Raw genomic sequence first — 144,179 nt, 5'->3', positions numbered from 1 at the left:
TATACCTAAATTTTTCCTACTGAAGCAGACCAGGGTGCATGCCCCCTGGGTTTTAGTCACAATCACCGAATCACTCACGCTCATCAGGTGGACGGACTGGAGATTGATGAGACATTCCTTATGCAAAAAGACTAATTAGGGATGGAATTTGACTATTAGCTATGTGTGAACTGGGGAATGAAAGTTGGTCTAGAAGCTGGACCACTCTGCCTTCATAAACACATCACTCGAAAGAGTGAGGAAACAATAGCTCCCATGCTATAAATGTAGTCACACCCAAGGAGTAGATGTTAATCTAAAGGTCTTTGGACGACCATTACATTCAGATAAATGGTTTTCCTTCTCAAAGTTATAGGTAAATTTGGAAGGATTCCTATTGGTCGACTGGTTCCTTCATCAAAGCCTATCAGATTTTGCATCTCAGGCAAAAGCGATGGAGAACCAAGCACTTTCCAAGAAGTTGAGGAAAGGATACTCACAGAATCCCCTTCATCTATGATGGTACCAACCATGACAATTCTGTAAGTTTGCAGTATGATTCAGAATGGTACATTAGATGGTAGACAGGGTTTGCCTAGTAGATTCCAATTGAAGGAGATGACTAGGTTGCTTGGAGGTGGGACCGAATAAATGGTTGGATACATCTCTAATGAACTTCCTTCCTGGAGTAAAGGAATGAGTAGATTGCCCTTATGTTCATCGGAGTCTGTGTTTATGAAAAGAATTTGAATGGTTTCGTTCTCATTCTCTTTGGTGACTGTATCATCTGAAGGTAAATCCTCTGAAGACAAGATCAGGTTGACTACCATCTCGACCTGTTGACTTTGGTCTGATGTGGACTTACAGGGTTTATCTTCAATGATAGGTGTTTCTACCGACAACAAAGGTGTGTCAGTCGGATTTTCAACTAGCAATGGACTCGGCAAGAGTTTCTTGTATCCAGGATGAAGTCATTGTGGTGATGCAGGATGGTTATCCAAGACTCTTTTAGCTTCATCTAGGAAGGGACAATGGTGGAGGGCATGATCGCCTTCACACAGTCTGCAAGGAAATTTAGATCTTCCTTTTTGTTCATTGACTTCATTTTCACTAGTCGATGGTGTACTCTCAACATGATCATCAGAGGTTGACGACACTAGATTGTGCAAGTGGGGAGACCAGTCCCTTAAGATCCGTGGGATGCAAGGATAATCTCGATGATAGTGATCTACTTTGCAGATGACACATGGAGATTTAGGTTTGGATGGTGTAGTGTGTGGATTTTCGCTAGACGATGTATGGTTGCCTCTTTTTACCGTTGGCTCCTTCTTCTTCTTCTCCTTCCCTTTCTTCTTCTTCTCAGTTACTTGGATTTTAGTTTTGCTAACTTCACCAAGCGAAGAGGAAGAAGGAGAGGGAGAAACAAGTGAAGTAGAAGGTTGGGGGGTAACTCTAGTATCATCTAGTTGCTGATTTGATTGCTTAGGAATCATGGTGCTTTGAACGATAGAAGTCGAGAAAAGCCATACCAGAAGGCCAATTTTCAATCCTGGAAGGGACAATGTGGCCATATGAGGTGCACCAACATCTCCCCAAGAGGAGAAAGGACTAGGATTTCCCCCAAGGGGCAATCCTTGATTGGTGGACTCCATTTTCTCAACCTAAGATCAATGAGAAAAAAGTGATGTTATTCCGATTAAAATAAATTTTAGATGCTTTGACACAACTTGCTTTTTCAATTTTTAAGAGTCAAGAAAAAGCTAAGGATAACTCTAGTCGCCTTCGATTTTTAATGAGCCTGAAGTGACATGTGCTAAGATGGACATTTTACTTTAAGGAGTTTGAAAAGGAATGAAAGAGACTACTCTAGAAATCTAGACAAAGGGATTACCAAACCAATCGAAAAACTGCAAAATACTTTTTACGGTATGGTAGTCAATCTTCCCGAATGTCGTGTTTAGTGCATTGTGATCGATAGGGCGGTAGACACAGCTTCCTAAGGATAACGGATATAGCCTATTTTGGTCTCCCAATATATAGTTGATGGTACATGGGAGCACAAGTTCGTACTGGCACTTGTCGTCTCAAAGAGGAGGAATCACCCAACCTACGATGAAAGTGACAGTTACCAGGCTTTATGATGCCAGAATACATCTGTAGCCTAGATTTCTAGATTTTGTGTGTTAGGTTCCAAAGAATTTTTATGTTCATTGAATTTATTTTACAGTTGATCTTTCTTAAGAAGTTTGCCTTTAAGGTTCACCGCGTGATGTAGATATACAACTCCTAAATATGCAATCTAAGATGATAAACAGTCGTTTACTCGTCTTTTTGCAATGAAAATCCTAACTACTAAGGAAAGAGAAGCGAAATCCTTTCAAAGAGCAGAGAGCACACACTAGATGCACTGTCCTAAATCAAAATCGACAAGCAGTCTAAATGCAAATGCACATGCATGTATTTGTTTTCTACTTTCTTAATGTGTGAATGGCAAAAAGAATGCTAAATACAAATTCGAATTATCTCTTCTTTCAAAGCGATAGTACTAACGATTTTCTTTTCAAAAAATGAAAGGAAGACAAGACGACACCTTGCGATTTTGAATTGAAAACTGCTTTCGGCACTTGAAATACTATTAATTCAAATCAAATACAAGAGTAATAGTGTAATTGAATATCAAAAAGAGGAGGATTCTTTTCTTTGACTAAAAAAGACACTTGCGACACTTTCAAATCAAAAGATGACAGTTTGATTAAGATAGTATTTTGTAAAGGAGAACTGTAAATGGCGAAAAATACATAAAAACATTCACAATCATTTGTACAATGGAGGCTGAATAATGCAAAGGAAGGGGGTTTCAGTAGTGGTCTACTGATCACAGACATCAAAGCTCCTGAATAAAGCTGAAGACCGTGAAGAAAAAACCAAAATCTGGTGGTAGAAACAATCTTTCCTGATCATCGCACTTGTAACAAAGGGAAATAGGGATGCATCCCACCTACTACACATGGGAGGTGCGATGCATCCAGTCTGCTAAAAGGAGACAGTACGATGGTCCAGGGATGAGGCTTTAACTTGGTTTTTGGTCACAATTTGCAGCTTAGTTCAGGGATTTAGGCCGAGCTAATGATAGTCAGTAAATAAAAAGTATAGGGGCTGATCTAATGAGGTTACTTGAGCTGCCTCTAGGGCACTTAGGATGTTTGCAAGTCAGTTGTTCAGTTCATAAACAAATCGAGAGATTGACTAAAGCAGCGTTGATCTACTTTGCACTTGCATAGAAAATGTAGTTCAAAGGCTAGTTGGCTTAACTTCAGGCTCCATCTATAGTTTATGAAGCAAATAAATAGAAATAAGCAATCAAACTATTCATTCCCCAACGGAGTCGCCATTTTGTTATCAGGAAAACTAGTGTCTATTCAGAGCTACTAGTCCCACTAAGACATGTAGCTATCTTAGAAACAAACAAAATAATGTCACTTGTGTTTTCCTTTACGGGAGATAGATGAGAAAGAAGCAGAGAGTACCAACCTCAGTCTTTCGCTTGGCTCCTTGCTTGTTTCCTTTCCCCTTTGATAGAATCTCGCCACTCCTTCCTTACTTGTCCTGCTTCAAAGAGCACTTGTAGATTCAAAGCAGCATAATACCATCAAAGCATAGAGATCTATCACCATAAGCAATATAGGATCAGATATATATTGACCATACAAATGCATATATCAACACAAAATTTAGAGATATACAAGAATATGGAGGAAAACTCAAATAACTTTATTGATAGAAGTAGTAGAAGGGAGGATTAGAACCACTTGGTCTGACCCAGCGCCATCCTCCCAGCATGAAAGCCCTCTTCACCTCATACAAAGCAAGATCACCCAACAATATCCTCAAAGAGAAACCAACAACACTTCCTTGCAAATTACAACATTCCAGCCTTTGGATCTCTAGGATGAGGGATCCATATATAGATGTTTGCAGGGGGGTGAGTCAGCTTCTAGGATTTTGATTAGTGTCATCTCTTTGATAGTTCTTGGTTCCACTTAGAGATTTCATGATCTCTTACTCATCGTTGGGCGAATTCAGAGAGGCAAGTGTTAAATGAGTAGCTTCTAGAAGATTCTTAGGGTCTCCACCTAGCAAACTGCTTGTGCCATTTGTCTGTTCTCGCTCATTGCACCCTACAGAAGGGCTTTCCAGTATGCATCGCACTTTTTGCATGTGGAAGGTGAGATGCATCACACCGTTAGTACTGGGCAGTCTATATGGTCATGCTTTGACCAGTTCTAAGTAGTTTTTCATGGAGAACTTCTGGGAGATGATGTAATCAGCTGACCTTGCTCCTTTAGGATATGAAGCAACACTTTTAGGGACTTAGAAACCCTTGGTTTATGGACATATATGATTGGGGTTGCAGTGCCCAAATATGTCTATAATAGCTGGAGGAATAAAAAATAAGAAAATATATATGACGAGGATAGGATCTCTGGAGAGGTGATTAAGGAAGTGTCATATGAATTATGCCATGAATGAAATTAGGAGGAAATGGACCTCCCTGTTACTAAAACCAATAGTATTATCACCTTTGTTAAAAAAATGATCAACATGATCATGGATGATATCACACTAAACACTTATGAATTTTTACCATGAAAGATTTACTTGCTTAGTCAAATAAGTAAAGATGATATTTTTTACGTTAGTAACATTTATAAATAGTTTGACATGCAAGCATTTAAAAACTGAAGCAAAAATAATTCCATAAGCAAATGGAAGAATAGAATCAAACATTACGAAGAACAATTGACTAGGTATCAAAATCAACTCTAGGAGACCTAAGACTTTAAACTCCAACGATTTATTTGTAAACATATTTATATAATATACAAGGTTTTCTTAAAAAAATATGGATTAAATATAGAGTTCAATACATAGTATTAGGTAAGGCTTATAAGATGATTACTCGAGATCAATTTTGGAGCCATTTTCTACTACCTCTTAGCATTACTTGTACCTTTTGTGTGAATTATAATAATTCAATTTTATTCTTAGAAATAATTCCAAATGAAACCCTGACATTTCAGTTAGAGACATCTAGTTGAGGAAATTTCCTTATTTTGTTTACAATAAGGTTTTATGGAAAGAGGCTTCTAGATTTTATACAAATATATAAGTTACCTTCAACATCATTGTCTAATATGAATACTCTATAGCTTCGATGATTCAATAATACCCTTTCAAATTGATTTCCAATCCTTTGAATGCAACCATTATTAAGCAAAAGAAAATGTCAATAGAATTTGCATATTATGAGGTTATCTATGATACTATGTCATTTAGGCATTGGTCGACTCTCATGACAAGTGGACTGAAAAACTTATCTACTTGACATAGAAGGGCCCAATGGCCTATTCCTTATTTAACATGGTAATGGAAAGGGAAGATTTTTATTCCATCTCCCTTCCAAATATTGGCATATGATGGATAGAATTGTTTTTTCATTTCCTATCGATATGGTGGTCCATAAAAAGTTAGAGAGTCATTACAAAATCATAATATGTTTTAGAGAATGACCATTGGACATAGGAACATAGGTATTTGGTATTTTACACATTATAGGAATCTGGTTATCCACGCTATAATTGGGTTGACTTACATGGTCAATTTCCTTATTAAGATTGATATGTTGCATTGGGCATGCCTACATTTTGGAAAGGAACGATATATCAACCTCCATAAATGGTACTTAATAAACCTATAAAATACCTTTTCAATTTTATACTAGCCTTCATTCCCTCCCTATTTCTTTCTTATTTTGGCCCATGAACTTCAAAAAGATAATGCTTAGTAATTCTATTTATAGTTAATGAAAAAGTGGTTATTTTGGTATGTAGCCCTTTTTATAAATTAATGTTGGATTATAATTGAGTACATGGTTATTTTAGAATGGTCTTGTTTAAAGGCATTGATAGGATTTGCATTGTACCTTTAAACCAATTTTTCAATGGACAAGAAGAATATCGCTACCCTATTTTGGAAAATTTCCACTAGCATCATGGAGAATAGTTGGGTTCCAACCTTGCCTCTCAATTACTATGGAATCATGTGCATCCAATATTTCTTGGCATTGATGCTCAAGGAACCCAAGAGTATCTAGAACCCTTTAGATTTGTTCTTGTAAAATATTTTGAGGTTGAGAAGACATATTGCTAGACACATGTTGCGGTGAATAGTGGATTCTATTTTGTTCTAAATAGAGTGAAAATATTGACAACAAATTTTTTATTTCTATTTTATTTGTTTCTATAATTTATCTTAGCTCAAATATACATATTTTAAGACCTATTACTAAACATAGAATGAGTAGGTTTCTTGGCATATATAATGGAAAAAATCACTTTGATACAAAAATATCTCTCTTTTCAATCTAAATCTTCAACTGTAGCATGGATGAGTAACATAGTGGCAATGCAATCCCAGAGGAGGGCCAACTCTAAGTATCCATGCTCCCATACTTGTGTATATGTGTATATATTTTTTTGTGTTATCTTTCCTTATGATTAACATATGCATATGTCTTATTTTTTTGTTGTTCATAATAACTAATAGTAATATTCTCATATGATTGTATTATTTCTTTTGTTTTCTTAAGTAATACCAGTAGTCGAGTGTGGTGTTAGTTCGCCAAGAATGAAGTATTTTAGGACGACAAGAAAAGTTACTATCAATTACATATTTACATTGTTGTTCTCCTAGCTATAAAACTAAGTCTATAATCATAAAAAACACAACTCTCTACTGTATTTTTTTTAAATAAAATTGCAAATTGTAGTAAGGTTGAAATAGTAGTCTTTTTCACTTTGTTTATATAAAAAAAACTTGAAACAACTTAGGAATGTTCTCGTACAACCCTTTACTTTGTGATAGGACTAAAAGGAGGACCCATTTGTTCATGTTTGGATTCAAAACCCAATCATTTATTGGGGTTCCAACTTCCATTATTAGATTTTTATTTAGAAAAAATTGATGTTTTATAGTTTATACTATTGTATTTTTAACATTTATGGTAGAAATTGTGAAATTAGAGCTAGTATCTCCTTATTAATTAATACAAGATCTTAATCTCTTGCACAAATAGTGTGAGTGTCAATGTCATAAAGAAAATATTGATCAAGGCATGATATAAGCGTGAAAATAAGGGGAAAAATAATTTGATATTCAAAAATGGTGTTGAATGTGATTGTTGGGATGTGTAATTGTCATTACTTTGCACCTATTTTCCCTACCTTTTCCTACCATTTTGACTTTAAAATCCACGCCCTATCATTTCATTAAAGTCACTATTGAATAAATTATGTTTCCTTTTGTATGTCATGCTTATTATTTGGTTTTTGTTGTATTTTGACATAAAAGCTAATTGCTTTAGCGTATTTTATTAATAAATTGATGAAGTGTTGTTTTAGGTTATGTGACTTGTTGATATGTTTTTAAAGGACTATATCTTCCTAGTTTTGCCTTGCTAAAGATGGAACAAATAATATAGTGACATTACTATCACAAAAATAAGTTTTTTTTTATACTTTGTTCTCCTATGCTTAGTATCGAATATCGATTGGGATAAACATTGGGTCAGAGCTAGTTTGACTGATTGGAAAGAGACATTCATGGATAACACAACTGACTTAGATGAAATATTTAGGATCTCCCAATTGATAATTCATCGTAATTAGAAGAGTTGTTACAAATTTGTTTCAACTAAGATAGTTTGTTATAAGATAATTAGTGTGTCCTCTCGATTTGGATCACATGAGAATGAGGAGATTCTCATGATGATCCTTCCTTTTGAAAATAGGAATGTAATGTAATATGAAATTATAAAAGGATGTACTCTTTTCCCATAAGGCATGCATAGATAGATATCAGAGGAAGGAGTATCAACATTGTAATCTAGTACTACAACTCTCATTAATGCAAATTTTTACCATTCATGGCTCAATATCTCTTTCCTTATTATTTTGTGTGTTGTGCAATTCACCAACCCCTACTAAGGGGGAAGGGTCCTCCTTCTTGGTAGGGATCACTTTTCAAACAGGTATTTGAGCGGTATGTTTATCCTCTAAGTTATGATTTATGTGTGATTTATTATTATTGCTACAAATCTTATTCATGCCTCAAATACTTGGAGGATTATGGAGTCTATTATTGTGTAACAACATATGTCCTAGACCGGTCCCTTAATTAGTGTGATGGTTATTTGATTTATCTTATAGTTTTTTTGTTTGTTTATTGAATTGAATGGGTGTTTAAACAATTTTTGAATGTTTATTGGTTTCTAGGAGTGTTGTTTATTTTTTCATAAGAGTGATGATGTGATAGAATGATTGGTTTTGCAGCATGTGTTCCTTTCCTTTCTAAAAGTTCGAGAAAGCTTTGTAGTGTAATGACAATTGTGATGAAGTGCTGAGAGTGATACTTATGGTTTTTATATTTCCTTACCACAAGTTTCCAATTTTTCTTGCATATATTTTTCACACTAGATTTGAAACGAAAAGCCTACATAGATTGAAAATTTATGTGAAAATAAGATTAAGAGTGATAGCTATGGTTTTGATATTTCCTTACACAAGTTGCCAATATTTCTTGCATTTGTTTTTCACACTAGCTTTGAAACAAAAATTCTACCCAAGTTGACAATTTATGTTTGAGTCAGATTGGTTGTTCTAAATTAAAATGACAATTGATCTGCCCAATATTTTCATTCCATTACTAAGGGAGATATTATAGATGCATGTGTGTGATTATATTGTTTTCATGTATTGATTAAAAGTGTGGTAGATATGTTCCTAACTCTGACATTCCCAAGTGGTAAGATGACAACTAAGGACCTACGCATTGCTTCAACATACTGAAGTTGGCTCATCCTCATGAGGATTTAGGGCACATAAGATTGCATTACATGCATAGTGAAGAATAAAACATAGTGCCCACAAACAAACTAATTGTCGAGGTTGAAGAAGAAGTGTGAGAAAGAAGAAGAATCAGGATTTTTATAGAGTAACATATATATAAGATATCATCTCAAAATTTGAATTTGAATCATCCACTAGTGGAGTAATACCTAACAACAAAGGATTAGGTAAGACTAATTTACATATTGCATCATCCATTCAGTTATTTATGCTGGGTGCACATATTTGGGAAGTGGAATTTTATGAACCTTAGATCTCAGAGATAAGCCCTATATTTTCTAGTCCATTTATATTAGTAAGGGAAGGATATCAAGGCTTAATAGAGGGACAAGGTGATATGGATGAACATGATTTAGAATCAAGTCTAAAAGAATGAACATTTAATTAATGCATCCCAAATTTAGGCAGTGTTATGAAAAAACCTTCTCAACATTTTGTTATAGAGGGTGTTGAGAAAACATTAGGACCACCTAGACAATATGAATAGTTTGAGGAACCTAAGTAGCTTGAACAAACAAATCAACCCTCACCATTAAAAAGAGATGAATATCCTCCATTAGAGGAGCCACTTGTAACAGTTGTACAAAATCCTCTAGCTTTTAGATAGAACCAAATGTCAAGGAGATTAGTTACCACCTTTGAGTTCCCAATGGGAATCTCCAATGATAGGCCCCATTAAAGAACATCCCTTTTTCTGCACTTCCTACTTTTCATGGTACAATTACTAAATATCTTGATCCATTTCTCTTTGAGTTTGGTGTACTCTATAGGAATTATGATTATACCAATGACGAACAAAAGTTAAAATTGTTCCCTACCACACAAAAAGGAGGGACACTAAGATGGTTTATGGGACTTAGTGGGGCTTCTATTGCCTCCTAGTACTAGATGAAGAAGACATTTTTATAAAAGTATTAGGATTATTGTCATTCCAAATATTAGAAGGGATATTTATTATGAATACCTCAAACACCGGATGAAATTTTGGAATATTATGTTGAACACCTTTAGTATAATTCACAAAGATCTCTTCATAGAGATCTAAACAAGAAAATAGTTAAAATATTTTTGATAAGAGGAATGTAAAATGAATTATTTGACATGTTAAATATTTTTGTGGAAGGATATATATATAAGGAACCTTATGATGAAAATTTTCAACTTTGTTGAATAAGTTCCAAAGGATCAACAAGAAACGAGGCTATGCCACATGATGCTTCTACCAACATTTTAAAGCCAGCTAATACTAGAGCAACATGACTAGAAATTGGAAATCTGCTAGAGAATTTGAAAACTTACATTATGATATTATTGTCATCTCATCTTGTTGTGTCATGAGAGAAGCATAAATAGATTGAAGTAGAACATTATCTGGCTATATTCTACTCTCAGTGGAGGAAGAAACATCCTCTAAGGAAATTCCCCACTTAATAGGTACAATATATGTGAGCAGGATAATTCTACAAAGTAATTCCCTCATTTCCTAGATTAAAAGAAATCTATAAGGAGAGAGGGGAAAATATTGAAGAATCATATTTTATTTGAACCAAGAAGCCCTGTAAGCCTCATCCATATGGTATGGTGCAAGATCCCTTCTCTTCTTGGTATGGTATGTATGTTCCTTACCAAATTCCAGAAAAAATGCAATATCCAATAGCTGCATGACAATGCCCTAATCCCTCTTTGGTCCAATACCCTATGCCCTAGCCTCAATGGCCTTCTCCTTTAGGACTTCATCCATAGTGAGGGATTTTTATCCCTAACCAAAGGCATATTTAGATCCCAACACAACAATAATAGTTACAACTTCTCTATAATATGCTTATGGGTGGTCCCCCATTATGTCCCCAGATACCAATAAAACCTAACCTTAGTCCCAATAATAAGGAAATGTAACAAGTTCAAATGTTAATTCTCCCTACCTATTGTATCTCATATGTGGAATGCAATGAAATATAATTACAACTAGGAAAAGGAAACTTAATTCAAGGATCTCTGGAAAAACAACATGCTATAACAATTGATGTTATGACTAGTGTTGAAACAATTGATGATACCCATGAATTTGTAACAATTAGTGCTACTACTAACATCACGGTAACAACCAGTGATATCTCTAATGTCACTATAACATTAGATATTACTTTGACTATGATACTTGTAATAACTGCTAGTAATGATACTTCTTTACATCCATGTTCTCCTAAAAGATTAACTGAAGTGAAAAACACTCCTAAGTATAAATCTAATTTTTTGAAGGAGTTGAAGAACTTGCATGTTTTGATTCCCTTACTTCAAGCAATATGACATGTTCCAATTTATGCTAAAGTAATTAGAGAATTATCTATCATAAATCTAAGTAGGAAACCTTTGGATCCATTTATTGTACATGTAATTGGAAAATTATCAAAATTGGTTTTATGCGATAATACACCTAATAAATATGAATACCCTACAAACCCACTAATGGTCGTTTATACTAGACTTACAACTCTTCCAAATATCCTGGTTGACATAGTAGTGACAATGAATATAATAACTAGGGAAATTGTTGAACTAATTGAGCTTGTGAACTTGAGTCCAACTCCCACTATTTTAGAATTCGTAGATAGGTCTAAGATCCAACCTGAAGGAATATTTGATGATGTTATTATTTAGTAGATTATTGGTAGCATCTAGTATATTGTAGTGTTACAGCATATAACATGCCTAGGGGGGCATCTTCTGATTTTAGGCAGGCCATGTTTGGGCATAACTGATGATTTTATTAGATGTAAATCTAGGTGTTTTTCCATCACTGATGGTAACACTACCAAAGATATTCTTCTTTATCCTCTAGCTAAACCAATTTTGAAATGTGAGAATCCTTTATGTACTAAGTTTGAACCAAAGGAAGCTAATACACCTCCATTGTTCACTATACGAAAAACGTTGCATTTTAAAAATGAGACTAAGGATGATACTATTAATTGCTTTTTTAATGACCCCTTTGTTTTTATAGCATCAACATATCAGCTATTAAGTTTTGTGATAGACACATCTAGTGAGGAAGAGACTCTTGAAGGTCCTATTATAGAATAAATATTCATGACACCCAGTCTTAAGGTATTTCAAGTGGAGATAGAGCCTGGGAATACCTTAAATATTAACCCTAATTTATCTCCTGCATAAAAAGAGAGATTAATGCAATTATTGAGAAATAATAAAAAAACTATGTGTGGAATTATAAGGACATGAAGGGTATTCATACTACTTTTTTCATTCATCATATTTATCTAAAGAAAGGATCTCATCTTGTCTAGAATCCTCAACACAGAATGAATCCGACATTGAAAAATGCTGTTAAGGAAAAATTTCAAAAGTTCTTAAAGAATATTTTTATCTTTCCAATTTCTGACAATCAATGGATATGTCCACCTCTTATTTTCCCTAAGAAAAATGGAAAGTGGAGAGTCTATTTTAGGGAGCTAAACAAAGCCACTCAAAGGGACCATTTTCCATTACCCTTTATTAATCATGTCCTATATATTCTCTCTGCTAAAAAATATTTCTTTTTCCTCAATGGATTTAATGGCTATAATCAAATTCGTATTACTCTTAAGGACCAGGAAATTGGTATCAGAGCTTTGGATTCTAGGGTTTCACGGCTCCAAACAGGTCAGCGTGGAAGTTTCTATATAACTTCTTTTTTGCGATGTTTTAGAAGCGACAAAACAAACCCATTTGAGCTGAAATCATTCTCAACTTTGGGTCTGAATTTCAGAGCTTGTCTCGCTATATTTACAGAGATATGATCTGAGGAAGTTAGGGTTTTTGCAGACTCCCAAATTACATTCCAAACAAGTGACCTGGGGAAAATTTTCATAACTTTTCTTTGAGAATCATATTGAAATTTCATAAGAAGTTTCAAAAAGAGGACAACTTGTATTTTTCTGTGTATCAGTTTCAGGTACTAAGGTTGAAATAGTGACATGTGGTATGTTGTACAAGTTCACTCTACTGAACTAGTCTATAATTAGGTCACTGTGGGAGATTTTGGCATAACGCTCCCTTGGAGAATCCAATATTGGTCAAACTTGTGGGGCTAGAAAGAGGACTCAAAAGGCTACTTCAACATGAGATTTTAGATATTCGAGATCCACAGTTACAGAGATACAACAGATTCAATATCGAGCTCTTATAAAGTGAAAAAAAAGGTGTGTGGTTTTTTTAAAATTTTACATAAGATTGGTTTGAAAAATTAATTTGAAGGAATTAAAAGGGAATAGTTAAGAATTATTAGCATTAATTGATGCCCCGAAGAAATAAAATGGAAACATCTAGTAAGCAACCTGAAAGCTCTAGCATGACTCATGAAGAAGAGGAAGAAATGCAACATGATATATCAAAATTACAAGACCAAATATAACAAATTTGGCTCTCACTAAAGTTAAATGAAGCCAAGATTAATGGCATGGAAGCTAAGATGAATGGCATGGATGCTAAGATGAATGGCATGGATGATAAGATGGAAGAATTGAAGATAAATTTGAATAAGTTGCTACAAGAAATGGTCACTAATGGTGAAAGGGTAGTAAAGGAAACTGACGATGAGAACAAAAGAAATGTTAATCATGATTTAATAGACTCTAGTTTTCGTTTTAAGACCCACCATGTTCCAAAAATTGATATGAGAAAGTTTGATGGCAAGGATCTCAGAACATGGATACTATAGATGGAGCAATTTTTCAATCTCCATACTGTACAAAACACACAAAAGGTACGTATTGTAACTTTATATTTGGAACCAAATCAGTTTGTATGGTATCTATGGCTTTGCTCTCATAAAAAAATTGTCACTTGGGCAATTTTACAGACGAAATGATAGCACATTATGAGGATACAAAAAGCAACACCTTTTTTAGCTAATTGATAAATCTCAAACAAAAGGGTTCAATGATGGAGCACATTGAGGACTTCCAAAAATTGAACATAAGGGTAAAAGATATTCCAAAGGAGCATAGGATTGATGTGTTCATAGGGAATTTAAAGGATAATATCCAACATGAGGTTCACCTTTGGGAACCTGATTCATTGGAGAAGGCATTCAAGTTAGCGAGAAAAATGGAAAGAAAAATTATGGCAACCAGGAAGCCTACCACTCACAACTATAAATATGGAAGTGTTGTTGCCCCTAGCCTTCGACAACCTACAAGGTTGAAACCACAACAATTAGAAGAAAAAAGAGCAAAATGGCTTTGCTACAGTTGTGATAGCAAATACACTAAAGGTCATAAGTGTGCTGAGAAAAAATTATTCTACATAGATTGTGAAGAGGAGGAAGAAAAGGAACAAGAAATGTCAAAAGAAGAGGATATAATCCAAGAACAAACACTAGATAAAGAAGAAATGAATCCGACCATATCTTGTAATGAATTGGCTGGAATTACCACTCCTCAAACTATCAAGATAGAAGGACATATCAAGAAGAAAAAGGGAATAGTGTTTATTACTTCGGGAAGTACCCATAATTTTATTCATTGTAAGATAGCAAGGAATTGAATTGCTTCCTATATCGAACACCAGAGTGTCAAGTGATGATTGCATGTGGAGGAACCATAAATTGCTCTGGAAAGTGCCATAATATCAAGCTATCCATGGGAGAATATGTATTGAATAGAACAATGCTTTCCATTCCAATGGGTGGTGCTAATGTTGTACTAGGAGTCCAATGGCTACAATCCTTGGGTACAATAGCTTTTAATTTTCAAGAAATTTTCATGAAATTTTGTGTGGAAGGAAAGGAAGTTGAATTAAGGGGTATTGCAGGGAAACCGGGAAAGATAATCAACTCTAATAGTATGAAAAAGCTTATAAAGAAGGAACAATGAGGTGTAATTACACAATTATGTTTTCTAGAGGTTCCCACATCAAAATCATCTATTTCTCCACATCTCCAAAAAGTCTTGGACAATCATTCTAAGGTATTTGAGACTCCCAAAGGTCTCCCACCTATTCACAATCATGATCATGCTATTCATTTGATTCCAAGAAGTTTTCTTCCAAACATCAGGCCATACAAATATCCCTATTCCCAAAAATGTGAAATTGAACGTATGGTTGCAGAAATGCTAGAGGCTGGTATAATTCAACCTAGTCAAAGTTCTTTCTCTACTCCAGTAGTATTGGTGTACAAGAAGGATGGATCATGGTGCATGTGCTCAGATTATAGGGAGCTCAACAAGCTCATTATTAAAGATAAATTTCCCATTCCTGTCGTTGATGAATTATTGGATGAATTGCATGGATCAATTTACTTCACCAAGTTGGATCTTCGTTGACGATATAATCAAATAAGAATCAAGACTGAAGACACTCCAAAAACAACATTTAGAACTCATGAGGGTCATTATGAATTTTTGGTCATGCCTTTTGGCCTTACCAATGCACCTTCTACATTTCAAGGTTTGATGAATTCCAATTTCAAACCCTTCCTTAGAAAATTTGTGTTAGTATTTTTTGATGATACACTAATCTACAACAAGTCTTGTAAGGATCATGTTGAACATGTTGACAGGGTGCTCAAACTATTGGAGGAGAAACAATTATATGCAAAAAGCTCCAAATGTTTCTTTGGAGTACAAGAGGTGGAAAATCTGGGTCATATTGTATCTCATGAAGGTGTTAAGGTAGACGCTATAAAAATTAAAGTGATTAAGGAATGGAAAATACCCACATCCATAAAGCATCTACGAGGATTTCTTGAGTTGATAGGGTATTATCGCAAGTTTGTTAAGAATTGTGCGAGAATAGCACCTCTAACAACATTATTAAAGAAATATGCATTTTCATGGACTCCAGAAGCAACAAAGGCCTTTGAACATCTTAAAGAGGAAATGTGCCAAGCATTGGTCTTAGCTACGCTGAACTTCACAAAAACCTTTATTGTGGAATGTGATGCTTAAGGAAATGGAATTGGTGCTATATTAAAGCAATATGAAAGACCCATTGCTTTCGAAAGTTGTCCAATCAAGGGAAAGTATTTACACAAAGCTATTTATGAGAAGGAAATGTTGGAAATACTACATGCACTTAAGAAATGGCGACCCTATCTAATGGGAAGACACTTCACAGTAAAAACAGATCATGATAGTCTTAAATAATTTTTAGACCAAAGATTATCCTCTTAAGAGCAACAAAAATGGGTCACAAAGATGTTGAGTTATGACTTTGAAATCATATACAAAAAATGGAAGCAAAATGTTGTGGCAGATGCACTCTTAGGAAAGGATGAGGATGTGGAAGCATTGTTGTACTCCATTTCTATTATCCAACCAAATTGGATAAATGAAGCAAGGGAGGAATGGAAGAATGACGAAGAAGTGTGGGCACTCATTCAAAAGATACAACAATATCGAAGTACATCTGATACATTTAGCTAGAAAAATGATTCGTTGTGGTACAAAGATCACTTATACCTATGTAATAATTCCCAACTCAAACAAAAGATTATTTTGGAATTGCACATCTCTCCCTTAGGAGGGCACACAGGATTTTTAAAAACTTACCACAGGATTAAGAAGGATTTTTTTTGGGATGGCCTTAAATCGGATATTCAAAAGTTTGTGGTAGAATGTTTGGTTTGCCAACAAAATAAAGTTGAAACAATTAAGACCCCAGGTCTATTACAACCTTTATCCATTCCAAGCCAACGTTGGGAGGAGGTTTCAATGGATTTTATCACAGGTTTACCCAAGTCCAACGGAAAGAGTGTCATCGTGGTGGTAGTTGACAGACTTACCAAGTTTGCACACTTTTGTGCATTATCACATCCATTTAAAGCCAATATAGTTTCTACTGCATTTATGGAAACAATTCAAAAGCTACATGGAAACCCAAAGATTATTGTAAGTGACAGAGATCCCATTTTCACTGCAAATTTTTGGATAGAATTATTTTCTTGTCTCGGTACTCAGTTAGCTCATAGCTCATCTTATCATCCTCAATCTGATGGGAAAACTGAGATACTAAACAAATGTTTGGAAGGATATCTTCGTTTTTTTATATCTGATAAAAGGACACAATGGCTAAAATGGCTGCCTCTAGCTGAATGGTGGTATAACACTTCCTTCCATACTACAGCAAAAATCACCCCATTTATCGCACTTTATGGATATCGTCCACCATCCATCACATCATATTTAAGAGAAAATTCTAAGGTTCAAGCGATGGAACATCACATCAAGCATCAACATCAAGTTCTCCAACTCTTAAAGGATAACCTCACATTAGCGCAGAATAGATTGAAACAACAGGTAGATCAATATCGCAGCCAAGGAAGTTTTGATGTAGGTGACTGGGTATTCCTACAGCTACAACCATATAAATAAATGTTCCTCAAGCAAGCTAAGAAGGATAATAAATTATCACCAAAGTATTATGGTCCGTAGAAGGTGCTGCAAAAGATTGGTACAATGGCATACAAATTGGAGCTTTCTGTATCTTCCCAAGTGCACCCAGTTTTTCATGTTTCATGTTTAAAGAAGGTTATAGGTGACAATTTCCCAGTTCAAACAATATTTCGAGAACTTGACAAGGAAGGAAAAATCATATTGGAACCGAAAGCAGTCACAGAAACAAGAACTTGACAACTACGAAATCGATCAATTTTGGAGTAACTCATCAAGTGGAAGAACTTATCCACTGAAGATTCCACATTGAAGGATGAGAATTTTACACGAAGGCATCCAGAACTACTCAAGCATTGAGGACAACAATTTTCAGAAGGAGAAGGGCATGTTAGGCCCCTATAATACTAGTGATTCCCCCATTACTATTGTCATTTTATCCCTTATTGTTATTGTTGTGCCCCTATTGTCCCCATATTGTTATTAGTATGCCCCATAGAAACCCAATATTGTTATTTTTGTGCCCTTATGTTATTACTGTTATGTCGGCTTGATTATATTGTGACCCCTTAGACTCCTATATATAGAACGGAGGTTTAGTTATTTGTACCATGCATGAATTGTTCATTTGTGTAATGTAAAGGAGGTTTCCCCCTCGAAGAGGCTGAATTCTAAGGCGTTTATCTATCTTTTCTATCTTTTTGTGAGATGGTTTCCTCACAACACTACTAACTTGAACTATGCCACTTTGTTCATTAATTGGTTATGCACCTTTTCCATTTGACACAAATTGATATACCAAAATAAATAATAAATAATAAAACTGATTGTAGTTTTTTGCTACTACATATTTATTCTCATTATTGAAAATGGGAAACCCATAACAATAAAAAAAATCATAGCATGGCTTCACATATTTTAAGGAATGATTAATATATTTTTTAGAGGAATATTTGATAAAGAGAGAACAAGAATCCTTTTATTACAGCTGAGGAAGCGAAAGTAATCATCATAACTCAAAATGTTATGGGAAATGTGCACATGCCAAGAGGGAATTATGTATTCCAATTATCAAGTTAGTCAAACAAATCTTACATAGTGATATCGTGGGATCGTTTCCAACCTTAGGGCCAATCATTCAGACTGGGGACATAATAAAATCAATCTTTACTTTCACTTAATCCTAATTTGACTTCTCTGCAATTACCTACAAGGGTACACACCATTTGTGGTATCGAATGTATACACAATTAAGTAAAGTGGTAATCTTTGATGCAAATATGTTTGGTCCAATTATCATCCATGGAACCCAACCAAAAGAAGTTGATGCTTCCAAAGAAGAAGAGGTTTAGATTCAAGATCCAAAACAATAAGATTCAAAGATTCAATTCCATTACAGAAAAATAGTGGCTAAATCAAGCATATTTTCCTTCTAAATTTTTTATTAATGTGGTGATGATGACACATTCATTCATTTTTGCTTATGCCTCCCTCTCCATATTCATCTTTGGAAATCTCTTTTGGACACAACTAACAACAACTACATGACCATGTTTGTCAAGGTCAACATGTGGTACAATGTCATTGACTTCACTAATTTCTTTCCCACTGGTAGGTTTTGTAATGGTAGAATTCAAAGACACCATGAACTAAGTCAGCAATGGAATTGACATGATTGGATGTTCCCTTTCCAAAATCCAAGAAAGCATTCCATAGTGATGAAAGCACCAAGAAATGTGTTTGTGTCTCCTTATCTTAACCTCCATTTCACAGGCTAAGTACAACATTGTTAGCCGATTGAGGTAGACAATTAGGCCATCAAAATTGCGTCGAAATGATTAGGCAGAATAAATTTGTAATTAGGATATTTCACACAAAAATCAACGGGGAGCCTTGGGACCTAACCTAGTGCATTGACAAATTAATATCAAAAAAGATATGATCCACAAAATCGATAAAAGAAGGTGAATGTAGAGATTAATCAAGAACATTCGGTATAAAATTTTGTTTGACAACAGTTGCAAATTTTTTGCATAGAGCTTAAAACACTATCCTTACAATATTCTCCACAACACCTCCTTCACACCAACACAAGAAACAAATACCAATTTGGAAAAAAAATAATTACATAACAAAAATATTCTCACACTTGTATATATTCCTTGACCCTTCGTTACGAGAGTTATTCCCAAAACGACTTTGATATCAAGAAAGAAATCATAATTTCTCACACAAACATAAAATTGCTTTTTCTATTACATTTCACACCGATATACATAACACTAAAATAGTGCATATGGGATCTAATAGATTCTAAGATAGGATATTTTTGTTGAGAAAATATCTCAACAACCCAATCCAATCAACAAATCAAATCTACTTGTATACTATTGTAAGCATTAGTTCTAAGTTAAATTCCCACAAGTGACATCACACACACACACACACATACACACATATATATATTCCTCATATGGAATATATAAGATTGTACTTGGCAAATATATATACATAGATATATGAGAATTATATATATTCCTCATATGAAATATATAACATTGTACTTGTGTTTGTGTGCGTGTGTGATCCAAATACAAAATAAACAGTTGCAACAAAGTTATATATATTTGAATTCCTTGGACATTGTCCTAGTTACATATTTTTCAATTGTTTATGTATTGTCTTAATTATATTTTAAATTGGTCCAAAGAAAAACAATATAGAAACCAAATATTTTGCACATACTTTCAATAAAACATAGCCAAATTTTGACAAACTATAAACCATTTTTAATTTAAATTGGAGGATTATCAACACTATTCCTTAAGTTATCTAAATCAAATACTATCAAATTCAATTTTGGAATACTTCTAAAAACAAATAATTAAATAATCTAATATATAAAACCTTCCAATATTACAATAAATTTAAAATTTGACGCATATAAATTTTATGGAGAAGAATAAATTAAATTACTTAATACTATATTTAGGATATTTAGACATATTTAAGATATTTAAAATTGTTAAAAAACCTTCTAGTCAATAATTTATACAACTTTCATATCTAGGTTTACTGACAAACATAGATGAAGAAAAAATCATTTTCATTGTCTAGCACCGGCCATCTAGGAAGACATATCCATATATTTTCCCCTAAACTATAAACAATAACCTCGATGCCACAACTACTCCCATATTTGATGTAAACCAAATTGTTGATTCCTTCACAGTCAAATGTTAAGACTCCATACTCAAAGAAAAAAATATTTTTCCCTAAAATATTGCACAATATATTGTGGCATTCTTGCAATCTCTCTCATCACTCTAACCAGTTAGCATCCTAAATCTAGTTTGGACTTCTCAAACTTGGATATAATAATATCACCTTAATTGAATATATATGAAGCTAAAAACACTCATGAACCACGAGTAAATAGAACATTGTCCCTTTTCTCATACTCTAATGGGAATGACATGTAACAATGCATCTTGTTTTGAAATTTGAATGCCACAATGTCCCCCTAAAATAAATTTACTCTCCAGCCTTCAATATAGGAAATCCTCTAAAACGGTAATCAATTTCTCACACATGATTGAAAATGGTCTAAATCTCTGTGGGAGGTGTCTCACTGTACTCCATGACTTTAGACTTGAATCCTAAACTTCTGATCTACGTTTGCCCCCCTCCATCCATCCCATGAATTGAACCATACCAATCAACGAAAGGAGGGCATTCTTTTCTTTAAATATGTCACAATATGTACATGTGTTTTCCTGTGGAAACCATGCACAATTATCCTATAGATTGTTAGGAAATTAAGACCACCATATTGAGCAGTGTCATAAATCTCTCCTTTCCATTTTGTGAGAAAACAAAATTTCCACTTTTAATGGTTTCAAAATTCTCATATTGAATCAATGAAACTTGCAACTAGGATTTACACATTGCACAAGAAATCTACAAACATAGAGATATTTTTATAGGAATATGTTTATGCTCTATGATCCTCATAGTCAACCCTTCTCGTTAAGTGGGGAGGTGGAATCGTCCCATCAAGCTATGTAATTTTTCCTCAAACATCATGCTATTACACAAGTTAATTTTGATGTTTTCCTACCTAGCACTCATGAAGATATCCTTGGTAAGTATGGCTATCTCGACGTAGAAGAGGGAGAAGTGTTATGAATATGTAATTGGTAACTTAACACTTTTATCTTGGAAGTTTGGGAGATTGTAGAAGTGTCCATGTGCTCTTCAATCACACATCTCTCCTCTAGTTTTGGAAAGTTATTACTTCTCTAGTTATCTTTTCAAAAGCCAGCCTTCTTAGTTCTCTTAGACTGTAATGTTGGTTGTTGTAATCAAGTGGTGGACTCTATACTGGTCAGTGTGTGGCTTAGTGATATCAGAAGCTAATTAGGTTGGTTTATTCTTACAAACGATCAATTGGCATCCCCTTTCTACTCGATGTGGGTGGTTTTCTCTCTAGTTCTAAAGCTCCAATTGAGGTGTCCATCTCATGAGCTGTTACGACGTTATCTATCTATTTGCTTCTTGTTGGCAGCAAGATAACCATAACATTACATATTTCTATCTAGGCCTTTATATCCCTTCATGAAATCAGGTTTAGTCCTAGTTGTCATGTATGTAGTGAGCTCAATAGGGTTCTAGCAATTTATCAATTTATTACTATGTCTTAGTACTAAAAAGCTTTTCTTTTACCACTAAAGTAGTTTCTAGTCACAAATCACAACTACAAAAACTATAAAAGTAATTCATATTTTTTATTAATCAAAAACTCAATAACCTTAAGAAATATATACATATTTCAGGAATTTTTGTTTTTAATAAAATTTAATTAAATAAAAAATATGTATAAAATATAATCATAAATAGTTTTCATAATTTTAAAAATTTTAAATCAATTTTTCATAATCTTATTTACATTTTCATCCAAATATATCATTCATACAAATAATTAAATTACAAAAATCTATATTTAATATTTGATAGTTGATATCCTTCATACAAATACTTAGCTTACAAAAATCTATATTTAAGATTGATAGTTTAGAAAATCTAATTGATGTAGAAATTTCATTAATGAAACTATTAACCTTGGATATAATTTTTTATAAGTATATATTTAAAATTTCAATTTTTATAATAAAAAAAAAATTATCATTTTATTATTTATTATTTTTATACTCTAACATCTCAATTTTTATTTTTTCTTACAATATTCCAATTTCTATCACATTTTTCTATCTCCATATTTTTAAAATCCTTGATTTTAAATAAATTTTCTATTTGTATCTTTTTACTATTGTGATTTGACTGGTTACAGGCAACGGTGTGGACCAAAACCAAAAATAAAAAACCCAAATCCAACAAAACAGCTGCACAACTGCTGAACTTATCACGATCACATCCACTGCGGCATGGGAGGCCGCACACAGGATCTGCACAGTCGCCTCGACTCATCTTGCTGTCAAACCATTTTATTCACAACTACCAGATAGGTTGCCCGCCCATTTAATGACGATTTGCAGAAACCCACCGGCTCATCTCGCTGTTATGTCCTCTTACAATGCCTGAAGTTTACGCTAGCTTTAACCTTGGCTTCAACACATACGCGAACTGCAGTGTCGCGTCGACCCATCTTGCTGTTATCTGCTCTGCCTCTCTTATTACAGGAATTTGCCAAACCATTTTATTGACAACTACCAGATAGGTTGCGTGGCCCATTTAATCACGATCTGCAGAACTCCACCGGCTCATCTCGCTGTTATGTCCTCTTACATTGCCTGAAGTTTACGCTAGCTTTAATATTCAGTTGAACGCGTACTTGGAGACATAAATTTAATCAACGCTAAGCAGCCATGGACGCATCCCTCAATATAAGTGGCCCGATATGCGAGTTAACTGCTCTGATATGGGAATCATCAATGAATATGCGATTATCAGCGGATACGCGAGTTTACACTGGATATGTGAGGTCACACAGGCGCATATGCGGATTACCGCTGCTAAGTATGCAAGTTAACTATCCAGGATACGCGAATTATCATTAACAATTATACCATTATCAGCGAATACGCGAGATTCCAAAGGATACGCGAGATGTCAGCGGTGGATATGCCATTTATATTCGATACGCTGGTTATCACCACAGGATAGGTGGGTAATTACGCTGATAAGCGAGGTCGCTACCTTTTATGCGAGTGCTTTCGGACGGATAGGAGAGAAAGCACCGCCGAATATGCGGTAATCTCATCGATAACTGGGCAATTACGTGAGTTACGCGAGCTCTCACAGCCAATACACGAATTATCATGAATTGATACACGACATCTCACCGAATCCGCGAGTTATCAGGTGATACGCGACGTATCGGAGAATACGCGAGTTATCGCAATTTGATATGTGAATTATGATAAAATACGCGAATTATCACGGCCGTACATCGGTATCGTTAGCGTGATAGGAGAGTTATGTAGGGTTTTGCGAACATTAAATTAGATATAATTTGCTTTAATCTTTGGTTGAAAAGGGGCGCACATGCCACAAGATATAAATTTAAATAAGGGTAAGCAGCCATGGATGCATCTCTGTTGCGAACCTGAGCGTGAGCGACGGCCAAGATCCGAGTCTGATCCTCCTGTCAATCGGTTTGATCTGTGCGCTTAAACAGAGCTTCAGAAGAAGGCTCTGCCTTCCGCCTGGTCTGACAGGATGGCCTGTTATGAGCAGCCTTCCACTTCGATTGCAGGTTTCTGGCCAGCAATGTCGACGTTAGGGGGAGAGCGATTTCCGGGTAATGCCATTCGGCGCATGGTTCAGCTCATGGTTGCGACCTTAATTCAAATAATATAATATAATATTTATAAGTGATATCGCTTCAAAATAACATATAATCTATAGATTAATTGATTTAAGTGGGCTTTATGATCGTTGTTTATGCTTTAGATCAATGGGCAATTGAGACCAGCATGTTGAGCACACCTACGAATCTCGACTTTCTCTTTTGTGAGAGAAGGAAATTTTCAGTTTTAATGACTTCAAAATTTTCATTTTAAGTTCGGAGCTCGGATTTACATTTTTCGCACCAACAGGGTTAGGGTTGGAATTTCAAAATAGACTCACTCTTTAATTTGACCATTTTCACATTTTTTTAACTGACTTTCACTATTCAAAAAACGTTTTTACAAAATTTTAGACTGTATTGTATTTGACAAGCAAATCATACCATAACAATCAATTTGCCCATCAAATTCCATCCCTAGCTCTATAGCTATATATTGTTTATAGTTTATACAATATATGCTCTTTGTACACATCATCTTCGCAAAATAGCCGAACTTTTCTACACTTACAATTATTTTTTATTATCATAAATACAATATTTAATTCAATATATTTATTTTCAATAGTGTAGCATAAAAGTCAAGCTCATTTGACATGTTTTTTTTATAATTATAATGGAAGGATTCATTCAAAACGGTTTTTAACTATGCCATTAGATTAAACTAATAATGAAAATTTAAATTTTAATATGGGAGCGGTTAATAAATAATGTTTATTTTTATATTAAGATATGAAAATTATTTTATATAATATATTGGAAATTGTGAAGAATAATAATAAATAAATAAATATATTGGTAGTGATAATGGCAATTGGTCTAATGCTTGAGTGGGTCTAATGGTCAAGAGCATGTGTTTTCTCCTAAGAGGTTACAAGTTCGAAGCCCGAGTGGGGTAGATTATATTTGTCTTCATAAACATTAGTGGTCAAATCTCTCCACAAAGCTTGGTCCATTGTCCTATAAACAAGGAGGTCTCATACATCAATTTGGTGTTTGGCTTGGTCGCGACCCTAAAATTGGATTGTTATTATTATTAATACTAAGGAAATCGTTAGGGGCCACATGAGGGACAAATCGTTAGGGGCCACATGAGGGACAAGAGTGTTATATGACGTCGAAGAATTAATAGCAGCATATTCATGGAGCCCTGGACATATGTCAAACATCCAAATCTAATCTTATGTCCTTCTTAAGGGGATTCAAGTTATCAAAGAATGTCATGTCACCTATCTGAAGTGTTGTGAACTCTCTCCTTCTCATTCAACACTTGGTGAGAGGATCTTCTCCAAAAGATAAGGCATTGGACAATCTCACGAAACGAACTAAAAAAATACTTCAAGATATAAAATTCATATCATATTTCCATGTGCTTGGTGAGAATAATAAGGAGAATGAAGGGTGCAACCTAGAAATCAGTGACTTGATAATAAATGAACAAATCAAGTTCTTGCAAATCCCATAAGACTGAACACTATCTATTTTTAAAAAGAAACATATTTTATGAGTCATAACCATAGGAGGGCATCTATTAAAAAAGAAATTAGAGGACCTAATGGCAACACGGCCTTCACTCAGGAGGATAATCATGCAATTAATAGAGAATATAACACCAAATCATCCCATTCGAGCTCACAAAGCACCTTAGAACCTATGGCATGCGAAGTGTTTAACTAATTGTTGATTACATTATAGATCAAACGCATGTCTTGAGGCTCTATGACAATTGGGTTGATGGTCTCACTATGTAGGGGGATGGGCAGGGTGTAACCCATAGGTGTGGGATTAATGGAAAGATGACACCACCTCTCTTTGGACATGAGTGCAATGAATTATTGGGTAGTATGACGCAAGCCATAGGAATATATAGCAATGAGAAGCAAGTTTCCTTAGAATAGGGAGCTTTTGTAAGGAAACCAAGTTGTTTGCCATTCAATTCAAGCTTGAATTGAAAAGAGCACCCATTGTAATAAATCTTTCTAATGTGATGCATTATCTCGTTCTAAGACATAGAAAATTTCTCTTTGTGGCTTAGATACAAAGACCCAACATGATGTGAATGAATAAACTCTCTCTCAAAAAGACGTCTCCTAAAACGATAAAATTTTCTTGGTACATTTTCCTCGACAAATTTAAATTCATTTAGGAAAAAAGAATAACGATATCATTCCTTTTTTGAGTTATATGTTCTTGGGCATAGGATATGGAATCCATCCTCTCAATCATGGAAGAGACCAAGTGCTTCTTATCCTATGTAAGCTTGCATGTAGATGTGTGGAAGAATTAGTGTCAAGGGAAGGTAAAAATCACTTTGCAGAGATGAATGACAAAGGCATTGTGTTGGGTGGAAAGTGTTACTATTTATGCTTAGCTTCAATTGTTAATTATGTCTCGCTCGACATGCAATTTCTAAAGAATTGCAGGATCATAATTAGGGGAGGTGGTGGTTGATATCGACCACAAGCCTAGGGATAAAGAGAACTTTGCTACTTATGGTTTGTATGTAGAGGGAACTTCGATACTTATGGTTTGTATGCAGAGGCACAACTAAAGGGTAGAGTGGAAATAGGAAGTGGAATCCTTTCAGTAACAAGGGAACAATGAATGATAAGTTAACGAAGATGATAAACTAGTTGATTGACAAATCATTCTCTTCAACTTGATTTTCTTAATTTGAACTTAAAATGCAATGAGAATTTGGCTACTCTAACATATGCCATGGGAAAGCAAAAAATACCAATGCATGTTTAGTTAAACATGATGACATTTTAAATGCATTGTGGAGGAAAAATGAGGACATGAATCAAAGCATATCAAGACATGGGTGAAAAGCTTGGAGGATTTCCCTAGTGCTCTTTATGTTCAGAATCCCCAGTTGAATGAACCTGCTCAAAAGTGAGTAGGATCATCTGCATGAAAACTAAGTATTTAAAGTGATCAATGAATTGTAATTTTTTTCATTTGCATGGCAAGTTTTGTAAGGTATATACTTACAAAGCTCCCTTTTTTGGGGTACAACTTGAACTATTTGTTGAAAATGTTATAATTTTGATAGATGAGATGGATAAGTAACCAATACTAAATGTATAGCCATGTATCTCCTAGTGAAAATGTTTTGAGACCCATGCACAATCTAATACAAATACATATTCTCATTGTGTTCAAAAGAAAATAATATTAAGTAAATTATTCATATAAATATAATAACAAAAATTTGTGTGAGAAGTGAACCTGAAGAATTTCATAGCTTCTAATTTGAATATAATATTATTAATAAAATATTAATTACATAACCTATTTATATTGTAACAAAGCTTCTAAAATTTTAATTTAATTATCGATAATTATTAGGTGGATGGTAGGGATTTAATCTCCATGTAATATTCTAGAATGTTAGTAACAGTACACACAAAGAAATGTTCATATTTATCTTCAAAGTAGTTATTCATTTTTTATGTTTTTAATTAAATTGATTAATTAAAAAAAATCATATGAATTAGTGTAATATGAAGTGACCCATGGTTTTATTGGGCATGTGATATTGATAAGTCATGCTATTGCAAAAAATCTCCATGAAAATAGCGTAAAGCTCCATGTTAAGAATCTTGTTCCATATATATATATATAGATGGAACAAGATTCTTAACACACACATATATAGGTGATATATTAATTATTTTTATCATTAATAATAATTTTAAAATAAATAGATAATTTGATGGGTTTTTATTAATTTTTAAATTTTAATAAACTTGTATCATGAAATAAGTGTTTTGATGTTTACTATAGATTAATACATATTAATATTCACTAGCCATTTAATTTATATGGCTTTTCTAATATTTAATATTTAATATTTAAATTTTGATAATAAAAAGAATGTTATTATTTTTTCCTTGATATTTAATATAAATTATTTAAAATTTACAAATATGTATGTGTAAATTATTTTGTATAATAATAAAGATTTTTTTAAATTTCAATTTACATTTTTAATAATTCCTAATTCATTTTACAATGTTTCGATTCTTTCCAAACTTCTATATAGGGTGCCACCAAATAGTCATGCATAAATAGCAAAAGTGCACACTTATTCTAAAATATGGATACATCAATTTTAATATAAAATATGTTTTACAAGCTTTTCCATAACTCTATATTCATCTATTTATTTTGAAGTTTCATAACTCAATGCAAAATATTTTAATCCCTCCACATGTTTATTTTATAATGCTTTATGTTTTTGCATAAACAATTAATTTTTCCAAAGTAATAGAAAATTAATGTTTAAGTTGAGATTGATACTTCAAACCATCAATTTTCGAACATTAACATTTGACCTCCAATCATATATCAGTTCTTAAGAGGAGGATAGGTTTTGGGGATTTTGACATTACAAGAGGAGGAAAACAAGATAATGAGTCCCAAAAGAAGATTCTATGGCTCATGCGTAATGAGCAAGGTCCTAAATCACCATATAAGCCATATCAACAGGATATTTGGTCTTCAAGTGGAATGGTGTTTCTCTAACGTGATTTGGATAGTAGGGTTAGGCCTTATGACATTATGTTTTGGTGTGGGAGGAGAATAACATCCTTAGATCATAGAGGAAGGTTCTGGATGGTCCATAATTTTTTTTCAATAATGTTGTAGCCCTCAACATATCAACTTCAATATGTCAACCTACGGTTCATACAAGTTGAAGAGGCATCACACATTATATATACAATTTATACCTTTTCCTTTCTTTTAATACACACTAATATATGATAAATATTACTTTCATGATCAAGTTAGAATGTGGTAATGATAATTAATGGTCACTTTAATCAATCTAGCCTAGCGAGACGTTAGGATTCGTGAACCTAAGTGTAGGAATTGAAATTGCGAAATCAAAGTTCCAAGAATCCAAGGAAACAAAGTTACGGAAATGAAAACGATGGAAATAAAAGATGTAAGAATCCAAAATACACCAATGGAACTCAGGGAACTATACTATGTTGCAAGAAAAATAATGTCATGTTATTGCTTCATAAAAGTGAAGAAATGCATTAAGAAAAAACTAAAAAAGATGATCCGTGATACTATGAGTAATGATATTGCTATGAAAAAATCTTCAACTCCTCAATGTTCACTTAACCATGCCACATTGACTAATTGAGGTGCTTGATAAATAACCTACATGGAATCATAAATAATAATTCAAAAATAGAGCTCTCATGTTTGATTGATAGGAAATTATTTACTTCTACAGGAATACCTATAACCCTATAGGAAACTCTAGAAATGTCATAAGTGTGGTATTTAATAAAGGAACAATGAAATAAAGTACATGAAGCTAATTATAACTTATGGAAAATATTCCCATCACTCAAAAAGTAAGAAATGTTATCTTTAAGCATCTACAAGAACATTAAACTATACCAATATCACTGTATAATAATATGAAATTATAATAGCTTAAGGAAATGTGTGGAAATAAGATACAAAATGTATGAGAAGGGTTCCAAGGTACCTATGGGTCGGCCCTCTCCAAGGCTCTCCCAAAGATTAAATGAAATCAACCAAAAAAACCCACAAAATTTTTTGACTTTTAATTAATAGAAAATTGTCATGACTTGAATGAAAATTCCAAAGATTATAACTTTTTTGAGGAACAATATGATTATTTCTCTAAAAAAATACCTCCTTAACTTAATCATGTTTCCCTTCTTATGGAAAATTTGATAGAGAAACATGCTCAATAGAATGACAAATTTTCCCTAAAAAATCCCTAAAATCATGGTAATTATTCCACTAGATATTCTTGTGTAGCCACCATGTCATTAACTAATGATAGCTCTGATTTTTTAGCGATCCTGTAGATGTATATTATCAGCCAAGGGGATTGGTTCCCTATATTCATGGTGGGAGGTTGCGGGGATACTGAATGAGCTTGTTATCCTTCATAAACTTGACCAGATTAGGATGCTAATTTTACCAGAGGTCATAAAGTCATTAGTATTGCTAAATATCTTAAACGCACACCTCATCACAAGGAATGACATGTAAAATAGAAAAAAACATAATAATAAATTTCAGAAATACATGTATTCCTAAGATGTATAGGTTATATATGGCCATTTAGATGCACAATTCATGCACCCATCATACCCCCCCTACTTAAATGTTTTCCATTTCTCAGAAATTCACCTTTCGAATCTTCTTGATCCTTGGGTTGTTGTTCCCATATCTCTTTAGCAACTTGTCTCAAATTCCATGTTATACCTAAGGAGTTCTTCTAAAAAATAAAACATAGTTGCAACCCCTACTTCCTTTCATTCTCTTGGTTCTTTTCCAAGTTGTTGTGTTCTATCATCCTTAGAAGGAAAGGCACGTTGAATCTCAGTATAATCCATTGTATTCCAATTCTTTCAGTTATCATCATGTATAATGGGATCTTATCTAAGGAATTACATATGTTATTGGGTGTGTAGAGTTTCCTCAATTGGAATATATATTTTATAGCCTACCATATTCTCTTACATGCCTATATGGCTTCATCACCTAGTAGTCTAATCATGTCCTTGAAGTGGAGTATCATCGCCTTCCATTTATGTTTCCAAATTTGGAGTCCAACTTGTTATTCATCCATGAGAATGTTGTGGGTTGTAATAAATATTAGGGGGTTACTTAACTCTTATCTTATCCATAGTGGTTTGATAACCTCTTCCCTAAATGTGTTATTCACCTCCTTAGCCCTTATCTCCTATTTCCTTATCTAGGACGAAAAGGCTAGAAGTTGGACACCCCCCACATGGGCATTTGGATCCCATGATGGTGAGTTAGGAAGCACCATATTATGTGAATATAATTCACATACTATGGTTTTCTCTTCCATGCAACATTTTTGCAATATGACAATGAAGCCCTTGGGCTTATATAGCTGAAACCCTCCTTATTTTGCTAAATAATAAATATAGATAATCTTGCTCTTGCATTCATTTTCCTTGTGGAAAAATATTTTAGATTTGAAACACTCAATTTCATTCATCAAAAGGGGAGGGGGCGCAGAAGGAATTTCTACTCCTAGAGAATGAATTTCTAGACCTAGAATTATAATAGTATCTAGATATAAAATTTTCATTTCTTTCAAATTTTACCTTTTTACAATTAATGGCTTTATGTAAAAAATATGACATGAATAACAATGTCCATAGAACGACTTTGGGTACTGGAAAGTTGAAAATTGATAAGCTCGAGAATTGATTATACCTCAGTTGTCTTGTTGGATGATTTAAATATATTTGTGGGGAAGTATTTGAATTTTAGCAGACTTCCTCAATTGTTGAGTGCTTCTCTAACTTGTCTTCCATTTATCTTCATCATATCTTCCTTATAATTCCTCTAAATAGATTTAAACACCTTCGAATCTTGTGGAACTGATAATGGCCTTTCCTTTATAAGTTTTTGTGTCTCGTAGTATTCATGACCTACCTTGTTTGCTGGAGATCTTTGACTACTCAGAATGTGTTATGTCCCTACAATATTAATGTATCCTATAGATTACTTTTGTTGTACCCCATATAATCACACTATTCTTATTGTTGTGCACTTACATTATTATTTTTATGTAGGTCCTAATTATATTTTGACCATTTAGACTCCTATATATACCAAGTAGGTATCGTCATTTGAGTCATCCAATAGTTGTTCATTTATTTGATGTAAAATGAGATTGCAACTTTCCCCCTCAAAGTGGGTTATTATCTATTAATTGATCTATATTTTATAATTTTTATATATTATTTTGATCTTAATACATAACATTCAGTATCATATCTCTTGATTCTAGGGATTTTCTTATTCAAACGAGTCATTGTGGCATTTTCACTATAAATATTTCCTATGAAGCTTCAAACCATGAAATTTTTATTATGTGGAGGAAAAATGATGAGGAACATATGGTTAAAAGTTTAGATGGCTCCCATTCTTTCTACAACTAAAAATGTTTATTCAAATTTTGTTCCTTCTATTTGTTCATAACCCTTGTAGAACAATCTTGCTTTATTTCTTACAACTTGTCCTTCCTCATTTAGCTTATTCTTGAACACTCATCTTGTGCTGATAAAATTGTTATCCTTAGGTATGGGAACAAGTTCCAAAGTGCCATTACTCTCAATTTGGTCTAATTATTCATTCATTTATTTCACCCAAAACTTGTCTTCACTATCCTAACTCAGATTTTTGCACTAAATTTGTGGGAGTGTATAAATCTTGATAAATTTCCTTCTAGTATGGACACTAAGAATTTATCACCAAATATTTGAAATTTTGGGTGTTTTCTTTCTACTTACCTTGATGGGCTCTAGTTCCTTTGAGTTGTACATTCTTCCTCATCCTCTTCTTTATCTTCCTCTTCTTCTTGATCTGCATATCTAAGAGCAGATTCCTCATCATCTGACTTCTCATGTTATTTAGAATTCAATGTATGAGGTATTTTTTCATCAATTACAACATTTATCCAATCATCAACCCTTTTTTTCCTCTCGTTAAACCACTTGTAGCATTTTCTCTTGATTGAATATCAAAGGCATATACCCACATATTCTCAGGAGTCAAACCTTCTAAGGTATTTATCATTTCTATTGATATTGATTTTACTCCAAAATACCTTAAACCATTTTACATATGTTAGTAAACCTTTCTATAGTTCATAAGGGGTTTTATCACTATTAGGCTTGAGCTATGTTCTATTTTATATGTAAACAACTACTTGATCTAGTTCTATCCTAAAGGTGTGTGCAACCTTCCCTTCAATGATAATTTCTCTAGCCATCTCCTAAATGTTTTCTTTCCTTTCGACCACCCCATTTTGTTGTGGTGTTCTTTCTACTAAGTACAAACTCCTTACGCCATGTTTTTTAGAGAAATATTAAAACTCTTTTGATATGATTTCTCCTCCCCCATCAGATCTCAAGCATTTAATCTTAAGTTCATTCTCATTCTCAACCTAAGCCTTGAATATTTTAAACTTGTTCACAATGTCTGAATTTTCCATCAACAAGTAGTCCTAGTAAAATCATCAATAAACAAAATAAAGCATCTTTATCCTCTTTGGATATTTGTTCTTATAGGACCACATATATCAATGTGAACCAAATATAAAGGTTTAGAAGGTGAGAACTCCTCTATTCTGAACCATGTCCTTGTTTGTTTTCCAAATTGACAAGTGTTGCAATTAGACTATCAGGCTTTGATAGTGTTGGTATGCCTTTGACTACCCTTAACTTACTAATATTGACTATATTATTTAAAATTGCATGCCCCCAAATTATGATCCATAGCCATGCTTCATGTGTCTAGCTCAAGCCGCAATTCACTTTGTAATCATCAAATAGATACACATTGTTGTGAGTCCTAATTTCCATTCTTGCATACTTTACATTTTATGTTTTTCATATGTCACAATCCTTAGAGTGAAAAGTCACATCAAAGCCATTGTCGCACATTTTAATTACACTCAGTAGGTTGCGTTGGATACCATCCACGTATAAGACATTTTGTGCCTTGGTATTTTCATCTAGAATGACTTGTTGTTTCCATTAATTTGTGTTGAGGCATTATAAATGAATGTTACATCATCTTTTATTTTCTAATGTTACCTTGTCTTTGATTTTATATTTTAGAAGTAAGAAATTACTCTTGTCTCTAGTCATATTCTATGAGCATTCACTATTTACATACCATTCTCCTTCTTGGTCATGTGTAGATAAAATAAGTCTACACTCCTTAGTTTTCTTAGTCTTCTATTTCCACTTCTTCATGTCTCTTGGAAGTATCAAGTGTTTAGAGATATGTTGTTTAGAAGGAAATACGAACTTGCTTCTACATTCATTTTCCTTGTGGCCAATTTTTTTACATTTAAAACACTCAATTTCATTCGGCGGGGGAGGGATTTCTACTCATAGAGAATGAATTTCTAGACCTAGAATTTAGATAGTATCTAGATCTAAAATGATCATCTCTTTCAACTTTGACCTTTCTACAGCTAATGGATTTATGTTCAAAAATATGAAATGAATAACAATATCCATAGAACAGCTTTAGGTACATGAAATATGAGAATTTATGATCTTTAGCATATTGATTATACCTTAGTTGTATTGTTGGCATATTTACATATATGAGTGGGGAAGTATTTGAAAATTTACAAGAATTACTCAATTATTGAGTTCTTCTCTAACTTGTCTTCCATTTATATTCATTTTCTCTTCCTTATAATTCCTCTACCTATCTTTGAATACATTTGAATTTTGTGGACCTGATACTAGTGTTTCCTTTAAAAGGTTTTTGTGTCTTAGAGTATCCTAGAACTGCCTTGTTTGATGGAGATCTTTGATTGCTCAGAATTTTTTAGGTCCCTATAATACTAGTGTATCCCTTAGATTATTATTTTTATACCTCATATAATGCCACTATTTTCAGTATTTGTTATTAATTAATTGAAGTTCATTTTTCATTCTTCCTTAAATCTAGATCATTTAATCTATAAAAGGTGTCCCTTTTAACTATCTCAAATGATAATGGAGAGATATATTATATTCCATCCATCATTATATAACTAGTGAGTGTCAATATGCCCTAATGTTTTGTATCATATCATACTATTGATGGTTTTTCTTGGTCATGATCTTCATTTACCCTATTCCCTCCATAAGAGTTTAGCCAAGATGGCTGAAAACTATCATTATGACAAAAAGAACACACAAAGGTCACTCTTCCGACATTGGCTTATATGTATTTTAGTTAAATTTCATTTTTCCAATGTCATCCAATAGCAGGAAAATTTTGTCGTACGGAATGGTTTTTCGGAAACCCTACAGTCAAGTCAACATGGTGTTGCATCAAATACTCGACTTAACCCTCCCTCTCCAGTTTTAGATCCACCTAATGCTCATGATGATGAGGTGAATATTTATGAACATTCTGACCTTGAACAATAATTGAATAATTTCAACAATTTTAGGGAAGAAATCCCTAAACCTCAAACAGCTCATGTCACCAAGAGAAGGGTAAAGGACACTTTTTTTCATCATACTGAATTAAATTCAAAATTTAGTAAAAAAGTTGAAAACTGAAGAAGCTAGATATTAACCCTAATACAAAATCTGTATGTCAAGAAACAAATAGCCAATGTAAACAAAATCGCAAGTCTAATGTCAAGGTTAAGCAAAGAGGAAGAAAAATATCTAGGCTAAGGTGAAATAGGCAAGTGATACCTCTAGCTAAAGAGATCTTTCTTGATCTCAAAGTTAATGTAAAGTCTACAACTAAAAAGACCAAGCCTGAGACTTGAGAAAGGCTGAGTTTTTTAATAATAAAAATGGTATACCTGAAACTGACAATCATTCTGGGAAATTTGCTTCTAAATTTGTTTAGATATATATTGGCATTAATAGTTCATATTCATTGTACCATGATTAAATGGTCAAATTAATCAGAATATGCAAGAAAATGAAAGAGCGAGGGCTTCCTCTCGAGCCAAGGAAATATATTGAGAAAAAAAATATTCTAGCTCAATAAACAAATCATTGATTTATAACACGCACATTGTAGTAAATCTATCACAGGTCAAAGTCATATTTTCCCTATATTTTTTATGAATCTAAACGATTTTAAATAAATGTTTTTATTTTTATCTATGTCCGAACTTTTGGAGATTTTAAGTTATGTTGATGTTTTAACTTTATTTTCTAACCGTGTTGGTTGACACATTTCTCTCACCTTTCGCAGAACAGATGCTCGGACGCCTATGAAGAACCTTCAGCTGTTGCAGATACTAGAAAAATAATTTCTATTAGTTTTCCGATTGATTTTTTTTATTCGTTGGGATATGGTCACCATGTCAAACAAAAAATATTTATTATTTGTAAAAGAAAATTTTGATTTGAGTTTATTTTTATATATAGATAGTAAAACTAGCAATTGTCCCAAAAGGTACAAAGAGAGGCTGATAGGATTATTAAATTAGAATTGTTGAATTTCTCCAGAAGAGATGTTGGTTCAAGCCTACAAGGAGCAAAGAGATTTGATGTTTGGAGTTCTATGCTTTTTGGACACCATATTTCTTTAAATACAACTTAATTTTTTAGAAAAGTTTAAGCCCAATGTAGTTCTGCCATGCAGATAGTTCTACCATGCAGACATACACTTAAATCGCTACTAGGTTTATGATATTGACAAATTCAAAGTAAACTGGTATACAAGAGAATGTAGCAAGCTAAACCACAAGTTACACATCTTCAGACCTGAAAAAGTACATGACAATGGTTTGGAAAATCAATAGCGATATCATAATTGCTTTTCCTTCCACACACATACAATTGCTCCAAAGGCAAGGACAAGAAAATTTTCAGCTCTAGTGAGCACCAGTGGGTCACTAAAACGAGTGACCACTAATGGCTTTCACATTTATACAAGGAATTGGCAAGGGATTTTACATGGACTCCATTCAACTTCAAACACAGCTTTAGCCAATATGCAGAGTGATTGAAATTGAACACAGATAAGTAGTGACATTGGCTCACAGTAATACAACAAGTATAAAATATTGAAGCTTTTATAGAAGCAAGGAGTAAGAAAAATTATGAAGCTCAGAGAAGTAGATTTAAATCAATCAAAGCTTGTTGAATGGATATAATGTCCATATAAATAATCTTCCAAGGTTCTTCTCTCATGTACAAGATCTACACTTTGATCTAGACTACTATTTGATACCAAATCGTCATCAACTCTAAGCATTGCAAGTGATAGATGAGTTTGGATGTCACAACTCCCAGAGTTTGCTCCAGATTCATCCTCAATCAATTCATCTAATTCCATGGACATTGTCAATTGCCTCTTGGTCCAATAAGGTAGGACATCTCCTTCTCCTCGTAGTAATTTCAAAATCTGCAATAATAAGTTACAAACAAACAATGAGGAAGAATAAGTTCACGTTCTTACATTAACATTTATCCATTGTTTGAAATTTGACAAAGCCAGTTTAATGCAAAGGTAAGCCACTTTATTTGGGGAAACCAAAGCTTTCAATTCAGATCTTGCAATCCAGATTTCAGCTAGGATAGTGATTCTTAGGAAAGATATATACTCTCTTGATATTGGAGCAAAAGCAGATATGCTGGCTCTTCTTGCCTATTCAGGGAGGGGTAATTTGCATACTGAAGCTTTGGTTTGAGATATGATGTAATATCTTTTGCTAATATTCAAAGAATCTTATATTTCATTAATGGAAAAAGAGATTATTGGCAATTGAGGCTTTGAATATTTTGCCATAATCCACCATCAGCATTCAAGGCTAACCTGTTTAAGGGTGATGATTTTACAAATTGAACTACTGAACAAATGTTTAGATTACAACCCTAAACACTAGATCTAAACACCCTTAACTCTATGTCAGAAGGATATCAACTCGATATTTCATGTGCCATTCTTCGTTATGCGCAAAAGCAATTCTAGCACTAACTCCTCACAGGAAAGGAAACGTCTTCAAGCAACTAAATTTGACATAAGATCAGAAACTGAAACATATATATGAAACTAAAGATAATAAGAGTAATTACTCTGTTCATTCAAGGTCGAAACTGAGCTACCTGTCTTAGATAACATGCTACACCAATGACCATTCTCTTCATCTCACTCATGTCATAAGCATCTTCCAAAAGTGGATCTCCAAGTTCTTTTACAGAGCCAGCTGCCAATAATGGCCTTGCCTAAATTTTGAAATTTACAAGAGAATAAGATTCTGAACCAAGACAAGGAAACCAAAAGAATCCAAAATTATCAAACACAAAATAAGCAAGGACATTAGAGCCCTACCCACATAACCAGGCTTTCTTGGCCTTTAGGATTCTTGTCATTGATTGGTTTTCTTCCAGTTATTAGCTCTAGAAGAACTACTCCAAAGGAATACACATTCGTCTTCTCACTAACCTTGCTATACATGAAATATTCTGGAGCCAGATACCTGAAATATGATAGCAGCTAGTTTTATGAAGTCTTGATTATAAATGACATTTATTTTCCTAAGGAAAGAGCTGGCGTAAAGAATGAAATGGATATTTACCCAAATGTACCTACAACATCACTACATGTGATATATGCAAATGTTGTTGAAGTCCATTTGGCCAGCCCAAAATATGACAACTATTCACAAAATATCTTTAGTTAACAATCCATCGAAAGATGATTTGCTAGTTAATGATCATGCAAATCTTATTATAACATCTCCAACCAAAAAATACAAACAATTCAACAGAAGCTTGAGAACTTGTTTCTCTCACAAAGATCAAGATACCTGAGGTTCAAAGTCTTTAGAAAGCAAAATATTAGATGATTTCACATCTCTTTGGATTATAGAATGAGAACAACCTTCATGCAGATAAGTCAAAGCTTTAGCAATTCCAATGGCCACTTTCAGCCTATCTTTCCAATGAGCTTGTGGCTTGTCCTTTCCTCCTCTAACCCAACTTTTTCTAAGAACTGGGAACAATACTTAACACTAAAAAATAATAAAAATCTCCAAGGACGTAACATGATAAATGCATGAAAATTGGCATACTACATACCATAAAGAGTTTCTTCAAGACTTCCTCTCAGTAACAAGTTGTAGACCAAAAAGTACTCCTTCTCTTCAACACAGTAACTAATTAATGAAACAATTTCTTCATTATGGGAAAAAACAATTCTAGCACTAACTACTCACATGAAAGGAAACATCTTCAAGCAACTAAATTTGACATAAGATCAGAAACTGAAACATATATACACAACTAAAGAGAATAAGAATCATTACTATGTTCATTAGATGTTGAAACTGAGATGCCTGTCTTAGACAACATGCTGCACCAATGACCATTATCTTCATCTCGCTCATTTTAATGTACATACAAACTACTGGGTAGTTAAAAAGAGGAATCTAATTGTAGCGGAACTTAGGGCGAACAACAATCACGCCTGCGCTAGCTTCACTAAATTTGTCCCTTCACGGTCTAATAGATATGCTAAGCAAACTATCAAAACATTTTTAAAGACATTCTTATCCACCCAAAACTTCCAAAGTCATAGACTTCTGAGAAGATATGATAACTGGCTAGATTCAATGTAAGGGAATGTGCATGGTGGATATCTATTTTTCCCTATTCATTCTAGAAGTTTAATCAAAATGAAATCAGGCACAGTTCAATAAGAGTCTAAGATAATATGATCAATGCAAATATCGCTAAACCACATGCAGTTAATTTCAATGAAAGAACTAATACAAGATAATTCATGCTAAAAGTCTAAGATGAATATATACCCCTTATCAATAAGAAAGTACCCCTTATCAATAAGAAAGTTTTTAATTGCAATAGGAAGAACAGCACCACCACGACTGTGGACTCCAACTCCTGCAACAGAAAAAAAATACAAAGAGATGAACAACTCCTGCAACAGCAAAAAATACAAAGAGATGAACTTACATATAAGGATAATAAACATTTAACAAATATAACACAAAACAACAAGCATATATATACTATATGAAACTATATTTTGCTGTGAGAGAAATCTGCTATCCATAATGAGATGATGCCCATCACTAGATTAGATGGAGTCACATCATACTGGACAACAGACAACAAAAAATCACAGTTTCATGGATATAATTGCTTTTCCCTTGCATATTTCCAATATAACGACTTGTCCAATCGCTCTATCTTTTCCCTTGTCGCAATATCTTGCAAAGAGAGCAGAAACCAGTAAAACATATACTGTTTGAAACTATATTTTTGCTGAAATAGGAATCTACTTTCCATAATCAGATGATGCCCATCACTAGATTAGACTCAGTCGCATCATGTTTGACAACCGATAGAACAAGAAATCACATTTTCATGGATATAATTGTTTTTCTGTTACATATTTCCAATATAAGCACTTATCCAATTGTTTTATATTTTCCCTTGTGGCAATAACTAGCTAATAGAGCAGAAAATAGCAAAACATATATCGTTTGAAACCATATTTTTGCTGAGATAGGAATCTTTTATCCATAATCAGATGATGGCCATCACTAGATTGGAATAACATCATATCGGATAACAGACAGAACAAGAAATCACATTTTCATTGATTCAATTGTTCTTCCCTTGCATATTTTAATATAAGGACTTATCTAATTGCTCTATATTTTCCTTGTGACAAAATCTTGCAAATATAGCAGATTGTGACAAAACCTTGCAAATATAGCATAAAACAGCAAAACGGAGTGTTCGAAACTGTATATTTGCTGAGATAGGAATCTGATATCCATAATCAAATGATGCCCATCACTAGATTATAGTTAGTCACGTCATATGATGCTCATCACTAGATTATAGTTAGTCACATCAAAATTTGACAACAGACAAAACAAGAAATCAAAGTTTCATTGATATAATTGTTTTTCCCTTGTATATTTCCAATATACGTACTTGTCCAATTGCTCTATATTTTCCCTTGTGACAGTATCTTGCAAATTTTTAGAACAACCAACAATTGATTTCAGATGAAATAGTGAAGTAACTTCTTACCTGTTATGACTTGAAGTTCAGATGGCCTCCAAGTTCACAAGGATAATAATCCCAAAGATTGTTGCTCTGTATTGAAATTGCTTCGCTGGTTTGTTCCTAGACCAGATGGGGCAGAAGTATTGTATTCAATAATTTCCAATCACAATTCCAAGGCTTGCACCGCTTCTGCTGCATGAAGCCCATACAGGTGTATTTTTGCATGGACAAACCTAGCATTTAGCACAATTGCATTGGGCAGATTGAACTCGGAAACATTTTGGACAATATCGCAGAGGGCGATGGTGCAGAAGGAGATACTGATAGTGATTTTTATTCAAGGTGACTGGAATGAATTCACTTCATCTCACTTATCAAAATGGAAATGGCATGGGATTTTCTCTATATATTCAAAGTGAGTTACGAAATAAAAGCCTTTCTCCTCTCGAGTTTTATTTCAAAAAAAAAAATACATTTTTGTTTCTGATTGAAATGAAAATCTAGAAGAGGAAATGGTTTTCATGTCAAAGATAAATATTCTCTTTGAGGTTTGGCCACTTAAACTACTCTATTAACCTATTTGGTTTTACAGAACAAAAAAAAAAAAAATAAAAAATCCCATGATAGTTATGCATGCCTCCGTTCTGTTGCTTTAATCTTATTTTATCTCTGATCTAAGGGATTTTTTTAATGACTAAGGGATTATGTTTGGCCACCACCATATATTTTCTTCTTTAAATACTGAAAATTATGATGTTTATCCCCCTCCTCCCCACCACTAATCTCTAATACCTCAATTATTCCCACTCATAAAACACACTATAGCAAAATGAAGATTACTCAAAGAAATTGTTCTGCTCTTACAGAAGAAGATTAGATCAGCACACTATTTAGTGATAATGCTCTTGCAACTTTGCCTTTTGCTTTGCCTGCAAAGCAAACCTGCCTACATAATCGTCAGCATAAACATGTGCTGATTAAAATATTATCATGGCTTCAAGAGTAACTACATCATCAAAATAAACATCAAACTGAAGATGATCTTGTATATAATATGACTCACTGAAGCAATTTTTTTAAGGCCTGAACATGTTCTCCTCCTATGTAGCTGAGTCACTTCCTCATGTCCCAAATGCCACTAGCTCTAGGAACAAGTTCACTGTAGTGACCTAAGACGGGGTGATGATCGCACCACAATAGTTTTAGATGCCTGCTTCTGTTTTTCAAAGCTATCATGTGCTTGTGCTTTCAGGCTGTTATTAGCAATAACACTATCTTTCCTTGAATCTTCACCTGCAAAGGGAACATTTTTAACTTCTCTACTTTCATAATGATGGTTCCAAGGGAAGACAGATAACTTATTGGGGTGAAAAACATATCGGTTTCCAAATTACCTTTTTGGGAGTGGATCATTTTCGTGTCAGGGGACTGAGATTTTGTTTTATATCCTTGATTAGATTTTTCCAGATGGATTGGACTTCTACTTCTTTTTGTCAACTTTGCTTTTGATGTGGCCGCTTTCGAAGTCCTTTTACTGCATAAGCTTCCATCAAGTGTTTCTAATGAAGTACGGGCATCATTTGCTATAGATGAGGATTCCACATGGTTAGGACCCATGATCTTTGGCCTTTTTATTCTTTTTCCATCCAATGGTATGTTATCTGAAGCAAGTTTTTCATTGTTAGAGCCATGATCTTTTAGGCCCTCTACAGTTGGTTCAGTAATATTTTCGCAATCATCATTCAATAAATGCTTATTCTTGTTTGGCCCTATCGATGCTACCTTGGAATGATTTTTAGTATCGTTAAGTCCATTGTCTTCTGGCCCTTCCTTGGCTTCTTTGAGATGATACTCATTAGTAGTATCATTTAACAAATTTTTCACCTGCAAAGGATTTGTTAACACAAAAGTACATTCGGGTTCATGTGCTGTAGTTTGAGGTTGCTTTTTGCCCTGTTACACAGCAAAAGTACAATTAAATGAAGTTAGCCATCACAAAACCGATAATAAAGTCACCTGAGTAAGTGGAACCTCACATTAAAACATTTTTTGTATGAATAGCAAAATGGAAACCCTAAAAACTAAACATTACAATTATACTTCATAATGATAAGAAAACCCAAAATCACCACGAATCCCTTCAGTATTCTACTATTTATCCATATTTTCATCATTTACACCAGTCATAGACAACTTTGAGTGGTCAAAGGAAAATTTGATGGACGCTGGATGCGAGGGGAACCTATGAAGCCATTCTAGGACATAGGAATATGTCTTAGAGCACTATATGGTTTGCGGACTATGTTATATACATACTCAGATGGAAATCATTAATTAATGACCGGATTTCTTCCTTTCAGGTAGAAACAGAATTTAACAGCTTCTAGAAGCAGCAAAGATTACTCCATGGAAAGTAAAAGGTACTTAAAATAGTGTTAATAAAATGATTAAAAATGTTTTATAATATGTTGAGGCATGAACTATGACTTTGCAAATTTAAAGGGGCCAATTGAAAAGATAAAGTGAGGATAGCATTACCTTTCTAGAAATCCTTCCTGTGACCGTATTTGCCACACAAGTTCCGTTATTCTCTTCATTCTTCTTCATCTCCACACTCTACAAACTTCTAAGTGGTTGGTGATTATCGCAACTAGAAACGACATGAAACCGGGGAGAGGAGTGAGTTGGACCAAGACCTGAGTGCTTCTCTTTTGATCTCGTGGAACTTACATCCTTGTTGGCCTGTCTCTACCTCCCTTTTACCCTTTGTTTAGTTGTCAAGGCCTTTTCATCTGCTATGATCGCCTCACAAATAAGCACTTTCAGCTTCCCTTGAATGTCGATTTGTAGCCTTGCTTGAAAACAAGCGATGATAATATATTTTCATGCCTTCCCAATTATTAGTAATGATCACCTTAAAAAAATTCAATGGACTTCATGGAAATAGGCTAGAAAAATATACCAGAGAATTTGCAATGCTTCCTTTTGATGTTTCAAATATACATAATCTTCCTCCCATTTTGACTCAGGGGGAGTATTTGGCATGTGTCCTCTTGCAACTGTCACATGTAATTTTCAAAACCCAAGGACTCAAGCAATAGAGGGCCACTTCCTTCAGAACTCTGATCAGGTAGAGAATTCTCAACAGCTTCAGATGCATCAGAGGGATCTGAATTCTCTGGCAACGTCATCACAACCATAGACTCCAGGGAAGCAGAGGCTTGTTCAAGCTCATAATTAACAGCCACTAAAACATCCTCTATCAGGCTCTCATCAGCCCAACCATACAAGATCTTCAATTTCTCTACTACAACCTTTTTTTGATTTGCATCATCTGTCATGCCCTGCAGCATAGCAGTGCTAGCTAGGGTTGTATTAGGATAAGGATCAATCAATTTCTCTGGCCTAACAACAACTTTTTCTATTAATTGAGAAAATCCTTTCCAGGGTTTGCCTCTAGAATTTGGAGACATAAAGGAAATATTTTCATGCCGCACCACAGCCGAGACATCATTCTATCTTTCAGATAATTCTTGTCCATAACAGAACCCTGACTTGGCTTTCTCTAGAGATGATTAGAAGAGGACGAGGTTGGCGGAATAGGTGGGAAAGGGTCCATGTCAGCCTTAAGAACCCCACTCGGTTGTTGGGCATCAAAGGAAGCCCATCTTGGAACCTTAGCCCTTTGCTGCAGTAATCAGATGGACCTCTTAGGAGCACCACTGGTGCCCATCATGGAGCGCTTACCCGTTGAGAAAAGTATTGTTGGGTCTGTATAAGGAGATCACGAGATCGAAACCCTTTGGCTTTTTCGTCCAAAGTAAGATAAAAAAGAGGGGTCTACTGTTTACTCCTTCGTCTAAAGATAAAGGGAAATAGATCATTCATTAATGAGGATCTTATGCACATAATTTCAATGTTGTACCTAGCTAAAGAACTCTCAAAGCCACCCGTATGTACTTCTAGAGCTCCCGAAACCATGTGTAGGATTTTAGAAAAACAAAGTCGTTGGATTGTTGTTGTCAATTTTTCTTTTGTCTAAAGGATTTGATGTACAAAGATGAAGAAGATGCGTTGAATTTGCACTGAGAATTGGACTAAAAATCCATTAACAAATCGTGTGAGCTCTGAGAAATTTTTACCCCCCTCAAGAATTGTAGGCTGAGAACAGACCCAAATAAAATTGCGCTCGACTCTTGCCGTGTTGCTATAGAAAAAGGAGTAGTTTGATTTCTGTGTGAATATATGCACGGCGCTATACTAACCTCTAAACCCTATCAAATGTAGAGGGATGAGTTTGTGCAGATAGGTGCATGCACCTGGACTTGGGATTATGCTGCACCCAAGTGGTGTCCTGGAACTCCGACGTAAAATGCATAACAATTGGCTATAAAATCAGCAGCAGAAACCACCCTTCAAATCAAAGGTCGAAAGTATGTCATCTGATCAAACGGAGCAGGGTAAATAGGTTGATGATTGTTGATGCATAGGAAGGCCTATCGACCTAAATATCATTATATAAGCCTTTGATTTTGTAACTAAAAGTGGTACCTATGTTATTATAGAGGGAAACTCTGAAAAGGAAATCTTTTAAACTATATTTGACTGTGGATATTTTTTACTAACACTGTGTGTATTAAGGCTTCCTTTTATTGAGTAAATTACTTTTTTTTTTTAAATTGTTCCATAGTCTTTATTATTTATCATCTTATGCTTTCTTTGTGATTTGATTCCTTAGTATAAAGTAGATAGTAACTATTATTTGTATGGTTTTATTCTCCAAATAGTTAACAAATCATCACATTACTCAATAAGTATAGCCTCCTTTGACTTGTGTCCTAAGACTAATTACTAATTTAGGCATATATTTACATAAGGTTTATGTGGTTTTATCTTAGTAATATAGAGCTTAGATTATGTTAATTTTATGATATGAATTGAATTTATTTTTTATAGTAATTTATGTGCTTATATGTTCATTCTGATTATTTTCTCAGTTGTTTATTCATAAACAAGTAATTGGATGAATATTTCTTTCATGAAATTGCTATAGTAATGCTTTACATCTCGACTAAGTAATAGAAGTAGACCGAATTAGTTAGTTTCTTTTGCATTTATTAATGATTTTAATCATTAGAATGTCTTTTATTTCACATTAAGTATTGCCCTTGTTAGCTTTAATTTTAATTTATAATTTCATATGTAAATTAAAATTATGACTTTTTTTTCATCTTTCTAGGAAAAAAAAAAATATTATTCTTTTGTACCCAATATGTTTTTATTTTAGTCTTTACTCTAAAGTACCATAACTATTTGTACATATTTTGGTATTGCTAATTATCATTAATTCTTGTAAATTAATTTTTTTTAATTAATATTCTTTCTATACAATTAGTTTCATTTTATTATATGTATTAGTTATTATCTATGTGTTATCTATACACTATATTTAATTTATTAACTCATAGTTTCAAGAATATAATTTAGTTTAGCTATATATAGTTAGTATAGGTAAGGATTAGATTTTCCCTGGAGGAATAATCCAAAGGATGATGGAGCCTTAAAACGTGTTGAGGATAACCACACCAAAGATATAGGGCTATTTAAAGAGGTGTGGTCTCGGTCATTTCTCCCTCGTTGAATAGGGTTCCTAAAAGTAGCATCAACACCACCTTCTCAACATCTTCCTCTATGTGGCCTACTTTTATATTTAGCCCGTACAATTCTTTGGTGTATTGTTTCACTATCATATATTTTTACCTCATTTTTTTTAATCACCTAAACAAATTTAGTTGATAATCATTGGGCATAAATTTTCTTTTCAATTTAGCCACCTTTCTATCCAAACTCTTAATATTTTCTTTTCCTTTCTTCCTCCAATCTACCTACAACATGTCGCAGCATAATCTTGTTTAATAGGGTGCCTAAAAGCAACATCAACACCACCTTCTCAACATCTTTCTCTATGTGGTCTACTTTTATATTCATCCCATAGAATTCTTCGATGCATTGTTTCACTATTATATATTTTTACCTCATGTTTTTTAATCACCTAAACCAATTCAACTGATACTACTTGGGCATAAGTTTTCTTTTAAATTTAGCCACCTTTCTGTCCCAATTCTTAATATTTTCTTTTACTTTCCTCCTCCAATCTACCTACAACATGTCCAAGCATAATGTTGCATGTGCACTCATTTTGTTCACCACATATTTGACCTTCTAATCGTCCCCACATCTTCATAGTTGAAGTATTTATCTAGTGCATTGATCCAATCAACTAACTCTTCCACATTTAAGTTGCCATCATACAATGGCACCTCCATCTCTATTGTGGGTCCTACTTTGGTAACCATCTTTTTTAGTTACTCCTTTGATTTCTCTCTTCCTAGAGATCCCTCCATCTGATATTCTCATCTTGTATCTTTCCTCTCGTTGATGTCTCCCACATCAGGTTCTCTTATTTGGGTTATTTCCATGAATTCTATTATTTTCTTGATACGCCTCAGTTCCAACCATAAATCCTCATACATCCTATTCCTGTCTCAGCCTCCTCTCCTGGGTGGCATATTTCCACTGATTGTTTGGCATGTTTTCCTCAAAATGTTTCTTTATCAAGCCTCAATCTCTATAAAAATTCCTTCTTTGATACCACGCTAATGTAGCAAGAATATGCTAGTAGGCCTTGTTTGATTTATTCCCTTGGCACTTAAGTGTCCCTAAGACTTTCTCCCTCTATTTCTTGGGTTTTTCAGAGGACCAAGGTCCTAGTGTCCAAGCCAATCTTAGTTCTTCATAAAAAAATACTCATTATTGTGACTCAAACCTTTGTCATGACTCCATACATATGCCCATTCTAAATTTAAGATTGGCATTGTTCAATGATGTGGGACCCTCTGCTCTCGACAAATTGTAGTTGACCATGCAAATTAACTACAAAATATTGTGGGGGACCTCCTCCTATGATGTCAATGGAGGTCGGGTGCTTCACACTCCTAATTCCAATTCAAAGCTTTATTCTACTTATCGACAATGAGGGTTTTTTCAAGTTAATCAAAGGTTTGTAGTGGGGGCTAAGGTACCCCCATGACATTGGCTAAGAGGGGTGTCCATGCTTGTGATTCCTTCACTCCTAAACCTTGTGTCGACTTGGCATACAATTACACTAACATTCACATGGAAAACATCAATTCACCCTCTCAGTGCTTCCTTGGGATTCCCACTAGTCATCTGAAATGCCTTGGTTAATCTGTTATGCATGACCCTAGCTTGCGTACTCCCCTCTTTTGATTACAAATCCAGTAAACTAGAACTATGGATTATCAAACTTAGGAAGTTCCTGGAATCATCAGTCCTTGAATTTGTCAGCTATCGATAGACCTTTCAGTATCCAAGGGTTTGAAGTACAAAGCATTTAATGTTGTTAGTGCAGTTGGTTTCAACAAGGGCACCCACATACTATGATAGTAATTCATGTTTAGGTAAGAATCTAATTGCTCAACATTACATAATCTTGAAAACATGCATTCAAAGTAAAACAAAAAGTATGATGTTAACTTCAAAGCTTCAAATAATTAGTAGATATGGTTTTACAATTCGGGAATTAAAAAACAAAATCTCTTTTTTTCTATAAATATTAACTTAAAATTAAATCAATTGTAACTAAAATCTTTTTTATAACAATTAAATTTGTCCCTAATTCTATAAACTAGAAACCACCTCATCCGATTAAATATTTAGGTATGTCCTCTAAAAACACTTCAACAAAACTAACAAATTCCAATGATGAAAATACCTTCTATATAAATATTCTCAATATAAAAAACAAAAAATTATGTGAAATATGGCCTAACTTATAATAATAAATCAAGTATTTCCTCAAGTACTATTTACTATAAGACGTTTATTTATTTTATATCAAAATTATTTTTAATCTTGTTTCAAGAGAAAATTTTAAATATAAACATCTAAATATAATAAAATATGTTTATTTTCCAATCAACGATTTTATTATAAATAAAATGCATTTATCATCCCATGTATTCTAATTTACAAATAGTGTTATTGGGGTCCATTAATTCCTACACTTTATTTGCATTACTAGAGAGATCTATATTACTACGAGAACGACGATAAGGACGATGGAGACTTACAAGGTCCCCTTCTTTTTATATTTATGCAATTTATGAAAATTAGTATATTCACTAAGTACTTTTAAGGTTATGGATTAAAAATCACACGCATTTATAGCATGCACGCTTCATTGTTTTTATTAGTTCAAAATAATAGAAAGTTTGAGTGATATTTTTATTTTTAAATTAAATATAATTTATTTAAAAATTTTATCAAATTAATATGTTATTTATTTATTTGAAGTGTTGGTTATGTTGTTTATGGTTTTGGATAGACGGTAATCAGAGGTTGTGTTAAGATAATTTATTTATTTAAAGTGTTGGTTATGTTGTCTATCGGATTTTGGATAGACAGTAATGGTGTTGTGTTATGATAATCTTTGATGTAAAGTAATTAGGATTATATATTAGATATGATGAAGATATAATCGTACCAAACTTTAAAAAAAAAATATTAATTATATTAAATATTAAATTGGTAAATTGGTAAATTGATATTTGAAATTTTTATAATTAGAAAGTTACTTTTTTCTTATTAAACAAATTTAAATTATATATTTTATTGATGATGATGATGGTTAACGTCCACTGAGACCAAACTTTGGTCTATCGGACCTAAAGAATCAAATTATTTAGTTTGATTTAAGATTTTATTCCTATGCTCAAAAAGCTTAGAGAGAAACCTCCTGAGCTTACTGTAATTTTGACAACATAAAAGGCCAGGAAGGTCAGTATTGCAACAAAGATTTTGAAACTGAGATCTAATGTGGTTGTACACGGGGCACTCTAAGAGGAAGTGATTTTCATCCTCGATGTTCATGTTCTCACAGAGATGGCAGAACCTTTCCATCCATGGTGTTTTAGGAATTGCCCAATGACCTGTTTCACTATGGAGCTCATGAGAGTTCATTCTAATCTTGGCTATATTAATTTTCTCCTTTGAGCTAGTTAAAACAAAGAGATGCTTTTTATTTTTTAGGGTTGATGACCTCCTTATAATATCTTAATTTTCTTTTAACTGCTAAATCTTTCTCACACCACATTTTTTCTTTGAACTTAGAAGTAACAATATTTTTAATGTTATTAATGTTTTGCAACGCAGCATTCTCGTCGATCTCCCAATGGTATGATTTAACCAGACCCTGGTGTCTTTATACCAATCTCGTTTGAGCCTTAGGTGGTTTTGGCTGGAATTTAAAGCTATCTTAGGAAGTCTATGGTCTCCTATGTTATTGAGTTTGTCCTTGTACAACAAAAACCTAGTCATAGCTAGGCTCTCAATATGGGAAAGACCCACTTCTATAAGGAGAATAGGATAGGGTGTGTTGCTTTTCATTTTGAGGTTATACATTATAAAATGCTTCTGGATTTGCTCAATCTTTCTCCATGATTCTCTAGAGATGCTACAACCCCAAACCTCACATTCATAAAAGATAACCAGAGTGACTAAATTTTCAAAGAGGAACTTCTTTATATCCCACATTACGAGGTTTGTCGTTTTACAATTAATTTCAAGACCAAATAAACTTTCCATCCCCCATTAATCCTTTTCTCAATGCTATAGTTCCAGTTGAGCTTGTGATGAATATTAATTCCTACGTACTTGTAGGAAGACACTTCCTCCAAGTTACTATTGTCATACATAAAATTAGCTTAAGTGTCCTTCTTGGATTTGATAATCATAACTTTTGTTTTGTAAGTGTTAACAATCATACCGATGGTAGAGCAGAAATCCTTAAGAAGTATAAGTTGCTTATCAAGATCAGATGGGCACCTTGCGAGAAGAACAATATTGTCAGCGTAGAGAAGAAAGATGTTGACTATCCCAGCTAAGATCGTGCCAGTACATCTTGCTTCTTCTAGACAACCTTCTAACTTGTCCATGTAAATGCCAAATAAGGTAGGAGAGATGGAGCAACCTTGTTTAACTCTGATATTCAAAATATATTTATATTAAAAAAATAATTTAATTCAATTTCAATATTTTTAATTATATTTAATTTTAATTATTAAAACTTTTACGATATTAATGAGATAAAAATAAATAAATAAATTATATATATATAAAAGTAAATGAAACCTAAATACTTTGTGCAAGGTAGCAAAGCTTTCCTAAAAAGCACTTTTGCGAAAAGAGGATATATCTATTTTAGTGCATTATTAATTTTAGAAAAGAGATATGGCAAAAATAGTTTTGTCGTGTTATTGTGTTATATTTATTTATTAATTTTTTTATATATAGAAGTTTAATATCAAATTTTTAATATAAATAAAAATTTAAAATAATTAATATAAATAAAAAAATATAAATCAATGTAATATTAATAAATTTAAATTAAAAAAACATATATTATAAATTTAAACTTTCAAAAAATAATTTTTATGAAAATATTTTTTACGGTCTTATAAAATATTTTGTGTATTCAAAAAGGTGGTTGTTGTTATTTTTAATTACATATATTCAGATTGAAAAAAAAATTTGAAAAAATAAATAAATTAATATTTATTTAATAAAATGGATTTGAACAAAGAATACCATTTATGAATTTTATATCTCACAATTTAAATATGACATATATTAAAAAAATTAAATAAAACAATATGTATGGTTCTTATTTATGACAGTTAAATACCTTCCAACTTCAAATCTTATAAACTTCCATACTTTTGAATGTGATTATATTTCATCAAAATATATATATATAATAAATATTAATATTATATAATATAAAATATTATAAAAATATTTTGAATTTTTTATTATAATAATCATTAATCCTCCGTATAATAAATGAATCTAATTAACATCTTTATTTCTCTTTATCTCATTAATATTTTAATAATATTTCCAATATAAACGGTGTAGAATATTTTCCTCTTAAATATATACACATTATAATTGTAATATCAAAAATTCTTTTATATATTAAAATATAAACTATTAAATCTAATTAAATCTAACCATATATAGTTATTATATTATAAAAAAAATACATATTGTTCGTTCCCAAAACATAAATCATCATCCCTTTAAAGTACTATACAAAATTAAATTTTTTAGAACTGTTTATGTAAAATGAAAGCTACATTGAAGTTCTGGCAGAGGTTAGGTTTGTTTAAGTATTTAATGTTTAAAAAAAATTGGGCAAATGGAAGAGAGTAGATGGCCATAACAGATTAAAAACTTGGATACAGCAAAAGTACAAATGGTTTAGTAAATGGGGTATTTGCTTGAACACGTGTCCCATAAACAACAAAGAGATAAAAACTTTTGTTATGGATAAATTTAGTTCCACAAATGTACATGGGATAAGGAGCTGGGAAGAAAGAAAAAGTGCTATATTGAAGTGTTTATTCCCACTCATAGTCATCAAGCAAAAGCATACATAGAGGCCAATATCTTTTGGAGAGCCAAAATTCTTATTGCTCAGTTAAGGACTAATTCTCATCAACTCCGTTGTTAAACATGGCGCTGGAAAAGGCCAAAAGAAGTGTGGGAGGAAAGAGTATGTGTTTCTTTGTTCTTGTGGGAAAAGTGAAAACAAAAAAACATTTCATTTTAGAATATGAGGCCTTCAAAGACAATAGGGAGACAACATAGCGCTGGAAGAAGCCAAAAGAAGTTTGGGAGGAAAGAGTATGCATTTTTTGTTCTTCAGGAAAAGTGGAAACAAAAAACATTTCATTTTAGAATGTGAGGCCTTCAAAGACAACAGGGAAAGTTATCAGCCCCAAGGGTTAGCCCAACTGGTCAAGTCAGTGCCTAACAGTTCGGGAGGTCACCGGGTCAATTCTCCCCGAAAGTCCTTGGGGTCAGGTCGTGATGGCCAACTAGAGATCAGCTCTAGTCTTTACGTGGACATAGCCGGCATCCACTGACCACGGGTAAAACAGGGAAAGTTATCCGTCTTTATGTGGATGTAGCCGGCATCCACTGGCCATGGGTTGTAATGACCCCAGAAGATGTAAATGTGGAATTTTACTATGGTAAAAGATAGTGTGGTAGTTGTTGTTTTATTTTAAGAAAAAAACAAAACTGTGATATACTACTTTATTGAGAAATTTAAATATTTTTCTTGAAATGCTGACAGCCTCTTAAAGGAGGATTTCAAAGAAAGAAGTCAGTTGTAATAACTGATTGAAACTACCCTCCCAAACAGGAAAAGTCCTGGTAGTGGGGAGGAAGTTCTGTGCTGTTGGGACAGACAGAAAGATCTTTTTCCAGAGAGAAAAGGAAAAAGGAAAATGCAAGAGAAAACTAGTTAAGTCTGGTGAGGACCAGATAACTAGGCACAAGGTGCACATATCTTGTTGAGGGCTGAAGGCCTGCAAGATGGCTCGAGGGGAGAATCCAGTCTTATAGATGGATCTCATGGTTGGGTGGAAGAGCAGATTTGGAATGCAGGTGAATTTACTAAAGTACCTATTCATGACACTGGCGAACCAGGTACGAATTCATACTGCAGAGAATTTAAATGAATAATGAATGTTGAATGCACAGTGGACTTATAGTAGTCAAGGGATAACTGTGTGTTCCATTTCTTTAATTACTATCATGATGTTAATATAGTTAAACAGGTGGTAGTTTAACTTAAATGACAAACTATCATGATGTTAATATAGTTAAACAGGTGGTAGTTTAACTTAAATAATAGACCATTATTCGATAGACCTAGTAAGAAACAAACAGAGAGACAGAGGTGGTCTCAAGTTAAGAAAATGCATATAACGAGAAAAGCAGCCAGAATGCCATAGAACTTAACCAGCTGTTAATGTACCGAAAGTAACATCAGAGACATTTTGAGCCTGTGCAAGGAATGCCGGCCATAAATCTTTTCTTAAACATTGACAGAAAGGAGATGAACCTACTTTAATTTACAATAGACTGTCGAAAATCGGAAATTTAACATATCGTTTCAGGAAAAGAAAACAAACTCTGCAATCGCATGAGATGGTGGAACTATACGGTAACCAGATACAATCAATGCCGTTAAAAGTAATGTTCGAAGCTTACAGTCAACAGAGGAATCAACAAATACAGATTAACAAAAACGAGGCATCAAACAATGTTCATATTAGGGTTAAACAACTCAGAGAATGCGCAACCGCAGCGGTGAGCACAGCTGTGAGGAATTTTCTCCGGAGTAACCCATATCAAAAACAAAGAACCTGTACATGCTTCCAAGTAAACCCTTACATGTGTTATAATCCAACCTCTACAAGAAAGGGAAAGAAATATGGCGCTATTGTATAGACCGAGCCGAGAACATCAAATAACCGAACTATTCAATGACAAAATTATACGGAGGTAATGGTTCTATTTACTTCGAAAACTATTAACAAAATATAAGTAAACTTGAAAGAATCCTTCCGTCACAGAGGCGGACAGCTGAACCATAGCCGGAGGTGGATAACCATTAGCAAACAATGATAACAGCGAACCATGTTAATAATGTTCAAAACGCAAGCAACCCAGAAGGGGGCTCAGACAGAGTAACAATCTTCGAATGCAAATTAGGCAAGAACTCAGATAATATAACCCTGAAAATGTAAACATTTATATATACAACTGAAAACACAAAAATGTATAGACTGGTCCCGCTAACCAACAAGTTTGGCATTATAGCCAGCTCATGTACAGTTGCCATTAAATTAAGTACAGAGGCATCAGTGCCCAAGATCCCGAAATGGGTAGAAATATCCAAAATTAATTCACAGTCAAATGAAATCGAACACATAAGTTCCGCCGTGTATCATATCTCACCAGAGTCGGACATGGCTTTAAGCCTGACAATTAAAATCCATATAAGCCGTGAGGATTCCCTCGGGAAACACCTCATCAGAACGAAAACGAGAGAAAACCAACATCAGGAAGACGGACTGCAATAATCACAAATATGGATATATTAGGGTCGAAGGAGCCTTAGAGCTCTCGCACCCAGGAGGAAAAACAAAACAAGAGGTAACCCCTACCTGTAATTTGCTGAGGGAGCCGAGGCGTTGAGATTATGCTGTCAAAAGGGCTCGAGCGAACCCATCTGCATGCACTACCAGCAAAGGGAAAACAAAATTAGTAAGAACTTCTAAAACGGGCAAACAAACTTAACTCAGTGTGCGAATAACAAAAATGGTAGCAGATGAACATGCAAGCAGTGGTAATACATTACCTGTGCAAGTTTCCGATGAGCATACCATGGCATCGGAAGGCCAACAGGTTCGAGGACGGCACTGGAGGATTCGAACCGGTGTCTGAGAACCAGAGTGGAGTCGGCCGTGTGGAGCAAATGAACGCCAGGCTTGCTCCTGTGGGTTTAAGTATTAACCTAATACCCTTGGGCTTACCCCAGCCCTTCGATCTGAGGTGTAAATCTCGGCCGTTGATGCAGCGCGGGAAACTGGAGCGGGGAGGTCGAGAAGACGGAGCCTGAGGTGTCACATGGCCAAGCGGGTAAGCCATGCCACCTGCCAAAGTGTGGACCAGAACCATAAAGGCAACCGATGACTCGACGCCGGCAGAGACTGCAGTCGGACCAAAAATCTCCGCGCCAATTTAATATAAGCCACGTACTGAGGGGTTGGTGAGTTGAGAGTTAAAAACAATATCATACGACCAACCATAACCCAATCCACCGTGCAGCATATAAAACCAACGCAGCATATAAACTAGCATGCGGTAAGGCATAGGTTAATATAGCACATAAATTGACATGCAGTAATGCGTAAGGGAACGGTATATATGGAATAATAGAGTTACCATTTATGCCATTTTTTTTTTTTTATTATTATTTTATGTATATGTATATGAGGGTGTGACAAATTGGTATCAGAGCCCAGTTTCAACACTGTGGCCTCAGGAACGACATGTTTCACTGTGCAGAAAATTACACCATACATATGTATAGAAAGTTAATAAATCAATTAACTGTTGTTTCTGTCTATTTTAGGGGTGAGATACAGGAACATAACAGCTAATAGTTAGCTAGGAAAAAGAAGTGAAATGCAAGGAGCCGGCAGCGCCCCTCGGGAAAACCCAGAGCTGTGGGTACAGTTGGGCGAGGAAACACGAAGTACCAATCTCGCAATACTGGAAACTGTTCAGGAGTTGAAAAATGAGATGGCACGATTACGAGAAGACAACGCGCGCTTGACGGTGGAACAAGAGAGAATTCTGAAGAGTTTGTCGGACAGGCAGAACCCACCCTTATCTAATCCCAGTGCGGAACAGCAGAAGATGACAGAAGAACAAGACTATCAAATTGGACCTGAAAATTCAGAAGGTAAGGAGGACCATTCTGATAATGTACCAGAACAGCAAACTTCAAAACGTCAGAGGATGGAGCTGCAGGGAGAGTTTCGAAAAATTAAACCCCCACATTTTGATGGGGAACAGGAAGAAGCGGCTGAAGCATGGCTAATAAACATGAACAAATATTTTCAGTTGTATGAGTATGATCATAACTTGAAGGCGCGACTGGCTATTTTCCAGTTACAAGGTAAAGCAACCCTGTGGTGGGAGGAAATCAAGATTGTCAAGGGGGTAAGTGAACGGACCATCACATGGGAGAAGTTTCAGAAATACTTCAAAGAGAGATACCTGACCGAGCGCTTCTACGATGAAAAGGCAAGAGAATTCCATGATTTACGGCTGGGGCAGCAGACTATGGACGAATTCATTAATCGTTTTACTTCTCTGCTACGTTATGTACCCTATATTAAGGAGGAAAAAGCCAAGGTGCAAAGGTTTGTGAGCAGCTTACCTTCATATATAAGAGAAAGGATTGAGTTTGACAATCCTAGGACAATGGATGAGGCTATCCGCAAAGCAAGGATCTGTTACCAGCAGAATAAACAGAAGGGGGATGCTTCAAATAAAAGATGGAATGAAAGAAGGAGTAGTCGGATTGTCGGAAACAGCAAAGGAGGTCGCAGTAATGGTGGTAAGGGAGCTGGTAAAGGATTGAACAGCAGAACTGTAGCAAGAAGTGCGCCCCGAGCTAGGCCAACAAGTGAGACTAGAGTAAGTGAACAGCCTGTTAGGCCAGAAGGTGAAGGAATGACCAGACCTCCAGTTCAATGCTGGGGCTGTGGAGGACCTCACTATGTTAAAAACTGCCCACAGCGAAAGGGTACGGACCAGATATCCCAGATTCACGAAGCATCGACCGTTGGGGATGTGGCACGTAGTGTACCAAGGATTAACGCAGCCTTGGATGATCGCCAAGCGGAATACCAGCCGACTATGGTGGAATTTGAAGGTAAAATCTCAAACTTTTCTATAGCTGTTCTCATTGATCCAGGAGCTACTTTAAGTTATATTAGCCCAAAGATAGTAGAACAGTGTAAGTTACAATCTGAAAAATTCAGAAATCCGTGGTTGGTCCAACTAGCTACGGGAGCCAAGAGACGGGTCTTGGCAAAAATAAATAATTGCTCTTTAACCGTAGCAGGACAGCCAATAGTTGTGGATCTGAACGTACTACCCTTGGGTTCATATGACATCCTGATTGGGATGGATTGGCTGGAGAAACACTGGTCATTAGTAAATTGCAAGACTAAAACCATTTACTATAAGAATGATCTTGGTGAGCAGCAAGAACTGCAAGGGATCAAGCATCCCGTACGGATCCGACCCATCACAGCGTCTCAGTTAGCTAAATGCATCAAAAAGAAATGTCAGATTTATGCTATTCAGGTGGGCTACGCAAATCAGAAGGATAAAACCGCTACGCTGGACAACATTCCAGTGGTGCAAGAATTTGCAGATGTTTTTCCAGAGGAAGTACCGGGATTACCACCTAAAAGAGATGTGGACTTTACCATCGAACTGACCCCGGGGGCAGCACCCGTGTCACGGGCACCATACCGAATGAGCGTACCAGAATTAACAGAATTAAAAATGCAACTGCAGGAGCTGCTAGACAAAAATTACATCCGTCCCAGTGTATCACCATGGGGAGCCCCAGTGTTATTTGTCAAAAAGAAAGATGGAACTCTTCGGATGTGTATTGACTATCGTCAGCTGAATAAGCTCACGATCAAAAATAAATATCCTTTGCCCCGGATTGATGAACTTTTCGATCAAGTGAAGGGGGCAACGGTGTTCTCTAAGATCGATTTGCGGTCTGGTTATCATCAGATTAGAATCAAAGAGGAAGATATCGCTAAGACAGCTTTCAGAACACGGTATGGGCATTACGAGTTTGTGGTGCTACCTTTCGGTCTGACCAATGCACCTGCTACCTTTATGTGTTTGATGAACAGTGTGTTTCACAGGTTCTTGGATAAATTTGTGCTGATATTTATTGACGATATTCTGATCTACTCCCGATCGAGGGAGGAGCATGAGGAACATCTTAGAGTAGTGCTACAAACTCTGTGGGAACATCAGTTATATGCTAAGTTTAGTAAGTGTGATTTCTTCCGGGAAGAGATACAATACTTAGGCCATATAATCACCAAGGAGGGGATTGCAGTAGATCCTGAGAAAATAAGGACCATAATGGAATGGCCCATACCAAAGGACGTGGCAGATATTAGGTCCTTTATGGGGCTAGCTGGCTATTATAGAAGGTTTGTGGAAGGTTTTTCAAGGGTAGCATACCCTATCACCTCCTTACAAAAGAAAGGGAAGGTATTCAAATGGACCCCAGAGTGTCAGCGGAGCTTTGAGCAGCTTAAACACTTACTCACCACCGCACCCATTTTGAGTATAGCTGATCCTAATAAGGATTACGTGGTTTGTACTGACGCAAGTAAAGAGGGTGTGGGAGGAGTGTTGATGCAGGAAGGAAGAGTAATTGCATACGAATCAAGGAAACTAAAGGAACATGAGCAGAAATACTCTGCCTACGACTTGGAGTTGGCAGCCGTTATTCATGCACTGAAGATGTGGCGACATTACCTCTTGGGAAGAAAATTTATGTTGTTAACAGAGCATCATAGTCTAACAAACTATTTCATCCAACCCACCTTAAATACAAGGCAAGCTCGTTGGGCGGACTTCCTAAGTGGGTTTGATTTTGAGATTAAACACTTAAAAGGAAAGGAGAACCGGGTAGCTGACGCATTGAGTTGAAAGGTGCAGTGCTTGTGCAAAATTTCGGTCAGTAGATGGTAGAATACCTTACTTGAAAAGATAAAAATAGCAGCTGATCAAGATGCTGATTATCAGCAAATTAAACAGCAGGTACAACAACTTTCTGGTAGGGAAACACAGTAGGGATATGAATTAGATGATGTCGGAATGCTGTATTTTAATAAAAGGCTGTATGTACCTTATGAAGATAGTCTTAGAAAACTGATTCTGGACGAATTTCACATCAGCCACTACACCGGGCACCCAGGATACCAAAAAATGGTCACCGCACTTCGGAAGGAATACTATTGGCCAGGAATGAAGAAGAATGTAGCTGAATACCTGGCGCGATGCCTGGAATGTCAATAGATTAAGGCGGAGCATTTGCATCCAGCAGGGCTGCTACAACCCTTACCCATTCCGGAATGGAAATGGGAAACTATTTCCATGGATTTTATAACCGGGTTGCCTCGAACAAAGAAAAATAATGATTCCATTATGGTGGTGGTAGATAAGCTGAGTAAGGCAGCACACTTCATACCTGTACAGTCCACGTATAAGGCTGTGCAAATTGCTCATATTTTCATGCAAAATGTGTTCAAATTGCATGGACTTCCGAAGGTAATAATATCTGATCGTGATGTCAAGTTCACATCAACTTTTTGGAGAACATTGTTTGCTGAACTGGGAACACAGCTGAACTTTAGCACAGCCTATCATCCCCAGACCGATGGCCAAACGGAACGAGTGAACCAGGTGGTGGAGGACATGTTGAGAGCATGTGTAATGCTGAAACCGACCCAATGGGAGGAATATCTCCACCTGGTTGAATTCGCGTATAATAATGGGTATCACACGTCAACACAGCTGAGTCCCTTTGAGGTCCTGTATGGGCGGAAGTGCCGCACACCCTCAAGTTGGGGTGGACCTGAGGATAGATTAAGATTTGGCCCAGAAATGCTCAAGGAAATGGAAGACATGGTGAAAAGGGTGCGTACCAACTTAAAGGCTGCCCAGGACAGACAAAAAAGTTTTGCAGACCGGAAGAGAAGGTTCAAGGAATTTCAGGTCGGAGACCATGTTTTTGTAAGAATTCAAGCCAGAAGGAGTACCTTGCAGTGGAGTGGGTGTGCCAAACTTGCCCCTCGCTATTTTGGACCTTTTCAAATCTTGGCAAGAGTGGGGCCAGTAGCTTATCAACTCGCCCTGCCAAGTCATATTAAGATCCACAATGTTTTCCACGTTTCTGTACTAAAAAAATACGTCTACGATCCTAAACATGTGATCCAATGGCAAGATGTTCGGGTAAGAATTAATCTGGTTGTTCTAGCTAAGCTTTGACCTCAAACAAGGAAATAACTAGACCTGTTGTTGGTTGCAGGTCGAGCCGGAAGGCGAGGTTCTGGTCGAACCACTGAACATTCTCGACCGGAGAGAAGTGCGGCTGCGGAAGCGGGTTATTTCCCAAGCTAAAGTGCAGTGGCAGCACTATGGGCCTGATGAGGCCACTTGGGAGGATGAGGAACTCCTTAAAGAAGCTTACCCGAACTTGTTTAGGGGAAACAGACATCGGGACGATGTCCAATCACAGGAGGGGGAGATGTAATGACCCCAGAAGATGTAAATGTGGAATTTTACTATGGTAAAAGATAGTGTGGTAGTTGTTGTTTTATTTTAAGAAAAAAACAAAACTCTGATATACTACTTTATTGAGAAATTTAAATATTTTTCTTGAAATGCTGGCAGCCTCTTAAAGGAGGATTTCAAAGAAAGAAGTCAGTTGTAATAACTGATTGAAACTACCCTCCCAAACAGGAAAAGTCCTGGTAGTGGGGAGGAAGTTCTGTGCTGTTGGGACAGACAGAAGGATCTTTTTCCAGAGAGAAAAGGAAAAAGGAAAATACAAGAGAAAACTGGTTAAGTCTGGTGAGGACCAGATAACCAGGCACAAGGTGCACATATCTTGTTGAGGGCTGAAGGCCTGCAAGATGGCTCGGGGGGAGAATCCAGTCTTATAGATGGATCTCATGGTTGGGTGGAAGAGCAGATTTGGAATGCAGGTGAATTTACTAAAGTACCTATTCACGACACTGGCGAACCAGGTACGAATTCATACTGCAGAGAATTTAAATGAATAATGAATGTTGAATGCACAGTGGACTTATAGTAGTCAAGGGATAACTGTGTGTTCCATTTCTTTAATTACTATCATGATGTTAATATAGTTAAACAGGTGGTAGTTTAACTTAAATGACAGACTATCATGATGTTAATATAGTTAAACAGGTGGTAGTTTAACTTAAATAACAGACCATTATTCGATAGACCTAGTAAGAAACAAACAGAGAGACAGAGGTGGTCTCAAGTTAAGAAAATGCATATAACGAGACAAGCAGCCAGAATGCCATAGAACTTAACCAGCTGTTAATGTACCGAAAGTAACATCAGAGACATTTTGAGCCTGTGCAAGGAATGCCGGCCATAAATCTTTTCTTAAACATCGACAGAAAGGAGATGAACCTACTTTAAGTTACAAGAGACTGTCGAAAATCGGAAATTTAACATATCGTTTCAGGAAAAGAAAACAAACTCTGCAATCGCATGAGATGGTGGAACTATACGGTAACCAGATACAATCAATGCCGTTAAAAGTAATGTTCGAAGCTTACAGTCAACAGAGGAATCAACAAATACAGATTAACAAAAACGAGGCATCAAACAGTGTTCATATTAGGGTTAAACAACTCAGAGAATGCGCAACCGCAACGGTGAGCACGGCTGTGAGGAATTTTCTCCAGAGTAACCCATATCAAAAACAAAGAACCTGTACATGCTTCCAAGTAAACGCTTACATGTGTTATAATCCAACCTCTACAAGAAAGGGAAAGAAATATGGCGCTATTATATAGACCGAGCCGAGAACATCAAATAACCGAACTATTCAATGACAAAATTATACGGAGGTAATGGTTCTATTTACTTCGAAAACTATTAACAAAATATAAGTAAACTTGAAAGAATCCTGCCGTCACAGAGGCGGACAGCTGAACCATAGCCGGAGGCGGATAACCATTAGCAAACAATGATAACAGCGAACCATGTTAATAATGTTCAAAACGCAAGCAACCCAGAAGGGGGCTCAGACAGAGTAACAATCTTCGAATGCAAATTAGGCAAGAACTCAGATAATATAACCTTGAAAATGTAAACATTTATATATACAACTGAAAACACAAAAATGTATAGACTGGTCCCGCTAACCAACAAGTTTGGCATTACAGCCAGCTCATGTACAGTTGCCATTAAATTAAGTACAGAGGCATCAGTGCCCAAGATCCCGAAATGGGTAGAAATATCCAAAATTAATTCACAGTCAAATGAAATCGAACACATAAGTTCCGCCGTGTATCATATCTCACCAGAGCCGGACATGGCTTTAAGCCTAACAATTAAAATCCATATAAGCCGTGAGGATTCCCTCGGGAAACACCTCATCAGAACGAAAACGAGAGAAAACCAGCATCAGGAAGACGGACTGCAATAATCACAAATATGGATATATTAGGGTCGAAGGAGCCTTAGAGCTCTCGCACCCAGGAGGAAAAATAAAAAAAGAGGTAACCCCTACCTGTAATTTGCCGAGGGAGCCGAGGCGTTGAGGTTATGCTGTCAAAAGGGCTCGAGCGGACCCATCTGCATGCACTACCAGCAAAGGGAAAACAAAATTAGTAAGAACTTCTAAAACGGGCAAACAAACTTAACTCTGAGTGCGAATAACAAAAATGGTAGCAGATGAACATGCAAGCAGTGGTAATACATTACCTGTGCAAGTTTCCGATGAGCATACCACGGCATCCGGAAGGCCAACAGGATTCGAGGACGGCACTGGAGGATTCGAACCGGTGTCTGAGAACCAGAGTGGAGTCGGCCTTGTGGAGCAAATGAACCCCAGGCTTGCTCCTGTGGGTTTAAGTATTAACCTAATACCCTTGGGCTTACCCCAGCCCTTCGATCTGAGGTGTAAATCTCGGTCGTTGATGCAGCGCGGGAAACTGGAGCGGGGAGGTCGAGAAGACGGAGCCCGAGGTGTCACATGGCCAAGCGGGTAAGCCATGCCACCTGCCAAAGTGTGGACCAGAACCATAAAGGCAACCGATGACTCGGCGCCGGCAGAGACTGCGGCCGGACCAAAAATCTCCGCGCCAATTTAATATAAGCCACGTACTGAGGGGTTGGTGAGTTTAGAGTTAAAAACAATATCATACGACCAACCATAACCCAATCCACCATGCAGCATATAAAACCAACGCAGCATATAAACTAGCATGCGGTAAGGCATAGGTTAATATAGCACATAAATTGACATGCAGTAATGCGTAAGGGAACGGTCTATATGGAATAATAGAGTTACCATTTATGCCATTTTAATTTTTTTTTTATTATTTTATGTATATGTATATGAGGGTGTGACACGGGTAAAACAGGGAAAGTTATCCGTCTTTATGTGGACGTAGTCGGCATCCACTGACCACGGGTAAAACAGGGAAAGTTATCCGTCTTTATGTGGACGTAGCTGGCATCCACTGACTAGAGATCAGCTCCAGTCTTTACATGGATGTAGCCGACATCCACTGACCACGGGTAAAACAGGGAAAGTTATCCGTCTTTATGTGGACGTAGCCGACATCCACTGACCACGGGTAAAACAGGGAAGGTTATCCGTCTTTATGTGGACGTAGCCGGTATCCACTGACCACAGGTAAAACAGGGAAAGTTATCCGTCTGGCATCCACTGACCACGGGTAAAACAGGGAAAGTTATCTGTCTTTACGTGGACGTAGCTGAAAACAGGGAAAGTTATCCGTCTGGCATCCACTGACCACAGGTAAAACAGGGAAAGTTATCCGTCTTTACGTGGATGTAGCCGACATTCACTGACCACGGGTAAAACAGGGAAGACGTAGCCTACATCCACTGACCATGGGTAAAACAGGGAAAGACCACGGGTAAAACAGGGAAAGTTATTTGTCTTTAAGTGGAGGTAGCCGGCATCCACTGACCATGGGTAAAACAAGGAAAGTTATAGCCGGCATCCACTGACCATGGGTAAAACGAGGAAAGTTATCCAAATATGCTCGCAACTAGCTCTTGGGATAGCTCTAGTCTTTACATGGCTGGCAACTAGCTCTTGGGATAGCTCGTCTTTACGTGGCTCGCAACTAGCTCTTGGGATAGCTCTAGTCTTTACGTGGACATAGCTGGCATCCACTGACCATGGGTAAAACAAGGAAAGTTATCCAAATATGCTCGCAACTAGCTGTTGGGATAATCTATTTAGCTAGGAGTTTATCGAGAATCTAAAAACATTTATTGTGAAGCTTCACAGAAAAAAGCCGAATACATCAAACACATGAAAAAACATTCTTTAAGTCTCATAAACTATATTTAATCTTATAGATATTAAAATAATTTATTTCTTCTTTCTATATTAAATTAAATAAAAAACTATATTGCTTTTACCACACAAAAGCGTATCGTGTGTAAAACGTAAACATTAGCCTGTGAACTATGTTAAATTAAATAAAAAACTATATTGCTTTTACCACACAAAAGCGTGTCGTGTGTAAAACGTAAACATTAGCCTGTGAAAATCGGTCGGATCCAAGGATGGAATTTGACGGGCATTTTGCCCGTCATAAAGCCTTTTGAACGTATTTGACGGTTAGAAATTTTTAAAGAACTTTTTTTAAACGTGTTTGGAAAGGTTCAAAACGTATTTTTGACGGTTAACATTTTGCTCAAAACGTCATTAATACCCATTGAAAAAATCGGAAGCAAAGGTAGTAGACTGAGTTTCCAGGCGTTTGTTCTCCTCGATATGGCCACTTGTCTGGCCTCCAGCAAGCCATCCTGTAACGTTCGTATCTCACCTTTCCATGACTTCCGTTTGGTGTATGTTTTTGTCATGGTCCTATTGTAAGTGATAATTCTTGTGGGAAAGGCGTCCAGGAAAACCTAAAGTAAATCTCACTTGCTTTTATCTTTGTTTTCGCACATTATTTTGTCATTCAAATTGCACAAGAGGATTTTGGTGGATTTTTGGTTTATGTTTTGTTGTTTTTGGCAGATGTAATGCAAATTAGCTCGAGGAGCACTGTTTTTGGGCTTTTAGTGGATGGGTTTTAGTGGAGGTTGGGTTTAAAAGGAATTTGATTTATTTGAACATTGGTATTTTCAAGAAGTAATGAATAATTGATTGTGTGGAGTTGTATTTCAAGTAAGATTTTCATTTTTGTGTTGTTAGGTGAGATTTGGAGCATAAGCCAATTTTGACTATATTTAAATTAAAATATTTACATGAATGATTATGAGAATTAGTGTTTTTTAATTAGAATTTCAAGCTGAATTTTTGTTATTTAAAATAATTTTTGAATACATAAGTGAATTTAAAACTCTAAAAATTAAAAATCCCTCTTAGATTTTGATTAAAATTAACCATAAGAAAAATCATTTAATGGATAAGAAATAATTTAATTAATAATAATAATCATTCTAACATATTTAGATAGACTTCCCTAAATAAAATAATCAATATAAAAAACATACCTCAATTAAATGGGATATCTTTTTAATATTGTATTTTAGTAATGAATTTTTCATTTAATAAATTTGTTTTGATGTAAATTCTATTTTTTTGTTACAATGTATATTTTTAGACGACGAGGATTTCCTTCTTTTCTAAAATATTTGTGAGCAAATTTCTCTCCAACAAGGTAGAGATATTGTAATTCTTTTATAACATTTTCCTTAGTCAAAATAAAATTAGAAAAATAAATAGATAAAATTAAAAAAAAAAACTAATAATAATTATAATTAATAATTGAAGCAACTTAGATCCATCTTGGATCTACCAAGTGGCAAAAAATCAAATACGAATTATTTTTATTAAAATATTTTATAGGAAAATATTTCAATTATAAAAACAATAATTATTTGTTATTTTGATATATTTGTTTTAATGTAAACTTAATTTATAATTTTTTAAGTTTAATAATGTTACTTAATTTAACTTATTGACATTATCCTTAATCCAAATTTGAGTATATTGTAGAGTGCACCTTGTTTTGTTTAGGTGCAAACAAGAGTAGAAAATTCTTTTCAAATATGATCTCCCCATTATTTTAAAAAGTATATATTTATTTTAATCCCAAACCTATTAAACATAGATAAAGATTAAAAATATAAAGAATAGAAAGCATAAACATGTTTGTGACAAAACAAATTTGAAGTCCAACGTGATATATTTTTATCCAGTATAATTAAAGTTAAGGTATTGCATTTGTATCTCAAATTAATCTGAAAAGAATAAAAATCTATAATATTGAAGTCCCCACTACACCACATATTGGAGGATGAGATGTTGATTATATTTTTTGTCCATTTACATTTCATATAGGTAGGTGGCCCACATCTTACCAACCTTTTTAAAAATTTAGTAAAAGAAGTGACACATTTAGATTGTAGCATTTTGCTACTATGGCATATCATCTTTCCCTTTGTGTTTCTCAAGATGCATTTAAATATGAGGAGATTCTTTTGCACATATATCCAATATCCATTTTTATTTAGATTTAATGCATAGCTTCCATGCAACTTGAGGCATTTCTTTGCTTGCAATATCATTGGAGAAATATAATTTGGATACTTGTAAGTTGTGACATTAGATTGAAACAACTAACAATTTGCTGTAAAATGAATTTCTCTTATTAGATGGATTTGAAAACTATATGTTGGTAGTATGTTCCTGTGCCCTTTTAGGGTTTCATATATTTATTTTTTTAATCAAACGTTATATTAGATAATTTGCCATCAAGTAATCTACCTAGGATCAATTATATGCTTTCAATAAGAAAAATAAACATGTTTCAAATGTTCAACATCTTTTTGTCGAAACGTCCACAATTGTAGTTGTCAAACTATTATAATTTAAATATATTTAATTTTAATTCACATGTCAGATTAAAGGGTATAGTCTCTAAATAAGACATCAAGGTGAAAATTATTTTGATTTTTCAATGAAATTGTTTTGTCTAAAAAATAAAATAGTTAGATACTATATAGAGCCCTTTTAGAGTGAGTTTCTTATGGTTTTATTCAATGTTACTTCAATACACAATGGTTTTTTTGTTTATATATATTGATTTTACTACTAGTTTGGTGATAAATACAAGGAAATATTTGATCGGGCATGCTTTTACCACATTTAATACTTATAAGTATTTTCTCTCTAAAAATGTAATAGTGGAGGAAATCATAACAAAATCCTATAACATGATGTTAGGAGATCTACAATGTCCATTTATTATAAGTTTAGTCTTTTTAAAAAAAGGTTCAAGTACTAAGTATTCATTCTTGTTAACATTAGTGTATATCTCATTATCCAAAGCAGTGCTAAAATATATATGGTAAAATGTACTTTATCTTTAAATCCACTAGTATATATTAGATTAAGTAAATAATAACATAAACCATATTAATTAATCTACTTTTGAGTTTTTATTGATAACATTCAATAGTTTTACTATGGTGGTCATCTTATATGTCCCATAAGATATCCTTAGTCATCATGTATGGGGCAAGGATATTTGATTTCAAGTTCCAAAGACTTTATTGTGAGTGTTCCATGCAATTTTAAACCAAAATTCGAGAAATAATAAGTCATTTGTGTGTTATGGTCATTTTGTTTTTTTTTTTTTCTCTTATGATAAATATGTGAAAATTTAACATAATTATGTTATTGAAGGGTAATTTTATAATCAAACATTTATTGGTAAAGGGTTAATTTATTCTTTGAACATTATTCTCGAAGTGCAAAATTTTAAACATAACGTTTCTTGACGGGGAACATAAGAACCCAAAACGTCATAAAAAAGCGTATGATGGGTAAAGAGAAATCCAAATTCCAACCCTGGTCGGATCTCATGTCTTGCCGTACAGAAGTTAATGATCCTGCTTTTGTGGAGGCATAATGGGTAATTCCATGTAAATAATAAATCCAGAACACATCGCATATATGAACGAAACGTACCAATTAAGGATCTTAAACAGATTGTCGCGAGTGGGTCACATGACCTACTGTAAGCTTCGACAGTACAGTGGGTGGATTTAGTTATTAAAATTATACATTTTTTAAATGGTTACAAATTTAAATTAAAAAGTATAAAATATTTTAATAGTTAAAAGAAGTGAAAAAACCTAAAAGACAATAATTTTTTATTATTTAGATAAAAAAGAATTTGTATATTAATTTAATTTAATTTTTTTATTATTTAAAAATTAAATTATTATTATTATATTTTAATTTTTTATAATATTTATGAATTAAAAATATAATATATTTAAATTTTTATCTTTTCCATTTACATGCGGTATCCATCTAAACTTGTGGCAGCTTCAAGTTTTATATGTATGTTGGAATTTTTCTCTTCAACTTATTTTTATTCTCGAAGAAAACCCGTCATCCTCTTAAAATTTTCATGTAATCATTAATTATATTAACTTATATTGTAATATAATAATTTTATTAAATTTAAATAATAATAGAGTAAATTATGAAAAAATATTTTATTTTAACAAAAATATTGTTATTTATTTTCTCTATTTCATATATATATAGATATATTATTCTAACATAATCTTCAAAATCATACAAAATTTATTTGATAAATAAAATTTTAACAAGCTAGACAATCACCCATAAATATCATATATCATAATTTAATATCAAACATAAACTGTAAGCTTGTAAATTTTCATTAATATATATATATATATATATATATATATATTTTTGACATTATGATTTTAACAATTAAAGTTCAAATCTGGTTTTATATTTCAAATAACAATATTATTATGATTTTAACAATTAAAGTTCAAATCTGGTTTTATATTTCAAATAACAGTATTATTATTGTGTCTAAGGAGATTTATAGTCATAAATATTTGTAAAATTTAACATTTAATGAGTTAAATAATTAAAACATCTAACATATTATATAAATATTATATGTGTATCAATATCAATACCATGATTGTTTTCATCATTAAATTTTTTGGGAAAAATCAGAGCTTTGAGAAGCGAAAAAATATCAGAATATCAAAAAAAATGAAATATAACAAAAATTTCAAATTAATTTGTTTTTTTGGATATTTTTTCATAATAGAAAAAAAACAAACATAATTAAATATCATTTGTATTACTCTCATGCCATTCCACATTATTTAATGTCTTCTACATTATTTAATGTCTTCTGCACATTAATAATATATTTCAAATATATTTATTTTTTTAATCTTAAGTTTTTTTCATTTCTATTCAAGTCTCAAACTTCATCTGAAATCATTTTTTCCTACTATCTTTCTTTCTATTTACTATCTTCCATAATAATATATATATATATATATATATATATATATAAAATATATGGAATTCACAGAGCATGTAGGGTCTATATTCTATATAGGTGGCTACTTGCGTTTTTATGATTTTAGAAAAACTTTTGAGTTGTAAATTTACAACATTAAGGACAAAGCCAAAAAGGAAATTTACAGGCTATTTGAATTACGTGAAAAGTTATTGAATTTTAATAATTATCAGAGTTATAAAATTGTTCTAATTTATTTAGTATCATATATAATTTAATATTATTTTAGTATATTTTAATAATATTTATGTATGTATTATTCTTTTAATGTGATATTATATTTATTTTATTATTATGTTTTATGTTTGTTGATAATTTATTGGGTAATTCTATAATTGTATTATGTAATTGTGAAAAAGTAAATATAAATTTAGAGATATAAGTATAAATATTTAAATATTTATCTCTTAATATAAAAAATAAAATATATAATATATATAATTACTCTAGAATTAAGACGTAAGAATAGAGTTAAATGTAAACTTTAATTACGTTGCATTTAACTTTTCTTATAAAGGGCTTGGTTTTAATTATTTATGTAACATTGGTTGTTTTAAGGTGTTTTATAATTCAATATAGAGAGATATTTATGTTAATTTTTTATATTTAAAATTAAATCATATTATATCCATCTTAATGGTGGATCTATCAAGTGTTGAGAGGGATAAAATCTATCTAGGCGTAAACCTTTCCTCAAGTTTTGTACGCAACAAAGAGGTTAATGTTTGGAACAAATCAGATGTCTATATTTGAAAATATTATTTTTGCACCATTGCGCCCATGCATGTTAATAGATTTGGGTGAAGATGGGTCTAGGGTGCTATTAACCTTTCCAAAGTCAAAAGCATGGAGAATTATATTTATCTCTACTAAATTAATTAAACATATCTTGCTAAATATAGTAGGTTATATGTCCTATAATATATAATATTGCAATACCTATTAGAAGTGAGGTGAAGGCTAGTGGGGGAGTTTTTTTATTGTTTTAAATGAAATATATTGCATGGTTGTGCCTCTCTAGTGTCAAAGTAAATATCTTATTTTTGTTAAGTATTATATAATGAAAAATTAATAGAATTAGTTTCTTGGTATAATGGTGTGTTATTCCATCCACTTGGTTTTAAATCTTAAGGGGAGATAGCCTAAGAAATAGGCTTTCGCACTCTCAAGTTTTGAATCTTGCAAATTCATAAATTCTTGACCCATATTACTCGAAGAAGTTATCAATTCAAAACAAAATATAAATAATGCCCATTCTCTTGCCGGATCCTTGACTATGCTGCCTCCTCTTTTTTCTGAGGCTCGGAGTGTGAGATTTAGATCTCCGGCAATGATAATATTTCCCAACTTTTCTAGATCTGCTAGGTTTTTGATGGAATCCCAACAGTTCTTTTTCTCACCCGCATTGTTAGGAACATACACATTGAAAATAACAAATAATATATTTATTATAATTTTTAAAGATAAATTACTATTATTTTTTTAAAGGCTAAAATTTAACATAAAATATAAAATAATTATGTCATTTAATTTGAAATAGAGTGCCTTGTAACACTCTCTCCCACTGGCTTGTATTTTCTTGGGCTATGGTAAGTGTTAACTATACATTTTACTAATCTCCATGATACATTATTAAAATCGGGTCACAAAATATTTTTAAACAAATTTCTTAAAATATTATATATGATATAGCCATTGCATTCTACTTGCTAAGAGACTTCCAACAATATAAATTTATCTCAATTTTTTTTCTTGGATTAAAAGTTATGCCACTACCACATCATCTGAGGCATTGGGAAATTGTACTCCTCCCCCTATGTATTTGCTAGTTTTTCCGCATTATATGAATTTTTTGAATAATTCCTAATCTAGTGGGATCGACATGATGTCTCACATTGGGTTGAACATTAACTTGTCAACATCCCATTTTAATTTATAATAACATAATAGTTTGGCAGCGGGTGATGGACCGAAGACAGGGTTCCACAATGGAACCATGGTCAAGTAACACCACTCCTTGTTATTATTTTTCCTTCACAAGAGTATACACTGCTAAATTCCCTAGCAATGGGTGATAGATGGTGTTAGGGATCTAGATTGGAACCATAACCATGTTATGACATTCAAACGTGTTCTTCTTGGAACATTTGAGCGTTAACCAAGGAAAGAAAAGGTAGTGATTGGCGATTGGTGGAAGGGTTCCACGTTGGAACTAGGTAGATATGGGAACTGCCATATCTACTTATGTGTGGGACCCCCTGTGTCCTTCCCCCTTGGTGTTTTTTGACATTTATCCATTATAATCATTTTTTGTCGAAATGGGTGCACCCTTAATATCATTATTTTCCCAACCACAAATGAACTCCCACATTCATAAGTGCCCCAAACACACCCCATGATCCAAGTGGATGTTGGTGGCCACCCACCTAGCCCACTTGGACCCCCACAACTATCTCCTTCAATTTTTCAATTTCCTTATTTGTAGCACAATTTACTATTTTTAGCAGTTTTTTGGGTCCTGAACTTCCGGAGTCATTTTGAGGCCCTAAATGACGTTTTTTGGGAAAACTAGGAGAACCATTGGTCCATGGACCAATGTTGCTCATCCCAACGTTGTATTCCTCAGATAGATCTTTCTAATGAGGTATTGTTCGCGTGAAACAGAGATCGTATGCCAAAGTTATGACCCTGGGAAATTGATGTACCCATTTACCCAAAACGGGGCCCATTTTTTGGTGCTTCATCTCCTAGGGTTAGGTTTTCGGATATTTATGGTTTTCCATTGCTTCTCAACAAATAGGCCTTTGAGCCTCATTATAATACAGTTCAAAGACATTTAGTCGCCACATCTCTTCTTAGAGATAATTTACCATCGCACTAGCTAGTTTATTTCCATTTCTGTTTGTAAGCATATTTAAGCATTTTACATTAATGAAATGAAGTATTATTTCTATTGCATCTCTATATTTATGGTTATATCTGTAATTTGTTTTGTTCCTGTTTAAATCTAGATCAGTGGTATCAGAGCGGTCTGCTCTTTCTCTATTTTTCTTTGCATGTCCCCAATGAGGTCAGGATATAAGGAATTAGGGCTTGAACTGGTCGAACCTTTGCAAGACCAGCATCGCAAATCCCAATGGCCTCCCATGGCAGATGAAAGGAAAGATGAGGGGGTAGTAGATTTTATCAAAATCTTGCTCGAAAAGGCCCTCGAGTGACAAAGGAACGCGATGATGGACAACTTTATCTAGATCCTTCAGCGGCTACCCAGGGGTGACACATCTGCCTCCAACAGCTACTCTGGAAATGCCACACCCTTTAAGGTACAAGTTAACTTTGAAATCCCCATATTCGAGGGTCAGATAGGTGCATATGCCATAAATAAATGGTTAAATATGCTAGATGGTTATTTTTTTGTTCATGATTTTTCCAACTGGGAAAAGATCACTTTTGTACTTCTCAAAGCAACCCCCCACATCAAAGACTGGTGGGAAACCTACTGCGAGCAGAAGGATTGAAGTACGGGCTCACTATTTTCAGCCACACCCACTTGGAATTCATTCTGGGATGCCATCAAGGAGCAGTACTACCCCATGAAGAGCTATGAGGACAAATACATAAAGTGGACCATGCTGTGATAGGCAAGGGACCAAGATGTGCTGGAGTTCACAAATATTTTTCATACCCTTCGCACAAAGTTGGGTATTAAGGATTATGAGCTACATTTGGTACTCAAATACCGTGGCTTCCTACATAGATACATCCAGGATGAGATGGAGTTCCTAAACATCTCCTCGCTCGGTACGACATACTAATACACTGTCAAGATCGAGCAGAAGTTTAAACAAAAGAAGCAAGACTTTGGATCTGTGAATCCGAAGAACAAAGGAAAAAGCCAAGGCAGGGTGACCCAAGAAAACTCGTCAAATCCAAAAGAAAAGAACAACACAACAAATTCAAAGGACACAAGAAAGTGGTGTGAATTCCATAAGAGCCCCACCTATAATGCAAGTGAGTGTCGAAACAAGCAGTCACTGGTGGCCAAGTTGAAGGCTTCAGAATCATATGTGAGTTAAAACCCAACAAGGGGAATGACAAAGGGAAGTAAATCATTGATACGAAGCCTTGTCACTACCAAGGTCCAGAAGAATGAGCTCAAAGATCCAGAGGAGGGGGAGTTTTTTTCCACTCTGGGTGAAGGGTTCGCCGCTGCAAATCATTGTCGACAGTGGTAGCCAAAAGGACCTCATTTCAGCAGAGGTCGTGAAGTTGTTGGACCTATCGACTATGCCACACCTGCAACCATACAGTATCGGGTGGCTTCACCAAGGACTGCATCTCTGAGTCCGCCAGCAGTGTCGCCTTCACTATAGAATCAAGCCCTTCACAAATGAGGTATTGTATGATGTTGCACCTTTGGATGTTTATGATGTATTATTAGGCCAACCATACTTGTGGAGGTGACATGTTGTGCATGAGTCAAGGCCTTTCACTATTATTGTTTCCTTGTGTAATTCATTATATAGGATACTGGAGGTATCCCCACCTACCACCACCTCTTTGATATCTGCTAAGAAATGCAGCAAGATCATCTCCCAGACTAGGAGATTAATTTTATGTCTGGTTTGCCCTCAAAGTAAGGGGAAGATTGTAGCCACATCCATGGCCCCTGGGAAGGGTTCCTCCATGTAGCAGAAGCAGGTGGATATGGTCATGAAAGAAGACAGGGACATCTTCTCTTCACGCACAGGGGTACTGTTGCATTGTCAGGTCAAGTAGTCATCCAATCTGACTTCTGGAGCACCTCTACCCAATGAGCTGATCTACCGCCACTCCATTGTGGAAAATTCCAAGTACAAGCAGTGACATGATCAACATTGGGTGTCACACAAGTTTCAGGTGGGCAACAAAGTCTGGTTGCACATGTAGAAAGAAAGCCTTGCAAGATCCCATCAAAAGCTCAGACCACTCCGATATGGTCCTTACACCATTACCAATGCTATGGGAAACAATGCTTTGGAGTGCAGTATTCCCCCATTACTTCGCTTGCGCCAAGTGTTCAATGTGGATCACCCTTGACCATGCTTCCCACCATTATTGGACACATCAGAGGTTGCAGAACAACTCACTAGGGACCAATTTTAGCAGAATTTTCCTCATCTCATGGAGGAAATCAATGCAATGGGGACCATTGCTTCCTAAGGGGGGATGAATGATCCAGGTGGATGTTGGTGGCTACCCACCTAGCCCACTTGGACTTGTACAACTATCTCCTTCAGTTTTTCAGTTTCCTTATTTGTAACACAATTTACTATTTTTAGCAGTTTTTTAGATCCTAAACTTCTGGAGCTGTTTTGAGGCCCTAAACGACGGTTTTTGGGAAAACGGGGAGAAACATGCGACCATGGACTGAAGTTTTTGATCCCAAAGTTGTAGTCCCCAGATAGGTCTTCCTAACGAGGTATTGTGCGCATCAAACGAAGATCGTATGCCAAAGTTATGAGCCCGCGAAGTTGATGTACCAATTTACCCAAAACGGGGCCCATTGTTTGGCACTTCATCTCCTAGGGTTAGGTTTTTGGATGTTTATGGTTTTTCATTGTTTCTCAATAATAAATAGGCCTTCGAGCCTCATTGTAATACAGTTTAGAGGCATGTAGCCACCACATATCTTCTAATAGATAAGCTACCATCGCCCTAGATAGTTTATTTCCATTTCTGTTTGCAAGCATATTTCAGTATTTTACATTAATGAAATGAAGTATTATTTCTATTGCATCTCTGTATTTATCGTTATATCTGCAATTTGTTGCGTTCTTGTTTAAATCTAGATCACCCCATATTCCCAAAGTCAGCATGTCATCAATTATAAAAATTTGAAATTATGGCTCACGATGATCCGCCCTCCACATATGATTATTAGTGCTTCATAATTTCATACACATATACCACTTAATTCTAATACTTGAAAGGGAATTTTCTAGAGTGAGGACTCGTCCAATCATTAGGTAGTCACCCTTTGTTGAACTAAAACCCTAGATAATCAAATGAGAAAGAATAATATAAATGGATATCTACCCTCCACATATGGGTGTTGACCCGCACAACCCCAAGATGCTCAGACCAATGGATTTATGTTTTAGATTCTAAAGAATAACCAATAAAAATTGGAAATTTTGGGAAATTTCTTAAGGCAGAGGGCACTTCTTGTACACAAAATTTGTAAGGATGAGGGCCACGGCTTAATCATAGGCCCTAAGTAACAATGAGTCCTGTATAAAATGTTCCAATAAGGCCTAAATTACTTTATATCGAAAAGAAGATGAATTCATGGTCACAATGCCAATTCACCCAACTTCAACATTGTAAAATATGAAATATGTGAGGTTTTTCTGCTATAAGATCTATTATAGGGATTAACTTCTTTAGTGAATCAGGATTCTTCCATTCACTAGCGAGGGGGCTTGCAAGGTTACATGTTTATATAAGAGGTAATATCATGGTTATGGTAGCAGGCTACTAAAATTAATAAACATATAATATAGATAAGAATTTATGAGATAATAGGTTGAGTGAACTCCAAACAGTCAATGGTGGTCATATAAGTGATCCTAAAAATTCATAAAGATGGAAACAATAAACCCATTCAAGAAATCCTTATCACTATGGACAATTAAGATAGCATATCAATGTTGAATATACAATGATTCAAAAATTATTTCTTAAATCATGTGCAAAATGGCATATCAACCAATAACATAACAAACATTTCCATTGCCAATAAATCAAATATGCAAAAATCATTATATTTATCCACATGAGTTAGATAATCTATAGCTAGAGGAGGGACTTAGACACTCCACCCAATTTGTATGCCAACTACACTATAATATTTCTTGTAGTTGATCATGCTCATGTTGGATCTGGAGTGTGAGGGGTTTCTTGGATGAGGAAAATTCACACCAATGCATTGGTCAAACACCTAAGAGATGAAGCCCATTACATAAGTGATTTATAAATTGCTCTCTGGTAGTAACCACCATGGTCAGTCACTTACTCTCAAAGCTTAAAAACATTGGGATCCACCCAAATTCCAAAATTGTATGTTTCTCAGTTTCATCGAATTGATTGCATTATAGGGGTCATTCATAATCTAGTTATAAAATAATTAGCAAACACCAAGTGGTTCATCAACCTAAATTTAAGCACCCAATGGTTTTAATCAATCATTTACTAGAGACTTGGTCATTCATCATCCAATTGAAAAGTACTAAGTGGTTCATGAGCAAAGAATAAGCACAATGTGGTTCATTGGCGAAAGGAAGACACTTAATTTTTATATTAAATCTCTTCCTTCACACTAGAAACATAGGTTTGGAGGATAATTCAACGGTATAAAACACATTCACGCAACTCCAATCGAATCCTCTAACCATGAATTCACTTCTTTATGTCTATATGTAGATCTTATCATTCCTCCCTTGGTAACACTAAGGGAGGTTGCCTTAGTGCCCTATTAAGTTTTCCTAAAGGGCCTTATGATGTTCTATCTTTCATCTACAAAAGTAAAAGGTTAATCAAAACCACCTTCCATCATCCATTCTCTTCTCTCATAAATTAAGTAACAATAAACTCTTCCAACTCTAGTTCAACCCTTATCTCATCATAATAAAAGGTGATAGATAATAACTTTCCAAGTTTGCAAGCAACTTAGAAATTTAAGTAAATGTGTATGGGTCACTTCTTTTCAAACCAGGCAAGAAAGAGAGAAACTTCACCCACTAAATTAGCAAGGTGTGGCTTTAGAAATATAAGTAAGTTTCCTTTATACGAATGTTATGTAAATATGCCCAACCTTCCATTTGTTTAGTTAGTTTTAAATAATAATTAATAATTTTTAAGTTGTTAATCATATATCAACTAGCCATAACTTTCCTCCATGTTGGTATTACAATAAAAGATATTATTAGAAAGAGTAGGGGTAGCAAAGGGGGATGATACATGATATAATTTGTCATTATTTTGTACTTTTATGGTAAAACGTTGAATAATTCACAAGCAAAGTTTGTTTTAATGTATGTCCTAGGTGGGAAAAATGGAATTTGGAACCTTTCAAAGAAATTTTGAGGTATCAAATGAATTTGATTTGGATTGTAGTTTTTTGGAACTTGAACCATATCCTTGACATTCATTTTCTCATTGATTACTTTTTAATGGCATTAAAATCACCTCAATTTAAGCTCATATGCAAAATTTATGGCTCATGTAAGTTGACCTATGATGTTGAAGACCATGGTATAATTGGATGGAATCTTGACCCCACATTACTCATACATGTCGAGCTAGCTATATGTTGACTTTTGAGAAGATTTTAGAAGGCCAAAAAGCTTATTACAATTTGGGTTATGTTAAATATTGAGATACTAGGAGGAGCAGCAGATCCAATCCTTAACATCTTATCTTGTTTCATAGTTGTGAAAAACATTTGATGGTTATATCTTTTGAGCATAATAGAGGAATAAGATTCTATATAGTAGCTACTCACGCCACAATGTCATAAGGTAACTACATAGTGAGTTCCTCTTCCCTTCTAATTATAGTATACAACTAAAACAAAATGATTCAAGGAATTGCCTCACTTATAGTTGGGATTTATCCCATATTGGGTTTCTCAAGAAAAATACCATATTCATTTGTGTGTATATTTTGTTAATGTGCTTCTTCTTTCCATTCCTTATTTGAATTACATTATAAATTCAAGTAAATTTAATAGTCGTTTGATCTAGTATCTAAGAAAAAATAATTTGTATATTCCAAGATTTCAAAATCGTATATGATTTGTATAACAATTTTTTTATAAAAACATCCATGATAGTACATGGATCATTGTCCTGAACATACAAATTTGTAAGAATAGTATAATCATATGTAATGTAGTATGTGGCATATGAATATATCAAACATAGGAAGTTACATGAAGTGTGATCTATCATCATTCAACGTTACTAAGTAAAAATTTGTTGTCCAAGTTGCTTACTTCATCATCATTTGACTATAATTCTCATAGCCCTTTGCATCATGTTATTTGTTAGTTTGATATAGAAAATGACTTGCTGAAGCTAGAGTTAATACCCATATTGTTTATCTCATGTTGTTATGATTTTCCTTATATCTCTTCTCTCTCATCATGGTTATGTCAAAAAATTATTTGATTATCGAAAATAGAATGAATTTTATTGAATAGGGTAAGTTGGCTCCAAATGTTGCTATAGTTATAGGCAAGGGTTTTAGCAAGGATTTCTCTATCATTCTCCATTCACATTTAGAATATTTCCTTTTCCTCATTCTCAATCTCTTATACCAATTTGACAATGATCATTGTGGCTAAATCATTTCCATCCCTAAAGTTAAAGGTGAAATTATTGAATGAAATAGAAGTATGGTCAACATATCTTTGGTTTGGTAGAAGAATCTATCCTATATTGTATTATAAGAGGATTCAAAAATTAGAGTTTTGTCGAGGGTGTTGGAAATACATCAACCAAGGGGGTATCCACGATGTGAAGTCCCAATTAGTCCTCACATCATTTTGAATAGGAGCCCCATCCGAAGTATCATCAAAGTTGCCACATATTCTTATAGATCTTCCTTGGTTCTAACTGTCAACAAGAGAGAGAGGTGTACATGTACCTTCTAAAAGAAAGTAAGCATGCCCAAGCGTGACAAGGTTCTACTATGGAGAGAGAAAAGAAAGTGAGCATCTACGACAGAGGTAATATTACCACACTAGTAGAGACAGACACAACAAAGAGGATCCTTCTAACATCCAACGGAATAGTCCACAAAGATGCAACAATCATTACAACCAATCAACAAGGAATATTTGTCTATTATCCAGTGGAATAGTCCACAAGGGTGTGACAACAATAACAACCATTACAACACATTCTCAATATTTTAAGTACTAAAATAACCGAAATAGTCCAACTACTTTAGCATAGGTGAAAACAAACATGAACTATAAACATTCACAGAACAATCTTACAAATATTCATAATCCATGCATGAAGAATGTGCTTTCCACTAGGATTCATACATTAAATAAAATTTCTCGAACACATGTATACAATGAACACCACTAGCTCCAATAATGGAGCATTGGAGCCACTCCTTGCTCCCCGAAAGAACTAGTCTGTTTCTCTAATGGCTTGCGGGAAGAGCCAAGGTGAAAAGACATTATCTCATACACTGAAGGCTTATATATAACCAAGAGGTGAAGCATCACCCTCCTTGTGACTCTTTGACTACCTTATGACTTTTTGACTTCCTATGACTTTTTGTCTTTACATGATTCTTCATATTTTGAATGTGTCCTTCAGACTTCCACTTTACAATACATTTTGAATAGATAATTACATAATCCACAATAATGATGTGGCATATGATGACTCATGATAGGACATGACTTGACATTGATGACATGGACTACATTATTATGTGGTGGTTCCAAGCTGTCCTTTTTGTTGTATCTTTTTTTTTGTCTTCAATAATATTTGTGCAATGCTTCACATTGATGAGAGATATGATTTTTTCTTCACATCCACCTTCCAAAGGGTTGTGAATCAGATCAAGTCTTCATGTGGTCCTGATATTTAATATCTTGTTGTAATATAATGTTCCTTCGTCTTCTCGCCTGATAATCATCTTATCTCTTTAGCTCCATATGTGTCTTCTAAAATTTCCTCCTTCTCCATCTCCTTCTTCATCATCTTGCCATATCATGATAGAGTTCTTGCATCTACAATCCACTCACGATAATATGACATTAGTCTGATAAACCCCTAGTCTAATATGTTGCATGATGATCCACTAACAGAGTCAGAATTGTGTGGTAGGCTGAGGGAGAAGCTTAGTGACTATGCAATTTCATAACTCACATAGTCAAGGTTCAGGCTTGAGGCTTGAGACTATGTAATGCGTAGTTGAACTTTGGACTAAACAAAAGGATTGTGTAGTTTTGTGAGTCAATGAGATAGTTTGACGGGTTTTACATTGTTTCAGCCAACTACACAGTTCTATAAGGAAGAGGATGCTAGGCGACTACACAGTTGTTCAACTTAGGAGCTCAAAGGATTGACATGAGGTATGGGATTGTGCAATGTGTAGTTCAGGTCTGACTAAAGGGAATGATTTTGTAATTTTTGAGGAAAAGATCAGAGTTTGAGCACCAAAATTACCAAATGCGCAGGAATGGAAGGATAGGAATCTAGTTGATTATTCAGGTGCATAGTTGAGAAGGTCAATAATGAGGCCCGTGGATTGAGACTATGCAATGTGTAGTGTTGGATTAGCTCGAGAGAAATATTTCACATTTCTAGGACTCAGGGGCTAGGCTTGAGCACTGAGTTTACGAAATGCACAGTTCTGGGATGTAGAGACCATGCATGGCATAGTGCAAAGAGACAACGTTGTTTCTTGAGGACCAAGACTGTGCAGTGTGTAGTTCAGGAGGGTTGGATGAGGCTGAGTGGCTCGATCAACAGTTTTTCCAATTTTTACTAAGTGTTGGATCAATGAGAGGAAGTTGAATAAAATAAAGACTTGAACATGATCACACACTTAGTTCACTTGAACAATCAACAAGGAACACTCAGAACAGATTAACAACATACTTTCCTCAATGAAACAACATAATGACAACCCATTCCAAGTGCAACACTAAAGATACACTTTGCGATGACAATGTCGACAATGCATGAAACTTTGGAAATGAGTGTCAAACATGTCTTCATGAAAAGAATAACTCATTATCACAAATATTTCCCCTTTAAACAAACCAAAACTCGACTTTACATGATAAGAAACAATTCCCGTGCCAAAAGACAACACTTTCTATATGAAAATAAAAATGCAAACGACACTTGTGATATGTGAACATTGGTGAAAACAACACATGCAAGGGTGAAGATAACATGAAAATGACACTAATTAAAGGGAAATAAACTAAAATATACAACCAAAAACATGAAAATGATACTCGCAAAAACAAAGTTGCATGAAGCAAAAGTTTGCAAAACTCACCAAGATAGGTATACAAACACAACTAGAATTGAGAAATTGTCGATGTTAGTGTGCACGGACTACCAACATGGGTTGGACATCACACAAGTACAATCTTGATGGGCCATGCTATGATTTATCAAGCTTGCATAAAATAATGTGCTCATGCACTTGTTACAGACTTAGCATATGTGAGAAAGTGACTTGGACACTTCCAATCCAAAAGGGAACTTAAAGACTTAACAAACCTACAAGTGACTCTAAGACAACAATAATAAGATCCATAGTAGGTTGAAAAATTTGAGTGTAGGAAACATTTTGGAGGGTGTTTATCACAACGACAACACTTGGCGATATACTAGTAGAACTCCCGATTCTCTTCCTTGTTCAATTCTTTCATGTAGGGTATAATATTTTATGGAATATTGATTCATCATTGGGATTACCATGGCTTCCCCATTTACCCCTTGCATAAGCATAGTCCCCTTCATTCCTTTACTCAGTTAAACAAAAACATAAGATTAATGATCACAAAATGATTCAAATTAGGAAAGGGTAATGAAGTTCACAATCTTTAGATTTTCAGAGTGTAGTTTTTCATCATTGGTGTTTCTTAGTTGCTAGCAAGCTAGGACAATACCCCGAAATAGTCACTTTAGGAACACAAACATTGCTCCACTACCAACAATCCTTGACAATACCCCGTCGGATTTTTTTTATTCACCTCTCTTCACATGAATCATTTCTCTTATTTCGACTTATTTATTTATTTATATAGGACTATGCATCGAAACTTATTTATTTCATGGATGGAAGAGGAATCTTGTCTTGTTGAGAGCAAGAGAGGTTGTCCCTTTAGGGAAGCATATATAAGATCTCTAATATTGGATTTATCATTTATATTTTCCCCTTGTCCTTCTCTACTTGATTGGATCATCTTGAAACATTGAAACATAAAGCCTCAATTGAAGGCATGATTTTTCCAAAATAAACATGGAGGTCATGGTTCGATAGAAGGCTTTGTTAATGCAAGGATTGTATTTTCCATCAGAACATCATCAACCAAAGATGTAACCAAGAAAAGGAAGAAGGACAGAGAATTAGCTAGATGTTGTCATGTCATAAAGTCCTTTTCTATTTTTCCACATTCACTTTTGAGCCAACAAGGAATATTCATGCAAGGTCTCATAAAATGAAAGGAAATACATCACACAATAAGGAAACAAAACCATAAGACAAGATAGAAAGTGGCTAAAGAAAAACATGACGTGAAACCAAAATGAGAAAACATAAGACAAACTACAGGAAACAAATGCAGGATGAATGTGTAGGTAAACTAAAATGCAACTAGACCTACTCCTACCCTAACCAGCTAGAAGATTGGGGTCATGCATAATGGAATTTTCAATGTAGCCACCTTAATTTTTCCTGACCTGCAATCGCAAATATGTGATCGATTAAAAGAAATATAAAAAATGTGCAATGGAAAATATAAGAGCTTGTATAACTTGCACAAAAAACTAAAGTTTTTGCTTGTCAACAAAAATATATGTAATAGTTACTACTTGGAACCAATTCACATTCTTACCCTTTAGATGGCAATCATTATTCAGTAAACCTTTGAAGATTCTCACAGATGTGTCTCCATCTATACAAAAATCCTTAGCAAGCATGAGGAAAGATTGAAACTTGTTATTTGCGACAAATCTTGCAAGGTAAGATTGTTCCTACCATTCATTGATTGGATTGTAAAATTTATAATAATCCTCTTGAAAACCCTAAAATAATTGAAACGAAAAATTTTCAATTATAGGCGTGGGATGATGATAAGAATCTCATGACAGAAAATAGATTTGACCATATTCAACAAGCATGCCAAGATAGTGAGGACTTGACATCACCATCAGCGAAGGTTGTAGTGCCTCAACTAATATACATGTATACAAAAAGTGAAATGTTGAACCATAAATATCAAAGGATGTAAAACAAATATCATTGGATGTGCTGGTGGGAAAATGATAACTTGAATGACATTCATCAGAGACAGAATAATGATCAGATGGGCTGATTAAAGCATCAGATTCCCAATTTGTAATTAATAAAGATAAATCAATGTGAATAGCTCTTCGAATTCTCTCAACAGTTGAACCAATTTCCTCGCAATCCAAATGTGACAAACCATTTTCCTATAACTGGTTAGAAATTGTATAAGCATCATAATCATCAAAATAATTTAAAATGGATGTCATCACAACAAACACATGAGACTAGTTAGGGCATAGTGAATGGATAATAAGTTGATTCATGTGATAACTCATGCAATCATTACCACTCAAGAGGATTTCATGTGCGATGAAGGGAAATATTTTCAATAAAACCTTTACAAGAAAAAATAGGAGCTAATTATTAAGAGATGAATCTGATAGGCATGATTCCTTTGGCCAAATATAGTATTTGAAATGACTAAGTTCTCAATTCCATGAGTTTACGAGAGATACCTAAGCAAAACTAGAGTTTGACATTAGAGATTTGTATGAAGATGGATCAACTAAAGGAATTCGATCAGAAACCAAACCTTGATAGTTTGAAAGATTTGTTGGGTTGTGTTATTATTTCCATGGATAGCCATGTAGTGAACCGGGGAGTTAAGGGGGGGGGGGGGGGGGCGAAGCACCCCCTTCATTGCGCCAATTGCACAACGGGGGGTTTGAAGGGGGCGAGTGGTGCCCCTCTACAAGGTCTGGGGCAACGCCTCGAGAAATGTTTTTTTGGACCTTATATTAGGTTGGGCAGACCTACCTATGGTTTTGTGCATGATTTTCGCACATGGTTTTGGATGCAATGGTTTTCGATCCATGGTTTTGGACACAATGGTTTTAAGTCCATGGTATTAGATGCTTCGACATGTATAAATATGTATTGTATCATTGAAAGGAACATAATGAAAAATCAAGCTGGTAGTCCTGGTTTTGGGATCTAGGAGAAAATCTATGTGTATATGTGTTTTATGTGTTATGCTCTCGCATTATTTATTTTCTGTGTTTTAGAATTCATATGTAGGTAATTTCTGTACAGGGTTAAAACCTACAAGATTACGTCTGAAATACCAAATATCTTTCAAAAATTCATTTACATCGAGTGAAACCATGAAAAGAGAAGGATTTTGTGAAAATAACTAGATATGAATTAGTTCGGGGGGCTTACCAAAGTTGCGAGATGCTGACATAAACATCAATGGAATTTGAAGTGCCTTGACTTCCTAACAAGTCCCAAAAGTTTGAAGGATTGTAAAATCACATCCTGAATATTGAACTAGATAGTTCATAGTGTGAAGTTAACTACTACCGTTGGTTTTAATAAGACCATTCTTCACTGGATGGTAACCATATTTGTCACTGATTTGACCAGATTTTTCATCTTCAATAACCAAATCACTCAAATCGAAAGATTATTCTAATCTCAAGTCTGAAGATAAATGAATTGGGGAAATTTTGTGAACAAGATGGTTTGGAGAGTTGTCTTCATGCAAGAGAAGAGATCACAAGGGATGGAAAGAGTACATGATGGTTTGATTTTTTTCATTTTCATCATGGATAATCTCACCACCTTATGTCAATTGAGAAGTTAACTCATCGGATGAAGAACTTGAAGAGCATGGAGTATCTCTGTTGCAAGTAGATGCATCACAAATGGTAGAGAAAAAGGGATAGCGAGATGAAGATGAAGTTTCGATAAATACATCTTCTTTGACAGAATCTGATTTTAGATACAAATTAGAATATTCATGAGAAATCAAAAGATTAGCTGATGCATTGGGGCATTCTTCATCTCATACATCAATGGAATCATCATCATCATATTGATTATTTCCCAAGCATGAATATCTAAACAAATTTATTTCATTAGGTTCACTACCAAGATTTAAAAATTTGGTATCATCCAAGAATGAGGAGACACCATCTTAACATGAAGGATTTTGAAAAATATTGAAAGAATCCTCACCTTCTTGCTCCTCTACCTGTGTAATGTGACTACCTTGAACCTGATTGCAATTTAGACCTACAACTTCAAAATCAAAAGAGTGTGAGCAACTAGCTAATGGAATAGATTGCTCAAGTAGATCTTGATACAAAGAGTCATGGAATTTATATGATAGTGTATAACAGAAATCAAAATTAGATTTGAGACTAGAGTTATGAACAGTAACATCATCTTTCAGAATGGAGGAGTTAGTCTTCACCATAGGCTTCATGAGCCATTCTAGAATCTGAATCATGGAAAGCAGAAGAAGAAAGAGAAGATTCATGAGGAATTTGATTTTTGGATTTCCCAACTTTACAATCATGGCAAGGAGGCACCCACATTGAGACTAAAAAAGGAGGAGGACAAGGAAAAAAAGGATTAATAGATTCCTCTTTTGAAATTAAAGGTGTGTCATGATTTACAAGAGTTGGAGAAGTAAAAAGATTAGGATGTTTAGATTCAAACTGATTCAAAGAAATCTAAACCAAATGTTCAAACTTTTTCCTACAGAAATTTGATCCATACCTTATTCAGGATACTCATAACATAAATGAAGGAATATATTATAAAATCCCTCAACTGATTCGTCAAGCTCCATTATAAGTTGATTGATTCTTTTGTGAGCATATCAGTAATCATACCAATCAAAATCTTGATGAAGCTCCTTAGTAAATTGACGAAAAGTGTGAATGGAATCATATGGTAAGGTATGACACCATCGATCAACATGACCTTCAAGAGTGAGGGTGAATAAAATACACATAACATATTCATCATCGATTTCAATAGATTTACAAAACAAAGGAAAATAATTATGTGTTTGGATAAAAACATACCGCTCTTGCCAATAAAGTTGTATTTATACAAGGCATGAAAAAGTTCCATGGAGATTGAAAGTTTACCAAGAGGTAGGTTAGAAAAAAAATCTTGGATTATGATTTGGGAAAGAGACATTTAAGATGAAGGACTCTAAATAGACTCAATAGGCACAAATTTTCACCTAGCCCTCCTTCTAGTGCCATTTTGTTGACAATGCTAGAAATATGTCAACCAAGGTGGTCTCCATGATATGCAATTTCAATTAGACCTCACATTGTTTGGAATAGGAGCCCCATCTAGATTATCATCCGAGTTTCCATGTATTCTTATAGATATGCCTTGGTTGTAACTATTAGCAAGAGAGACAGGTGCACATTTACCTTCAAAAAGAAAGTAATCATTTTGGGTGAGTGTTTGGTTGTAAGTGTGTCAAGGTTCTTCTACTACAGAGGGAGAAAATAAAGTGAGCCTCTAGGAGAGAGTTAATAGTACTACCCTAGTAGAGACACACACAACCAAGAGGATCTGTGTAACATCTAGAAGAATAGTCCACAAAGATGTTACGGTCATTACAACCAATCAACAAGAAAGATTTGTCTAGTATCCAAAGGAATATTCCATAAGGATGTGACAACAATAGCAACCATTACAATACATTCTCAATATCATAAGTACTAAAATAACCGAAATAGTTCAACTAATTTAGCATAGGTGAAAACAAACATGAACTATAAAAATTCATAGAAAAATCTTACAAATATTCATAATCCATGCCTAAAGAATGTGTTTTCCATTAGGCTTCATATATTGAGTAAAAGTTCCAGGACACAAATATATAGAATGAACAACACTAGCTCCAATAGTAGAGCATTGGAGCCACTCCTTATGCCCCAAAAGAACTATTATGTCTCTCTAATGCCTTGTGGGAGGAGCCAAGGTGAAAAGTCATTTTCTCATACAATGAGGGTGTATAAATAACCAAGAGGTGATGCTTCACCTTCCTAGTTCCTCTTTGACTACCTCATGACTATTTTACTTACTATAACTTTTAGACTTTACATGCCTCTTCATATTCTGAATGTGCTCTTTGGACTTCCACTTTACAATACATTTTGAATAGATAATTACATAATCCACAATAATTATGTGGCATAGGATGACTCATGACAAGACATGACATGACACTGATGACATGGACTACATGAAGATGTGGCAATGCCAAACTGTCCTTCTTGCTACTTCTTTATCTTTGTCTTTAACAATAGATGTGTAATGCTTCATCTTCATGCAAGATATGCTTTGTTCTTCATATCCACCCTACAAAGGGTTGTGATTCAGATGGAGTCTTTTTGTGGTCCTAATATTTGACCTTCTGTTGTAATCTGGTGTCCCTTAATCTTCTCATCTAATGATCATCTTATCTCTTTAGCTCCATATGTGTCTTCTAGCATGTCCTCCTTCTCCATCCCCTTCTTCATCATCTTTTCATAGCATGATAGATTTCCAACATCTGCAATTCACTCATGACAAGATTAAATTTCTGTGATAAACCTCTAGTCTAAGATGTTACATGATGATCCATTGACTGAGATGGAACTGAGTGGCAGGCTGAGGGAGAGGCTCAGTGACTGCGAAAATGCACAACTCAGGCAATTAAGGGTCAGGCTTGAGCCTTGAGACTACACAATGCATAGTTCAGGCTTGGACTGAGTAAAAGGATTGCACAAATTTGGGAGTCAGTGAGCCAGGCTAAGGGGTTTTGTACTGTTTTAGCTAATTGTGTGGTTCTAGAAGGTAGAAGAGGGCAGGTGACTATGCAATTGTGCAACTCAAGAACTCAAGGGTTGGGCTTGAGGTCTGAGACTATTTTATGCTCAGTTTAGGCCTGACTGGAGGGTGTGATTTCATACTTTTGGGGGCCAAGGCACACGATTGAACACTAAAATTTCAAAATGTGCAGTACTTGAATGACAGGAGGCTGGGTGATTGTGTAGTTGCACAGTTATGGAGCATAATACCGAAGCTTCACAATTTTCAATGTTGTCTTAGCTGGAGAGAAAGATTGCACAATTATGGGAATCAAGGGCTAGGCTTGAGCACTAAGTTTTTGAAATTCGTAGTTGTGGGAGGCAAAGATTTTGCATTTTGTAGTTACAAGAGACAAGGTTTGTTCTCTAGGATTGAGACTGAGTAGTGCACAATTCAGGAGGGCTCGATGAGGCTGAGTGGCCTAGTCGAATTTTTTTCCAATTTTGACTAATTGTTGGATCAGTGAGAGGAAGTTGAATAAAAACAAGACTTGAACATGCCCACACACTTAGTTCACTTGATGACACAACATGGAACACTTAGAACACATGAACAACATACTTTTCTCAATGTAACAACATTATGGCAACCCATTCCAAGTGCGACACTAAAGATACTACTTTGCAACGACTATGATGGCACTTGTGCGACAGTGCGTGAAATTTGGAAATGAGTGTGGAGCATGTCTACATGATAAGAATATATAGGTATCACAAATATTTCCCCTTGAAATAAACAAAATCTCCGCTTTACATGATAAGCGACAATTAGCACGCCAAAAGATGACACCTTCTATATGAAAATAAAAGTGTGAATGACAATTGTGATATGTGAATGACAATGAAAACAACACATGCTAGGGTGAATATAGCATGAGAAAAAATATAATTAAATGGAAAGAAAGTGAAATCAACAACCGAAAACATAAAAATGGCACTCACAAAAACAGAGGTGCGTGAAGCGAAAATTTGCAAAACTCACTGAAATAGGAGTACAAACACATCTAGAAGTGAGAAACTATCGATGTCAATGTGCACTGACTATTGACATTGATTGGATACCACACAGGCACAGTCTTGATGGACCATGATATGCTTATTCAAGCTTATGTAAAACAATGTGCTCATGCACTTTTTACGAACCAAGCATGTGTGAGCAAGTGACTTCGAAACTTCCAATCCAAAACGGAGCTCAAAGATATAACAAAGATAGAAGTGAATATGGAATGAACAGTTGTAATATCTATAGTAAGCTCCAAAATTTGAGTGTAGGAAAAATTTTGGAGGGTGTTTTTCGCAGCGAAAATAGATTCTTCATTTGGAATACCCATGCACTTCTAAACTCTGGTTGTCCTACTACTATTTCACTAAAATATTTACAATCATTATCTCACTTTACTTTGTTTTAGGTATCTAAAAATCCTACCCAATAATTTCCATTAAAGTCATCACTTTTTAATTATTTGCAATATATCCAACATTAATCACCATCATGGATAATTTTTTTGTTGGAGTAGAAAATTTGAAAATAGAGATACTCTAGCTACAATATTTTTAACTCTTATATGTATTTATAACAGAATAATCAAAACCTTGAAAATTTGTTTCTTCCACTTTTAATTTAGAATAATGGACGGAAGATGTTGGGAACCTCAATTTGGATAGGTGATATATTCCATAGACACATTGAATGGGAATGTGTCTTCTCCTTATCTCAATATCTATGTCATTAACACCTTCACATTCATTGCCAACTAAGCCAACTAAGCCTTAATTACTCACATCATCGACCCATTACAATGAAGTTTTCCCAAGCCTTTTAAAGGCTTAATTACATGCAGTCCATAACCAGAAAACCATGTGAAACTATAAATCCATGGGACCAAATGCACCCTTTTTTACCAAGGAACGTTGACTCTTTTTCCATGTCAACTATTACATAACAATCCTCCCTTAAAACCTGTGTTGGGGTTTTCCTTGACCAAATCTAACCAAACTAGCCAAGTGAGCAAACATTTATCACCTACATGCAGTATGTGCCCTCAAAGTTTATATCCAAGGTATTTTTTCATTTCACATACCCCTTATCACCAAGCTCCAACTCTAGACTTCACTAATAATTTATGAAGGGTAAACATTCCTTACTAGTTATTTTTGTATTATAATATGTGTGTATGTGTATATGTATTTTTTTCTCTCTTGGCACTTAAACCACCGTACTCCCATTTTCTATTTGGCTGCACACTATTAACTTCTATGATATTGTGGCCCACCTCCATGATGATATGGTGAGATTTAACAGTAAACTCACTTCTACAACATGGGAATCATCATCAATTATTTCAGTAATAAATTTATCACTTTATGCATTGTCATCATTGTCGAAATCCTAGACCTCAACATTCTCACACTCACTCTCATTTTGGTGTTTTTACATGTTCTAATTAATACCTTTACAATTTCACATGCTTATGCCCTTGAGAACGTGACACCATTGGAGAGATGTGATGGGGACATCATGAAGGATTATGTCAAAGTTCTTGGCCTTCCTAATAAGGTTGTCTTTCACTAGGATTGAAAAGGGCTATTAAGTTAGAAACTTCTCCACATTGAATTCATGCGATGACCATCATGAGGATCTCATCCTGTAATCTCCTCTCCTATGTCTATATACATTGATATGTGACTTCATAAGGTGCATGTACCATTGATAATTTCACCCATTGGTGAACCTTTCTATACTTTGATAGAAACAAATCTTAGTCACTTCCATGCCCACACATTGAGCACGCACAATCACACTCATATATAATACCATCAAAAACACAAACAAGTTTATAGGGTTTTTATTGTCAATGCAGATAGGTATTATTCTTATTCTCAGCACACTATTATTCTTCTGGTATTTACCTCAGTGGGGAGAAAAATAATGATTTCATTTAGATACGCTAACAATGCCACTCCACCTTAGGCATTTGTGATCAAATAAAGCAAGATCAATATGAAACCTAGCTACAAATTACTAGTCATGGTATTAACTTGCTAAACTACATCTATTGCTACTCCGGCCAATATTCCTCCATCATGAAATAGAAATGAGATTTCACAAATAGATCTTACACCACTACCTTATTTTTTAGGGCTTACATAATTGAGAAATTGGCCATGAAAACACCTTTCACACTCAATGTGGCTATGGCTTCTAGCCCTTAGTACTTCTTTTCCATTAATTAAACTAAGTTAGCCTTCTCTCTTAATAGAGTTGATCCTATAATACACCTTCAGTGCCCTTTTTGGAATATCCTTGCACAAAGGCTACAGTTGAATCCCAAAAAAATGATATCTAATATAATGCACTGCGTAAATCCCCCATACTTAAATTCAAAAAGAGTCAAGGGATCTCTACTTGAATGGTTCATGAGGCACAATACTTGCTAAGGTTTTGCAAATGGGGTAGCAAGCTAAGTGGGCTTGATTGTGGGGAAAAACTCCACAGTTAAGCGCGCTTGAGCCAGAGGAGTTCTGGGATGGGTGACCTCCTGGGAAGTCCTGGTTACCGGGTGCAAGCCCCGGAAGTGATGATTGATGCTATGTGATTCGTTCTCCACATTTCACTAGTTTCAATCCCACTTCTTCACCCCTGTGAGCATCACCCGATGCAATGAGTGCTAAGTGAACTATTCAAAAATCATGAGAAATTAGTCAGTTACGACTACCTCTCATGGAAATGGTCATACGTTTGAATGACTTACTTAACGCAGTTGAATCCCAAAAAAATGATATCTAATATAATGCACTGCGTAAATCCCCCATACTTAAATTCAAAAAGAGTCAAGGGATCTCTACTTGAATGGTTCATGAGGCACAATACTTGCTAAGGTTTTGCAAATGGGGTAGCAAGCTAAGTGGGCTTGATTGTGGGGAAAAACTCCACAGTTAAGCGCGCTTGAGCCAGAGGAGTTCTGGGATGGGTGACCTCCTGGGAAGTCCTGGTTACCGGGTGCAAGCCCCGGAAGTGATGATTGATGCTATGTGATTCGTTCTCCACATTTCACTAGTTTCAATCCCACTTCTTCACCCCTGTGAGCATCACCCGATGCAATGAGTGCTAAGTGAACTATTCAAAAATCATGAGAAATTAGTCAGTTACGACTACCTCTCATGGAAATGGTCATACGTTTGAATGACTTACTTAACGCAGTTGAATCCCAAAAAAATGATATCTAATATAATGCACTGCGTAAATCCCCCATACTTAAATTCAAAAAGAGTCAAGGGATCTCTACTTGAATGGTTCATGAGGCACAATACTTGCTAAGGTTTTGCAAATGGGGTAGCAAGCTAAGTGGGCTTGATTGTGGGGAAAAACTCCACAGTTAAGCGCGCTTGAGCCAGAGGAGTTCTGGGATGGGTGACCTCCTGGGAAGTCCTGGTTACCGGGTGCAAGCCCCGGAAGTGATGATTGATGCTATGTGATTCGTTCTCCACATTTCACTAGTTTCAATCCCACTTCTTCACCCCTGTGAGCATCACCCGATGCAATGAGTGCTAAGTGAACTATTCAAAAATCATGAGAAATTAGTCAGTTACGACTACCTCTCATGGAAATGGTCATACGTTTGAATGACTTACTTAACGCAGTTGAATCCCAAAAAAATGATATCTCATATAATACACCTTTAGTGCCCTTTCTCGAATATCCTTGCACAAAGGCTACTGTTATCCTTCTTAACAATGCCATATAAGGTCTTGTAGATCAATCCTACTACTACTCACTCTTCTTATAATCTATTGGCTTGGCCCTCACTTAACAAGAGAATGGTATCCACAGCTCATTTTTGCCACTCTAATATTTAGAAGTAATCTATGCCATGTAAATGTAACATCCTCCTCCCACATTTACCCAAGTAATGGTCCAACCGGGATAAACATGTGATGAGAGACTACTATGATTGGATTCAACCTCGTATGTGACCTTAAGGGAGTGGAATTGATGGAAACACAACATACAAACCTTCCACATGAGTTATAGGACTCCTAGGAACCATCCCAACCACTCAGGTAGCTATCCCTTGTGTCGCACTGAGTTTTTAGACCACTTGACCTCTGGATGCTCCCATGTTATGGGCCTGATAGCGTCGAGGAGGCTCTGGATGCTCTCATGATAAGGCCTCCCAGGGTTCAATGACTATTTTTCTCACTGTTGTGCTAGCATCGCCAGGATTTCAGCCACATTTTCAGGCTCAAAGCCTAGGTCACTCCCAAGAATTGAATGACACCTTCAGAAAAGAAATATGACAAGTAAATGATGATGAAAATGCAAATACTTGAACAAGCCCTTAACTATAACCATACTAGCCATGATAGGAATTTCATCAAACATATCACAGATATGTAATCTACAGGTGTAAACAACATATTTAAGCATAGGGGTCTCATACCTATCTAAGAATCGTCATGAAGCATTATTCCCTTATATCATTTGTTGCATTGCTATCTATTAGGTCATAGATGCATTGTTCATTCATTTACAAGTAAAAACCTGATGAGATCCATAGATAGCCACTGTCATAAAACATATACATAACAATTATAATAGCAACATAAATACCAAGGAAATCACTACCATATGATCCACATATAAACCAATATAATACTCAAAGAATTACAAGGCGAAATAACCTCATATTGATAATGTAAAATCCAAACCCAGGATGGGACTGCTGTTGGGCCATGAATACGACCACTTTGTAACACTTATTTCATCCATTTTTACTCTTCTATATTATATCATCTATTATAATTTATCATTTAAATTCATTTTATAAATAATTTATGCTCTCATGGATGAATATTATTTATTCTCCTTTATTTCTAATAAATTGATGATTATGCATTATTTTATCAATGATAGTTCTAATAAGTTGGTTATAACATTATTCACCATTTTTAGCCTCCAAAGTAACTTCCAGATTGAAGATTTGATTTTTAAATCTGCCAACTCAGAAATTCGCTGGTTTAAGGAGTGACAGTTTTGCGGTTGAGATTCTGAGCAAATGAAGACAAATTTGAGAAATCCGGAACATGGGTTTTGTCCATAACGGGCCCAATTAACTTTAACAAAGAATGGTTTGCCCAAATTTGGCTTGTACAGAGAGAAACGTGGGGTGCTTTGAGCATGACCAACTCAGAAATTCGCTGGTTTAAGGAGTGACAGTTTTGTGGTTGATATTCTGAGCAAATGAAGACGAATTTGAGAAATCCGGAACATGGGTTTTGTCCAGAACGGGCCCAATTAACTTTCTTAAAAAACCGTTTGCCCAAATTCGGCTTGTACAGAGAGAAACGTAGGGTTCTTTGAGCACGATTTTCTCAGATTTGCAGTTGCGGCCGTCCTCCAAATCTCAGCTGCAAAGCCAAATTCGCCTTGTTCTTGTTGATCAAATGGTTAGAAGCAAACCAATTTTGTAATAGGAATCATGTTGTACTTATCCTTATTGTAACTTCTCTCTGATCTCTCTCTATTTAAATGAAAACAGAGATCAGAGATGGGGATGATTTGGGGAGACTTCAGGATGACTTTGGGGATTCGAATGATGGCAAATTGATGATTTGAATTAGAGATTCAGAAGCAAGGATTCATGATAGGATAGGAGGAAGGAAGGATTGTTTTATGTTTAACCCAGCAGCGTCCGCTGGCGGCTAAGGGCCCAGCCTTTGGTGGAGTACGCTGCTGCTGTGTATCATATCTTTACAATTGCTGATGTGTGACGGTTTGTTTTCCCTTTCATTTCTTTAAATTGTTTTTTTCAGCGATCTTTTGTTTATGAACATTTCGTGGAATTACTTTGTTTTATTGAAATCAGAATTGGATTGCGTGAGTGATAGAATTATTAATTATAACTTGAAATGTATTGCTGATAATTTTGATCTAATACTGCGCTGTCTAATTAAGAACCGTGGTCCATTTAATTGTTGCTCATTTATAATTGCCGTGGTTGTTCAATTAAGTTACTACTCAAATATAACTACGATTGTAATTGCTTCAATAACTGCGATTAATGTTCATGCTGTTGGATTAAGGTTGCTGATTCAATTACATTTATAGTTTGTTGTGTCTTTCCAATTACTTAGTTTTGCCGTTCGGTTCCTTTAATTCCAGTTTGCTGTTCCATTTACGGCCGTTCCATTTTAGACTTGCTATTCCATTTCCTATTTGCTGTTCTATTTTACTTTCTGCCGTTCCATTTACTTGCATTTGCTGCTTTGGTGTGAGAGAAGGTCTAAGGCTGTAGTGAGCCTCAGCAAGTCGCTGCTTAGCTCCCAGACCTATGGTCCATGCTCTAATTTCCTTTCCATCAGTTTCTAGAGGGATGGGTTATCACTTCCGCACCCTTGACTGATAAGCTGTCTTGTGTGATTTTATCCTTTTGAAGTAATTTAGTCATAGTTTAGCACCCGTCTACTCTTGTGTTCTCTGAACGCTATACTACTAAACATTACTCTTGAGTAAATAGCCGCCTCAGACTGAGTACACTCTTGAAATAAAAAGTCGTCCCTGGGTTGATAATTAATGTGAAGGTAATTAGGAGTTCGAAAGGCACCTTTTTATCGCTCCACATTTTGGCGCCGTTGCCGGGGAGAGTGTAGCCATTTCTAAAGAGTAGTGTGAATCTGATGAGTGCCTGCTAGGGAAGAGTTGGATCTTAAAAACGGAAGGTAAGAACCTGCGTACGGAGCATGTAAAAGCCCTGCTCCCCCATCCGCTTTCCAGCAGGACTGTTAAAGAACCTAGAGTAGAAATAGATGTTTGAATTTTTGTGTGAATAATTAGGAAAAAGATAGAAATTTAAAAAAAAAATGAATCACATGATCTCACGCAAGTGGTGATGTAAGCACCACCCATTTCACTAACCGATTGACAGGAACATTTGAAGAAGGAGCCTCGAAGAAACACATGAAGAATATCTTATATTATGGTAAGAAATGGCTCACGTTTCTACTTTTGAATTTCCTATCAAAGATCTAGGAGTGACACAAATGCACATAATTCCCCCATCTTTACCAAATTTTCATGGTTTAGCAAATGAAGATCCAGATACATTTTTATTTGAGTTCGAAATACTTTGTAGAGGATATGATTATTGTACTAATGATCAAAGATTGAAAGTGTTTCCTCTTACTCTAAAAGGAGCAGCTCTCCGATGGTTCATGAGCCTAGGTGGGAATTGCATCCAATCATGGGAGGACATGAAGAACATATTCTTGAAGAAGTACCAAGACTATTGCAAATCCAATGAAGATATTTTCGGTATGATACAAGGGGAAGATGAAAGTTTGGAGGACTATGTAGATCGATTTCATTATAACCTTCAAAAATCAAAGCATAAGCATTTGGAAAAAGAGATCTTAAAAACACTCATTCTTAGAGGAATCAAAGATGACTTTTTAGAACTTTTAAATCTGATAGGAAAAGGTGATGTTTTTCAGTTATCATATGATGATGTTTGTGAGTTGTGCATAAGGTATTCAAGAGGAATCTCCAAGGCTGGTAAGAATCCTAGAGATGTTTTTCCTTTGTTTTCCAAATCTGCTACAAGAACAAGAGACATGAGAGCTGAAATCAATGATTTACTTGAACATTTTAAAATTGATTTTATTAGCTCTCTAAATGAAAAATTGGACGTTTTGCAGGTTCATAAAAATCAAGAATTGGATGAAGTGTTTTACCCTCAGGACCGAAAGGAGCATCTCATAGATACTCACTCTTCCTTATCTAGGATGGAAGTAGCATATCAAAGAGGTAAGAAAGCTGCAACAAGGCCTACAGGTATGGTTCAAAACACTTTTTCTCCATTGTCATACTTGCATAATCCACTATGGAATGCTAATGTGTTAGGGCAGCCATGTCAATTTCAATATAACCACCTATCTTGTTTACAAGTTGGGCATGGTTCATCTTATGATGGCATGACTACTCTCCCTCATCTTGTAGCACAAGCACATTCTCCACCAGCTCTTTCACAACACCTTGCTTGCCCATCAAAACCATTCACACAACCCAATCAACCACATCATCAAAATGCTCCATTCCATACACATTTTCCTGCTCAACTAATTCCACACCCTCACCATAATAAACCAGTACAACATGCTTACAATGTTGAACTGGCAAATTTACCCACCCTTCCCACCCATTCTATCTCACATGTGTTATTAGAGAAAACCTACAATGAGATTCAGAATGTTTCAAATGCAAAAATTGTAGAAGCTATGGAAGAAAATGAGGTTTCTTTTACTATGCATCAACAAGCTATTTTAAAAGCTCAAGAACTTCATGATATGATGGCTATGCGAAATCAAGAAAATAAAGGATACAAGATTGGTTTCACTCCATCATTTGTTTGCAACATCACTCCATGCTTCAACAATTTTTGATACCATTTTTTGAAGGGAAGTTGGCTTCTCATACCCTAATATCCATTAACATGCATTTTTCAAAGTTGGGTATGTGCATACGTGAAGCTGTATTTCGAAAATGGTTTCACTGGAAGTACTCATATATGTAGTCATATTCATCCTTCAATCAAAGTAGGTTAGTGAAAAAATAAAATAAAATAAAATAAGGACATAAATAAGTGCATTTTGTTCTTTTGTAAAACTAGTTGTTTTTGTTGCAACATGCTATCGAAATCAACATCGGTGATAATTGTTTTTAATAATTTGTGTATGTAGATGATTTACAATGGAAATAATAAGTTCTACAAACACTCATTTTCATTTTTATCACCAATTTGAAAAAATGCTTGAATTTCATTTTTTTGGCTTGCGGGCTTGATGAACTTTCTGGAAAAACAGTCGGGACAGTCATGTTTTGAGGGACCAAAAGTGAATATTTTTAAAACCTGTTTCTACCCCAAGTAGCCCTTGATGTCTACTTTCTAACCCAATTTGAATCACTCAATTTGGATTTGAAACGAAAAAGTTAGAACCAAAACATTGATAGGGTGTCTAGCGGGCAGTTCAGGAACAGAGTTGGGACAGTCAGTTTTTGGAGACCCAAATGACCATATTTTTAAAACCTGTTTCTATCCTAAGTAGCCCTTTATGTCTACTTTCCAATCCAATTTGAATCACTCAATTTGGATTTGAAATGAAAAAATTAGAGCCAAAACATTGACCGGATGTCTAGCGGGCAGCTCAGGAACAGAGTTGGGACAGTCAGTTTTTGGACGCCTAAATGAATGAATTTTTAAAACCTGTTTTTATGGCAGATTCCCCTATGAATCTAGTTTACAATGCAATTGGAATCACTCATTTTCGATATCGTATGGGGAAGTTATGATCAAAATACTGACTGTCTATCGTAAATCAGCACTCTTAAAACTTTGTCTTTCCAGCTGTTCCTTAAAGTATTTGACCTATCAATTCTTCTTGTATTCAAAACCTGTTTCTATTGGAGATAAATAAATGAATCTACTTTCATTTCCAATTTGAATCATTCGAATCCGACATCAAACGAAAAAGTTATGCTTGAAATATCAACTGTTGGTCTAAGCCGGGTAATCGACAATGACTCTATTATGCAGGTTGTTCTAACTAAAATTGACATATCATATCATTGAATGTCTAAAACCTGTTTCTACTGGAGATAAAACTTTGATTTAAATCTCATTTGGCTTTGGAATCACTCGATTTTGACGAAAAACAAAGAAGATGTGATTAAAACACTGCGGGCTAGCATGATTGGCCACTGCTCTCCCGCAAGTGACAGATAAATTTTACCTTGTTATTTTCTCAATGGATTTGTTATACAGAGTAACTACTTGTTGTTTTTTGCATAATTCTTGGATTAGGGGAGCCCGATCACCTCTCTTTCTCCATGATTGAATGTTTTATTGCAGGTAGACACTCGTTTTTTGCAGGTCCTGGGAAAATAAAGAAGGTCAATTTATGGACGAGTGATTTTTCAAAGAAATTTTTATAAAACAAAGGAATTTTATCCAAATCATTACCCAACGGATTCATAATAGAACAAATGAAGAATTGATTTCCATTTGAAGATTCATGTCATGTTTTTGCTGCCAAAACATTTTTCGAATAGATCATTTTTTTGACATAACATCATAGCTGTTGCAACTCAATTTATTTATTTACATACTGCTTTTTGTTGTTTCTTTTCTAATTTCTCTTATATTTTGTGTTTCAGGTGTTGCTTCATTCAAAGTGCAACTCATCCTCAGCATCAATGCAGTGAACAGCTAATTCATTCTTTGCGTGTTTGCATTTTATGGTTGTGTATTTTGTTGTTCCTTTTCTGAAGGGACAGCATTTGTGTGCATTTTTGTCGTTCCTGCTGTTCCTTTTTCAAAGGGACATTATTTTCATTTTGTTATTTATTTTCTAAAGGAATAACACTTTTTGGTTCAGCCATTCATTTTGCTGTTCCTTTTTCACAGTTCATTTTGTTGTTCCTTTTCGAAATGGAACAGCTGTTGTTCCTTTTCGAAATGGAACAACACTTTTTGCACTTTCACGTTTTGCTGTTCCTTTTCGAAATGGAACAGCACTTTTTGCACTTTCACATTTTGCTATTCCTTTTCGAAATGGAACAACACTTTTTGCACTTTCACATTTTGCTGTTCCTTTTCGAAATGGAACATCACTTTTGCACTTTCACGCTTGCTGTTCCTTTTCGAAATGGAACAACACTTTTTGCACTTTCACATTTTGATGTTCCTTTTCGAAATGGAACAACACTTTTGCACTTTCACATTTTGCTATTCCTTTTCGAAATGGAACAACTGCTGTTCCTTTTCGAAATGGAACAGCACTTTTGCACTTTCACGCTTTGCTGTTCCTTTTCGAAATGGAACAACACTTTTGCACTTTCACGTTTTGCTGTTCCTTTTCGAAATGGAACAACACTTTTTGCACTTTCACATTTTGCTATTCCTTTTCGAAATGGAACAGCACTTTTGCACTTTTACATTTTGCTATTCCTTTTCGAAATGGAACAGTTGTTGTTCCTTTTCGAAATGGAACAGCACTTTTGCACCTTCACGCTTGCTGTTCCTTTTCGAAATGGAACAGCACTTTTTGCACTTTCACATTTTGCTGTTCATTTTCGAAATGGAACAGCACTTTTGCACTTTCACATTTTGTTGTTCATTTTCGAAATGGAACAGCTGCTGTTCCTTTTCGAAATGGAACAGCACTTTTGCACTTTCAAGCTTTGCTGTTCCTTTTCGAAATAGAACAGCACTTTTGCACTTTCACGTTTTGCTGTTCCTTTTCGAAATGGAACAACACATTTGCACTTTCACGCTTTACTGTTCTTTTTCGAAATAGAACAGCACTTTTGCACTTTCACGTTTTGCTGTTCCTTTTCGAAATGAAACAGCTCTTTTTGCACTTTCACATTTTGCTGTTCCTTTTCGAAATGGTACAGCACTTTTGCACTTTTACATTTTGTTGTTCATTTTCGAAATGGAACAGCTGCTGTTCCTTTTCGAAATAGAACATCACTTTTGCACTTTCACATTTTGTTGTTCCTTTTCGAAAGGGACAGCACTTCGACACTTTTCATTTTTTGATGTTCCTTTTTCAAAGGAACGGTACTTTTTGATTTTTGTTGTTCCTTTTTCCAAAGGAATGGCATTCGCATTCTCACATTTTTTTTTTTTTGTGTGTGTATTTTTGCTTTTTGGTGTGCATTTCCTTTGTTGTTCCCTACAAGGAATAACACTTTTTTGAGTGTTTTTGTTGTTCATTAAAAAAAAAAGCAACACTTTGGGAGTATTTTTGAGAGCAACCATTTTCTTCCTCTTGTGATATTATTCCTAATTTATCTCAACCACATTTTACCGATTCGTTTTTATGGCATGAAGTACACTACTTTTATCAGGACAAGAATTATCGATTCTATTGAAGCGAGTTAATATCATTCACGTTATGATCTTTAACAGGACAACTCCTTGATGATAGATTTTTTTCAAAAGGGACACAATTACTTATATATTACTTTACTGCATTGTTTTCTGTTGAACATGATATTGATTGATCATCTTAATACCATGCTGGTTCCACCCTTCCTGGTTATAATCTCCTATGTCTGTAATAAATGAGATTATGGGTATATTTTTTTTTTGACATGTTCAACTTCTTCCGCCATCCCTGCTCTTAAGGAGTATTGAGTCTCCCTCATTTTATCATAAAAATATGTAATAACAACAAAATTTTGTTCGCAGATGGAGGATAGGGGGTCTCATTACGAGCCAGCCTACCATGTTCATAAGGTTGTAACAGAGTGACATTCCCGTTATGGCCACCACACCAGGGTTATGATCCATTGGATAGCCAAATTATCCTTGGAACAGGAGGTCTCATCACGAGCCGGCCTGATCACTTTTGCTACATCCCAGTGAATGGCAGTGTGATTATCTGGTTACCACGCCAGCACACTGATCTCTTCTGTAGAACAGCACTGTAACTCTCCATTTATAAATTGAGGATCCTGGCTCATATGGGTTAAAAAGCAACCCTGTCGAGGCTATGGATGCCTGCTGGCAGCAGCGGCTCTGCTTATGGTATTGAAGTTATATCTTATCGTCAATTATTATTATAATACCATTTTCTTATTTTTTCTTTTTATCAGAGAAGTTATTTCCTTAGTTTTTTCCCTGTTTTGAACTTTTATGCATGAGAAATTGTTTTATGATCAATCGCATCATTTTCAGCTAGAATATTATCAGCAAAGCATCTTTTTAGCACATTGTTGTCCTTTTTCGTTTTGTATAAACTATCATCAATCCAAAGCATCCTATCTCTTATTCATAACTATCTTTACACACTTTGCTCTCAATATAACCATAATTTTCACCGTCCTATCATTGATAAGTGTACTCTGCTTCACTTACTGATATATTGTTCATTCCATTGCCTTGCCGTCCGCACCACCCCTCTCATATGCTTTATGGTTATGGAACCCTTTTTCCAATTGGAGGGGGAAATGTATGCATTATGGGGTTGCATGCGATATGATTACTACACTTTGCCATACCTTGTTGATTTGACAACATATTAGTATTGCATGTATACATAAGTTTTTCTAATTGAAATTTTGCATGCATTTTATCTGTTGCTATTCAAAGCTAACACTATGGATTCAAGAACATTGTATGCAAAATAGTGCTTTGTTTACAGGAGAACAACAAGTATGGGCAGAATTCTATTCGTAGCATGACCACACTATTGCACTTCACAGTAGAGACTCGTGAACATGAACAATTCTTCAGACATGATGTGCTTCCCTGGATTCCACCTTTTGCATCACTTTTAGCACCAACTCTGCCTACATCAGCTTCAACAACTGCCAGTATTTATATGTCATTCCACATTTTTGGAGGAAAAACTTGAGGTAAAATTGCATAGTTTTCTAATTTATTATAAATTTAGGAGAATCTAATGAAAATCCATTTTGAGCATTATTTGTCATCCTTCATTCCACATCTTTACCACTTTCCCTTTTTCAGCAGCATGTCATTTTCGAATGTGGGGGAGTGTTCTTTTCATTCATTTCTTTCTTATGACCACGCCATTCATATTCTTTATCATCCATTGCTATTCTTATTCATTCTCAACACCTCCCTTATGCCATGTTGTTTTACACCAAGCATAGAATTCAACAGATAATAGCTACCACCTCTATTTGTTTTCTAGCATCGCATGAGGGCATGCTAATTTTTCAAAGAGGGGGAGGAATTGCTACGCATGATGGATGTTTTCTATTTTCTTTCTCATTTAAGGCATACAATTTCAGTGTAGAAATTGATTTCCATAATATTTTAAAAAAACTATGAACTCAATTCTTGTGATCTCTAGGAAACACAAACATACTATTAAAATACACATACCTAGATAATTTCAAGATAAATTCGTTCATAAAAATTTTGGAAATCATGCACTCTCACCTACAACCATTTTGTTTATATCTCATGATCCGTGCATCAAAACAGTCCGATTTTTGGATCATAAAGGCATTTATATATTATAAATTACTTGCCAAATTTCGACAAAAGCTGGTTTGTAGTTTTTGAGAAAATGGTTAATGAAGTTTGTTGTTACTTATATCATATTTTGTTGCAACTTCATATATACATATAATTGAATGTCAATGTAAAAATTGTTATGCCTTCATCAAGATTACTAAAAGTGAATATTCATTAATTAAGGAAGAATTCATTTGTTCTATCCATTTCATGAGCTGAGATGAACATATTTTTTATCGCTTGGTTAACACATGGGTTTTTGTCTTTGGGTTGCATGAAGACATGCAATATATTCAGTTTTCGTTGCATGAGGACATGCAACATATTGAGTGTGGGGGTATGTTGGGCCATGAATACGATCACTTTGTAACACTTATTTCATCCATTTTTACTCTTCTCTATTATATCATCTATTATAATTTATCATTTAAATTCATTTTATAAATAATTTATGCTCTCATGGATGAATATTATTTATTCTCCTTTATTTCTAATAAATTGATGATTATGCATTATTTTATCAATGATAGTTCTAATAAGTTGGTTATAACATTATTCACCATTTTTAGCCTCCAAAGTAACTTCCAGATTGAAGATTTGATTTTTAAATCTGCCAACTCAGAAATTCGCTGGTTTAAGGAGTGACAGTTTTGCGGTTGATATTCTGAGCAAATGAAGACGAAATTGAGAAATCTGGAACATGGGTTTTGTCCAGAACGGGCCCAATTAACTTTGATAAAAAATGGTTTGCCCAAATTCGGCTTTTACAGAGAGAAACGTGGGGTTCTTTGAGCACGACCAACTCAGAAATTCGCTGGTTTAAGGAGTGACAGTTTTACGGTTGATATTCTGAGCAAATGAAGACGAATTTGAGAAATCCGGAACATGGGTTTTGTCCAGAACGGGCCCAATTAACTTTAAAAAAGAATGGTTTGCCCAAATTCGGCTTGTACAGAGAGAAACGTAGGGTTCTTTGAGCACGATTTTCTCAGATTTGCAGTTGTGGCCGTCCTCCAAATCTCAGCTGCAAAGCCAAATTCGCCTTGTTCTTGTTGATCAAATGGTTAGAAGCAAACCAATTTTGTAATAGGAATCATGTTGTACTTATCCTTATTGTAACTTCTCTCTGATCTCTCTCTATTTAAATGAAAACAGAGATCAGAGATGGGGATGATTTGGGGGAGACTTCAGGATGACTTTGGGGATTCGAATGATGGCGAATTGATGATTTGAATTAGAGATTCAGAAGCAAGGATTCATGATAGGATAGGAGGAAGGAAGGATTGTTTTATGTTTAACCCAGCAACGTTCACTGGCGGCTAAGGGCCTAGCCTTTGGTGGAGTACGTTGCTGCTGTGTATCATATCTTTACAATTGCTATGTGTGACGGTTTGTTTTCCCTTTCATTTCTTTAAATTGTTTTGTTCAGCGATCTTTTGTTTATGAACATTTCGAGGAATTACTTTGTTATATTGAAATCATAATTGGATTGCGTGAGTGATAGAATTATTAATTATAACTTGAAATGTATTGCTGATAATTTTGATCTAATACTGCGCTGTCTAATTAAGAACCGTGGTCCATTTAATTGTTGCTCATTTATAATTGCCGTGGTTGTTCAATTAAGTTACTACTCAAATATAACTGCGATTGTAATTGCTTCAATAACTGCGATTAATGTTCATGCTGCTGGATTAAGGTTGCTGATTCAATTACATTTATAGTTTGTTGTGTCTTTCCAATTACTTAGTTTTGCTGTTCGGTTCCTTTAATTCCAATTTGCTGTTCCATTTACGGTCGTTCCATTTTAGACTTGCTATTCCATTTCCTATTTGCTGTTCTTTTTTACTTTTTGCCGTTCCATTTACTTGCATTTGCTACTTTGGTGTGAGAGAAGGTCTAAGGCTGTAGTGAGCCTCAGCAAGTCGCTGCTTAGCTCCCAGACCTATGGTCCATGCTCTAATTTCCTTTCCATCAGTTTCTAGAGGGATGGGTTATCACTTCCGCACCCTTGACTGATAAGCTGTCTTGTGTGATTTTATCCTTTTGAAGTAATTTAGTCATAGTTTAGCACCCGTCTACTCTTGTGTTCTCTGAACGCTATACTACTAAACATTACTCTTGAGTAAATAGCCGCCTCAGACTGAGTACACTCTTGAAATAAAAAGTCTTCCCTGGGTTGATAATTAATGTGAAGGTAATTAGGAGTTCGAAAGGCACCTTTTTATCGCTCCAAAACTACCATGTTCCATCCAACTATAGAATGGTTGAGCCAAATCTCTCTTTAGCCATTCACCCCTATTCCATATTCCAAGCATGAATGTGGGACTCAAACCAAAAGAACTAACTAGTGCATCCCGAGGTTGTACCACCTCACCCTCATTAATAAAAATCAAGATTTACCAAAATCCATCCTAGATCACTAAGCCAATACAATGAAAATGTAATAACGGGCTTTACCATTATCTCTACCATATCGATAGGTGAAACAAGCATGTATTCCATCAGATTTCTCCACCTACACTATTAGGAATTTTCTTGTCTCCTAGACTCTCAAGCTTTATTACAATCCACAGTCTGATCTAGGGATCACTAGGCCCTAAACTGAGACACCACCCTCTGGGATTTACCGTATATTCTGTCATTCACCAGAAAGGATTCCTAGGCCTAATCAAGGGAAAACACCTGTTGTCTTTATCATATATCCTGCCATTCACTTGTAAGGATTCCTAGGCCCACCGAGGCACATAATCCTAGACTTACCATAACCCACGTTTTGATCTCAGGTGTTACTAGGATAGTGGCTTTACCATGATCCACAGTTTGGTTTAGGTACCACTAGTGTTCTATCATTTAGAGATCCACCTCACTTAGCTTCGAATCCATCCGAAAATCTAGCTCAACCAAAACATGAGAACCCCATCACACCATTGTTATCTAGAAATGGCGAGGCTAAGATAAAAACAATATCAGACCTGGAAAAACCCATGCCATAACAACAAAGAACCACATGCAATACCATGCATGCCAAATATAGCAAGGAAATAACACATGCAAATCGATACCTATAAAGAATATTGATGTAGCTGATTGATCTTGCTCTTCCTTGCTCCTTCCTTCCTCTTGCCTTATTTTCCTTTCTTGGTCCAGTGCCAAAATTCTCCAAGAAAACTCTATGTTTCCAAGAGAGAGAGAGAGAGAATAATGAGAGAGCTCCAAAACTGAACTGGCCAAGCTTACACTCACCAAGCTTGCCAATTGATCCTCATAAGCCTTTTTATCATTGAGGCCTCTATTTTCTTCAATTTCCATTATTTTCCATTATTTTCGATCAATTTCCTCCTCACATGAAACCTATGATGTTTTACCTCCTTTTTCTCCTATTTTCCTTTATTTTCATAAATAAATGTGCCCAAAATGCCTTTTCCATTGCCATTGCCAATTAGCCATAATAACCGAAATGAACACCCACACTAGGATGCCTTGCCCAACTTTCAACTTGGAATATGTGTCCCATCACCATGACCTTATTATGTTTACATGATTTTTTAACCAGGGCTATTACAGAACCCTCCCCCTTAGGGGAACACCATCCTCGGTGTTCAATGACACCTATAACCAACATGACTACTAGAAACAAAACATACTAGCCATGGAGCTTTATAACATAGCTTGTTGCAGTATTTACAATGAATGACATACTCAAAAGAAAGACATCATGACAACATGACAACATACCACATACTTGAGCTTTATAACACAACTCATTACGACAATCCATTTATACTTATATACATTTGCTTCAACTAGAAAATAACCATACTGTCTATGGAACTTCATAAACTAGCTTGATATAGTATTTACAATAATATACACATATATACAATTTCTCGACCAACAAATAAAACGATACGATGCCCGTATCAATAAAAAAGAGAATCCAAAGGCTCAGACCCCCACCCTCAAAGGTAGTACCTATTTAGTTTCCATGATCTTGTGTCTAGGTTAGAATCCTAAAATCTTTGACACTACCAAACTAAGAATCTCAATGATACTAATTTTTGCAACAGAACATAAATGACAGTAAATAACACATGCACAAAATATAGACAACTTTTAACATTTTTCAACTCAACTTCGTTATATTAAAAAACATATAATACATCAATCTAGGGCTCCCATACTAAGGATAATGGCCCTCATAAATCCACTAGTACAAGATACAAACTTGGGTTTGGTGTCAGTACATCAACAACCAATATGCCCTCAACAGGATACTCTGACCATCTAGCTGTTGCATGCTCTCTGATCTCCTCTCAGTCTTATCCTATACCTGCCTGATCCTTCGACTCTTGATATGCAACACTTGCCTCTATCAATGCACCAATTCCATCTAGCCACTGAACCTCACCTATCAATATTCTCTCTAGTTGTGCCTTAGTCCATCAAGGGCACAACACGTTGTAACTCCTATCAATTTGATCATAGCTCCACTTGTGACCAACTCTCAATCTACCCACTACTGCTCCTCAGCTACTCAGGGAGTTCCACCCACTATGGTCATCCTACATTACTCTAATGAAGACCAACATAGGGCGTTGAGGTCTTCCACCTATCACTGCAAGATTTCCATTTACCACAATGAACATGGGCTAGGAGAACTATGCATCTTCTGTTGTAGATGTCCTTCTCCACACACAAGTCTTAGGCTCCACAAATTTCTCCTAGCTGATCAAACCCTTGCTTTCAACAAATGCATCTCTCACAACCACCTTTGTCCATCAAGGTGTCGCTCACCAGGCTCCAAATTGGACACTATAATGTTGTCCTCCAGTAGGCCATAAGTGCCCAATCCACATTAGCACTTGGTCTACTATCATGTTTCCCTCTAATAGTCCACAAGTGACCAATTCCACATTGTAGAATCTACACCTAGTTAGGGCATCGTAACACCTAGGAGACCCTTACACACAACTTCCAACAAACTTCTCCACATCTACCCTTGTCTCTAGAATAGAGGAGATATTTGAAAAATCTAGGATATAATGTACTGTTGCAACATCTTCCCACTGATTACAGCATCTGACAACCCATGTCACCCCAATCACTTGGCTGCTACAGTACTCTAGCATTTATCATCTGAATTGGTCTATCACTGAGTTTCACTATGGAATCTGCCCACTAGTAAGCGTTGCTAACTAACATGTTAATCCTTCCTACTTGGCTTCCATAGTCTACAGAAACTCTTGATCCAAACTAGCATCAAAATCAACTCAACATCTCAAAACATACCTCTACATTAATCTTGGATTGAGGTTTTTACTACTATAATTTATGTGTTCTGGTTAGGGCATGACTGTGACCCACATCAACCCTACAACCCACCTTCACGATCCATTTTCTATTGTGGCTATGGTCCTTCAATTCCTCCTCTTCCATGTTGTTATTCATGGCTAATAACCACCCCAAAACATCCTCACTTGACCTATTTTTACGCATGTGGCTTACTTCATTTGGTCTCTAGGGCTGCGACCTTATGAATAGGGACAAAAGTCCCTCTTAACCACACCAAAAAAACCTCAAATTATATCCAAAGAATGTTTCATCTCTCTTCTCCTTTATAGGACCTAAAAACAAGACATAAACACTTCGAACCTTCCCAACATATTACATAGACCCTACAGATGTCCTTCTAGCAAAGTTCAGCCTCAAAACAAACTTTAATTACCCTTGTTTTTTTCTCTCCTAGAGCTCAGCTACCACAGGGATATATCTCTATGATTTGATGCATAATGAATGAGTGAAATGAATGTCTCACACCTTATATTTATACCAAAAATAAGGACTCCATGAATTTGTTGAAGAGACATGTCTCTTGGACCAAGACTACATGACTTGATTGTCCATAATTAATTGTCAACTTCAAAAATTCATATCTCAAGTTCTAGAGCTCCGATTTGGTTGATTTTAGAAGCATTGGAATTGCCATGCCAAGCTCTATCACCTCAAATTTTCTCATGCTCAAATTATTCATGGTTTTTTCCCAAATGTTGATGGGTGAAAAAACCCATGCTTGGGTTTCCATCCCACAAGTCTACTTCTCGCACTTTTCCCTCAAAAATCTCAACAAGAGGACTTGGAGTACCTCCAAAGCTACAAAAAAATAAACACTCCCTCTTAGCGAGGGAGGTAATTCCAAGACTAGGAAGTAACCATCATCATCTGGTAACACTAGCCCATCTAGCATCCGCCACTGTGGCATACCCTGTAGAATGAATCTGGAAATCTCGGTAGTGCCTCTGCCTTATCACATGCAAACCTAAAGATCCCAAACCTCCATAGGGCTTCTCCATTTGAGGCTAGACTGCCCCTAAGCCTACAAGGTATCAACTAGCTCAATCCTACAAGCATTCATACTCCTGGATCAAATACAACTCATGTAAATCCCACCAATCTCACATATGAAACATCACGATCCGATGAAGATTCTAGTCTGCCAATATCCAGTCCATCACATGAAGCCGTCTCAATCAACCTAATCTTTTCCATGCTAAATAAACCCTCAAGCTATCCCAACCATCCATGAGAAATAAACAAAAGTCCATGATCAACAATCTTCCCTACAACAAACTATTTTTCTCTCGGTTCACCACCAATCCACCAGAACTCCCAGCCCATCTCTCCATGTAACCTGTCAAGACCACATCTCCATGTCCTCAACTGGAACCTCTGCTCCATGATCTAGACACCTACAACTCCATCTGAGTTGCTTCGTTGTGCATACTCTGATTCACTCCCCCTCAAAGTAGCTTAGATATTCTTTGATACCTTTTCGAATTTCCATGATCTTGAGACTATGATAGAATCTTAAAATCTCTAACACTACCAAACCAAGAATCTCAATGATACTAATTTGCACAACGAAATATAAACAAAAATAAATCATGCATGCACATAATATAAACAACTTTTTACATTTTTCAACCCAACTTTGTTATAGTAAACAACATATAATTCAATAATCTAGGGCTCACATACCAGGGATAATGGCACTCATAGATCCACTAGTACAAGATACAAACTAGGGCTTGTTGTTAGTAAAATGACAACCAATCTACACTCAACAAGATACTCTGACCATCTAGTTTTCACATGCTCTATCAGCTCCTCTTGGTTGTACCCTATACCTGCCTAATCCTTCAGCTCTAGATCTGCAACACTTGCCACTATCGATGCTCTGATTCCATCTAGCCATTGAAGCTCGGGTCTCAATCTACTCTCTAGTTGTTCCTTAGTCCATCAAGGGTACAAATTATACATTGATAATCCTATCAATTTGTTCACAACTCCACTTGTGAACAACTCTCAATCTGCCCACTTCTAATCCTCAACTACTCAAGGAATTACGCCCACTATGGTCTTCCTGCACTGCTCTGATGAATACCAACATAAGGCATAGAGGGCTACCACCTATCACTACAAGATGTCCATCTTGCATAATAAACATGGGCTAGGGGGACTACCCATCTTTTGTTGTAGATGTCCTTCTCCACACACAAGTCCCAGGCTCCACAGATATCTCTTGGTTGATTAGATCCTTGACATTAACAAGTATCTTGCTCGCAACTACCTTCTTCAATCATGGTGTTTCTCATCGAGCTCTAACTTGGACATTATCACGCTATCCTCTAGCAGACCATAAGTGCCCAATCCACGTCCATAATTGGTCCACTCTCGTGTTTCCCTCCAACAATCGACTTGTGACCACATCCATGTTGTAGCATATGTGCCTAGTTAGTGCATCTTCACACCTAGGAAACCCTTACACACAACTTCCAACAAACTTCCCCACATCTACCCTTTTCTATACAATAGAGGAGTTATTGTAAAAATCTATGCTCTAATTTACTGCTACAACATCTACCCACTGATTAGGGCATATGAAAATCCATGTCATCCAAATCACTTGGCTGCTATTGTCCTCCAACATTCACCATCCAAACTGGTCTATCACTGAGTTTCACTATGGAATCTTCCCATTAGTAAGGACTACTAACTAACATGTTACCCCTTCCTACTTGGATTCCACAGGATACAAATACTCCTGATCCAAAAAAGCATCAAAATCAACTCAACATATCAAAATGTACATCTGCATTCATCTTGGAATGAGATTTTTACTGTTGTAATTTTTGTGTTCTAGTTAGGGCATGACTGTGACCCACATTAGCCCTACAACCCACCTTCTTAGTCCCTTTTCTATCAGGGCTAGGTTCCTTCAAGTACTCATCCTCAATGTTGTTGTTCAGGGCTAATAGCCAATCCCAAACCACCCTCACTTGACCTTTGTTTAGGTCTATGTCTTACTTCATCTGGTCTCTAGGGTTGTGGCCTTATGAGCAGGGATGAAACTCCCTCTTAACCACACCAAAAATACCTCAAATTTTGTCTGAAGAATGTGCATCCTTATGCTCCTATTTAGGACTTGCAAGTAATACCCAAACACTTGAAATATACCGAACATATTACACAGACCTTGTGGATGTCCTTCTATAGCAACTCAACTTCCAAACATACATCAATTAATCGTGTTTTGTCCTCTCCTAGAGCTCGACTGCCACATGGATATATCTCTATGATTTGATGCACAATGGATGAGTGAAATGAATGTCTCACACCTTATATTTATACCAAAAATAAGGGATCCACAAATTTGTTGAAGAGACATGTCTCTTGGACCAAGCCTATATGACTTGACTATCCATAATTAGTTTTCAACTTCAAAAAGTGTTATCTCAAGTTCTAGAGCTCCGATTTGGGTGATTTTAAAAGTGTTGTAATCGGCACGCCAAGCTCTGTCACCTCAAAGTTTCTAATGCACAAAATATTCGTGGTTTTGGCCAAAATACCGATGGGTGAAAAACCCCATGCTTGGATTTCAAGCCCACAAGCCTACTTGTGTCACTTTTCCTTCTAAAACCTGAACATGAGGGCTTGGAGTACCTCCCAAGCTACAAAAAAATCAGGAGTACTAGGATTCACCTCCTTCCCAGGAATTCTAAAATCGATTGTCAAAGTCAAAGTTGCATCCAATTTCTAGTGCTACAATCTTGTGTCACTTGTCCTCTAAGTGAATAATTATCAGCTCATTATTCTAGGGCACACTCCCAATGTGCATTTGATTCCATATGGAAATGCTAATGACCAAAAAAAATATACGTTGACCTTCCCTTCTCTGCTACAGAGTCCCTCGGGTAATCTGGTCACCCCCTTCCATGCAGTCGCTCACCTTCCAACTTCCCTCACATCCCCTATTCTAGGCTATCCATCCCTTGGCAAGGCTTCCTCAGATCGGAAGGTCAAAATACAAGGCATATACCTACCTTAAAACCATCATACTCATCATAGCATGCTCATGGAAATCAATGGACACTATTGGGTGCCAGTGTCCCACAATGGCCCTACTCCTGAATACTTTACCAACATATTGTTTCATGTTCAATTGATCTTATTTCTTACAGCTAGTTTCAACCACCCAACCGAGTAGTTCCAAAACCACATTGTCTCTACCAACCAACCTTGCTTCCAGTGTCTTATCCATGCTTGGCCCAGCATTTTGTAGACCACAATGCTTCTGTTTCACTGATGCATCCCTCAGTTTATTAGCGTGCTCATAACATAAACATAATATAATCACATAATACCAACTCATAACGACATGATACTCATCTCATATATTTGTCATGACTACTCTTCTACTTGATTCCTCATAAACCAAGAACCTCTTCATGTCATCCACTCGCGTAAGTAAATGGACGATGGCAGGATATTCATGGGAAAGGTAACCAAGAAAGGTAAGGTTAATGGAATTGAGGCGTCATATACCTTGGCTATGCTGGGAACTGTTGTGCATTTGTTGCATGCATAAAGGTAGTTCTCTTAACCTTGACCTTATGATATCTGGTTTATGCTGATGTATATATATGTATACATGTATGTATGTATGTATCTGTTGTTTGGTAGGATCATCATGGATCATGATTATTGATGCTAATATTTATATGTATATATATGTATGTATCTATTTTGTTGTTTGACATGGTCGTAAGTAATCATTCCTACACAAGAATGATTCCTAACGACCATGTCAAACAACAAAATAGATACATACATATATATACACATAAATATTAGCATTAATAATCATGATCCATGATGATCCTACCAAACATGACATACATACATACATACATGTATACATATATATACATCAGCATAAACCAAATATCATAAGGTCAAGGTTAAGAGAACTAGCTTTATGCATGCAACAAATGCATAACAGTTCCCAGCATAGCCAAGGCATATGATGCCTCAATTCCGTTAACCTTACCTTTCTTGGTTACCTTTCCCATGAATATCCTGCCATCATCCATTTATGCTAATGGACCCAACCAGTCCAATTAGATGTCATACTCTTGCCTTCAACTTCTCTTATACATGCACTGAGCTTCACCTAGGTCTTACCTTACCTATCGTGTACCACACATTTCTCCCTGATCTCCATTAAATTCCTCCTTACACAAAAAATTCCCAAGACTTTCAAAATAATAAAGGAAAAACCAAGAAGCAAACAAGAAGAAAATCATGGAAAACAAACAACAATAGGATACCACAAATAAAGTGGCATAGACATGCACCAAAGATAAACAAGTCACAACCAAACACAAAAATTCACAAAATACCAAAAGCAAAAGACTAACTATAGACTCCATGACTCAATTCCCAGGGTTCCCAACGAAAGTTGAACCCGAGCCTTCTTTAATATTTCATGGAAGTTTCCTTGCCATGTAATCCCTCGCATCATACTTCCATCAACACATAATTGTTAATGCATACATACAAATAACAATACATTGGTTACCTTATCTTGTTGTACCAAGCATGTTCCCTTGTAACTGAACATGTACACCTCTCAAGGAACTCCAATTCCATGATGAGTTCAGCCATATATTGATCCAAATCATCATGCCTATCAAATATATGTTCATGAATATAGGATATATCTAGATAATGTTAGACAAAGTCAAGGTTAAGAAGACTTCCTATATGCAATGCACTCATTCCTTTGGAATTAGGGTTTCCAAGCATAGCTAAATGAGTTCTTGCCCAATTCCCTTCTTTTATCTTTTTTACTTTGTTGCAAATGAGTCTTACTATGCATTATCACATCATCCAATGATTAGTTATAAAAAAAAATCAACTATTACCTTTTCAAGCTAATACCAAGTTTTTTTTCCTGCGACTGCTCGCACATGTCAAACACATGTTCCAAATATAAAGACAATCATATGTATCAATTTGAAAACCTTTGCCAATTCTAACAACCATGTCATAATCCATAGTCAACTCATAGTCATCAAACATAATGCTACAAATGTCACCTATTACACTCAAGTACATATCAGTTGTATCAACAAATATGTGTTATTACAATCATCTTAAAACAAGATCATTTTAACAAATACTCATATTTTGCAATTCATTAATTATCCAACCAACATGCAAACATACCATGTTAAATTAATCAACTAGACGACATAATCAAACAGTTAAGCACCAAATATACGACATAAGAAAAACCATACCTTAATGTATATCAAGCGAGGCTATGTTGTCTGCACAATCAAGCTATATTAGCATGATATAACTTCACAACATATCAACTCAACCATAAATAAGGTCATGATATCCATAACAGTAACTAGCTAACATGTTCACATCATAAACTCATAAACAATTTTCGATCATGCATAACAATCACATATGAAAAGTAAATCTAAATTAGTAGAACACAACATCACAAATATTTCAGCTCATACCTAAATATCATAACCATATCTATCTACATAGGCCAATCGAGGTTAACACAATATATATAACATCAAGACCTTAAATTAAATAACCCTAATCATTAAGTTAACTAATATATAACAATGAGAAGTTAACCTACAATCTATTCATCAATAACATATAACATAATCATCAAGTTATCTAACATAAAACAACAATAACAATGCATACAACCACATGTTACTATCATTCATGAATATCTGACACGTGCATATGACTACACTAATCAACTAGCATCTGTCATGTACGTAACCATAACAACAATAAAATAAAAAGCATACACATAACCATAATGCATATAACAATCCTTAACTTACATACCTGCATGCCCAACATACAAACCTGTATGATGACATGCCCTCTCCTCGAGGTCCAATGTTGCAACTTCACTTTGATTATCTGCACCTCATTCTTTATCTAAACCAACTCATTAGCATCATAACATACCAATAACATCATGATGATCTAATTGCATATAATGAACTCACAATGTAGGTTTGACGTACCATAAATGCATAACCATAACCATGATAATGCATGTATACCAAATTCATATACAACTATACACTCATGACGACACATCCCACAACAACACCATCAACCTTCACATGGCGACATCACTACAACCATGATCAACACTATGTAAATGCAACAACTGCATAAACCGCAATGATGATTAACACACCCGCAACCAACATGAATGCATGACCAACACACAACCCATCCAGTCTGAGGGGTGAAACATGCTTTGATACCACTCTGTAATGCTCCCCTACCACATCTACCTAAGTAATCGCCCAATTGGGGTAAACATGTGATGAAAGGCTACTATGATTGGATTCAACATCCTATGTGACCTTAATGAAGTGGAATCAATGGAAACACAACATACAAACCTTCCACATCAGCTACAAGACTCCTAGGAACCCTTCTAACCACTCAAGTAGCTAGCCCCTAGGTTGCACTAAGGTTTTTGACCACTTGCCCTTTGGATGCTACCATGATATGGCTCTGACAGTGTCCAAGAGGCTCTCAATGCTCTCATGATACAGCTTGCTATCATCCAGGGAGTATTTTGCTCAGTGTTGTGCCAACGTCCTTCGGATTTGAGCCACTTTCTTAGGTTCATAGCCCAGGTCACTCCCCAAATTTCAATGACACCTTTAGAATAGAAGGATTACAAGGAAATGATGATGCAAATGAAAATACTTGAACAAGCCATCAACTGCACCCCTATTAGTCATGACAAACATTTCGTTAAACATATCACAAGTATGTAATCTATAGGTGTGAACAACATATTTAAGGATAGGGTTCTCATACTTATATGAGAATCCTTATGAAGAATTGTTCCCTTATATCATTTGTTCCATTATCGTCTATTAGGTCATAGATACATTGTTCATTCATTTACAAGTAAAAACATGACGAGAGCCATACATAGCCACTATCATAAAACATATACATAACCAGTATAATAAAAACAAAAATACCAAGGAAATCATAGTCATATGATCCACATATAAACCAATATAATACTTATAGAATTACAAGGATAAATGACCTCATACTAATGATGCAAAATCCAAACTTGGGATGGGATTACAATGTTCCACTCGACCATAGAATGGTTGAGCCAAATATCTCTTTAGCCATTCACCCACGTGCCATATTCCAAGCATGAATGTGGGACTCGGACCAAAAGAGCGAACCAAGGCATCTTGAGGCTAAACCACCTCACCCTCATCAATAGAACCCAGACTTTACTGTAATCCATCCCGGATCACTGGGTCAATACAATGAACATGTAATAACAAGATTTACCATGATCTCCACCAGATCACTAGGCCAAACAAGCATGGATGCCATAGGATTTATCCACCTACAACATGAGGAATTTTCCCGTCTCATAGTCTCTCGGGCTTTATTGCAATCCACAGTCTGATCTAGGGATCACTAAGACCTAAACTGAGACACCACCCTCTAGGCTTTACCGTATATCCTGTAATTCACCAACAATGATTCTTATGCCTAATCAAGGGCAAACACCTATTGGATTTGCTGTATATCCCTCCATTCACCCGCGAGGATTCCTAGGCCCACCAAGGCACATAATCATGGCTTTACCGCAACCCACCATCTGGATTAGGGGTTACTAGGGGAGTGGTTTTACCATGATCCATAGTCCAATTCAGGGACCACTAGGCCATGTGTTCTATCATTCAGAGATCCCCCTCACTCAGCTTTGAATCCATCCAACAATCTAGTTCAACCAAAACATGAGAATCCCATCACACCATGGCTATTTACAAATGGAAAACCTAGATTGAAAACACTGTCACACTTGGCAAAACCCATGCCATAATAGTAAAGATCCACATGCAATAACAATAAAGATCCACTAAGCCATAACAGTAAAGCCATGCCATAATAGTAAAGATCCACGAAGCTTACACTGACCAAGCCTCCCAACTGATCCTAAAAATCATTTTGATCAATGAGGCCTCTATTTTTTAAATTTCCATTATTTTCCTTCAATTTCCTCGTCACATGCAACTTGTGACCTTTCACCTCCCTTTTCTTTTATTTTTGTTTATTTTTATAAATAAATGTGGAAAAAATGTCTTTTTCCTTTTAATGTCTTTTCCATTGCCTCTCAATTTCCTTTAGCCATAATAACTGAAATAAACACCCACACTAAGATGTCTTCCCAATATTCAACTTGAAATATGTGTCCCATCCCCTTAACCTTATTATTTTTACATGAATTTTTAACCAGCTATTAGAGTACACATGTATCAAAACCTTTTGTATTTCACATCTACAGAACCAAATGTATTATTTCACTTATTCTTTATAATGATGAAAAAAAATATACACATTGAATTGAATTTAACTAAATTTGAATAGAAAGTACAGTGATCATTACTCTAACCCACACAAATAAATCCATTTAACATTTCTAGCTCTCTTTAAGTCGTTACCATTTTATATCTTTTTAATAAACAATATACACATTCAACTTATAACACAATAAATAATTTATAAATTAATATATAAAATATTAAATTTAAAAATATTTAAATATAACCGTATATATGATTATATTGTAACAAAAATGGATATTGTTCGTCCATCATTTCTATCCAATAATATGTTGTCCAAAACCTAAATCATTATCGCATTAAAGCAGGGAGAACTTAACCCTTAACTTTTTCAGAATGTTAAAAAAAAGAGAGTAATGTCAAGTAAGGGCAGATGAATGGTTGAAGTGGGCTATTATAATTACGCCGTAAGGCGTTCCCTCTGAGAAAGACATCCCTAAAATGTGACGTGTGCGATCCTGAGCCATTGATTCTGTGTGTTAGACGATTGGGGTGTTTTCTGCCGTTGATTTAATCTGTTTTTTTCATAGAAAAATATTATTTTTTCCACCAGCTGGAAGACAGAGAGGGAGGATCTGGCAATGGGCCATGAAAGGCCAGGCCTCCTGGCGATGAGACTCTTCGCAGTGACTGAACCGAAACGTGTCTTCGCAGTGACGAAACGTGTCTTTCTTCTTGGTTTCGTGTCTTTCTTCCTGCCTGAGGGCCGCGTAGCCAGCGCAGCCTTGTGCTGTTATATCACTATTTGTACTGTCTGCTTCACACATGAAACGTACAAACGCATACAGAAATTGGGTGTTGAGCCAGATGCCTTTTTATCAGGCTGTATGCTTGACCTTTATGCTCGCACTGATATGGTGACTGAAGCACAAGAAGTATTCAAAGTCTTGAAGGAAAAGCAGTAGGCAAATGAATTTTCTTTTTCCATGATGTTGTCCTTATACAAAAAGAATGGAAGGCTTAATGAAGCCACTGAAATTGCAAAGGAAATGTTAGAATCGGGATTTCTTACTAATGTTCTTTCTTTTAATAGTGTCATTAGCCTGTTCATTGCAGATGGAAGATTGAGAGAGGCTGCTGAAGTTTTTCATCAAATGTTAAAACTAAAGGCTTCACCCAATGAGAATACATACAAAACACTGGGCATTCTTCTGAAGAGAGGAGGATTCCCCTTGTCCGTGGACGCCATGAATTATTAATTAACCAACCTCTAACAAAATAATTTCAATCTCCTAACCCGCCCGTGTACCTTACATATTTTTATTTACAATCAACCCTTAAGGGACCTATCTAGCTTCTAATTCAGTAATGACGTTACTCTCACTATTTTTAAGAAATGCTGGCTGTGTTGGATTTAGTAATGTTACAGGAGAGCTTGAGATCATTAATATAACATTAGACATGGTTGGACGGAGGCCTGAATCAGCTTGCGTGCATAGAAGAGCAACCTCAATGCATCTTACGACTTCCTCCTGCTGCCATGTTTCCATTACTGTGGAATCAATCATATTCAGAAGACACCCTTGCTTCTGTAATCTCCATGCCTGCATCCCATCCAAGGTAAATCATCATTATTCTGATTTATCGCAATCCACTGTTATTCATACCAAAAAAAAATCATGAATTGAAGTCTTACCCATTCTGATAGGCTTTGCATTTCTGGGGAAAAATTTATATCACTGTTTTTAATTCCCGTCACAATCTCAAGGATTAACACTCCAAAGCTATACACATCAGCTTTCAAGGATAGTTGCCCCTGCATTGCATACTCTGGCGCCATGTAACCGCTACATACTCCAATCAGAAACTCTTCAAATAAGTTGGGGGTGATTGTGGCACATGATTGCATAAATGTTAAGCTGTTTAACAAATTGATTAATTTCAAATAAATTGCATAGAGAAGAGAAGGGTAGAGTGAAATATTCTCACTATGTCCCTGCAACTCTTGTTTGGATGTGAGTCTCGTCTTCAGGAAAGAGTCTTGCTAGCCCAAAGTCTGCTATTTTAGGATTCAGCCTTTCATCAAGCAAAATGTTGTTTGCTTTAATGTCTCTATGAATTATTCGCAACTGTGAATCCTCATGAAGATAAAGAAGACCACGAGCTATTCCCATTATGATGTTATAGCGTTTTTGCCAATCAAGATGTCTCTTCTTCTCTGGATCTGTATTTGTATTCAAAGAATAGTAATTTTCAAAACCTTTTACATAATCAATCTCATTAATTTATGAAAAATTGATCATCTTTCCCTCATACAGGAAACAAAATTCAAAATGACATACCAAACAGGAAGGTGTCAAGACTCTTGTTTCGCAAATACTCATAAACAAGCAACCTTTCGGGACCCTCGGCACAACATCCGAGCAGCTTTACCAGATTTCGGTGTTGAACATGGGTAACAAGCTTCACTTCATTCATAAACTCTCGTTTGCCCTGTCCAGACCTTACAGACAACTTCTTCACTGCTATTTCTTTTCCGTCTCTCGTTATTCCCTGGAAGAATCAGTCCATCAACAAACCATGGAAAAATCCCTGTTCCTGTTCCTCTATCTGGAAGATGATGTAAAGTGATAGCGTTAAACTTGCAAACAATAGTGGGTAGGTAAATACCTTGTATACAGGGCCAAAGCCTCCCTCTCCAAGCTTCATGTTTTCATGAAAATTATCCGTTGCTTCTGTGAGTGCTTCTAAGGTGAAAATAATTTGCTCATGTTCGATTAGTGTCGATAACATGTTTTTCTACATAGAAAAAGAAGAGGCAAATAAGAATCTAATTTCATTAGATAACATAAATATGAATGGGTTGTGTTAAAGAGATGCCTGGTTATAGATTCAATTTTATTTCTAGATGGTAGATTTAGAATATTTTGAAAATTATTCTTAAAATCTGCCATCAAGATAAGTTCAGAATAAGATAAACAAGAATAAGGTCAATTATTCTTAAAATCTGAGATAAATTCCGCTGATTCTACCTTCATTCTGCTGACATGTTACTGGGTTCCGTGAAAAGAAAGATTTCAGTCTGTTCCTCAGGGCAAACAAACAGACCATTAACGCTACTAAGACGCCTGCCACAATCCCCAGAGAATTTTCTGTAGAGCAAATCATGTAATGCATTGTACTGTTATTTACAGACATTGAAGTTACAATCAATTTCTATAATCCCCAAAAGCAAGGAAATCATAAAATTAGATGTGGCCATGAGGGATTACTTGACGTGGTGTGTGAAGCTCCATTCGCCTGAGTCACCTGAGTCATATGGGCAGAAGGGTTTGGCCGGGAGGAGTTAGAGAATGAAAGTGGACTAGCACTATTCCCAGCAGTACTAGTGTTAAAAGAAGGGTATATTTCATATCGAACCCTGCAGCTTCCCGATAGTGCCTGGGCTCCTCCATTCAGAGAACGACATCGGTGGAGGTTATTCGTTGGTAGTTGAAAGCAAGATCTGCAGTCCTTTCTGGATAAATCTCTCCAACATTGAACTAAACTGTAAACGGTACCATTGGCAGAACATGTAGCTGAGCCTTGAGTGAATCCCTTATTTGCAGAATTGCAGGCCTCATCAGACACGTTGAAAAGCAGATTTGAAGTAGTGGTCTTGAAATTGTATAGATTACTTGTACTAATTTCAATTACCATAACCAGATAAGTCCCATTGGTGTCTAGCTTTGAAAAAAGGCTAAAGTTCTCGTATCGCAGGAAGCAGCTTTCTAACCATACTCGAGCGCCGACGTCTTTTCCACAAAGTTGTATAACACTATCGTTTGCTTCTTGTGAACAGATTGAACAGTCTTGGCTAGATATGTTACCTGGACACTGGAGGAGGCCATATATTCTGTTAGGACTTTTGCCATAGAAAGAAGTGTTGAACCTTGTTTGAGGTGCGTTCTTCATTAGATCACCCATTAACCTATTCAAATCGCTCGAAAAAGTACTTCCATTGGCATAAGTAGAGGCATTACCGCAGGCGTGTGAGCTAATCTGTGAAGTAACAGAAGGAAAATTGGTGATGAATAGTAAACCGATGAAATGAAATAGAATAGCTGACAATCTTTTCTGCAGTGGGGATGCATGCTGAAGCTTTGGAAGCTTGTGATGAACTGAGAGCTTCTGGGTTGGATTTTGATGTGTCTTCTTACAATGCTGTTATATATGCACTTGGTAGTGCTGGGAGGATTAATGAAGCTTACAACATGTTCATGATCATGCAAGCCAAAGGTCTTGAACCAGATACAATTACTTATGCAAGTATGACAATTAGCTATGGGAAGCTAGGGTTGGTAGACGGTGTTAGGAGAATGTTTTACAAAATGAAACAGAAGGGTTTTCAGCCAAACGAATTCACGTTCAAGGCAGTTATAGATGCCTATAAAAGTGCTGGGAAGTTTGCTTTAGCCAGATTTGTTACCTAGGAGAGGGAGTTCATGCATCAGTTGCAAGATCATGGTCACATTATATAAGATTATGCAGATCTGGTTTCGAGCTCCATTTCATGTGCAAAGCTTTTAAAAGGAAGCTGGCATATCCTGTATTCATGCTGTTGTGTCTTTTAACATTTTGTAAAATTGTAACAGGTTATTTTTTTTTGGGAAATTTAAATCTATGCTCCTTGTATAGAGAAATTGTGGATAAAAGGGTACTAGTAGTTCTTTTAGTGTATAACAAAAATGCAAATAAAAAGACATTGGTCATTCCCTCCTCCAATATAAATTAAGGCTTTGAAAACAGAGGAACATTTGCACATCTTATCTTGATATAGATAGTGTTCCAGTGTTAAATATCTGCTAACTGATCTGATTGCAGGTTGCAGAGATTAAGGATCAAGATATAGTGTGTCATGTCAAAAACAGTGCAACTCTTGTTGGTCCATTGTTTAGAATGCATGCCACTCAAGTTCATATTGATCTTCCGACACTGAGTGATACAGATAAGCACGTAAGTAATTGCAAGCATGGATATTACTGTGTTAGTTGCCAATATAGTTATAATATTTTTAGACACAGGGTCCATGGTCATGACTGACTGGAATTGTTTTAATGCTGCAATTTCATTTTTAGCACATAGAACTACAATTGGGTAATGTCGAATGGTTTAGTTTTTTGTTGCAGTTGATGGGTCAAAATTCACTGTTTTTTCTAGGTTTTCAAGTTAGATATTAATGAATACTGGCCAGGGAAGAGTCATCAATGAAGATTTCGGAAATGTAAGAGTTACCTAAATATGCGTTGAGAAAAATGGTCTATGTGAAGCCCAATTGGTGTAGAATTTATGCCAATATTAAGCACGTACAAATCTTGTAGGTTGCATGGGCATAGATTCTCACTGATTTCAGAGATTATTCTTTTCCCTTTGGCATTATTTGCCATTCACACAGTTTGCTTTGCTTTGTTTGGTTGTGTGTTGTTCATGAAATTGTGTTTTGCAGTCAGCAAAAGTCTTGAAAGTTGTCTATCAACTGGAAAAAATATCAGAAGCAAACTGTGACAGCATTCACAGAAATAAATAGCGAACAGATCATATATCCGACATTAACTTATCAAGAAATAAGATTCAGAACATATACAGTTTCCACAGAAATGGCAGTACTCTTCTATTACTTTGCTTCAAGGATAGGGCATTGTTTCAGAGAATATCCCTAATGAAATCCATTGAATTAATATATGAATTTAGGGTATCATGGTTCAGAACAACATAATGTTCAAATGTGAAGCCAATGAAATTATATAAGATTGCCCTGCTCCTTTCTTGCTAATTTTCCACCATTCCTTCAAATTTTTCAGTGGCATGTTTATTTCCCAAGTTAATGAAGCTGCCATATTACTCTGCAAATTGTTTTAGCAGATATGGATAATTTAGGCCTTATGATTTGTAAGTCAAAGTTATTTTCACATAAAGAAATCGTTGTTGATATGGCACTGGTTGTCTTCCTTCCCTTTTGTTCTAATGTCTTCTCTCTCAATTTAACAGTCTTCCTTGATTGAAAGAGTTGTGGGTACATATGATCCCTGACGATCATTCAGTTCAATATTTGATGGCCTTGAAGCTCCTAAACCCAATTTCATGTTGTTCTTGCCTGTACAATAAAAATGGTCCCATACCAGTCACTATTTCTTTGACAACGACAGTGTAAACACAAGAAGTAGCATAGAGAAAATGTCTTAAATTCAAGATATTAAAAGGAATGAATGCAAGGTTTTAGAGACAATTCAGATCGATCCAAAGAAAGATGCAGGAAAATGTAATATTTTCAAAGGAAAATGGATCATGGCCCAAAAGGGCCTCTATACAGAGGCAAGACCTATCATATATTCAATGGATAGCTGCTCTGACATGGAATACTTGTAACAGAGATGGAAACCAAATGGTTGCACCCTGCCTTGTTTCAATTTTAACATCATTCTTAGAATTCGTAAGAATTTGTGCACTTTTGTGCACAATTCTGCAGCACAACAATTATTCGATAGAATGCCTGAAAGAGATGTGGTGTCATGGACTAATCTTGTAAAGGGATATGGTCAGACTGAGTTGGAAAAGGTTATAAGATATTTTACAATCTTAAGCCCAATGCATGCCTTCTCATATAACAATCACATTGTCTAAGATAATTCAATTTGTCAGATAAATTTTGTATCTTTTGGGTGAATTATGTTAGGGCAGGTAGAATCTGCCATGCATAGCTTCTCTTGAAATCTTATACACGCAACCTTAAATAACTATGCTCTTCTGACACTGTTTTTGTGAATATCCTAGCAGAGGAACATTTGCACATCTTATCTTGATATAGATAGAGTTCCAGTGTTAAATATCTGCTAACTGATCTGATTGCAGGTTGCAGAGATTAAGGATCAAGATATAGTGTGTCGTGTCAAAAACAATGCAACTCTTGTTGGTCCATTGTTTAGAATGCGTGCCACTCAAGTTCATGTTGATCTTCTGACACTGAGTGATACAGATAAACACGTAAGTAATTGCAAGCATGGATATTACTGTGTTAGTTGCCAATATAGTTATAATTTTTTTAGACAGAGGGTCCATGGTCATGACTGACTGGAATTGTTTTAATGCTGCAATTTCATTTTTAGCACATAGAACTACAATTGGGTAATGTTGAATGGTTTAGTTTTTTGTTGCAATTGATGGGTCAAAATTCACTGTTTTTTCTAGGTTTTCAAGTCAGATATTAATGAATACTGGCCAGGGAAGAGTCATCAATGAATATTTCGGAATGTTGAATGGTTTAGTTTTTTGTTGCAATTGATGGGTCAAAATTCACTGTTTTTTCTAGGTTTTCAAGTCAGATATTAATGAATACTGGCCAGGGAAGAGTCATCAATGAATATTTCGGAAATGTAAGAGTTACCTAAATATGGGTTGAGAAAAATGTCTGTGTGAAGCCCAATTGGTGTAGAATTTATGCCAATATTAAGCACGTACAAATTTTGTAGGTTGCATAGGCATAGATTCTCACTGATTTCAGAGATTATTCTTTTCCCTTCGGCATTATTTGCCTTTCACACAGTTTGCTTTGCTTTGTTTAGTTGTGTGTTGGTCATGAAATTGTGTTTTGCAGTCAGCAAAAGTCTTGAAAGTTGTCTATCAACTGGAAAAAATATCAGAAGCAAATTGTGACAGCATTCACAGAAATAAATAGCCATCAGATCATATATCCGACATCAACTTATCAAGAAAGAAGGTTCAGAACATATATAGTTTCCACAGAAATGGCAGTACTCTTCTATTACTTTGCTTCAAGGATAGGGCATTGTTTAATGAAATCCATTGAATTAATATATGAATTTAGGGTATCATGGTTCAGAACAACATAATGTTCAAATGTGAAGCCAATGAAATTATATAAGATTACCCTGCTCCTTTCTTACTAATTTTCTCTTTATAAACTAGCCATTTGGAACTTTGATGTTACACATTCAAATTCTAGTATCATCCACCTGTTTAATTCTCACCTTGGGGCATCTGCAATATTTGACGACATAATGCCTTTAGAAGCACATAGTTTGTTTGACTACCTGTCCACTAGTTAGTTTGTCTATGCTCATTATGGTAAATTCGATCTTACACCTTGAACATGATTTACTTGTAGTTTACTAAATCCAATGGCTGATTTTTTGGGTATCCGACACTTGATTAATTCTCACCTCGGGCAATCTTTGACAACATAATGCCCTCTAGAAGCTTATAGAATCCAATTTTTAACATATTTTCACTCTTTTTATCACTAGGAGTGCTTAATTCAAACAATGGTGAGACCATTTGGATGTTAGAAACCTAATGCTAATTTTCTATTTGTCCCTAACCTAATGAATATTAATATTGGTGATAGCATATCTTTAAAATGAACATATTGAGTTAATTTCCCTTATATAAAGGTCTTCCTTATTTATTCATAATCTTTGAATTTCAATTACATCATTGTTCTCATCCTTTGTCAAATGTTCATCAAGCAATGTCAGAAGACAGTATTGGCATCCATCAAGGACCTTAGGATAAACCTTATAAACTAAAAGCATGCAGTCTATAACTAACATGAAATCAAAGTGTCAAATAAATTAATTTGTGCATTTGCTAATTGTGGTAACCCTCGCTCTTCAAATATTAGATAGTTCAAGCTTTGATCTCATGAAATAAATGTAACCTTACAAATTGCAGGGCACTAGTCTATTTTTGTGCTAAAGTTTATTGTGCATCATGTGATTTGATTATGACAAGGTTTGTAATTTGATTTATTTATGTTGTTTGTACTTTGAAGGTTATTGCATCTTGGGGAGTTCGCAACAACATTGACTTTCTTTCTTTGTCTTATACACGACATGCTGAAGACATTATACAAGTAAGAAATATGACATAAAATCTACATTCTTGCTCATGTTCTGAGCTTGTGATGTTACTTCTAGCAACTATGATGGATCTCACATAAAATTTTCTGTCAAGCTGTTTTTCTAGAAACAAGTTATAGCAACACCGTCCATGCTTTTCAACAGATTGTGCGCCAAGAGGGCATCCATGCCCTCTTCAGAGGAGTAACAGCTAATATTATGTTAAGAGTAGTAAGGGCTGGAGTTCTTGCACTATATGATCAGCTTCAGTGACTAGTTCTGAGTAAGTCGAACAAGTCAATATTGATATGTAGCGGATGCATGGACAGTGTTTGACAAAATGCCTGAACGGGATGTGGTGTCATGGAATACTATGATTGTTGGATATACTAAAAATGGGTATTGTCAGGAGGCATTAAGGCTTTATGGCTGGATGCAATGGACAGCTATAGAGGCGGATCATGTTACCTTTTCCAGTGTACTTGGTGCGTGTGCTGGCCTAGAAGCTCCGCAGCAAGGAAACGAGGTGCATGGCCATGTAATTAGAAATGGGTTTGACCTAGAGGACCCCATAGGGAATGCTCTTCTTACTATGTTATGAATGTCCTAGCTTCTACGCATGTTTATCATTCCCTACATTAGTGTTCCTTGGCCTTGATTTATAGTATATTGGAAAAGGTTATGAGATATTTTACAATCTTAAGCCCAATGCACGCCTTCTCATGTAACAATCACATTGTCCAAGATAATTCAGTTTGTCAGATAAATTTTGTATCTTTTGGGTGAATTATGTTAGGGCAGTTAGAACCTGCCATGCATATCTTCTCTTGAAATCTTCTACACGTAACCTTAAATAATTATGCTCGAAATACCATCTATATCAATGAAATATGATCACATGACGTGTCACCATTGGCATACCACCCAACAACACTGCATTATGCAAATTTCTAGCAATACTATACTCAATGTAACCCCTATTCGACATTTTTTGTAAAATTATGGCCGATATGAAGAAATGAATCAGGTAGAAATTCAATCTGTCTTATGAAAATGTCACTAACTATCCAGGTATGTTTTTGCTATGTATGCACCCTAGATTAGACATCAAATATTTTACTAATCCCCTCTGCTTTTGCATTTTTCCATTTTTCTCTATCAAACATATGCTTGTCACAAAAGGCAAGTAATTGCTTATGCTTGCAGTCACACTATTTTTTATGAGACGATTTGCAATTAGCATTACAATAATCAGTGCAAGAACAAAGTCCATTCGAGAAACAATGGAAACAATTTGCATCTCTCACAACAATTCCCTTCCCGGTGATCATCAGAATGAGCTTTGTGGCATTGTGGCAATGCCCTCAAACGCGAAGGTTCTTGGTAATATGAATAGATGATCTAGCCATTTGTTGATGATAAAAAATAAACACCGGTAAAGAAACAAAATTGCATAAAAATTTGACTTCTTTCTTCTATGCTGTTGTTTCTTATGTCATTTGCATAAAATTTTGACTTCTTTCTTCTATGTTGTTGTTTTTTATATCATTGCCTTACGGCGTTTCCTTTGCAACATGTGGTGCAAATGCTAGTGATATGCTTAGTTTGTATGGATTAGAGTTAAAGAATGAGTGGCCCCACGGTTTCCTCTCGGTGACATCATAGGGTAATAAAAAATTTGATGGCTTTTACGCAAACGCTTCTAGACGATGTGCGGTCGAATCTCAAGTCGTGTCGTGGAAGTCAATGGAATACCCGTCCGGAAGTTCAATATTTTAAGATCAAACGATTAAATTTCAAATTTCAGACGGGCTGTAATGTACTATGCAGTAGTGTATATATTCTAGTTACCAAACTCGCATTTAAATTTGAATTCGAATTTAAATTTGAAATGGAATTCGAATTCGATTAGATAGAGAAAATGTTTGACCTTATAAAATTAAACATTATCTCTTATAAATATTTAAACATATATATATTTTTCCCATATTTTATATATATATTTTAATTTATATGAATAATCATTATATTCCAAACTTTAATGAAATTTTATGAAAAAGTTACCACCATCTTTTTTTTCAGAGGCCCGTGAATATCGGAAATGACCTTGGAAGTGACAGCCACTCCGGCCGAAGTGGTCGAAAGCTTTGAGCCCACAGTATCAATGTCGAATCGAACGAATTATTCACTGCACCGAACCGAATCAACGAATTAACGAATTTTTTTCCCGGTACAGCTGAACTTTCAACAAATTTACGAATTTTCTTACCCGGTACAGCCGAACTTGGTAACTATAGTATATATTGGAATATATACATAATTTTCCAGATGCTTGGTCGGATAGTATTTGCCCAAACACTCCTATTCTTGGGATCGAGGTGAACAGTGTATATATATTGAAATTTTTGTTCTCTTTGCCTGGTATTTTTGATGTATGAACAATAATTTGGCAGCATATTTTCCTGGTTCTTGCAAATAAGAGTCACTGCAATCTGTTGTTAAACTAGACTGAGCCACTTCCATTAGTTCTGGCCATTGAATTTATTTTCCAGCTACTTTTTCCGAAAAACTGAGCTTCTGCGTTGTACGGAAAGGAGAAAACCCTCATGTAAATCTCCCTCTTATAAATTCTGATGAATCTCTGCCATAAACTCGTACGGGAGTCGAACCAAAATTTTAGCTACGTATTTTGTAAATACAAGTGGAGAACTCTGCAAGTCAACCCTAGACATAGGAAAGGAACGGATTTTTTCAAGGGAAGCAAAATACGGATGGAGCAACACTGTGTGCTATGCTTCTCAGACATAAGAAACGAACCCATTTTATGGCTCAGTCACATAGAGATCAAATGCTCCAAAGAAACCCATTAAGAATCTAACGGTGAGAGGAAAATTAAATATCTCACATACTGTGTGTGCACAAATTAAATCCTTAGCATCCGCCTGGATGCAGAGGGATGAATAGAAGAAACTGTGAGTCGAGCATTGAAATACTGAGCATCATGTAAAGAAAAATCGCAGGGCAACTCTCCTTTGGCAGGCAATAGAGACGGAGCAATTAATTGCATACATGAAATCTAATCACAATTGCCGGCAAAAGGAGAGTGACCCTCTGATTCTCCTGCACAGTAACTTCTCATCTTACCATGGACGGAGAGTACTGTCGTCGGTAGGAGAAATAGAGGAAGCGATGGATGAATAAGTGGTTGCAGTGTCGTATGTTTCATGTGGAATCGCGGTGTTTGTTAAAGCGAAAGGTACTCACGGTGACACTGATGTAGCCACGCATTCCTGCTTTTGTCGGGCATTATGGGTACCATTCGTAAGTTCCCGATATCTAGAATAAATCAGAACATATTTTTTTTCAGTGGGGGAGAGAATCTCCGTTGAAGAATCATCCATCACATAATGTCATCATCAACAAGCAGAATATGTCATCATCAACATCGAAATGCTGCAATGCTGCAGCCGCTAACGCGCATCGCGTAAAATTCGAACATAGTTGGAAGTACGAAAGCCAACCACCTCAACCACCACATCATGCACACCGGGTGCAGAATAAATCCAAACACATAGCATATATGAACGAGAGCTACGTCTCTATCATTTCATATTTAAATTTTTATATATCAACGAGAGCTACGAATGAAGGATCTTAAACATATTATTGCGTGTGGATCACATGACCTACTGTAAGCTTCGACAATAATAATAACAAACCTACCTATTCTTTTTTTTTAATATAACATGATGATGTCAAAATTTCACATATAGATATAGATTACCTTTACTTATAATTATAATTAGAAAAAGAGAGTGAGTGAGTGGATTTAATGATTAGGATAAGGGGAGTGAGTCCATTTAGTAGTAAAAAAAATTTAAAAGATAATGGTTTTATTTATTATATAAATAAAAATAATTTATATATTAAGTTATTTATTTAAAAATTAAATTATTATTATTATATTATAAAAATATTTTTAATATTTATGGATTAAAAAATATAAATTTATTTAAAATTTTAACTCTTCTATTTACATTAAGATGAAGTATCAATCCAAACCTGCTACATGTTTTATATTTATTTCAGAAAATTTATCTTCAATTAAGTTTTATTTATAAGGAAAACAATTCATGCTCCTATAGTTACCATACGGGTCTTTTTATAAGCATGAAAAAAGCTATATATTAATTATTATATATGGAGTACATGATATTCCAAAAAATACAAACAGGTGATGATTCTGTTGTTCCAATGTGAAATAAACTGTAATTTGTATATAGAAATGCTCAGAGCAGAGAGTTAACATTCTTAAGGGAAAACCGATAATTACTACATGGAAATATATAATCGAATATAAGGAGATATCTAAAACAACATTTCTTCAAATAGCGTGCTGGAAAAGAAAACAATCAAGCCACTTTATAGAGAGAGCAGTGTATTACACCACCATATTCTTCTTATTGCATAAAAAAAACCAAACTTCGAACATTATCTTATATATATATATATATATATATATATATATATATATATATATATATATATATATATATATATATATATATAACTTACACCAACCTAGATTAATCTGATCCAAAGATTTATCAATTGACGAGAGGAATCAAATCTTTTGAGGTGCATATATTTCCTCAAGTTTTGCACTGAAAAAAGACGTTTTCACCTCAAGAGATTTGATCCCCCTCAAAACTCGATAGATTTGGGGTTAAGATGGATCTAGGATAATTTTTATACACATATACCATATCTAGGTTGGATCAATATCTACATCTCTCTCTCTCTCCTTCTCTCACTCTCTCTTCCTTCCCGCTCTACTCTCCCCTTCACTCCCTGTCTCCACTATTCTCTCTTTATGTATTTCTTTTTCACTCCCTCTCTCTCCTCTTCCAACTCTTTCTCTCTCTCCCTTCCTCTCTCCTTTTATTTAACAAGTACTCTTCTTTTTCCTTCCTCTCTCTCCCTTTCTCTCTAGCTTGGCTTTGCCTCTCTTGTCAATTTCTCTGTCTCTCTCTCTACCCTCCAACTATGTCACTATGTCCCTCCATATCTCCTTCTCTCTCTCCCACCTCTGTCTCCATGTCTCGCTCCCACTCTCTCTATTTCCCTTCTTTCCCTCTCTCTTCTCTCCTTCTCTCTCTTTTTCTCTCTTCTGTCATTTCCTCTCTTTCTCTCTCGCCAATTTTCCCTTATATGTTAATTTTGTTAGATTAGGAAGAAATTCCCTCTTTTTGAAAATCTTTGTCATCAAGGAATACCCCTACTATTCCTTGGAAGAATTTAATTTGTTTGAAGAAGAATATATTTTTATATGGAAAACCCCATGTGCACAAAAAGGTCACTTCGACCCAAAAAGAAATTGGACACCCTTGCATGGCTATAAATACAGGTCAAGTGACCCTCATTAAGAGATAATAAATCATTCTTCTTTATTTGGTTTGGCTTGCACAGGTCTGAGGTAATTCACGGAGATTGGTTTGTACAGGTCTGAAACTGAAGGGTCTGAAGCTTGCACATGTGATTATAATTTTTAGTTCTCATCTGCAAGGATGCTACATAATATTTTTGGTCCCAACTACAAGCACATAGGCTCAAGAGTGCAGTTGGAGGGTTTAAACCGCACGCACATCTCTATCTTCATGTGGTTGTAACTTAGGGTTTGATTTTGACAATTGACCCCAATTGACTGAAAATTTTAATAGTTGATGATAGTTTACCATAAGCTTTTGAATCATGGTTTTGATTATTAGCATTATTGGGTTCATCTCTTGGATGTTGTTTAGTTGATTTTTCTTGATGGTTTTGTGGTTGAAGATATGAATCATTATACTCTCTCTTTGCTGAAACATTCAATGACAATCTAATAAGAAGAGAAATTTGAAACTGTTTGCCCCTTGTGGGGCTTTTCCTGAACTCCAACCAATCCTGGTGTTTCTATATGTGAATTATTTTCTTATATTGTTCCTTTATGTTTTGATGCATTGATGATGATATTTTTCTTTCTATATAATTACATATGTTTTTGAATAGTGTTTTAAAATTGAATAATGTTATGATGTTGTGGGGTAAATTTAATATGTAAATGAAGAAATGAAATAATCTAAAGCAAATAAAAATAGAGCCCTAAGAAAAATTAACATTTCTTTAGATCTAGATTAAACAAAAGTCATTGAGATCACTCTTGCTAAATCACCAATGACGAGAGGAAGAGAAGATGGAGGAGACCTAAAAGAATACTAGGGTTTGAAGGAAACCATAGACAATTTTGTTATTATGATTTGATGGATATCATAAGGTTAGGGTTTGGAAGAAACCCTAGCATAAGATAAAGGCTTGAGTTTTGTTGTTTTGAAACATCAACATGATCAATGAGAAGTTGTGCTAACACTTGTGACATATTTAAGCATAGCCCTAGATGGGATAACCTCAATTAGGCATGGTTGTTGATGAGGTCAATGGAATCATTGAAGGCATAATTGTTACATGGATAATAGACAGTAATGACTCTTGAAGGTTGGTTCAAGAGGAATATGACCACTTCTCCTTAAAAGCTAAGCACCTTTTATATTTATGTTAATTCTTTGTCATAGTATTCTTGTTTATATTTATGGATTTGATCATTGCTTTGAATGAATATTTGAGTATCTAATGATTCTAATCTATAAATGAGATGTGATAAGAAAATCCTTCTCGAGGATCATCTAAAGTGCAGGAAAATAAATCTAGTACAAAAAGAGGAAATCTAGTATTAGAAAAGGAAATAGGAACCTGATGAAAAGTTGAAAAAGTGATCCCGCTATTAATAAAAAATAAGAGATACAAAGTGCATAGGTATATGAATACTACAAAGTATATATGGTGTATTGCTTCAATGTCATGATTTCGCTGCAATATTGGAGGACAAGTTGAGGTTTAGGGTATGGCAATAGCATCGCCTTCATAAATGACTCATGGATGCATATGAAATGTAAGTATGATCTCTAGTACATGTGATATATTGGTACACTTGATATTTAGAAAGGATCTTATATTTTAGACATGGTAGATTTCTTGATTTTATGAAGCTTCCTGTATGCATCGATTTTAGTATACGATGACTTGATACTATTGTTAATGCTTGTGATAAGCATGGTAACCTTGACGATAAAAGTGTAACAATAAGATTGATATTGAAGACCTTCTTGTTATGTTTTGATAAGCTCAGTAAATTTGACAATGTGGTAAATCTGGATGCACTGTCTTAATGGTTGGATAATGTGATAAATAAGTGCTGTTGTGATTATGATCCTTGAAGTATACTCCTATTAGCTATTCTAATTATTTTCCACTAACTTCTGATGAATGTTTCATGTCATCTTCATATATGATGATGAAGTAGCTAATGTTGATATGCTATGAATATGATGCATAAATTTTTAAAAAACCTGATATAGTTTCACTTCGTGATTTGAAAATTTTATTGATGTCAGACAACATTATGATAGACAAGTTGATGTCTTGAATTATGATGACTAAAGTGGCTTCTCATTCAGAGGGAGAAACTCTCCATGAGATCTGTACACCTATTATTAATAGAAAATGAATAGAAGACACTTAATTGTTGAAGGAATTAATTCTGGTCATCAACAACCATCTAATATTGTTAAATAAGTTTTGGCAAGTTATGATATGAGAAGAGAAGGTGTCTCCTAGTCTAAGTCTCAACTATTGGGATAAAGGATTAAGGGTGCTGTTATAATCCTCTCAACTGCATGGAATAAGGCATATGCGTGTAGTTGAGCCTATAAAACTGAAATCTATGAGACCAGGAGTGCACCAAGAGTATGAAAGACCTACATACGTGGAGTAAATAATGAAAATTTTCATGAGCTGGGAAGTTTTAGGATCTATATAAAGTTTGAATTATAATATAAAATGTGAATTTCCTGGCTAATATTATGTTTGTAGAAGATTGAAATATGCATATCAGTATGTTGTTTTCCTTGACCTAATCATTTGAGCTAGTATATGACAATATTTGATAACAGATTCAAGGGTTTGAAAAGATTTGGCTTATTGTCTTGACTCAAAATAGATGATGAGCAATATTGGCTTAGATAATTGATGATGCCTTAGAATTTTGACATAATGCTTGATAGTTTATAAATATGTTTTGACTTATGGAATGCTTGAACCCATAGTGATAACAAATCAAGTTTTTTAATTAGACTTGCTACTTGATAGTGGAAATTTTCCTTGATATTATGATGGTATGACTTATTTAACTTGGTGGGATAAGTGATCCCCCACATTCATAAATGGTTCTAGACTAGAACCTTTGGCATTTAGCACATTAATTGAAGTATAAACAATTTTAATTTAGTATGCAGTTATCTCTCAATGAATGGATGAAACTTATATGACTTATCCTTGGTGTATTCACTTTCATCTAGTGACAAAAATGATTTATATTATGATCATGAGGATGGCTTGATCAAGTTTGGCATGATATTTCTTGGTAAATAACAATTGTTGACATGGAAATAGATAAGGTTGTAACTTGGTATTTGGATGTTAGCTCTACCTGACATTTGGTTTGAACAGTTTGTCACAACGATATTGGCAGAAAATTTTATGAATAGTTTTTATTTGGAATCTAAGATTTGATAAGATGACTTACTTGATTCCATTGGAAAATATTGATTCGTGTTAGGTTAGGTGTATTGGTTTGATCAATATAATGTTTGCAAATAGCATTGTATGGTTTGAAGCCAGCTTTTTGAGCCTGGTATGTCTGCATTAATTGTTACTTGGTGAAGCAAAGAGGATATGTTGATCCAAACATCTACTTCAAAGTGATCTAAGTTATGACATTTATTTTGGTTTAATATGTTGATGGTCTCTTCTTGACAGGTAATGAGACTCTGATTATCAAGGTAAGAGGGAGTTGGCCTCTGAAGTTTGAAAAAATGAATCTTGGCATGATGAATTACTTTCTGAAGTTTGGAAAATAAAATTTATATGATAAATCTATTGAAGAGTCTTTGGAACAAGGAAATGAAAATACTTGGAAACTCTGATTGAATTTCAAGAAGTTATGCAAAATATATTGTTAAACCTAACTTGGAAAGTGACAATTTATTAAAGCCTTGATGTTCCTTGTGAACACCCATATACAGATATATTTTGTAGAGAAGAACCTAAGTCAATTGATGATTAGGTCACTTCATACACATTGGGTTACCGAAAAGCACATTTTCAGATATTCACATGGGATGATCAATCTTGGTTTGACATATACACTAATGATGACTGGGATGGGGAGCATTATTGACAGAAAGATAACATTTCAGTGTTGCTTTATCTTGGGAATGTCATGTCATTTTGATGAGAAGGAAATAGGAGTCTTTAGCCTTAAGCATGGCTGAGGTTGAGTACATTGTTGCTAGCATGGCTAATTGTCCTGCAGTTTGGTTAAGGAATCTCTTTGGAGAGTTATTTAAGAAGGTTTTGGATATGACAATGATACCTTACGATAATAAAAAGTGGAATTTGATTGGTAGAAAATCTTGTATATTTCTAGGATTGAGATACCTCCTTGTGTTGAGACAATGCTACTATATGAGATAATATTAGGCTTGTGGTTGCTGCCTTTGTCAAAAAGAGGATGAATATAGTATCCTTTTGTGGCATGCATTTATTCTAACATAATATTTGATTTGATGAACTGCATGAACAAGAAATCAGACGACTACTACTCTTCGTAATATATGAGGTAGTGTTATTGAAATATTCATTGAGATGTTTAAATCAGTAATAGATATGATCATGTTGATATGTTTCTCATATATAGAGAGAAGGGTTGAGTTAGGAGACTAAGCCAAATATTCCCCTCTGTATGAGCTCACAGGGTGTGGAATTGAGATAGAGGGCTCCTTAGGTTAAGGGATCTCTAGACAATAGGATAGTATCTGTATCTGTTACCTATAGGGTGGAATATGTTTATCCCCTATCTTTGTCTAACACAGTATATCCTAGTTTGCATCATACCCACAAGTTGGGCTTGTTGGAATTTTCACTCATCGCTTGGCCAATGGGTTGAGAGGGCTTGGAGGTGTGTGATCCTTACCTTTGGTAAGTCAGGTATTTCTACCAACCTTATTATGAAAGGTTTTCTACCACATGACTCTTGGTGGGCATTGTTGTGAATATCAACAAAGGGTGGAAGATGTATGCTCCCCTATGAGATGACTTGGGGTGAGAGTCTCCCATACGACCTTCCCCACTATCATAGACATGAGGTTCCAAGCTGACCATGATTTCCTAAGGATAATCTCTTTGATTTTTCACATGTAGTAGCATTGAGCTCCCCATTGACAGTGATTACAGGTGGTAGAAGTGGCTCCCTGATGTTAGTTTTTCTATAATTAGAGGTGTTATAGTCTCGAAACATTCTAGAGAGGCCAAAATACAATATTTCTCTATAACCCAAAAATCGTTTCTAGAAATTCCACCTACAAATCTCTCAATTCGATTATTAACCTATTTTTTAATGTTTCCTAAGTCTAAACTTAGTAAAACGGGTTAATTAATTAAAATTAATTGCGATATGGTGTGAATTATCTAGAAAATCATATAGATCAACTAGGAATTGATCTTGGCCCTTGATTGAGTTTTAATCTTGGTCATTGGTACTCCAATAGAGGATTATAAGAAGAAGTGGATGGGTAGATGGAGAACACACTTGAGACACTTGTGGAGTTCAATTTCCTTAGGAAATTCAATTTCTAGAGAGTAGAAGCAATTGTCAGAAAACCATAGAAGGAAGGAGAGATAGTGAGGGGTAGAGACACTGAGGCCATAGGAAGTTTTCCAGATTCAGTATAGTGCATTGTAGAGAAAGGTCGATATTTCTTCAGGAGGATAAATAGAGGTAGCGTAGACCACTCAAAGGGAAGTTTTATTTTTACTGAGGAGAAGATGTGTTCAGTTACGTAGGTCAAGAAAAGATTCCAAAGTGACAGAGAAGAATTCTCCCTGTTAGTAGCAGGAAGGACAACTTGATTAACAGACAATTCTAGAAACATGTGTGGTAGGCAGCTTCAAGTTGACATAGAGCATCCACAGGCTAGTTGGACGACTTTATTTTTAGTAGTGGTCAAGGTCCAATATTACTTGGAGGGAGGGTAATTTCCCTCCATATATTTTTTCTAGTGTCTTCTCTACAAGATTTCTAGTTTTTGACATCCAGATTGTGCTCAAAATTTCTTACTGCTGCATAATAATAAAACCCTCAGCTACTGCACAAGTTTTTCCAAGTTGGTTTCTCTAGATACATCTCTCCAAAAATAGCTGTGTTAATTTTTTTGTGTGTTCTATTATTTTATCAATTTCTAGTGCTATTTTCTTTCGTAACTTATTTGTGAAATTTTCAGTGTGAATTATTTGGTATTTTCTGTAGTAGATAAAATGTTAAATTAACAATGAGAAAAATAATTTCCAGTCACTACAATAAGATTTTAGTAGTGAAATTTTCACATGGTATTAGAGAGTGAGTGATTATTGAGGAAGCTTGGAAGCAGAGAAGGGAATTTCACTGTTCAAATGGAGAAGAAGGCTTAATTTTCTGGGGTTGCGTAGTGCCTAACTAGGCAGTGTGAATTGCTGGGAAAATTCGATTTTTAGTTGTACGTGGTAGAAAAATCGTTTTTCCCAAAATAGTGATTCTAACAGTTAGAGGCAGTAGCAATAACTCATATTTTTTCTGACCAGATTCTGTGATTGGACGTAGAGGGTTTTGCAATAGTTTTCAGTAAAAGAACCAATGTTAGGTGGAAGAGAAAAGCACACAGACAGGGAAAAATTATCTTACTGGATATTGACTTTTAAATATCTAACTTTTCAAGTTACAGATTTTAAGTAGTTGTGAACATATATTTTCACTCTAGAAGAAGTGTGAATAGAAGATCTAGTAGTTGAGAAGTGTGAAAGAGGAATTTTTTTATAGTTTCAGAGATGACCACAAATGAGCCTATAGATTAGGATATGTTAGAAGGAACCTCCAACTATGTCATCTAGAAGGCTAGGATGTTCTTCCTTCTAGATGAATACAACCTGAAAGCCTATGTGGATAATGTTGTGGCAGTAACCCAAGATACAGATCAACTAAAGGAGTACAAAAAAGAAATGGCGAAGACATAGCGGCTGATCTTGGATGGAGTCTAAGATAATAGTGTCTCACATGTAGCTAGCAAAGGTACTACAAAGAAATGTGGGATGCTCTCTCTGTGCTATATCAGAGTTATTCTGAGCATGAAAAGATTTTTTTCCAGAAGAAGTTGAGAAGCATAAGGATGCATAAGGGCGAGAGCATAGATGGCTTCCTCCTTAGGATTGAAAATATTTGTGATCAACTAACAACCATTGGGGAGGCAACCCAACCCACAAATATTGAAGAACTAGCACTAAATAGTTTCTAAGAGGATTGGAAAGTGTTTTTCCAAAGTATCTTGGGAAGAGACACATTACCAAGATGGGACAAGATGTGGGCCAATCTACAATAGGAGGAGCTGAGATGTTCTTTGTTGAAGAGTACCATTAGTGGAAGCAACAACAAGGGCATGAAGAGTGAGAAGGAAGAAGAAGATGTGGCCCTATCATCCAAAGGTCCTAGTTAGGGGAAGGGGGAGAAGAAGAAGAAAAACAATGACATGTCAACGATAAAGTGATTCAGATGTGGTGAATTCAATCACTCAATTATGTAGTGGCCTCTTAAGAAGAGGGACAATTAGGAGAAGCAGGACCAAGAGGTAGCATTAGCTGAGATAGACAAGTTTTCCTCTAGGTTGGAGGAGGACTTCGCTATGATTGCAACCATAACTCTAAGAGTGAGTTGAGGTGACTTGGAGTTGTAGTCCTAGAGATTGCAGACATAGGCAACGTCCATTGAGGTGTCTCCCTCATGGATCATTACCTTGATACAGGGGACCACAATATTCAATACCAAGATGGATTAGTGCCATTTCATGCAGTCATATTCCACGATGACAATTGCAGACTAATAGCAGTTAGGTGATGAGGAGCAAATGCAATGCAAAGTGGCACAATGTAGAGTAAGGAGTAGCGTAGATTCTTTAGTAGACAATGCAAATGCTAGTAGTAGTTAGGAATCAAGAGACAAATGCATTAGAAATAGATGATTCAGTATTTTGGATGCTTCTCAGTTGCAGTTGTTGCAGCAACAAAAAATGAGAGGGAGTTGTAGTACAAATGTAGAGTTGGAAGAAGTGTAGCAACAACATAGATGCAACATCATAGTTGTGCAGTGGTTGATGGGAAGTGGAAGGCATTCATAGTGGTCAAACATCCATAGCTTGGAAGAGGGTGATATATAGACAGGGTGTTAAAGCACTATCACACTATAATACTTTCTTCACTAAGAGGGAGTGTTAGTTTTTGTAGCACCAAATGTGTTTTAGTATCGAACCTTGGTGGAGATGCTAGAATATAGGAGTTCTCCATAACTCACAAATCGTTTTTGGAAATTTCTCCTAGAAGTGTCTCAATTATATTATTAACCTATTTTGTAATGTTTCCTAAGTTCAAATTTTGGAAAACTGGTTAATGAATCAAAATTAATTGAGATAAGGTGTGAATTATCTAGAAACTCACACGAATCGATTAGGAATTAATCTCGGCCCTTGATTAAGTTTTAATATTGCTCATTGGTTCTCCAATAGAGGATTATAAGAATAAGTTAGTGGGTATATGGAGAACACAATTGAGACATTTGTGGAGTTTGATTTCATTAGGAAGTTCGATTGCCAGAGAGTAGAAGCAATTTTCAGAAATCCATAGAAGGAAGCAAAGACAATGAGGGGTAGAGAAAGAGAGGCCAGAGGAAGTTTTCCAGATACAATGTAGTACATTGCAAAGAAAGGTTGAAATTTCTCTACGAGGCTACGCGGAGGAAAAACAGACCCTCAAAGAGAAATTGGATTTTTGCTAAGGGGAAGACATCCTCAATTTGAGAGGTTAGGAAGTGATTCTAGAGTGCTAGAGAAGCATTCTCCCCTATCAGTAGTAGGAAATATGGATTGATTAACATACAATTCATACAAAATGTGTGGTAGGTAGCTTCAAGTTGATGCAGATCCTGCGCGGGCCTTGTTGGACGACTTGCTTTTTAGTAGTAGTCAAGTGTTGAGATTACTTGGAGAGAGGGTAATTTCCCTCAAGATACCTTTTCTAGTATTTTCCATAAAATATTGCTAGCTTTTGGCATCTAGATTGTACTCTTAATTTCTCACTGCTGCATAATAATAAAAAGCCTCAACTGTTGTGCCAATTTTCCAAAGTTGGGTTTTTTCAGGGACATTTGTCCAAAAATAGATGTGTTAATTTTTATGTGTGTGCTCTAGTATTTTCTCCGTGTCCAATGCTATTTTCTTCTGCAGTTTATTTGTGAAGGTTGTAGTGTGAATTATTTGGTATTTGTCGTAGCACATAAATTGTTAAACTTACATTTAGAAAACTAATTTGCAGTCGCTGCAATAGGATTTTAGTAGTGCAATTTTCACACCTGATGAATAGAGGGTGGTAGCTTGGACTCCCCTCCAATGTCAAATTCTTCTTCTTTTAGGTTCAATAATGTTCAACATATGAGCACAGTAGCATAAGAAGAAATGGGAAAATGATCATAGATGAGCACAAATGAGCACGCAAGCAAAGATGAGCCGAGATATGTAGTGACGACATTTGACGATGACGAAATATTTCTTATAGGACATATGTTGCAATCAATAATTTCTCCCTAACCAAGAGGGAGCATTAATTTTGGTAGCTTAGTGATAAATTCCCTCCTTTTACCAATCTTCCTCATCAAGGAAGACCTCTACTAGCCCTTGGAAGAATTTAATTTGGTTAAGGGAAAATATATTTTAATGTGGAAACCACCATGTGCACAAAAAGGTCAGGTCGACCCAAACAGAATTTGGACACGCTTGGATGGCTATAAATACAAGTCCAGTGACCCTCATTCAGAGATTATCAATCATTCTTCTTTCTTTGGATTGGCTCTCACAGGTGTGAGGTAGCTCACAAAGATTTGTTTGTATAGGTTCGAAATGACAGGGCTTGAAGCTCACACGTGTGATTAGGGTTTTGGTTCTCAGTAGTAGGGATGCTACAATGTATTTTTTATTACAACCACAGACATGGAGTTTCATGAGTGTGATTGGAGGATTTCAACCACATGCACATATCTTTCTTTTTCCAATTGTAAATTCACGTTTGATTTTAATAGTTGACCGCAGTTGACTGTAAATTTTGACACTTGATAAGAGTTAACCGTAGACTTCTGAATCAAGATTTTGATTATTTACATAGTTAGTTATTATTATATTTAATAATGATATAAAATAAAGTTATAATTTAATTAAAATATTGGTTATATGGAATGCCCTATAAAGTAGTGTATTTATGTTTCTCATGAGTACATATCTATTTTATAAATCAATTCATTTTTATGAGTTATCTAAAGAATTTTTATGAGTTATCTTAAGAATATTAAACCATGATTCTTTAGGTTATGCAATTGTTTCTATTTATTTTGAGATTTGATTTTTATTTTTTAAAATGTAATTGATTTTGATATATATAAATGTTTTCGTTGAGAACTAGATAATTGTTTTCTTTCTATTTTGAGATTTCATTTTCAATCTTTGAAATGTAATCGACTTGATATATATCAAAATACTTTTTGAGGAGCCTAAATGGGTGGCTGTGTTGGCTTTGACATTTTGAATTCGTTAGAATAGTTAATGTTTTTCGCTTGTTTATGTGGATATCAATTAAAACAATTGAATCATTTGTTTTTTTTGAATTGGACCGTTGGCGGTTTGGTTTTTCAACCAGACTGCTAATATATATTTTTTTAAAGATTTTTAAGAGCTGATTCAAACTGGACCGTTGGTTTTCGGCTTCAAAATAAGCCCTTTTTTGTTTTTAAAATTTCAAAGAGATGATTCGAATTAGAATGTCTGTTTTTTGCTTTTTTGAACATGTTTTTTGAAAATTGTAACGGTATTCTTGGCCATCTTTCCCTATATAAGGTCATGTGATAGGGTTATGTGTTCGCCTTTAAGGATTCCAATTTCCAACGACTCTCCTTGACGACTGTAAATCATCATCACTTTCCAACATAGTTATTTTATGAGGATGATGAGTCTACTCATATATTTGATAAGGAGCGACCTGATGTTAATGTCAATGGCCACGCTATTGTTGATGCAGATGCTGCTCCCTCTCTATACTTTCTGGGGTATCAGAGCACATGAATGAAACCCCTTTCATGCTAAAATCAATGGCGACGGTGATGTCGATGGAGATGCTACTGCGTGTTTCATATTTTCTGGAGTAGCATAGCAGAGGCAGAAAGCCTTTTCATCAATTTTTTTTTTTGAACTCAACATTGTTGAGGCAAACCTCTTCTTGAATCCTTTTTAAGGTTTGTTTTACCTTTGCGATTTGGGGTTTAGGAAGTTCCCTGTCTGGAGGGTTTTTTTATATTGATATCTATCATAAATTGGTTCACGCCATTAGTGATATAGCTTAACGAGTGGTCCCAAAACAATAGAATTTTTTGTCTATTCAATGGATAATCTAAAACCATTTAAAGTCCTGCTTGGTATGTCCCTAAACACTGTTGAAGCGCAAGTTCCAGACGTTCAGAAATTCTTTTGTTAGTTTATCATTTACTTATATATGCGCGGCACAGTACAATTGTAGCTGTATTCGAAGATATTTCCTCCTCATTATGAAATAGATGTGAAGGAATTTTAGCTATCGGAGGGTTCCCTGTTAAAGATTGCCAGCGATCTTGGATACTACTTACAGTGAGGAGTGCAGGTGGGGATGTCAAGCTATAAACAAACCAGCAAACAGGGTAAGTCGATTTTATTTTGTAAAAAAATTCCATGCCTCATCAATTTATGTGATAAATTTAACAGATAGAATAGATCCATCTAAATTTAATGCAGGTCTGTCCAGACACAAAAATTATAAAACCATTTTCTATTAACTTGTTTCTTTTAATTCCCTTAGGTTGTAAAATTGCATTTAAATACCCAAAAACCTAAGTTACCAAGTTCGGCCGAAAAATTCGGAAATTCGTCAGTACGATTCGATTCGCGTTTTAATACCGTAAATTCCGTAAATTTAATACGGTACGGAGTTTTTAGTTTATGGATTCAATTTATGTTAACAATATCCAAAGTTTGCGGGTTTTTATCGGTCGTCGTAGCTGTTATTAGCGCGGACCCAGAGAAG

At 35.3% G+C, this 144,179-nt stretch overlaps 1 protein-coding gene across 1 annotated transcript; it reads right to left on the bottom strand.

The window, feature by feature from the left end:
• Nucleotides 1-63,585: 63,585 nt before the first annotated feature.
• Nucleotides 63,586-122,465, bottom strand: LOC149216999 (cysteine-rich receptor-like protein kinase 15). Its single transcript, XM_089390105.1, has 11 exons — nucleotides 122,429-122,465; nucleotides 121,233-122,063; nucleotides 120,968-121,112; nucleotides 120,631-120,748; nucleotides 120,303-120,513; nucleotides 119,950-120,184; nucleotides 119,657-119,807; nucleotides 119,334-119,564; nucleotides 110,344-110,416; nucleotides 63,776-63,853; nucleotides 63,586-63,668 (listed from the first exon to the last, which is right to left on the bottom strand). The coding sequence occupies exons 1-11, from the start codon at nucleotides 122,463-122,465 to the stop codon at nucleotides 63,586-63,588; spliced, it is 2,193 nt and encodes a 730-aa protein (XP_089246231.1).
• Nucleotides 122,466-144,179: the final 21,714 nt, after the last annotated feature.

The sequence above is a fragment of the Pinus tabuliformis genome, chromosome 1_1 (assembly GCF_031772625.1).
Source record: "Pinus tabuliformis cultivar Carrire ecotype Pingquan chromosome 1_1, CPIR1, whole genome shotgun sequence".
In the NCBI taxonomy this organism is placed as follows: domain Eukaryota; kingdom Viridiplantae; phylum Streptophyta; class Pinopsida; order Pinales; family Pinaceae; genus Pinus; species Pinus tabuliformis.
Note: the sequence above shows the minus strand (reverse complement) of the source record. Positions and strands in the feature narration are given on the sequence as shown.

Bases quoted from the DNA above. Each gene is read 5' to 3' on its own strand.
- LOC149216999 (XM_089390105.1), bottom strand. From the start codon at position 122,465: ATGATCTTGCAACTGATGCATGAACTCCCTCTCCTAG. The intron at 119,565-119,656 runs GTAAGACTTCAA...GATGGGATGCAG, and splicing joins TGCAAAGCCTATCAGAATGG to GCATGGAGATTACAGAAGCA. The intron at 63,854-110,343 runs GTAGATTGGTTG...ACCTGTGGTCAG, and splicing joins GTCAGAGTATCTTGTTGAGT to TGGATGCCAGACGGATAACT.